Source organism: Dromiciops gliroides, chromosome 2, assembly GCF_019393635.1.
Source record: "Dromiciops gliroides isolate mDroGli1 chromosome 2, mDroGli1.pri, whole genome shotgun sequence".
In the NCBI taxonomy this organism is placed as follows: domain Eukaryota; kingdom Metazoa; phylum Chordata; class Mammalia; order Microbiotheria; family Microbiotheriidae; genus Dromiciops; species Dromiciops gliroides.
Window position 1 is genome coordinate 391,210,986 of NC_057862.1, and position 143,544 is coordinate 391,354,529.

The window sequence follows — 143,544 nt, forward strand, 5'->3', positions numbered from 1 at the left end:
GAGCCAAACCACCACGATTTTAAATAGCAATCCAGTGGAGGGGGAAAGGCGCGGGAGAACACAGAGGAAGGATGGCCCAGTTGCAGCTCGGTTTCCATTCTCTCCTCCTTTAACTGGAGAAATGTTGAAAGCAATGAGAACTTTCCAAAATGTCAGAGCAAGAAGGGACTGGAATGCTTGTCTGGCCCAACCCTCTCATTTTACAGAGAAGGAAATTGTGGCTCCAAAGGGGGCTAGCGGGTCACACGGAAAGTTAATAGGAGAGGCACGACCAGGCTCAGGCTTTGCTGCATCCCAAGCCAGGCCTCTTTCTTCTAAATCACGTAGCCTTCTCGTGACTTAGAGGACTTCTCCTTACTAAGCCTTCCCAAGAAGGTCTTAAGAGTAGAAAGACCAGGGTAGAAAATGAACCTGAGGGGATAAACTAAAGGACCTCTCTCTCATTCCAGTAATTCATAGAATAAAAGCCAGCCCAGAGAACCCCTAGGCCAGAGGTTCTTAAGATCTTTTGAGTCATGGACCCCACCTATACTTCCCATAGGCCCCTTCCCAGAATAACATTTTTAAATGACTAAAATAACAGAATTAAAAAGGAAGGTGATTATATTGAAATGCAGTTTTCAAAAAAAAATTTTAAGAGAAGTTCACAGAGCCCAGATCAAAAACCCATGCCCTAGTCCAATTGCCTCGTTTTTGGAGGTCCCACGGCAAGTTAGAGGCAGAGCTGGTCTTAAAACCCCAAGCCAATTGTTCTTTAGCCTTGTTGCTGCCACCTCTCATCAAACTCTACTTTCTCTCAGGAGGAATACTTCTCAGGGAAGGGACTATAGTACGGTTCCCTTCTCTTCCCTCCCCCCCCCCGCCCCCCACTAGCTTTGTGACTTTGGGAAAATCACTTAACCTACCTGAGCTTCACCCATAAAAACACTCACTCTGCCTGATTCACAGGATTACTGTGATGATGAAACAAGATAATATATGTAACGTTCTGTATAAAGTTCAGCTATTCCTATTAGGACTATATGACCTTCTATGACTGTGTGGTCCCTTTGGCAAACTGTAACAGAGATTTGGGAGTCCAGAAAAGATTCGAGCAGACAAACTAATAGGAAAGGATTCAGGTTGGACACTAAGAAGAAAGACTTAGTGACGAGATTTATGAGTATGGTGAGCTTATGTCCCAAGTCCTCTAGAAAAGCACCCATTTCAAGAAAAGACTTTTAAAGGATGTTTAGCTTATAAAATATGATCATAAAATATAGTACTTGATGAAACACTAAGATACATTACTAAGGAAGTGAAGGTTCCTCTGCTGAAAACTTTTCTAAAAAGGGTAGAAGACTAGTCAGTCAATAAACATTTATTCAATGCTTACTATGTGGTAGCCACTGTGCTAAGTTTGGGGGATATAAAACAAAAAAAAAGCAAAAGACAGTCCCTGCCCTAAGGAAACTTAGTCTAAAGGAGGAGACAACAAGCAAAAAAATATATAAACAAAAAGACTATGAACAGGATAAATCTAGGTGGTGCAGGGAATAGAGCACTGGGCCTAGAGTCAGGAAGACCTAATTTTGAATCCAGTCCCAGACAAGTCCAAGCTATGTGACCTTGAGCATGTCCCTTAACCCTAATTGCCTCAGTTTCCTCCTCTAAAATGAGCTGGAGAAGGAAATGGCAAATGACTCCAGTGTCTGTCTGCAAAGAAAACCCCCAATGGGGTCATGAAGAGTGGGATGCTACTGACCACCACCAACAGAACAAATAGGAAATAATTAACAGAAGGGAAGACAACAGAATTAAGAAGGATAAGAAAGGATAAAGCACTGGCCCTGGATTCAGGAGGACCTGCTTTCAAACCCAGCCTCAGACACTTGACACTTACTAGCTGTGTGGCCCTGGGCAAGTCACTTAACCCTCATTGCCCCGCAAAAAGAAGAAGAAGAAGAAGAAGAAGAAGAAGAAGAAGAAGAAGAAGAAGAAGAAGAAGAAGAAGAAGAAGAAGAAGAAGAAGAAGAAGAAGAAGAAGAAGAAGAATAGGAAAAACCTTCTTAGAGAAGATGAGATTTTAGCTGAGACTTGAAGGAGGCCCAGGAAGCTAGGAGGCAGAAATGAGGAAGGAAAGTATTCCAGTCATGGGGGGGACAGCCAGGGAAAATGCCTGAGGCAGAGAGATAGAGCGGAACAGCAAGAAAGTCAATGAGATCCAAGAGTATGTGGCAGGGAGTAAAGTGTAAGACTGTATAGGAAGGTTCAAAAACAAACAAGCAAACAAACAAAAAAAAAACCCCAAGACTATATAGGAAAGTTTCAAATAAGTCATATCCAGAGTTTTAGGAATGAGCTAAACCACCTTTCATAGTTCCTTCCATCCTTAGGATAAGAGAGTGATAAAAATTAAGTTGTCAAAAACAGCTCAAAAAAAGTTACATGATAACTTTGTTGTATATTTGAAAGAAATAGCAAGTTGTACATAATGGATCAGCAATTTCAGGTGCAATCCTCTAGTTTTCTATTCCATTTTATTATGGAAATGCTTGTTTTATTTCTTAAGTTCAGGATAAAATATTTAAAAAAAAAAACAGTTCAAGTAAACCTAACATACAGCATTCATTCATTCATCAAGGCACTACTCTAGGTACTGGGGTACTGAGATGAGATGGGGGGGAGGGAAGGAGGAAGGATGGATAGATGAGTAGATAGATTAGATAGATGGGAGAGCTAGAGCGAGAGCGAGAGCACATTTATTAAGTGCTTACTATGTGGTATCAGGTGCTGTGCTAAGTATTAAGGGGTACAAATACCAGCAAGTAGGATGGTCCCTGACCTCAAGGGGTATACATTCTATTGGGAGAAGACAACACATAAAAAGGATCTAAAAATGGGAAGGGGTAGAGAGGTGGGGGGGTGATAGGGTGTGGGGCAATTGGAAAAATGTTATAAAGGCCTGGATCAAGACAAGATAATGCCAACTCTTGTTTATTAAGGCTCAGGGAGTTCAAGAGGTAGAGTCCAATTTTCCTGAAAGGAGGTAGAGATGGCCCCAAGGAGAGACAAAACCCTTGTCCTCAAGAAGCTTACAGTCTCTTAAGGGAGATTCAGCAACAAAGTAAAATACAATTTAGTATGTGATAGGCATAAGAGAGAGAGCCAAAGTGTAGTGATAAGAAGGAAGTGGGTTCTGGTCCAAGGAGTTCTTTATCTTTTTTTGTGTCAAAGACCCCTTTGGCAAGTTTGGTAAAGCCAGAGAGTGTGCTGGTAAATATTTAGCAACCAGCTCTTTGGGAGAAAATTATATATATATGTGTGTGTGTGTGTGTGTGTGTATGTATGTATATGTATATATGTATGTGTATATGTATATGTATGTATGTATATATGAAACACTTTTAAGTTTAATCTGTATTATTAACATTTTTGCATCACATTCCTTTAGTCTAGACAATAAACAAAACACCAAATCAAGCCCTGATTTGTAGTTGCTAGTTTCCAATATATAAAATGAAAATTTAACAATTGATCCTCCAACACACCATTGGGCAAAGGCTATAGACTCCTTCACAGAATAATATTCCTAAATTCATAGAACAAATTAAATAGGATTACAAAGGAAACCAAAGGTTAGTAAAATGATAATAATAAAGATATACATTTTTTCCTATTTGACTTCATGGACCCTCTGTAATTTACCATTCACCCCACCAAGTTAAGAGCCCTTGTTCTAGAGGGTAGGACAAGATGAAAAGCAGCTGCTAGTACAGTTTGTCTAGAAAGTAGAATGTATGAAGGAGAGTGAAATAAAATAAGGATGGAAAAAGTAGACATCATTAGAAAGCATGATGAAGGCAGAGATGTTAATTCATCTTGATTTTTTAGCTGAAGGTAAATTCTGATTAGCTAATTTCTTAGTCAGAATCATGGTACAGAAAATAGAGTGGGAAAATGGTAGTTTGGGTTCTAGACTCAAGGGTATGCTGGAGACAGCTGAGTGTTAACCTTCCAGTTTGAGCATCCACACCTCAGAAATTGGCAAACACTACAAATTAGAGCTTGATTTAGTGTTTTGTTGATTGCCAAACTTAAGAAAGTGATAGAGAAAATGTTAGTAATAAGATTAAACTTAAAAGTGTGCCATTCATACTTTCTTTTTCCCCCCAGCGAACAGGCTATTAAACACTTACAGTTATACCACTGCTTCTGGTCCTGACCCCACCACTAACCAGCTGTGTGACCTTGAACAAGTCACTTCATGGACTGGATAGTGCATAGGGGACTGACTGGACATGGAATCAGGAATGCCTGGATTCAAGTAACATCTCAGATACTTGTTAGCTTTGTGACCCCAAATAAGTGATGTAAACCCTGTGCCTCAGTTACCTCAGCTGTAAAAGAAGGGAGTTGAACTAGATGATTGCTTATGTTCCCTTCCAGCTCTAAAAACAATTCATGACCCATTCAGCAGTTAGAGGAGAAATTATTCCTCCAATCAACTCAGTCAATCAGCTCTTCCGCTGTGATGATCTGTCCAATAGGAGTCCCACTGCTGATAAGAGACTAATAACATTTAAATTATTTATTTTTGAAAAAGTAATATTTATTATCACAACTTAGTCTCAACAGGTTTCCCATATTTCTGGGCTAATATGATTTTTCTGACTCATAATCATTCCTTAGACTTCCTTCTTGTCTTCCCATGTTTATATCTATACCTTAGCCATCATATACATGATCCAAAAAAGGAAGAACTTTCTAAACCTTAAAGGAGTTTGAACAGAAAAGCCAAAGAACCACAGGTGAGTATGTCTGCACTACTGCTCAGCATAGTTGTCATGCTAAGGGGTCCCTTCAAAGGTTAGCTCCTTCTAGCTTGAGCATTCTATAACATGATCATTCAAAACTGTAGCATCAGAAAAGACTGTGCTAGAAAGCTCTGGGCAGGGTTTTCACTTATTGTCCAACTAAAATAAGTGTGGACCATAAAGAGGTGGTAGAAAACCAAGCTCAAAACCCTGAAAAGTGGGGACGGCTAGGTGGCACAGTGGATAAGGCACCAGCCCTGGATTCAGGAGGACCTGAGTTCAAATCAGGCCTCAGACACTTGACACTTACTAGCTGTGTGACCCTGGACAAGTCATTTAACCCTCACTGCACCACAAAACAAAACCAAGAAAAATCACAACCTTACAAAGAAAGAGAATTGTTTGCCTACATTTTAGAAAACATTGTTGTTGCCTCACTCTGAGATATGGAACAGCCCAGCCTGGAAGAATTAAAATAAGTTATCCCTCAGAGGGCAATGGAGAGAAGCACATTGGGTGCAAACAAGCTGCAACACATAACAAATAGGGAACTACAAAGAAAAACTAGAGTAAATGGATTAATCAAATAAATTCGAAAGAAAGACGACTAAGATAAAACAAAACAAAACAAAACCAAAAAAAAGTAAGACTGGTCATGGGGCAAAATCAAGGAATAAATGAAGAGGGGCAGCAGCCTATATGCTCCACTTATATCTTATCAATGTCCAGAAAGATGGAAGAAGGCCCCCAACCTTGAGTAAACCCCCTGCATGAATTTATAGGAGAACAGAGATGAGAGTGGCACAGGACAAGTGGGATGGAATAGATTTCATCCTGCATTGTTGGAAGGAATATCCATGTGGATAAGATCACAGATCTATTGAAGTATTGAAAAGCACATTTTTTTAAATGCATGAAATGCTAAGTCATCTTTGCAGGACCTTTAACCAGATGCCTTGAACATAGCAGGAGTTCAGCAAGTGATTAATTCAGAATAAAGGGCATTAAGCCAAATTGGCTTGATACTGAAAGACCACCCAAAGCAAACTCCCACAATATAAGTTTAACTGGTCTACTGTTAGGAACTGAGGCTGGGGCTTTATCTTCCCACCCTAAGAACCCCCCCCCAAAAAAAAAGTTCTCTTACACCTTCCAACAAGCAAATAGAGAGGCAGTGTGGTATGATGGATAGATGATAGGCCAGGAAGACCTGGGTTCAAGCTTGGATTCAAGCTCAAGTTCCACATGTCTGACACACGGTAGGCACTTAATAAATGTTGACTGATTGATTCAAGTCCTTCCTCTGATCCATGCTGTCAAGGTAATCCCTGAACTTCTCAGAGTAACTCACATTACTGCCCTAAATTGCAGGTCAGACCCACAATGGCAGTGAGAGTTTCCTAATCTGAGAGCTCCCCATATCAATGAAATCATAAATCCAGGCCCTACCTGGGCCTGCATTAGTAGAAGGAGTTTACTTATCTGAGGGTTCCTTTTACCAATGACATCATGGTAATCTTTTAGAGTGAAGGATCAGGGATCAGATCCAGGATTTCACTAGGATAGGAAATTCAAGGGCTAATTGGATTTAACAATAGTTTGTGTATCTATTGCACTTTGAAGATCTACAAAGCTCTTTCTCCTCACTAGCCCTAGGAGATAGGTCCTGTTAGTATCACCACTCTGTAGACAAGAAAACTAGGGCTCAGACAATTAAAGGTACTTAAATAAGGCTGGAACAGAGGCAAAATTCTAATTTGGATACTCTGAGCCTGGAAGCACTTTCCAATGGGCCTCCTTGGACTCACCATAGTCCCACATTTTGAGGGGACCCCTCCCTGTTTGAACAGTAACCCAGGAAAAGAGGGAAGAGGGAGAAATAACTCTAGCTAGCTGGAAAAGAGAAGGGAGAGGGAGAAAAGGAAGAAGCTGGAGGTTCACATACATATGGTCAACCAATCAATGCTCCCTTATCACATAGAAAAGAATGCCCATTCTGGCTGCCTAGTGTAGCTCTGTAGCTTTTCTCTTCCAAGAATGGCTTTAAGGATCATTTTAAGCAGGTGTCTCCTGGAGAAAAGACAGACAGGCAGGTAGACAGACAGATTGTTGTTTGTCTGTTCTCGAAGAAGACCATGAAGATAGATAGTAGATAGACAGATAGATAGATAGATAGATAGATAGATAGATAGATAGATAGATAGATAGATAGATAACCAGGGGAGGGAAATGGACAATAGAATTGATATGTCCCAGATTCCCCCATTCCTCTGGGGCCAATTCTGTTTTACATGCCCTCCCCCACTCTAAGCAATGACCAGAGGCAGCATCAGAAAGACCAGCCAATGTGTAACTAGAAAGTACCTTCTTTACGATAAAAAAAACAGTAGCACTTCATATTTAGAGGTCACTATTAAGTCATGTGTTTTTTCACATCAACCCTGTGAAGTTATTAGTATATACATTATTATCACCCCCATTTTTTCTTTTTTTAATTAATAAAGTATTTTATTTTTTTTCCCATTACATGTAAAGATAGTTCTCAACTTTTGTTTATACAAGCTTTACAATTTCAGATTTTTCTCCCTCCCTCCCCTCCTTCCCCTCCCTCCCCCCCTCCCCTAGACAGCAGGTAATATGATATAGGTTATATACATACACATACACATAATAACATTAAACATATTTCTGCATTAGTCATGTTATAAAAGAAAAATCAGAGCAATGACGAAAAACCTCAAAATAGAAAAACAACAGCACCAAAAACAAAAGAAATAGTATGGTTCATTCAGCATCTATACTCCACAGTTCTTTTTTTTTTTTTCCTGGATTTGGAGATCCTCTTCTATCATGAGTTCCCTGGAACTCTTCTGTACCATTGCATTGGTGAGAAGAATATAGTCCATCACAGCAGATCAACACCACAATGTTGATGGTACTGTGTACAATGTTCTTCTGGTTCTGCTCATCTCACTCATCATCAGCCCACGTAAGACCCTCCAGGTTTCTCTGAACTCCTCCTGCTCATCGTTTCTTACAGCACAATAGTATTCCATTGTATTCATATACCACAACTTATCCAGCCATTTCCCAATTGATGGGCATCCCCTCAACTTCCAATTCCTTGCCACCACATACAGAGCAGCTATAAATATTTTTGTACATGTGGGTCCTTCTCCCCTTTCCATGATCTCTTTGGGAAAAAGACCCAAAAGTGTATCACCCCCATTTTAGAGATGAAGAATTGAGGCACAGAGCAGTAAGGTGACTTAGCCATGGTTACACAGCAAGTGGATGGCAGAACCAGAGCTAGAACCCAGGGCCCCGACTGAAAATCCAGTTCCCTTCCTGCTAGAACAAATTAACTTTCTTCTTTGAAGAAATATTTTTGTGAACCTTCTAAAATTCAAAAGTTACCCTCATTGCCTCCTCATCTCTAACCACTAACATCAAGGCCTCAGTAGAACAGCCCCTTTAGTAAACTAATCTTCCCTCCAGGGTGCTGTGAAAATAACCAGAGAACTGCACACCTCGTTCCCCCAAAAGGGAACAAAATCACTTATCTGATGAGGATCATATTTAGGATCTGATCTAGAGAGACATCAGTGGTCACCTGATTCAACCACATCTATTTATAGATGAAGAAACTGAGGCCCAGAGATAAGTGACTTGCCTAAGTTAAACCTGGTGGGGCTTCTTTGACCAGCCCCAGGTTGTTTAAAAATTAAAAACTCAAAAGCCAGCAACGTGAGTGGAATTCATTTTGACCATTACCAAGCAGCTACCTCCTGGAAAATCTAAGCTATGTTCACAGTGGCAACTGACCCATCCCTGTGAACATTCTTAACAGCTGGACAGATGTTTACAAGTAACACATCAAGCCTTGGGATGTAATTACAGAGCTAGTTGTGTTAGCTTCTCTAAGTAGGTAGCATCTGACACAGCTCTAATTGTTAAAGGAAGAGAAAATGCCTTCAAATTCTGCTAACTTAAGTGGTGAGGGGAAAGAGGCAAGGGAAGAATTCATTCATCCCATCTTTATGTTTTTCTAACCGTTATTATTAAGTCCAGGTGTAACCTGGTAACAATAATAACTAGAATTATGCAAATATGTGGATCATCAAGTAAAGGCTCTGTCAGGGTAGGGGACTTCCAGTATGGGGTCTCCCTCCACTAAATTTGTGACTTGTGACATGGAAGAAAAGTCCTAGGGAAGTGCCTAAGGCACTGAGTAATTGTGCTGTAAGACACAGAAGCCACATAGGAATTCAGGTCTTCCTGACTCCAGATCCCACTCTCCACCAAACCAAGCTGCATCTCAGATAGACTTCGGGATTTTCAAACTAAGCCCTTTCCTCTACATGTCCTTCTACATCCACAGTTACTCACCACTCCACAATCCTCCCCTCTTCTTAACTCCCTTGCTTATGTTAAGGACACCACCATCCCTCCAGTCACCTGTGTTCATAAGGTCAGATTCCTTCCTGATTTATCCCTCTTTTACTTTTTTTTTTTTGGAGGGCAATGAGGATTAAATGACTTGCCCAGGGTCACACAGCTAGCAAGTGTCAAGTGTCTCAGGCTGAATTTGAACTCAAGTCCTCCTGAATCCAGGGCCAGTGCTTTATCCACTGCACCACCTAGCTGCCCCCAATTTATCCCTCTTTTAACCTCCCATATCCAGTCAATGACCTCCCCACCTCTTTGTAATATTCCTTAAGCACAGCTCTCCTCAATTCATTCCCCTGCTCCAGGGTAATGCCCGGAGGATCAAATACAGACAGCTCTGATTAGCATTTAGAGCCCTTCACAACCTGGGGCCAGCCTATTCTCCAAGTTTTATTCCACATTATGTCACTTAATGTCCTTTCCAAACAAACTGACGTACAGAACACTCCACCTCCTACCTATGCCTTTGCCCAGGCTGTTCTCCATAACTAGAATGTTCTTCATCCTCAGCTTTGTCTCTTAGAATCTCTAGCTTCCCTCAAGATTCAATTCAAGTACAGTGGATAAAGCACTGGCCCTGGATTCAGGAGGACCTGAGTTCAAATCTGGCCTCAGACACTTGACACTTGCTAGCTGTGTGACCCTGGGCAAGTCACCTAACCCTCATTGCCCCACAAAAAAAAAAAAAAAGATTCAATTCAAGTATTATCTCCTCCACAGAGCTTGTTCTAATCTCCCAAGGGCTAGTACTCAGTCCTGTCATCCAGTGTCTGACTCTTCCTGACCCCATTTGGGATTTTCTTGGCAAAGATACTAGGATGATTTGCCATTCCTTCTCCAGATCATTCAATAGATGAGGAAACAGAGGCAGACAGGGTGAACTGGTTTGCCCAGGGTCCCACAGCTAAATAAGGGTCTGAGGCCAGATTTGAAATCAAGAAGAAGAATCTTTCTAACTCCAAGCTCCACACTCTATCCACTGTGTCAACCAGCTTTCCAATTACTTTGTATCTACTTTGCTTTACTTCTCTGTGTTCATATAGTTTCCCCCAAATAAATTGAAGTTTCCTGAAAGCAGAGATAGTTTGATTTTTGTCATATCCCTTGCACCTGCTGCTGAGCCTGGTACATAGCAAGTGCTTAATAAATGCTTACGGAATGAATAATCTCTTCGAAGCATTTTACAAATGTTAACTCAAAACTGCTTGAATGGAAGAGAAGAGTGTTTTCCCCATTCTACGGATGCAGAGACTGAGGCTCCATTAGGAAAGGAACATAGAAGGGAGAAATAAAGATTTTTTTCATACCACTTCTGGGCTTGAGGCCACAATGGCTCACTACTGCCTAAGAAACAAAATCCAAACTCTTTAATCTGGTTTATTCAGGGTTATACTTGTTATATTCCCCACAGTGGGTAGGCAGTATATAGGCTGAGCATATAGTTCTTTTTTTAGCTTAATTGAACAAACATTTATTAAGTGTTTACTGCGTGTAAGACATGGGGTTAGAGGCAGCTAGGTGGCACAGTGGAAGGAGCACCGGCCCTGGAGTCAGGAGTACCTGAGTTCAAATCCGGCCTCAGACACTTGACACTTACTAGCTGTGTGACCCTGGGCAAGTCACTTAACCCCAATTGCCTCACTAAAAAAAAAAAAAAAATGTTTACTGCATGTAAGACATGGGGTTAGACTCTCAGAAAAGTACAAAAGACAAAATAAACCAGTTCTTGCCTCTACAGGTTTATAATCTAGTACATATAAAGCATGATCAGTGCTAACAATTCCTGGATTTGGAGGCAGAGGACCTGGGTTACAATTCTGACTCTGATACTTCCTACCTACATGACCATAGACAAGTGGCTTAACCCAGGGCTAGTCTCATAAATATCCAACAATGAACTCTCCAGGAAAAAAAGGTATGTGCATATAGCTCTTAACTTCTTTGCCCTTCAGTTTCCCCATCTACAAAAGGCAGGGGTTGGACTCAGTGACCTCTAGGGTATCATCCAAATTCTGCATTCTGTGATTCTCTCTGATCACATGAAAGAAACACTCTATTAACACTGGATAGGGAGGGCCAGGTCATGGTTTCTCATTCTCTCTTGAAGAAGGAACACACCCTAATTTTAATTTCCAAAATATTCAAAATTCCTCTCTCTTGCAAGCAGCATCAATGATTCCAGCACAAAACCTTTCCTTAACTGGAGTTTTCTCAAAGCAACTTACACAGTAATGGAAAGACTTTGAGTGTTCTAAAAATCGATAGGACTGGAAAAAGGAGGGTAAGAATAATGCCTGTCATGGTCACAAGGCCCCTCGCATATAGGAAATTATGTCGAGACCAACCCATCAAGATTTAATATAGGGGCGGCTAGGTGGCACAGTGGATAGAGCACCGGCCCTGGAGTCAGGAGTACCTGAGTTCAAATCCGGCCTCAGACACTTAACACTTACTAGCTGTGTGACCCTGGGCAAGTCACTTAACCCCCATTGCCTCACTTTAAAAAAAAAAGATTTAATATAAAAGAAAAGAAAAAAGAAAGGTGATAGCATTGAGCATACATTAATATTTCTCCTTTTATAAGTAACTAGAATAGGCGAAGCTTCACGGAATTAGAAGGCAAACTTCATGACAAATCATCATCATCATCATCCCAGTTTTAATCTTTACAGGAGTAAAAAAAGGGACAACTAAATTTCCAGAGCCGGAAAATGAGAACTTAGTTTTGAAGACTGCTCTTCCCCCAGGGCTCACTGTCCAATGCCACATCTGGCTAATCTCCCCTGTGCCTCCAGACCGCTAACATCTGGACTGAATCTCTGTTTCTGTCACAATCAAAAAGTCCAAGAAACTCTCCCCTGTTTCCCAAGTCTCATGACCACTACAGTATCTAAGGAGATTATAATATACTTCTACCCTAATTTTTCAGTCACTGGATCTAGAAACTTCCAATCAGGAAAAGACGAGTTAAAAGGATGCCTTTGTACTAGTGCTCATTAGAAAATTATTAACATTTCCCTCCTTCCCTAGGCTGTCCTCAGCCCCACAGCTATTCTGCACCCACTTCTTATAAAGGGGGCCAAGTAAGGTCTCGGTTTCAACTGGGAAGTCTGGAAATGGAATGAGATGGTGGGTCTCTTGTCACTGCAGGCATTTGAACTGAGCCTGAATGATCCCAACCTGAGGATGATGGTGAGCGAGATTCATGCCTTGGGGTAGCTAGACTCAGCAGTATGCATGAATTGTGCAATAATTGGACCCTAACTATTCCTGGGGAATAGACAAGTGTAAGTAACTGAGCATTGGAGGGGATTTCCATCTGGGTCCCCAAACAAGGCATTTCCCTACTGTCATTACAGCCTTTAACTGGATTGGAGGACCCCAGATCTGCTTCTTACAAGCAATTTGAACCTGAACAGCAAATTACTTCACCTCCTCCCCCTCAGTTTCCTCATTTGTAAAATTAGGGGATTGATCTACACAATATCTGCGTCCCTTCCTAAAATCTCTTAATCCATAATGCTTTAAGCTTAACCTCCTGCCTCAAACGCTCTGTGATTCTAGTAGTTCTGCCCCTTATTGCAGAGAATTCTATCCTGGAAAGCCTTGCATTATACCTTCAACAGGACAAATTCACCAAACCACCAAATCGAGTCTAACGACTCAAAAGCCTGAGGTTTATTCCCTGTCCCACTGGAAAAATCTACCTCCTACTCAGGAGACCTCTTTAGGGTAGAAAAGAGGCCCAGAGCAGGACCACGTGCTGCTAAACCACACCCCTTAAAGGCTCCCAGAGAGAATATCTATCATCTACCAAATGTTTGGGTCATCCTGGGCTCTAGAAGGGTTAATAAAAAAGCGATTACTACCGCCCCACTACCCCTTCCAAAAAAAGCAAACAAACAAACTTTGGTCCACCCCCTGATACATACAGCCTATCCTGCTAACGCAGCTACCCTGAGCTCCGCCCCTACAGCTTGCCTAACGCCTAAACTGCCCTGGGCAGAGAAATGGAGCCGGAGCAAGAGGGGACTGGACTACAACTCCCACAATACTCTGCTCTTGGGCAGACTCAGAGTCCGGTGGACCCAAGAAAAGCATGCTGAGATGACCCTCCTTCCCGGGTGGGAAATTGTAAATTTTTCCAGAAGCCCTTTTCTGGGAGGTACGGCCGAAGCTGGGGCTCCTCCCATTCCGGAACGCCTAGCCTTCCTGGAAACTCATTTTCTCCTGCAGAAGGAAGGAACCGTGTTTAACCCTTCGGTTCCTGTTTCCCAAACTCAACCTCGGGAGAGTGGGCAGGGGTGGGTGTGGTTCCCGCGAGTGCCTTGCACGTACCCCCCGGTCAGGGTTCAGAAGATGCGGATGAAGCGATGGAGCTCCGTGTCACGTTCTCCTCTCCACGTACCACGCCAGTCACACCCCTTTCTTCCTCCCCTCTTCTCTCCACCCCCTCCCCGCAGCTATTCATACCCTACCTGCCCTTCAATTCTCAACCTCGTCCGACTACTCCCATCCCGACTGACAACTAATTCTGCGTTCTCCATAATCTAACATTGAATTCTATAAGGGGGTATGTTCTCCAGTGCTCTCCTGCGGCTGTCTAACGTGCCTGGCTAGATTGTAAGCTTCCTGAAGAAAGGCAATGGAAACGGAGATTTTCAATTAACTAGCTTTCTAATTGCAAGTCAATCTCTCTCTCTCAGTGTTTTCTCTTATGTAAAAATAGGGATAATACCAACTACCCCGCCTACCCCCTAAAAATCGGTGCAAGAGTCAAATGGCATAATAGGAAGATTCTTTGTAAACTGAAAAGACACAACACAAACGTGTTGGTCCATCTGTAAAGCCTCCACATGCAGCAACTAGCTTTGCTCAAAGTACTTTAGTAGACCCTCTGAATACAAGTGTATGGGTATTCACTTTACCCAGATCCCTATAGCTCTTAGTCAACTAGCATTTGTTAAGCAACTACTGTGTGGCAAGCACTTGTGCTAAGCTCTAGAATACCAAGGAAGACAAAAACATGCCCTGCCTTCAAAAGAGCTAACGATCTAATGGGGGAAACAACATAAAAACGATTATGTACAAAGATATATGCAGTATAAATTTGAAATCATTTCAATGGGAGACGCCTTCTTGTAGAAGGTGGAATTTTAGGGGAGACTTGAGGGAAGCCAGGGAAACTAAGTGGCAAAGATCAGAAGAAAGAGCACTCCAGGCATGGGGACAGTCAGTGAAAAGGCTCAGAAGCCAGAGAGGGAGTGTTGGTGCTGAAGGAACAGCACAAAAGCCAGTAAATGGATCCTAGTGTTCATGGAAGGAAGTAAAATTTAATAAGACTGAAAAGTAGGACGGGTCCAGGTTATGAAGGCCTTCAAAAGCCAGGCAGAGGATTTTATATTTGATTCTGAAGGCAATAGGAAGTCACTGAAGTTTAATGAATAGGAGGTGAGATGGTCAGACTTTAGGAAGATCACTTTGATAACTGAGTGGAGGATGGAGTAGAGTGAGAAGAGAGTTGAAGCAGAGATAACCAGGAAGCTATTGCAAGGGATCAGTCCTTTTACCAGTGCTCTTAGCTGGGAAACTGATTAGCTGGTGGCTAACCTACTAGTCCAAAGCCTCTCGGCACTAACTGAGACAAGTCATCAATTGACAAACACACAGTTTGTAACAAAGCCATACTCAAAACCTTTACAGTAACTTACTATATCATGGTATTGATTTGGAGAACTAAGGGCCACCTCCTTGAGAGGATAAAGCATTTAAGGGGACTTTTATACCACAAATTAAAAAGAAAGCATGGTATAGTGAAACAACTGACTTTATATAGTGCTTTAATGCTTACCAAGGATTTTACATACATGATCTCGTTTGTTCCTTCTATCAGCCCTGTGAGCTTGGAGGAAAGAGTGTTAGAATTGGGATCCCAGCACTGTGTAAGGGAAAGAGTGCTGGATTTGGTTGGAGTCAGAAGACCTCAAATCTTGACAGCCATTTACTACCTACCTGTATGACCAAATCACATAAGCCCTCTGGGCCTCACTCAGTTTCTTCATCTATAAAGTATGAGGCTTGCACTAGATGACTTCCAAAGTTCCATCCAGTTCTAAATCTACCATCCTGAGTTAGGAAAGATCCAAGTCTGAAAAATCCATCTCTCATATTGTTAAGGCATGAGACCACAGAAAAGTAAGTCATTCTCTATCTCTGAGCCTCAGTTTCCTCATCTATAAAATGCAGTAATAATACCATTAGCACTTACCTCCCAGAATTATTGAGGGTGTCAAATGAGACAAGGTATGAAAAGCACTTTACAAGCATTAAAACCCTATATAATCATCAGCTATTATCAAAACAGATCTCAATTTCTAACTGATTCTATATGCACATAACTATCTGGAATTTCAAATCTGGAAGTATTTTTTAAAAATTTATTTCAAGAGGCAGCTAGGTGGCGTAGTGGATAAAGCACCCGCCTTGGATTCAGGAGGACCTGAGTTCAAATTTGACCTCAGACACTTAACACTTACTAGCTATGTGACCCTGGGCAAGTCACTTAACCCTCATTGCCCCACCCCCCAAAAATTTATTTCAAATAATTTATTTTTAAGTAATAAACATTTTATTTGTAGTTTTGGGTTCCATTTTTTATCCCTCCTTCCCTCCCTTCATCCCTCCCTGAGGTGGTAAGCAGATATGGGTTATACATGTATGATTATGTAAAGCATTACCATATTAGTCATTTTGTACAAGAAAACTTGAATAAAAGAAAAAATGAAAGAAAGTGAAAAATAGCATGCTTCAGTCTGTGTTCCATAAATATCAGTTCTTTCTTTGGAGGTGGATAGTATGTTTCATCAATAGCCCTTTGGGATTGTCTGGGATCATTGTATTGTTGAAAATAGTTAAGTCATTCACGGTTCTGGAAGAAGTCTTAAGGATCAAGTACCCCTACTTCCTAATTTTATAAACTGAGGCCCAGGGAAGATAATGAATTTGCATAAGGTCACATGGCTAGTAAGTAGCAGAGTTAGGACTGGAATCCAGGACTCTAGACTCCAAATCAAATACTCTTTCCATTCCATCCCATTCTAGAACTGTGTCCCCAGCACCAAAACCTCACCAGTCCTTTCCTCAAAGTAAAAGAGTCCAAGCCTACCTTCTCCACTCCTAATGGGGGTCTCACCTGGTCAGGACAGGGGCAGAGGAGTGGGTAGAAGCAGCTGGTGCTTTCTGCCAGTGGTGACAATCTGAATGTGATGTGTGGCCATCACATCCAGAGTTGTGCAGCCTGATACAACCCAAGGATCTCAAGGGGTGAAAGGTGGGGAAGGTGGTTTTTCGAGGAAAATGATGGGCAGAAAAATAATGCAAATCCTCAGCACTTACAGAGTGGTTTTCATTTTTGAAGCACTTTATAAACATTAACTAATTATGAGGTCGGCCCTTTGACACTACCCATAGCAGGCTCTGTAAGTATCCTCTGAGTCACATCAGCTTAGTTTACTGACAAGCAAGTTCTGCCCACATAAACTATGTAACTCCAAAGTCAATATCACTAAGTTTAAAACAACACTGACAACAACACCTTTGCCTCTAGAAGATACACACAGCCAGGACCACTGTGCCTGCTATTGGCCCAAATGATATAGGGAATATCAGAGTTTCTTGCTCTCTCCATTACAAGTTAAGCCTCACACTGATGCATCTGTCTCTGACTCAGTCTCCAAGCACTTGATAAGGAAATTGTCAACAGAGCATAAGCCCAGAACACCTTGCCTATGGTGGAGTTGGAGCAATTGTTTTCCTGACCACAGACTGGCTTTCAATACCACTGGAAACTTTCCCTGAATCTCTTTCCACACCGTTTCTCACTGAACCATGTGCTGATGTGTTTAATTATTAGCCTCTTGGCAACACCCAAAAGGGGAAATCATATTACTAGCAAGGGCTAGTCTTCTGATTTCAGTTGCTCACCTAGGGACACAATGGTGCCTCTGCTTCAGACAGGAAGTCAATCAGTAAATAAACATTTATTAAGCACCTACTATGTACTAGTTACTGTGCTAAGCTCTGGTCACACAAAAAGACATAAAAGACAGTCCCTGCTCTAAAGGAGTTTAAGATCTAATGGGAGATGGGGCGGCTAGGTGACGCAGTGGATAAAGCACCGGCCCTGGATTCAGGAATACCTGAGTTCAAATCCAGCCTCAGACACTTGACACTTACTAGCTGTGTGACCCTGGGCAAGTCACATAACCCCTATTGCCCCGCCAAAAAAAAAAAAAAAAAGATCTAATGGGAGAAATATCGAGCAAATATGTACAAACAAGTGGTATACAGAATAAATAGAAAATAATTAAGAGAGGGAAGGCCCTAGAATTAAGAGGGATGTGGCAGGGCAGCTAGGTGGTGCAGTGGATAAAGCACTGGCCCTGGATTCAGGAGGACCTGAGTTCAAATCCAGACTCAGACACTTAACACTTACTAGCTGTGTGACCCTGGGCAAGTCACTTAACCCTCACTGCCCCTGATTGGGGAAGGCTTCATGTAGAAGATGGGATTTTCTTTGAAGGAATCTAGGGAAAACAGTAAATAGAGATGAAGAGGGAGAGCATTCCAGTCAGAAGAGTCTTGTTCCTGCACCAGCAAAGAGACCAGTGCAACTAGATCAAAGAATACATGATGAAGAGTAAGTTGTAAGTAGACTAGAAAAGTTGGTGGGGCCTAGATTATCGAGGGCTCCGAATGTCAAGCAGAGGATTTTGTATCTGATCTTGGAGGTGACAGGGAGACATTGGAATTTGGGGGGAGTAGGGGCTGGTGACATGGTTGGACCTGCAGAGCTAAACCCAACATGCTCACATGCAGGTCCCAAGAAAACTAGCTCCAACAGCAGTGACCTCTAATAAAACCCAGGCTGGCTCCACTCAGGAAAGAAACTGAATGTTTCTTATTTGCCTTGATATACAGGTATGAAAACTCTACCTTATAAATTCATACCTCATGGATGTTTCGGTCCAGAATGGGATATTAAAATATAGAATGTCAGAATGAAAAGGAACCTTACAAAGGAAAATGGCAAATGTTGGAGAGGCTATTGGAAAAGAAGCACATTAATGCTCCATTGGTGGAGCCATGAATTGGTCTGGAAATTCCAGAAAGCAATTTGGAACTATCCCCCAAAAATCATTTTGCTATTGTTGAGTCATTTCAGTCATGACCAACTCTGTACAATCCCATTTAGGATTTTCTTGGCAAAGATATAGGAATGATTTGCCATTTCCTTCTCCAGCTCATTTTACAGATGATGAAACTGAGGCAAAGGTTAAGTGACTTGCCCAGGATCATACAGCTAGTAAATGTCTGAGGCCAGATTTTAATTCAGGATGATGAGTCTTTTTGACTCCAGACCCAGCACTCTATCCACTATGCTCAGTTGCCTCCACTAGTTGCCTCAGTGGCCACAATTTACTCATGTATATTTTTAGGTTGTGGTAGGATGTTGAGTGCTGTGGCCAAGCTGGTCAATAAACGGGCTTCCTTTTTAGCATCGCCTGGCTCATGTCTCCTTCTCGCCCAAATGATTGCTCTTTATAGGAAGTAGTTTGGTATAAGGGAAGGAGCTCTGGACTATGGAGTCAAGAGACCTGACTGGATTCTAATTCCAGTTCTGCACTCAGGCTGTTGTGTAACCTCAAGTAGTGACTTCTGCCCTCCGTTTCTTCATCTGTGATATAAGGCTGAACAAATTATGGCATATAAATGTAATAGAATACTATTGTGCTTTAATAAGTGACAAAAGGGATGGGTTCAGAGATATCTTGGGAGACTTTGAAAAAATGATGCAGAATGAAGTAAGTAAAATCAGGAGAACAATTTATATAATAACAATATTGTAAAGACAAATAAACTTTTAAAGACTTAAGAACTCTGATCAATGCAATGGCCCACCATGATGCTAGAGAACTGCTACCTACTCTTGACAGAGAGATAATGGATTCAAGAGGCAGAATGAAAAATAAATTTTTGGACATGGACAATTTGTTTTACTTAACTATATATATATATTTGTTAAAGTTTTTGTTTTCTTTTTAATGGGGTAAAAGGATGGGGTGGGAGGGAGAGAAAATAAATGCTTGCTAAGTAAAGAAAAAAATGAAAGACACCTTACAATGTAGAAGGTAAGAACCACAAATGACCTCAGAGCACACAGTGTTGGAAGTAGAAGGGAACTCAGAACATAGAATGATAGGACTAGAAGATAAACTATTAGGCCAAGAAAAACCTTTAAATAATGTCTAGGAGGCAGCTAGCTAGGTGGTGCAGTGGATAAAACACTGGCCCTGGATTCAAGAGGATTTGAGTTCAAATCTGGCCTCAGACACCTGACACTTAGTGTGACCCTGGGCAAGTTACTTAACCCTCATTGCCCTGGAGAGAGAGAGAGAGAGAACATCTAGTCCAATCCTTTCAGATGAGGAAACAGAACTCAAAAGGTAAAAGTGATATACTCAAGGTCCCATTGCTGCCTAGTAGCATGGGAAAGATTCCAGATAAGGTTCCATGTCTAACCAGTGACAGAAGCAGGACTAAATTCAGATCTCCTGAAATCAAGTACAAGCTATTCCTGAATCCACTAGGAAATCTCACAGTATTTACTGTAGTGCCCCGAAATGTAATAATCTCAAGTGATAGAAGCCTGTTATAATAGAGTCTATTATGGGGCAGCTAGGTAGCATAGTGGATAGAGCACCAGCCCTGGAGTCAGGAGGACCTGAGTTCAAATCCAACCTCAGACACTTGACACTTACTAGCTATATGACCCTGGGCAAGTCACTTAACCCCAATTGCCTCACCAAAAAAAAAAAAAAAAATAGACGCTATTCCACAAACATTAAGGACCCCCACTAAGAGCAAAATATACCAATAACTTCTTTTTGTTGTATTGGGAGATGAGCCCTCAAGGCTCATAGTTTCCATAGTCATGGAAACACAGAATTTTTGAACTAGAAGGAACCTCTCCAGCCTAATGGTACACTTGTCCCCCTCATGCTCTGCAAGCCAGCCAAATTAGTCTCTCTGTTCCACATATAGGACACTTCAAATCTCATCTCCAAGTCTGCACTGGCTGTCACCCATGTCTGGAATGCATTCCCTACTGACCGCAGGCTCATAGAATCTCTCTCTTCCTTCAGGAACCAGCTTGAACATCACCTTCACCATGAAGGCTTTCCTGATCCCTTCAAAAGCTAGGGCCCACCTTCTCAAGCTACCTTGAATTGAACTACTTTAGATTTATTTGCATTCGTGCTCTATATTTATTCTCCATCTTTTTTTTTTTTTTTGGGTGAGGCAATTGAGGTTAAGTGACTTGCCCAGGGTCACACAGCTAGTAAGTGTCAAGGGTCTGAGGCCAGATTTGAACTCAGGACCTTCTGAATCCAGGGCCGGTGCTCTATCCACTGTGCCACCTAGCTGCCCCTATATTTATTCTCCATGAAGGTAAGGATTATTTCATTCATTTTATTTGTATCCCCAGTGCCTACCACAGTAGTAATACATTTGTAAGTACTAAATAAATGCTTGTTTGATTGATTGAACCTTCAAGATCATGTAGTCCTACCCCGCCTCCATTTAAAGACAAGTAAATTATATTTATTTGTTTGTTTGTTTGTTGAGTACTTACTATATGCATATCTCTAACCAAGGGGCAGCTAGGTGGTACAGTAGATAGAGCACTGGCCCTGAAGTTGGGAGGATCTGAGTTCAAATCTCACTTCAGACACTTACTAGCTGTGTGACTCTGAGCAATTCACTTAACCCCAATTGCCTTAAATATTCAGGGCCATCTCAAATCACCCTGATCTATATCTTGCCACTGGACCCAGATGGCTCTGAAAAAGAGAGTGAAGTTGGTGACCTTGCACAGCCCTCCCTCACTTAAATCCAATTCAGTGCAAGTCATGCCATCACCCCAGTGTCATGGTCCTCTTCAAACAAAGGACAAACAAAACCTGGGAATGAACAACATAGAAAGGATAAATCTTCTGGCTCTTTCCACTAAACACCTTATAACAATATTAGAATTGGACTACTGTTTTCTTATGTGTGTCTCTTACTAACTGTCCTGCTTTTGCATTGTTTATCCTAGATTTGTGAATGCAATACTTTGTAAAACTTCATTCTTCAGGGTCCAAAATGATGGTCGGCTTCCAGAATGAAGGACAAACAACAACAATCTCTAACTGAACAAATTATACATATAAATGTAAATGTTATTTACATTATTGGGGGGCAGAGTGTGACATGGTTGGACCTGCAGAGCTAAACCCCAAATGATCATATTTAGGCCCCCAGAAAACTAGCTCCAACAGCAGTGACCTCTAACAGAATCCAGGCTGACTCTACTAAGGAAAGGAACTAAATATTTCTTATTTGCCTTGGTATACAGGTATGAAAACTCCACCTTATAAATTCATACCTCTTAGATGTTTCAGCTCAGAATGGGATGTTAGAACATAGAATGTCAGAACATAAAATGTCAGAGCTAAAATGAACCTTACAAAGGAAAATGGCAAATGTTTGGAGAAGCTGTTAATAATTCTGCATATGTGCTTGTCAGATTATTTTTTTAAAGGAGTTATAAAACAGAAAACAAGGTATTTACACCTTATTGGAGAGACTGAGCATGGAACAGGAAGGGTATGTTTCTGGTAAGGACTGATATTTCCCTTCTCTGTATCTTAGTCTCTCTGTTTTTGAAACTGGGAGAGAGAACCAAGATGGAAGAACAGCAGGAAGAAATGCAGTAAGTTCCCTTCCCCCACCAGTTCCTCTAAAGAGACCTAGAAATGCATCAAACAAAATCATGATTAGAAAATCCAAGAGACTAGCTGTGTGACCCTGGGCAAGTCACTTAAGCCTCATTGTCCCACAAAAAAAAAATCCAAGAGAAAAATCATAGTGAGTCATACTTCCAGCCCAGGTTCACATAGATAGACCGAGAGGTCTGGGGACACCAGGGAAAGGATTTAGCCAGAAACAGCCAATTGCAGCACCCAAAGCAGAGAGAGGCTGTACATCAGGGTAAAAAGAGGTCACAAAACTATCACAGAGGGGCCTACACTTGTGCAGGATGAAGGAATAGGTTCAAAGTAGCAGCTTTATTGCTCCACTGCCCAATTCTAGGTGATATGTCCAGGTCAGACTGAAGAGTGGACTTGGTTCTAGGGGTGGCCTTCCAGGATGAAGAAAGGTCAAGGGCCTTAAGCTTTGTACTAAGCAAGGAACAAGCTCAGAAGCAAGTCCATCAGTCATGTTGCTCAAACCGAAACCCACATCAGGAACTTGGAAAACTCAGACCAGGAAAGAAGAAATCAGACTTTGTCCAGGACCAGACCACTTTGGGTACACTGAAAGCTCTAAGGTCTCCAACCAAAGACCCCAAAGGTGTCAGTTCCAGGATCTAACAGAGTCTGAAGCCTGAAGCAAAAGAACAAGGGCATAAATCCCAGAACAAAGGGTAGACCACCATTCTATTGCTGTGAACCAGCTTTCCAACTACCTGATAGTGACATCTCTAAACCCAAAAGAATATCCTCTTCTTACAAGCAGAGATCGTTCCAATCTTTGTACTTGTATCTCCAGTGCCTAGAACAGTGCTGATTAAAAAAGTCAAAGATAACCCCAAAGTTTCCAACATGGGAAGTTGTGTGAAAATGGGTATCATTGGGGCAGCTAGGTGGCACAGTGGATAAAGCACCAGCCCTGGATTCAAGAAGACCTGAGTTCAAATCCAGACTCAGACTCAGACACTCGACACTTACTAGCTATGTGACCCTGGGCAAGTCACTTAACCCTCATTGCCCTGCAAAAAAAAAAAAAAAAAGAAAAAAGAAAGAAAGGAAGAAAAGGTGGATCAGGAAAGACTTTATTCATGCAAAATCTGACAAATGAGCAGAGCCTTGGAGGACAGTAGAGATCCTGAGGGGGCAAAAGTTGGGAGGAATTACATTACAGGCACAGAAGACAAACAGTGCAAGGGCACTGAGATGGGAGGTGGAGGGCTTGAGTGAGGAACAGTAGGGATGCCTCAGAGGACATGAAAGGGAGTAACATGTAATAAGGCTGCAAAAGAGGGATGAGGCCAAGTTGTCAAGGGCCTTCAAGGCCAAACAGAAGTTTTCATTTGATCCTAAAGGGAATAGAGAGCTACTAGAGTTTAAGGAATAAGAGAGTGATGGTCAATGCTGAAGTTTAAGAAAATCACTCACAGCTGTGTGGGAGATGGACCAGAGTGGGGAGAGACTAGTTAAGAGACTACCCTAAGTTTCCAGATAAAAGGAAATAGGAGCCTGTACTAGGGTGGTAGCAATGTGAGTGGAGAAAGGGGAACAAAAGCAAAAGATGCTGTGGAGATATGAATAAGACTTTGCAACTTTCTGATGTGAGTTGAATGAGAATGAGTGAGGATTCAGGGAAGACACTGAGGGCTTGAACCTTGGGAACTGGAAGAATGGTGGTACCCTCAACATTAAAAAGGGAATTTCATAAGAGAAATAGGTTTGGGGGGGAAGATAATTTGTTCTATTTTGGACATGTTAAATCTGAAATGTCTTATGGTACGTTCAATTCAAAATGTTCAGTAGTTCATACTACAAGACTGATGCTCAGGAGAGAGACTACAGGTGAATGTATAGGTCTGAGAGTCATCAGCATAGAGATAATTAAACCTATGTGGGCATATCTCTTATCCTTCATGGGCTTCAGTTTCTTTGGCTACAAAGTAAGGGACTTGTGCTAGTGACAAAGTCACCAAGAGAAAGAATGTGGAGAGAGAAAAGAAAAAGGCACAGGGCCAAGCCCTTTGGCACACCCATGTTTAGGGGGTGGGACGTAGATGAAGATCTAACAAAGGAGACATAAGGGTCAGACAGGTAGTGATTCAAAAGGGAGCTGTATCGCACAATCCCAGATTGGAGAGGGTATCCAGGAGCAAAAGGTCAACAGGGTCAAATACTGTTGAGAGAGCTCAAGAAGGTTGAGAATTAAGAAAAGACGATCAGACTTGACATTTAAGAAAGAGATCACTGACAACTAGAGAAAGTAGTTTTAGTTAACCAGATTGCAGAGTGGAAAAGAGAGGAACTGAAGCATCAAATGAAGGCAGAATTTCCTAGGAGTCTGGCTCAGAATGATTGCTTGAAAATAGGATCTAGAGAAGATTTCTTAAGGGTGGGGGAGAGCTAGCGTCAGGGAAAGAACTGGCATATAGGGAAAGAGTGAAAGTAAAAGAAAAGGGATGCTTAGGAGTAGTTTGCTGGCTAACATAGGAGGAAATAGGATCAAGGGCACATGTAGAGTGTTGGTCTTGGCAAAGAAAAGGACCACCTTATGAGAAGAGACTGTGGGAAAGTAGGAGAGAGTAGGGTACCTTGTCAAAGGGATAAAGAGGGAGCTCAGTGAAAGGTCTCTATTTTCTTGGTAGAGTAGGAGAGGTGCTCAGCAGGGAGGTGAGGTGAGTTAAGGAAAGAAAAGATATCAGAAGACAACCACTGTGGAAAGTGAGATAAAAAATCAATTAATAAGCAATAAGAGAGTGGGGCAGCTAGGTGGCGCAGTGGATAAAGCACTGGCCTTGGATTCAGGAGGACCTGAGTTCAAATCCAGCCTCAGACACTTGACACTTAACTAGCTGTGTGACCCTGGGCAAGTCACTTAACCCTCATTGCCCTGCGGGGAAAAAAAAGAAGAAGCAATAAGAGAATTGCCTTGCTATAGTGAGGGCCCAGTTGATATTAGATAATTTTCAATGGACCCAATCAGTACAGTTTCAAGACTTCCTCTAACTCTATTCAACAGTAAATGAGTAGAAACAGAGGAGGCAGGTGGCAGTTTGGGTTTGGCAAAGGGTTAAAGCCAAGTGGAAAGCTATTCAATAGGTAGAGGATAATGTGGATTTTAACTGGTTAACTAAAGGATAGAGATAGGGAAGAGAAGAAAGTCAAACCAGAGCAGAGATGATGGCCTGGGAAAGTACTCAAAAGTAGATCTTTCTGATGATCAAGAAAGAGGATAATATGCCCATTTTACCGAGGGAAAAATAAGTCATCCATGAAGGAAGTAACTTGCTGCCTAATCCCAAGAGAAGTTGAAGAAAGTAAACATACCACTATCATTCAGGAGTGCCAGTTGAACTGTGTTCTGACTGATTAACTCACGTCTTACAGAAGAGGGGATGGAAACACAGACGGAGGCTAGAGGCACGGGGGAGAATGAGGCCTATCCGAGGTTCTGCAGTAAGTCAGAAATAGAATTGGAAATAGAAGCCAAGAATCTCTGATTCCAAGTGCCTCAAGCTAACCATTAGACAATACATGTTCCAAAGATAGCCCCATTTCCCTGCTGGGCATTCATTTATTATACCTACTTCCTCCCTGGAGCCCCAGGTACTCCAGGGACAGAAATATGGGCATCCTCACATTCCCCTTCAAAGGCAGGAAAGTACAAGTTAAGGATAGTCAATTTATTCTGATATAAACTGAAAACTAAACGCCAAACACCAAACCTCATGCTACTCCTGGCGTGGAGACTAGACTAGAAGAATTCTAAGGTCTCTTCACTCTCCAAGTTCTGGAACTCATTTTTCAGTGACTTACTTCCAGATTAGACTTTCACAAAGTCATTGACTACCAGACCCTAGGGACTGTCTAGTCAGACCCCCTCATTCAACAGATGAGAAAACTGAGCCCTAGAAAAGGAAAATAATTTGTCAGAGGTCACCTAGTTAGTCTGCAGCACAGCCAGGGTAAGAACCCAGGTCTGTTAACCCATTCACCATTATGCTATAATCCCTGAACACCTTGATGCTATTAAGAAATAAGATCATATGGAATATTATTGTGCCATAAGAAATGACAAGCAGGATGATTCCAGAAAGGCCTAGAAATATTTATATGAACTGATGTATGGTGAATTGAGCAGAACCAGGAGAACATTGTATACAGTGACAGCAATACTGTTTGATGAAGAATTGTGAATAACTTAACTATTCTCAACAATACAGTGATCCAAGACAATCCCAAAGGACTAACGATGAAGCATACTATTCACCTCCAAAGAAAGAACTGATATTGATTGAACACAGACTGAAGCATGCTATTTTTTACTTTCTCTCATTTTTTCCTTTTATTCAAGTGTTCTTATACAAAATGACTAATATGGCAATGTTTTACATAATTGCACGTGTATAACCTATATCTGATTGCTTAGTGTCTCGGAGAAGGGGGAGGGGAGGGAGGGAAGGAGGGATAGAATTTGGAACTCAAAACTTTAAATTAAAATGCTTATTATTTTTTTAAAAAGAAATAAGATCATATATGTAAAATACCTTTTAAAATTTAAAGCACTATATAAATGCCTGATATGATTAGCATTATTAGGTAGCGTATCCCAATGCCAGGAACCAAGTCAGGAAGACCTGGGTTCAAGTCCCACTTGTGACATGTACTGGATATGAGACCTTGAATAAGTCACTTAATTTCTTAGTGCTCCAGAGCAAAGCTTCTTAAACTGCGGGTCAAGACCTCAGATGGGGAAACTGAATGTGGGGGGGGGTCTTAAAAAATTTGGCAACAGTAAAAGGTTACGTATACCTATTTTATATACCTATATACCTGGGGTCATGTAAAAATATCTCTGTCAAAAAGAGGTCCCAAGTGGAAAAAGTTCAAGAAGCCCTGTTCTAGAGACTCTCTAAAGCTATAAGTTACAAAGAAAATGCTGACCTGCATTGATAGAGGGAGTTTTCTTGCCTGGGAGTTCCCAATACTAATTAAATAACAGATTTAGTCTACATACCTACCTTTATTATTATTAACATAGATGAAGGGATATGGATAATGAATCCCATTCTTTCTTTCTTTCTTTCTTTCTTTCTTTCTTTCTTTTTTTTTGCAGGGCAATGAGGGTTAAGTGACTTGCCCAGGGTCACACAGCTAGTAAGTGTCAAGTGTCTGAAGCTGGATTTGAACTCAGGTCCTCCTGAATCCAGGGCCGGTGCTTTATACACTTCACCACCTAGCTGCCCCACCCATTATTTCTTAAAAGGGGGAAAAAGAAGGGGGCGGTTAGGTGGCGCAGTGGATAAAGCACCGGCCCTGGATTCAGGAGGACCTGAGCTCAAATCCAGCTTCAGACACTTGACACTTACTAGCTGTGTGACCCTGGGCAAGTCACTTAACCCCCATTGCCCCGCAAAAAAAAAAAAGGGGGGGGGAGAAAAATAGGAAGGGGCAATCTTATTGTTCTCCACTTCTCAACAGCAAGAGAATTTTTTAAAATAATGTTTTTAAATTTTTTTTTCAATTGCATATAAAAACAATTTTAACATGAGTTTTTTATAATTTTTGAGTTCCAAATTCCCTCCCTCCTCTCCCCCTTCCTTGAGAAGGCAACCACTTTGAAATAGGTTATATATGTGCAGTCAGCAAAAACATATTTCCATATTAGTCATGTTGCAAAAGAGAACACAAACCAAAAGAGATATAGAAAAATATATAAGAAAAATTAAGAAAGAAAAAATAACCTTCGCTCTGCATTCAGACAGCATCAATTCTTTCTTATCAAACAGGTAGCGTTTTTCATCATAAGTCCTTCAGAATTGTCTTGGTTCATTGTATTGCTGAGAATAGCTAAGCCATTCACAATTGATCATCATACAATATTGCTGTTACTGTGTATGATGATTTCCTGGCTCTGCTCAGTTCACTTTGCATCAATTCATAAAAGGCTTCCCAGGTTTTTCGTAACAGAGAAATTCTACAACATTTTTTTTTTAGTGATGGGGCACAGTGCCTGGCTCACAGTAGGCACCTTAATAAATGCCTGTCGAATTGTATTGTAAACAGATATAGGTGGGGCAGCTAGGTGGTGCAGTGGATAGAGCACTGGCCCTGGAGTCAGGAGGAACTGAGTTCAAATCCAGCCTCAGACATTTGACACTTACTAGCTGTGTGACCCTGGGCAAGTCACTTAACCCCAATTGCCTCACCACCCCCCAAAAAAAACATATATAAGTTATTGAGGGAGATTATGTGATATCGGGTAAACCCCAAATCTGCTACATGTGTGACTTTGGGCAAGTCACATAAACTCTTTGGCTCCTGGTTTCCTCATTTATAAAATTAGGCAGTTGGGGCAGCTAGGTGGTGCAGTGGATAAAGCACCGGCCCTGGATTCAGGAGTACCTGAGTTCAAATCCGGCCTCAGAAACTTAACACTTACTAGCTGTGTGACCCTGGGCAAGTCACTTAACCCCAATTGCCTCACTAAAAAAAATAAAAATAATTAAAAAAATAAATTAGGCAGTTGAACTAGCTGGCCTCTGAAGTCTCTTAAACTCTGCATCTGTGATCCTGATATGGGGGGAAATAGGGTAAGGGTTGGTTAGGGGTTGGGGTTCTTAGGAATTCCTCTTTGAAGAATTACACCTTCTTGCACACAAAAAAGTAGTTAGAATAAGGTGGTAGTTTATTTAGGAGCAAGGGAAGGGAAGGGTGGCAGGGAGGGAAACCATGAAAGAAATCCTTGGACTTTCATGGGGAGATTTGACATAAAGCACATGGCTCAGAGGTACCAAATCTCCTCGAACAGGAGACTGGAAGGTACTTTTATAGAGGACTGATGGGGGTGGACCATCTGCCCGTGAAAAGTTCCTTTAGTGAGAGAGGACCATCCCCCACTGGTGGTAGCTGGGGGAATTGGGTGAGGAGTGGAGGACCATCCCCCACTGGTAGTGACTAGAGGAATTGGGTGAGAGATGGCTATGGATCCCTCTTCAGAACACAAAGGCCGAAGCCACACCCAAACTTATCTCCCCAGGGTAAGGGAGACCAGAATGAAGGGTGGGAATCTGAAGCTAGCTCAGTCCGATTTGGTTCAGCTTATCTCTCTAGCTGTTATCTGTCCTCTGGTTTAGTTTCTCAAGGAGAAGGTTCCTTGAGGTGCCCCAGAGAAATTCTGGGGTGCTCTGCACCCCATGACAATCCTCTGGTCATTGGGAATTCTGAGGTCTTAGAAACATCATTTACAGCAGTCAGCTGTTCACAGCTCACAAAAGATTTTTGTTTCCTGTTTCTTCTAGGATAATGTTCCCACTCTCTAAAGAAATGGATATGAACATCCAAGGAAATAGATATGACCCCGTATATAGAAGAGGAATTTTTTAAACCTACTGCTCCAAAAGGCCTCTAGGCATCTATTGTATAATTTTTAATGCAAATTTTATTAACAAAAAAGGGCAATCCAATGTAGTAATTGCTAGAGAGGAATGAAAGAGTGAGGAGAAACAAACAAACAAACAAAAAAACAGTCCTCCCTACAACTACCCCCAAACATAACCAGCATGAGTCAAATATTAATTAGCCAAGCCTTCTACTATTTGAGGGACTTATTAATGTTTATTATAACAAATCCTTCAGGAGATATCTGACGTAACCACAATCACTTCAGAAAAGCCAAAAATTACAGGAGGAAAAACAGATCTAGCACTCTTCAGTTTCTTCTTCTTCTTCTTCTTCTTCTTCTTCTTCTTCTTCTTCTTCTTCTTCTTCTTCTTCTTCTTCTTCTTCTTCTTCTTCTTCTTCTTCTTCTTCTTCTTCTTCTCCTCCTCCTCCTCCTCCTCCTCCTCCTCCTCCTCCTCCTCCTCCTCCTCCTCCTCCTCCTCCTCCTCCTCCTCTTCTTTCTCTTCTGCCTTATCCTCCTTGCAAGTTTACCATACTTTTCAAAGTTATTTGTAGGGATCTGATATAGGGAAGAGAGGGGAGCAGGCAGTAAAAGGGAACAATTATCACTTATTTGTCTGGCTTAAAGGAGCCTGAAGCTACAGGCATTTTTACTTTTTCAAAATAAAATCAAAACCTAATCTCTACAAACAAAATGGAAGATAGAAATTTTGTTTTCTAAAAGGCATTTGAGTTCTAGACTCAGAGAATGGAGATGTCTTACTTACCGCAAAGTTATAGGTAGCAATGCCAAGGGAAGGGGAGAGATCTGCCAATTTTCAATTAATTAATCAATCAAAAAGTATTTATTAAGCACTTACAAGTTGAAATACTTTAGGTTATACAAGGTTTTCGTTCCCAAGGGCCCTCAAGCACTTCCCATTTCATTATCTCACTCATTCGGACAAAATACTTGTGTGTGTATGTGTGTGTGTGTTGTCTTCGTTTGACAGAAAGACTGAGGCAAAGCAAGAGCCTGATGCTGGGTCAGGATTAGAGATTATATCCCCCATTCCCAGTTCCACATTCATTCTTAGCCAACTCTACTTCTGATAATCAAATATAGCTTTTGATTCTGTTTGTAGAAACCATCAACTGACCAAACTATATACTTCTCTCTATTTCTGGGACCATTCCTCCAAAGCCAGGAGTCTCAATAGCATTGAAATGCTGGGATATCTTCTTCAAATGCTTTTACTGCTTACCCAATGCCCAATTTCTTTTAGGCTGAATCTAATTGATTTTCTAGCCCAAGAGTGTATCTGTATGCATATACAGTAATTCCAAAATGTAAGAACTTGGGATAACTCAGTTTCTAAGAGTCATTTCTACTGTTCCCTTATGGGGAAAGTTTCTAAGAATCAGTCTGATCTTCTTTTACAAGTCTTCAAGGACACAACTCATGTTCTATTAATTCCTTTGTGACCTTGTTCCACAATCAAAAGAAAATTGGGTTGTTGTTGTTTTCTTTTTCCTGGAATTCATCCCTCCTCTGATAATCCTTCTGCCTTTTTACAACATCAAGATCTATGTGGACATTCGGTCTCAAAAGTCCCTGCCTTAGTCAATTATGGGCATATTAGGTCAAATTCCACTCTGAACCAATCCTGCCAGTCATATAGTCCTATGGATGCCCATCTCTGACTATTATCCAGTCAGCAATGAGAAGAACCATCCAAGTCCAAACTCATTTGATTTCCCAATAGAGAAATTCCCCCTGCTTCTCCTTTCAGGTCAGAGAAATGGAGACATGATCCTAGACGGAAAGGAAAAAGACTGTCATACATTGATTGGGTGGGAATGGGGAGAATTTGACGATGATGATGATGATGTTGTTTGTCCTTTGTTCTTGAAGAGGACCATGACATCAGGGTGATGTCTTGACCTATCCAAACCTCAGAAACATGGAGTTAATGGGGCAGCTACGTAGTACAGCGGATAAAGCACCGGTCCTGGATTCAGGAGGACTTGAGTTCAAATCCAGCCTCAGACACTTGACACTTAGTAGCTGTGTGACCCTGGGCAAGTCACTTAACCCTCATTGCCCTGCCAAAAATAATAACAATAACAATAGTAATAATAATAAAAGAAACATGGAGCTTCAAGTTCTGAAGCTTAGACTTTTTCTACAAAAGGTGGATAGAGAAACTCTGTCTACAAGGCAACAGAAAACCATGGTATATTGACCAATACTGGGGCCTGGTTTAAGGAATATAGGTATTTCCAAAGTATCTGGAGATGTGTCTGTCTATTTTGTGTCAATCAGCTTCACTGAGATCTCCTTGTCTGATGTGAATAAAAATCGACAGGACTTTGCACATAATAAATCTTTGATAAATGCTTGATAAATTGATGTTTGTTGAACTGGGATGTCTATTTTTGGGGAGAAAATAAAAAGTGAGGAAAGAAGAGTGACAGACCCGCCTGCCTGACTTTGACATTGGTACAGGAGAATTTAGTGACCTACTGTATGAAAGCTGGAACAACAGAAATAACTTCATTCAATAGCCCTCTGATTATAAACATGAAGCCAGACACATGTTAGCTAAAGGTGTTTGCTGCTGTCATGAACAATCTCCAGTGGAGTGGCCTAATGAAGGAAGAATTCCTATAAAATGGGAAGTCTCTCTGCTACGGTGTGTGAATAACATTACATCAAACTCTCCTTAACAAGATCCCTAATAATTCAACAGAATTTGATCTAACTAGTCACACAGGAAAAAAATAAACAAGTGAGTGGAGGATGCTTATTTTCTAGACTATGATATACAATTGGAAGGACAGCCCATAGCACTGTCCCATCAGTACATCTTAGGCAGAAACTGCAGGTGGACAGTGAATTGGACCCAGAATTGAAGAGGAGGAGGAGAATGGGCTGGGCTAGATTGCATTTGAGAAAATGCACTGGGCTTTTAACAACTCAAAGCTTCTCTCTAAATCAAAGGCATGTCTTTTCAACACTAGCATGCTATATTCTGTGGAAGACACACCATCTTCCAGTGATGCTGGATGTCTATAAAGCATGGAATACCAAAGCCTACAGAGAATTAAAGCTACAGGTTACACAAAGGGCTATTAAGAGATGCTTAAGGGGGCTGCTAGGTGGTGCAATGGATAAAGCACTGGCCTTGGATTCAGGAGGACCTGAGTTCAAATCCAACCTCAGACACTTGACACTTACTAGCTGTGTGACCCTGGGCAAGTCACTTAACACTCACTGCCCCACCAAAATAAAAGAGATGCTTAATGGGCATGAGTAGGCTATAGCATATTACCAATGCAGGATAAGTGGCATAAAATGTACTAGTGGAGAAATAGAGGAGTTTTTCTGGCTGGTCATGTGTACAGAGTGAGGGTTAACCAGTGGTGAGGCCATGGGCTCCACTGGGAAGTATACGGTGGTTAAGGAAGCATGTTGAATGAACCCATATATGGTCCATTTAACACAGAGAAGACACAGTCAAGAGCTACAAAGGTTCAGAAGGTATAGATGGGATGTGACCTGCACTACCGTCCACACTGATGAGATCACAGATCCATGGCACAAGTAGAGTGGTAGAGAGGAATTAATGAATGATTGATTGTATGTCTAGGAGCTGCGGCAGGTCATTTTTTTACTACCACTTGATATAGCCACTTCTACCACTGGCCAGTTTCTGGGGGTTAGGGATGAGAGGAAAGGGATCAGCATTGTGCTTAGAATAATTTCTTGGGATTTCTTAAGACAACTATGTAGGGGCAGCTAGGCGGCACAGTGGATAGAGCACTGGCCCTGGAGTCAGGAGTACCTGAGTTCAAATCCGGCCTCAGACACTTAACACTTACTAGCTGTGTGACCCTGGGCAAGTCACTTAACCCCAATTGCCTCACTAAAAAAAAAAAAAAAAAGACAACTATGTAGGCAGTGCAACCTCCCAGCCCTTGGTCCAAGCTCATACCACAAAGTCCTGCCTCTCAACTTGATCCCTTCTCATTCCCTTTCTTTGGAAAAGATATCATCCCAACAAATTAGTACCAATTCCCTTTTCAATTCAAATGTTTGTTGAATGCCTGGTATGTGCAGGGCCCTATGCAAGAGATATAAGGAGGAGACTCAAAACAGGCCCTGTCCGGAAGGAATACTTTAATGAGGAGAGGACTATGGTCTATATGCAAAAAAGCATAATTCATGGTAGGATGTAATAAAAACTAAGGGGTCAAAACAAAGTGTCAAAGTGTCAAAAGAATAGGAGGAGGGAGAGGCACCTTTCAGGAATAGAGGGAATGCCTATTGGAATGAAGGCATGGAGGCAGGAAAAGACAGAATGAGAGCAGGGAATATGGAGGATGCCAGTTTGACTAGAACATAGATCATATGAAAGGAAGAAATGTGGGATAAGGATAGAAAGGTAGGTTGGAGCCAGATTGTGGAAAGGGCTTAAAAGCCAGGCATATGTTTTATTACATAGGCAATAGGGAGCCCCTAAAGGATTTTGAACAAGAGAGTGACACATTCAGACCTGGACAATAAGAAGATTATTTTGGCAGCTGTGTGAAGGATGGTATTAGGAAAGGGAGAGACTAAGAGGCAAAGAGAGCAAATCCAAGGAAAAGGCAATGGGGGGGGGCAGCTAGGTGGAGCAGTGGATAAAGCCCCAGCCCTGGATTCAGGAGGACCTGAGTTCAAATCCAGCCTCAGACACTTGACACTTACTAGCTGTGTGACCCTGGGCAAGTCACTTAACCCCCATTGTCCCATTGCCCCACAAAAAAAAAGGGCAATGAGGGGAAAAGGTAAAGACGACAGGGTCCTGCCTTCAATGTAGCTTACAATTTACTAAGGTAACTAGGACAAGTTCCAAATAGTTATTATACAAATGAGGATATGATATGTGCCAAAAAGTCCTAACAAAACACTTTGCAATTCAGGGAGCTATTAATGACCCGCCTGTATCACTAGCTTCCACCCCTCTAGACCACGGGGACTATAGAAAGCTCTGGAAGTGAAATCCTAACAAGAACTGTTTAAAATAAAAATAAAAACATCTGCCCAGAGGTGTAAAATAGAGACTGCTAAATTGTTACTCACTGGACTGTCACATAAACAAAACCAATGATAAAAATAATAATAATAACAAATAAAACTTTCAAAACAACAACAAAAAACCCTGCTTTGTATTGTGTAAGCAACATTAAAAATTCACAACTTGGGGGGAGACTGACAGGGACTACAAAACATCTTGATGCTTCCCAGCATTAGAACAGATTGCAAGAGTATTTGGATCAGAGGAAGGGGATGTGGGTGCTAGGGTGGGGTGGGGGAAATGAGGAGAGGGAGCAAAATCACCAAGAGAGGAGTGTACTGGGCTTGAGTGAAAGGTCTGGTTGGCAGAACTGATTAAAGGGGGTGAGGGGGATGGATGGAGGAATTGAAGATGAGAAAGATAAATAAGCTCATAAACAAGGGATGAAAACAACCTCTTTTGCTGGCTTAGAATCGAAAATGCTTTGAATGCACTGAGGCTGGGATGCTGAAGGGCCTTCACAGTCTTACTCCCTGGGAATTCTTCCTCTCCCCAGAGTCCCAGACAGCCCCAGTTTTATAGAGGAGGTGTCCAGAGGGACAGGAAGCAGGATTAGAATATGAAGGCTGGACTTTCTAGGATTGTAGCCGACTCTATCCTTCGTAAGAAAACCTGGCAGCATCTCTCTCTCTCTCTCCCTCCCTCCCTCTCTCTCTCTCTCTCTCTCTCTCTCTCTCTCTCTCTCTCTCTCTCTCTCTCTCTCTCTCTTTTTCTCTGCATTGGCAGAAGCTATTCTTCCACTGAGAGAAAGGAAACCACAGGGTTTTTCAATGCCCCTTCTGCAGACCCAGGGAGCAAGAGCTATAGGATTGCATCAGAATCTCCTTCCAGGCTGAAGTGATGGCCAAACCAGCCAATCAGGCAAGGTGGGTTGGGGTTCTACTACATTTGTCAATAAGTGCTCATATTTTTTTAATCATTTCAAAAAGGGATACAGCAGAGTGTAATGGAAAGTAATCTTGGAGTCAGATCTGGGTTCAAATCCTTGTTCTGCCACATACTAGCTGTGTGAACTGGGCAAGTCATAATCTCTCTGATCCTCAGTTTTCTCATATGTAAAATGGGGGTGATACTTGGATTGTCTACTTCATAGGGTTGTTGTGAGGAAAGCACTTTGTAAACCTCAATGCACAATGACAATATTAATTCACAGAAGGGACAGAGTCTGGTCCTGCATGACCTCCAGCTTTCTGATGCACCAGGGTGCAGCATTGCAAAGAATGCTGGACTGGGCATCAGAGAACCCCAGTTTTCTGCCACTCACTTGTATGACCTTGGGCAAGGCGCTCTTCTTTTTTTCTAATCGATTTTTTATTTGTTTCTTCCTTTGTACAATAAGAATAATAATACTTAGCTCAGTCCTCTTGAAAGGCTTTTATGAGACTCAAATGAAATAATGTATTTAAAAACACCATACAAACCAAAAGTGGTATTATTAACAAGGGTTTATTAAGTTATATTGATTGAAATGGGCGGGGGGGGGGGGGGAAATCAGACATAAGGACAAGGCTGTATGGAGGCAAGTGCTAACTGGTGTAATACAAGTTCTAAGTGTTTGTGTTGACAAAAAGGGAACTGAGAGTTCCAATCCTGACTGGCACTGTGTGACCTTGGGCAAATCACTTACCCACTGAGTCTCAGTCCCCTCATCTGTGAAATGAGGAAATTGTACTAGATGATTTTTTTTTAGTGAGGCAATTGGGGTTAAGTGACTTGCCCAGGGTCACACAGCTAGTAAGTGTCAAGTGTCTGAGGCTGGATTTGAACTCAGGTACTCCTGACTCCAGGGCGGTTCTCTATCCACTGCACCACCTAGCTGCCCCTAGATGACTTTTAAGGTCCCTTCCAGCTCTAAATCTCTTATTCTATGATCTGGTGACTTCTAGCTGCTTAGATCAAAGGGAAAACCCTAAATGAGGTACATGTTCATATGTTCACATCTATATCTACACTGGCCAAATTCACCCCAAAGTTTCCTTTCATCTCCTTGTCTCTGTCCAACATGATCTAAAGGAGATCTAATTCAGTCAATAAGCATTTATAAAATGCCTACTATGTATATATACCAGGCACTATGTCAAGTGTTGGGGATACAAAGAAAGGCAGAAGGCAGTCCCTGCCCTCAAAGAGCTCACAATCTAATGGGGGGAGACAACAAGCAAACAAATGTGTACAAATAAGCTCTCTACTGGATAAATAGGAAATAATTAACAGAGAGAAGATACTAAAGTTAAGAGGGGTTGGGAAGGTTTCCTGGAGAAGGTGGGACTTTAGTTGTGATTTGAAGGAAACCAGAGAAGTCAGGAGGAGAAGATGAGGAAGGAGAACATTGCTCGAATGAGGGACAGCCAGAGAAAATGCCAGAGCCATGAGATGGAATGTCTGGGAATGAGGTAGGGAAGGGTAAGTACCAAGTAGGAAGACTGTCTCCTTCCCTGACTGAGGGGAGGGGGAGGAATCTTTCCCCTATTAAAAAAAACAAAAAACACTAGGATTCCACTTCAGAGGAGGCTGCTCACTAGAAATTATCAGGGACTTAGGCTCTGGTCTCCCACAATTTTGGGAGCAAAGGTCCGTACTAAGTGAGTTATAACAATTCCCAGCCAGGAAGCATAGATACCCTTCTCTCCCTTCCCCCAACTCCACCCTCCTCCCTCCCACTCTTCAGATACTTTGAGAGATTAACCCTTCCCAGGCTGGATTAACCTTTCCCTGGCTGGACATCTGGAAAGTATGGCATCTCCCTGCAAAATTAGGATAGAGAGAGAGAGAGAGAGAGAGAGAGAGAGAGAGAGAGAGAGAGAGAGAGAGAGAGATGATAGATAGATATGATTAATAGGTAGATAGATATAGAGATGATAGACAGATAGAGATGATTGATAGATACAGATGATAGATAGATGATGGATAGATAGACAGATAATATCTAAAGATGTCTGTAGACATGTCTATATGTAATGTAAGGGCATGTATGTATATAATAAATGGAGAGCTTTCTTCACTTTAATAATAATTCATTTATGATATTTTTCAAGGCATTACCATTTGATCTTTACAACAACCCTTCTAGAAAGGCAAGGCAGGTATTATATCTCTATTTGAACTCCTGCTGTTCATTAGACATGGATACCAGAGATGTGATTCCCAGCCAGAAGGTGGCAAAGCTGGGGTGACAACTCTGCTCTCCTGACTCCCAATCCCAGGCTCTTTCCATTACACCACATTAAGAGATCAGGCTTGGGGCAGCTAGGTGGCGCAAAGGATAGAGCACCGGCCCTGGAGTCAGGAGTACCTGAGTTCAAATCCGACCTCAGACACTTAACACTTATTAGTTGTGTGACCTTGGGCAAGTCACTTAACCCCAATTGCCTCACTAAAAAAAAAAAACTAAAAAAAAAAAAAAGAGAGAGAGATCAGGCTTGGGGCAGCTAGGTGGTGCAGTGGATAGAGCACTGGCCCTGGAGTCAGGAGTACCTGAGTTCAAATCCGGCCTCAGACACTTAACACTTATTAGCTGTGTGACCCTGGGCAAGTCACTTAACCTCAATTGCCTCACTAAAAAGAGAGAGAGAGAGAGAGAGAGAGAGATCAGGCTTTCCAGAGAACTCCTTTCACATTCCCCCATGCCCTAAAGTTCATTCATTCCATAGTTCTACTATATCCAGCACTAAGTGCTAGGTATTATGGCGACATAAAAAGAAGTCCAAGATATGGTCACTGCCCAGTGGGGAAGACAAGAGTAATGTAGGGTAGTATCTACAGGATACAGCAGAATCTAGCTGGGAGTATGGATTCCAAGGTTTTAGGGAAAGTAGGGTGGGGCTCCCTCAAAGAGTTTTTGAGGTTTTTTTATGACACAATCTGGAGTTCTGGCCCTGAATGGAGACAAGAGAGCAAAGAAATGTGTTTCAGTCCTTCCCGGCCCAAGAGAACCACAAGAAATGTGACCCTCTGTTTTGTTCTCCATCTTTTAGTACCCAGACCATATTTTCTCCTCCTTCCCACAGTGCCTATCAAGGATCCAAGTCTACAGTTGACACTCAATGGACAATTGTTGATTGAATCATTAACTCCCAAAGTCCAAGTCAACTAGTGCCAGGGAAGTTCTGGGGAGTGCTACCTACTCTGGGTGCTTCCCAAAGCCCCCCAAATCATACTTCTCATACTACTTTCAAATTCCCATCAGCAGTCAGTCTTCCCGCCTTATTACAGTTTAATCTTGGGGTTTTTTTTGCTTATGTCCCCAAATGAAAACATGTGAAAGTGGGGAGCTCAAGCTGAGCTTGAGCAGGAGGCCTTAACAGTGACCCCTGTGGACAACAGAGCAGTTTCCAAAGGGCCTGAGCTAGAAATTTCTTTTGTCAAAAGGTGCAGTTACACTGCAAGGGGACACAGTAGGGAGCAGAAAAGGCAGAAGGAGCTCAGAGCTAAAAAAGAAACCTCTAATTTTTCATCCTTCCATCTGCTTGGTTATCAGAAAAGGTTCTGTAAGGATAGCAAAAGTAAGGGCACTGCTGGATGGAAACTAAATTGGTCTGTTCCTCTAGTTTCAATTTAGAGAAAAGTAGGGGTCTGGAGATTCTGGGCTCTGTTCACCAACTCACTGTGGGACTTTGGGGTGGTCATCTCCTACTCTCTGAGCCTCAATTTCCTCCCTATAGAGTCCTTTCCAAATCTAACACTCTCCAATTTACGATGATAATGATGATGGTGGCAGCATTTGTATTATGTTTTAAAGTCTTCAAAGTACTTGAAAAAATATTCTTTTATTTGAGTTTCACAACAAGGCTGTCAGAATGAGAATTTAGTTGACCACTCCATTGTCGATCAGAGAATCTGATTTGGGGAGCCCTGGTCAGCACCTAGAGTGGTGTAGCTCTTACACCATCCTCTCTCGAACAACCTACCTTGTACTTTGGGCATTAATAATTCAACCAACAATTATTCATTGACTATGTGAAGTTGTAGTTAATACTGTTATTACCTCCATTTAATATACGAGGAAGCTGATGTTCTGAGAAGTAGGGACTTGCTCAGGGTTACACAGCTAGTAACTGTGAGGGATGAGATTTGAACCCAGGTCTTTCTGAATCTAAGTGCTTCACTCTTTCCATTACCTTATCCAGCCTTTCTAGGCTTCTGTTTCTTGATAGATAGATAGATAGATAGATAGATAGATAGATAGATAGATAGATAGATAGATAGATAGATAGATAGATAGATAGATAGATAGATAAACAGAGAGAGGACTGACAGACTGACTGACTAGATGATCTCTTGGGTTCTTCCCTTCCTACCTAGAATGCCTTCCTTCCTATTCAAACCCTATCATCCTTCAAAGGTCTAGCTCAACCTCCTCCAGCCTACCTTCATTGTTCAGTTGTTCAGTCTCTTTGTGGCCCTATATGGGGTTTTCTTGGCAAAGATATTGGAGAGGTTTGCCTTTTCCTTCTCCAGTGGATTAAGGTAAACAGGGGTTAAGTGATTTGCCCAGGGTCACACAGCTAGTAAGTGTCTGAGGACACATTGAACTCAGGTCTTCCGGACAGCAGGCCCAGGACTTTCTACTCACTGAGTCACCTAGCTTTCTTCAAGTCAAGTAACAGGAAGGAATTAAGCTAGCATGCTATACTACCTCCCCAATCCTTCCTTTCTTAGGGATATCTAAGTAACCCTTAAAAGGTTTAACCTCAAGTTCCATAGGAAGTCCAAATAAACCAGTCTGACCTTTTACCTTAGAAAGTACCTCTCACCTGGACCTGTTATGGAAGTTCTAAGAGGTCTTTTTTCATTTCTAAAGTTCTCTTATTCTATAAGCCTGAGAAGATAAATTCTACTCATATCAATTCTTTCCATCATTCACTGCAAGGATCCAAATAGTTAAGACTTAAATACTGCTTGGGCAAGTTTTTTCTTATAAAAGTCAAAACTAACTTTTCCTACATCCCCAAGCTCCATCCAACCCCAAAGCAAAAAGCAAAAAGAGCTAAGTGCTCATTTAACCATTTCCATTTGTCTGGATACTATATATCCCTCACATCCTCAGGGATGGGAGATGATGATGAGAGAGAGGGAGCAAGAACCAGAATAGATTTGTTGCTCTGAAATCAAGAGGTGAAATCTTCTGTTCTATAAACTCAAAAGATGGATTTGCAGCACGTCAGAACTTTCTAAAAAGCAAAATAGTGATGACGGAATTAGTCTCCCAACAAATCTACAAGGAGTACAAGATCAGAGTAGAGTGAAGTTGGAAGATTAGTGACATTCAACTCAATTAAACAAGTTATTTATTGAGTACCTACTATGTGTCCAGAATTGTGCCAAGCACTTAGCTCAATTCCAGGAGCTTTAGGATAAAAGTAGAAAATTAGCTCTGATTTTCTTTCAAAAAAGATGAGGGGAAGGGGGAGAAAATAGCATGGTCCATTGGATAATAAGTATCCTAACCTGGGAGCCAGAGTGCTTATTGTGTTCAAGCCTTTGATCTGTTCCTACTTTACTTTAACACACTTAAAAGTTAATTAAAATTTCCCCAAATAATATAGCTATGGTTGTTTCACCATATATCAGATCATAAAACTGAACAAATTCTCTGGGTTTGAGAATTGAGTTTGAGCCCCAAGACCTAACAATATTCACAATAACTTACATTTAAAGGACATTCTGAGTTTTATAGAGCATTTTCTGCCCATTAACACTTTAACGTAGTAATTACATAGTACATATTATTCATTTTACAGATGAGGAAACTGAGGTTGGAGAGGTAAAATGATTTGCCCAAGTTCCCACAACTAGTAAATATTGGAAGCAGGATTCAAGCCCAGTTCTCCTTACCCTCAATGCTATTTCCACTAAATTAGTCATCCTAGGTCAATTTTATGAGAACTTGAAACAAATGTTTTTACTTCTTTCTCATGACTCTCCATGGTCCTAGCTACAAAATAGGTGTAACTGACCCTGTCAAGAGTGTTTTGTGGGTTAATTTACCGGTTTCCTTTTTATTTATTTATTTATTTTTGCAAGGCAGTGAGGGTTAAGTGACTTGCCCAGGGTCACACAGCTAGTAAGTGTCTGAGGCTGGATTTGAACTCAGGTCCTTCAGAATCCAGGGTCGGTGCTTTATCCACTGCGCCACCAAGCTGCCCCTAATTTACCTTTTTCAACCCGGGTATAGGCCAGGTGGAAGAAAGAAGGTAAAGGTATATTTTTATTTCTATGTGTATGTATCATAATGTGAGGTACCCTGTAGTTTTTTTTTTAAAAGGGGTGGGGTCAGGAGCAGCTAGGTGGTGAAGTAGATAGAGCACTGGCCTTGGATTCAGGAGGACCTGAGTTCAAATCCGACCTCAGACACTTAACACTTACTAGCTGTGTGACCCTGGGCAAGTCACTTAACCCCAATTGCCTCACCAAAAAAACAAACAAAAAAAACAAAAAACAAAAAAAGGGGGGTGGGGGCAGCTAGGTGTCACAGTGAATAAAGCATCAGCCCTGGATTCAGGAGGACCTGAGTTCAAATCCAACCTCAGACACTTGATACTTACTAGCTGTGTGACCCTGGCCATCATTTAACCCTTATTGCCCTTCAAAAAAAAAAAAAAGTACTGGATTGGGATTCAAATGACAATGGGTAGGTAGTTACTCTCTTTCAGTTTCCTTACCTCTAAAATGAGCGGGTTGGCATAGGTAATCTCTAAGGTCCCTTTTAGCACTCATAGTCAACATCCTGAGCACCTTTCCAGCTCCAGCATTCCAGGTTATAGACTAAAGGGCGCCTTCCAGCTCTGATATTCTAAATTCTGTGTTCTCTGGTCCCTGCTAGCTCTAACGTTCTACATTATAAGGTCCCTTCAAACTTGGACATTGTATGATTTTTTTGCACAACATAACACAGTTCCCCTTTCTCAATTGCAAAAGAGGATCTACAGTCTCTCCTCTCCTCTCTCTCCCTCCCTCCAGCCCCTTCCCCATACAAACACCATGCTTCTCCTGGAATGCTACTTCTGCACATCTGCATTGTGTTCATCTGCATTCATAAGTCACTCATACCATTTTGATTTGCCATTAGGCTGGTTTAAAGTGGGAAGTATGCCAATTGGTGAAGCCCCCCAAAGCAGAGCTACTTCCTGAGGCAGCCTAGAGAAGTTCCTACCTCTCCCTATGGTAGAGATCAGTTGCTGGGGAAAGTGGAAAAGCCAGAATTAAGGGGCAAGTTGCACTGCCACGAAGCATAAATACTAAGGAACCAGATGTTGTTGGGTTTTTTTAATGAGAAAACAAAAGAAACTAACCTAGGTTCAAGGTAAGAGGACAAAGAAAGTACACATATTATATTTGCTGAGGAATAGCTTGCTTCTGGGGATAAAAGAATTGTCTTGAGCATTCACATTCTACTTTTAGTTAATGCTCCCCTTATATTGGTCTTTCAGAGGGTAGAGAATATGAAGGCCCCACTGACCACTGACTCCCCAAATACTTTTTTCTTATCTCAGTCTACCACTTATAAGTAAAATTCTGGATATTCTCTTAGCCTTTTTGTGTTGAAAAGCTAATATTTCAGAAGTGGCACACTCTTGAATTCACACGTCATTGACTTAGCTCTTGTCAAGAATAATCTCTGGCTGTAAGCAATGATGAGCAGAATGATTTTAGAAAAACATGGAGAGACCTGCATGAAATAATGAAGAGTGAAATAAGCAGAACCAAGAAAACATTGTATACAGTAACAGCAATATTGTTCAAAGAACAACTGTGAATGACTAAGTTATTCTGAGTATTATAAGTACTCAAATCATCTACAAAGGACTTATGAAGTAAGATGCTACCCACCTCCAGAGAAAGAACTGATAAATAGGAGTATTCATGGTATGGGTTTTTTTTTGGGGGGGGGGGGTTGTTTTTTTAGTGAGGCAATTGGGATTAAGTGACTTGCCCAGGGTCACACAGCTAGTAAGTGTTATGTGTCTGAGACCGGATTTGAACTCAGGTACTCCTGACTCCAGAGCCAGTGCTCTATCCACTGCGCCATCTAGCTGCCCCCATGGTATGGTTTTACATATATATAAAAATGTGTCAAATGGTGGCCTTCTCTAGTGGAGGTAGGGAAAGGAAGGAGGAAGACGGTTTGGAACTTAAAATATAATCAAAAAGTTAATTTAATTAAACTTTTTTAAATTAAAAAAAATCTCTGGGTCTCGATTTTCTCTCCTCACCATGGATTCTCAGAGGCCAGGAGGTTCAGTCACTCTCTGAGGTGGTAGAAGTTGGGAACTAAAGTTATTAAACCAGAGACCCTTAAAGGTTTCTGTAGTTTCTCCCTTCTAGGTGACATAAAATGACATAGGTCTGGAAGAGAAACTTTCGTAATCCACCTGTAAGACTTTAGAGAATGGGTCAGACCAGGTAGCTCACCTCCCTGGTTCACAGAGGTCAACCATTTCCTTATCTGTCAAATGAGAGTCCTTTTCAGCTCTAAGGCAAGTTCTCTTACTCTGAACCAAAGTTAGGTTCTCCTGTTTTCTCAATTCTTTTATTTACAAGGCAGCTTGGGTCCCTGTTAAAAGGCAAGAAGCCCCAAGTGTCCACGTGAATGGGAAGGGTCAGGGCTGATAATGGACCATGTATTCATAGGGCCTAGGGGCAGCTAGGTGGCGCAGTGGATAGAGCACTGGCCTGGATTCAGGAGGACCTGAGTTCAAATCCGACCTCAGACACTTAACACTTACTAGCTGTGTGACCCTGGGCAAGTCACTTAACCCCAATTGCCTCACACACACACAGCATAGGGCCTGAGACGAGGGAGATGAGGAGCGGGAAATTCCATTGGAGAAATGTGAAGTGATGGTGGCTGTGACACAGGAGGCAGTCCGACATAGGGCAGGCTGTTTGTGATGAGAAAAGGTCCACAGGACGGAGAGTAAAGGGGAGAAGTCAGAGAAGGAACTGCTTGAAGTCCCTGAACCAACCCTACACGTTGGGAGAGGGCCTCGAGAGAAAGCTGAACCTGTGCGAGCTTCTGTCCGTGCAGGTGTCATGCGGGGGAGCGCCGAAAGGTAGGTCACGTGCCCGTGGGCGGGAACCTACTCGCGAGGAGAGTGCGGGAGGGGGCGCCCGTACACACCTGCCGCAGGTGAGGCTGAGCGGCGGGGAAGGGGAGGAGTCGCCGCGCGCAGGTGAGCGCTCAGCACAGCTCCGTGGGGAGCCGGAGGGCCGTGTCGCGGAAGGGAAGGGAAGAATAGCACTGGCTTTGTTTCTCTTTGTTTATTTTTGCAACTAGAGGAGCGCGGAGGGGGTGGGGTGTGTGTCTCTTACAGCCACCGCGGTCCTGGACAAGGGGCAGCTGCAGGTTCAGCCTTCCCGGCTCCGGCAGCTCCAACCCTCTCTCCTGAGAACATTCCAGGCAGCGCTGACTGCGGCGCCGGCAGCGGCGCTGGGTCCGTTCGTTATTTGAATAGGACAAAGGAACCGCCTTGGTCTGATTGGACGGACAGACGACTCTGGGGCGGGCAGCCCCTGTCACTCCGACCGCGATGGGGACTCTGGTTGGCCTGGGGAGCGAGGGGCGGGGCGCTGGCGTTCGGATAAATAGCGGGGGCTGGGGCCGGCGAAGGCTCATTGCTTTGCGCGGTCGGGTTCGGACAGGGCGCGCGGTGGGGATGGTGGCAGCGCCTCTCCGAGCGATGTCGACCAGCTGAACGGAGACTACCCTTTCCTTTTCCTTCTTCCACATCGCAGCAGCGGGCTGTGGAAGCAGCTATCCCCCACCCTTTGCCCACAGCCTCCCACCCCTTCCCGAGTCCCCCATCTCTATCTTTTCCACCTCGATCTCCCCACCAAGTCTCCCCGGTGCCCGCGCCGCGCGGTGCTGTGCGTGTCTATGCGCCCGGCGGTGGCAGGAGGCGGTGCCGGCTGGTGGTGCTGAGTCCCTCCGGAGGAGTATGGAGTGCGCCCTGGACGCTCAGAGCCTCATCACCATCTCTCTGCGGAAGATCCACAGCTCGCGGACCCAGCGCGGTGGCATTAAGCTGCACAAGAACCTCTTGGTCTCCTACGTGCTCCGCAACGCGCGGCAGCTCTACCTGAGCGAGCGCTACGCCGAACTCTACCGTCGGCAGCAGCACCCATACTCGGGCGGCGGCGGCATGATGATGAGCTCCTCGGGTGAAATGGCCGAGTTCAGCCCTCTCCAACTTCCCGGAGACCCGGAGGAACGGGATCCGGGGGCCCGGCAGCAACTGCACCAGCTTCATCAGCTCCACCTCCACCACCAGCAGCAGCTGCAACAGCACCGGAGCTGCGCCGCCGGGGCGCCCGCGGGAGGAGCTAGCGGAGGCGGGGGCGCTGGGGAGCTGTTGGAGCCCGTGTGCGCTGCGCTCTTGCCGGGCGCGCACCACCGGGAGGAGACCTTGGCGCTCCAGCCTAGCCCTTCCCCACAGCAACAGCCGCCGCCGCCTCCAGCCTTGTGTGCCCGGGACCCTTCCTCCTCTCCTTCCTCTTCCTCTTCCGTCGCTGCTTCTTCTGCTGCTGCTTCCTCCTCCACTGCCTCCCCCGGCTTCTACCGGAGCGGTGGTTGCTGCGCCCCGGGCGGCGTATACCCGCTCACCTCGGACTTCGGTGGCAGCCCGCTCCCGGTTGCTGGGGGAAGTCTACACTGTAGCAGCCAGACCACCGTCCTGGACCTAGACACTCACGTGGTGACTACAGTGGAGAACGGCTACTTGCACCAAGACTGCTGCGTTTCGGCGCAGTGCCCCTGCTGCTGCGGCGGCGGGCAGGGCGCCCCGGGACTGGGCCCCGCTGTGCCGGCCCTGACCGCGCTGCCAGGCACCAAGCGCAAGTACTACCCTGGACAGGAGGAAGAGGAGGAGGGAGGGGAACTGGGGGGAGACCCCCCCGGGGGCGGGCCCCCCTTTACCCCTTGCAAGCGTGCCCGCTTTGAGGACTTTTGCCCAGAGTCGTCCCCGGACGCTTCCAACATATCAAACTTGATCTCGATTTTCGGCTCGGGATTCACTGGGCTAGTGAGCCGGCAGCCGGACTCGGAGCAGTCTCTGAACGGGCAGTTGTGCAGCAAGCAGGCTCTGGCCAGTCTGGGAGCCTGGACTCGGGCCATCGTGGCCTTCTAGGGACCAGGGGAGCTTGGGATAGAGAGTGCCCGGCCACAGTTAGGGGTGCGGGAACAGTGGGAGACAAAAGACATGGGGAAATGGGGGAAGAGGGGAGGGGGTGCCTGGGGAGTTATAGGGTGTTCTGTGGGGGAGGAGGGGAGACAGCTAATGTTTTATAAATTGTAAAATAAAAAATGTAAGATCTTGGACTTTATTTTTGCAGAGATAAAAAGCGCCTATTTAAATATTCTTTGTGTTTATCTTTCTCTTTTTAATTGTATCGATTGCAATGGTGAACGGTGGAGGAGGCAGCCACGTGAGGCGAGGGCTGCTTGCTACAAGAGGAAATTTGGGGGGAAAGACGGGTTACCAACCCTGCTTAGAGGCCAAAAACTCTTCCTAGGCTCTGGTGTTGACCCAGGTTAAGGAGAGTGCCCTGGCTTACCCTTAGGGGCACTCAGGTTAAGGGGGAAACAGGAGGGAAGATTTATCATATCCCTGGAAGGATTAGTGTCTGATGAATTCCACATCAAAGCTGTCAGTTCTTTAAACTGAATCCAAGAATCAGCTGGGAGGGAACTGTACTGGAAGGGTAAGAGGTGGATCTAAATTTTTTTCCCTCTTGAAAAATTTTGGGCCAAAAAGGAAAAATTAGAGAAAGAGGAATAGCGTGAGGAAGGCTTCCATTTAGCCTGTGCTTCCATTCCTGGCCAGCCTCTGACTCTAGTTGGATCTCTAGCATTTTCAAAGGGAAGGCAGAAATAAAAACATTTCCACTTTTTAATGCTATCTTTTGAACACCCTCCCTACTCTTCTTTCTATGTACACCTTTCTTCTTTCCTTCCTTCCTCCACAACTGTAATTCTGGGGAGAACAAGCAGAGGGGCTTCACTCTTCTCTGACCTTAGCTCTTTCCCAGAAATCTTTGGACCCTCCCATGAGCTGGACACTATGTTTGTGGGGGGACCAATGGAGGGCATGCAAACGAAACTACATTTCCCATCATGCACAACGCTAAGGCCCTTTCTTTGGACTTAATTTTCATTCAAGAAGGGAAGGGAGGAGATTTATACCTTCACCTTGATCTGTAGCCCACCCGCCTTCCCCCCAACCCTCCGTGGGGAAGCCAGGAAAAGTAGTCGACTTAGAACTTTTTTTTTCTTTTAACCAAGTCTCTGGTCAAGTGCGGTGTGTGTGTGTTTATTAAAGTTTAAGTGTTCTGGTTTCAGCCTTCAATCGGATTTCATCAAACCAGCATCCTTTGGTCTTGTGAGGAATACTGTCCTGTAGTCTTCAGATATGTATCAATATTTTTTTTTTTAGTTTAAAGACCTTTTGTTGTAAAAAGGTGGGTTTTTGGGCAGCCTGTCTTACAGGCCACACTCAACATTGTGTGTCCTCACCCAAAAGTTGCTAGTTTGACACCACATCCCCTTCACTGCCCTCTTTGTTTGTATCCTTGTATTTTGTGCATATGAAATTGTATATCACCGGGTAAAACTGTTCAGATTATTTGTTTAAATTTATAATCTTAATAAAAAGTCAATTATATGATGGCTGTGCTTTTCTTCTTCAGAGACACTTTGGGGAAAGGAAAGACAGGGTTGAGGTAGAAGTCCTGGGAAAGACCACCCAAGCCTTCTGACCTCAGAGCGTCTGAGAGCTAACCCCATGTCCATGGAAGGCTTGGAATTGGCCATAGAGGGTGCAGGAATGACTCCAATAAGGACATTAGTCCTGCTTCCCCTCTTCCCTCTCCACCCCCACCCCAGTTTATAACATTGGAATGTCAGAGGAGAAAGAGACCTTAGCATCTAGTTCAACCTTCTCATTTACAGATCCCCATCCATCTCTGAGAGATGAAGTTTTCTACAGCCAGCACTCCTCACCTGAGCCCCTCCCTCCTCTCCTGGGGAAGGAGGTCTCCAAAGTTTCCATCCCCTAGAATAAAAAAGCCCAGACTTATGTCTGCAGCAACCCAAATAGAGAACCACACCTGACCTCTTCCTCAAACTTCAATCGTAAGAAACATCATATAAGATGGAGTTGATTGAAGGTCTTGTATGATGAAGACTGTTTACTGATCCTGGCTTTGAGGCAGCCTGGTCTGTCTTGGGGGGGGGGGGATGTAGAATATCATCTAAAAAATGAATCCCACCCAAAGGTCATAACAAGATCATCTCTCTAGATGTGATTCCTATTGTCCCTTTTTAAAAAATGGATCTATGTGAGAACAAGAGGAGAGGCAGGGGTGGTTTTGTCTCCAAAGTGGCAGGAGACTAGGTTCTCCCAAAGCTTCTCTGTCAATTGATGCATCTTCACCTCCTTGACAGTAACTCGGGCAAGTTTTCTAAGTTTAGTTATCACTTCTCTGTGCCACTTGGTGGTGTACTGATATACATATATATGTATGTATATATATGTATATACACATACATACACATAGACACATACGATTTCTCCTCTCTTTCTCTTCCCCATAACCTCCCCCCCCCCCCCCGCAATGAATGAAGGCACTAAAAGCACTCTCTTCCTTTCACCACTTATGATATAGCCTTAGAATGGAAGAGCGTTTAAATACCAAGCTCCTAAGTCTCACGGCTAGAACCAAATGAATATATATCTGAAGCCCTTTGCCGCTGCCTGGGTTGGGGTTCTTTCTCTGTGTTTCCAAGGTGGGGAAAGACGGGTGGAGGAGGGGGGGGGGTGTTGAAGAGAACCGCAAGCAGCTTTCTCCCCGTCACTCACGGTCTCTCTCGTGTGCCTCTCCTCCCTGATCAGCTCGAAATCTCTCCCCGCTTGTCTCTCACCTTCACCCCCAACCCTAAAGTGTGCCCTCCCAGCCCTTCCCCTGCAGCAGCCCAGATCTAGATCTCAACACAGGAGCGCGCTGCTTCTGCAGCAGGGGCTCCCTGCCTTCCTCCGTCCTCCCCTGGGCGAAGTTGCCACCCGTCCTCCCCAGGGTACCGAGTCCGTGGGGGGCAACGGGGACCTGGGTGCTTGGGGAGGAATGGGGGCGGGGGGGAAGGGGATGATTTTTACCCTATAACCATAACTTTCTCTCTGTTCCCTTGGAGGGGGTGGGGGGAAAGGGAATCTGATACCTTCCCCACCCCGACCACCACCTTTTTTTTTTCCAAATCCGTGGAAATATATATAGTGAGATATATATTTTATTAAGCTCAACCTAACCCAGATAGGGACCGTGCGGAGAAGGCGAAGCCAGTTGCCAGAGCTCCCCCTAGTGCCCATTTAGGGGAAGTGGAGCGAGTGTTCGTTTTGAGAACGGGGGATGATTGGAAATGGGGGTCCGGGGCTTGCAAAGAGCTTCCTTGCCACCGCCTTTCGGGAGGCGAAGTTGATCTGACAATCTATCCGCAGCCCTGAACCTCAGGCAGGGGAGGAGAAAGGGACCTCCCTGCTGGAGAACGACTCTCTTTTCCGGAGAGGGGGCAAACAACCCGATGGGGGAAATGGGAAGAGGAACAGATGTTTCTCCTCTGCGGACAGAGCAAGCCCTAATTATGATTCGCGCCTCTTTGTTGGGAGATCCAGGCCGCCGAGATGTGGGCAGAGGATATGAATAGCCAGAGAAATGGGAAAAGGAGAGGGGCAGAGGGGCCAAGAGTAAAACAGCAATACACCCTGAACACCTCCCCCCTCCAAAAAAAAATTTCCTCCCAGCTTCTTTCAACTCACATCCTCCCTGAATTCCCTCTTCTTCCTAATCAGGGCTTTGGGTTTACAGGTTGGGGATAGGGAAGCCTTCTGCTCCACATCTAATCCCAATCTCACCCCTCTACATCCTACACACCACTACCACCCCTTAGCCTGTGGGGTCATAGAATTTAGAACTGAAAAAGAGTTTATAGTGAAGGGCTTCTTAACCTGGACTCAGGGCTTGCTGGAGAGATTTCAGGAATCCGAGGACTTGGATGTAAAAAATTACATCTTTATTTTCACTAATCTCTAACTGAAATTTTTCATTTCCTTCCATTACTAATTTAAAAAACAACAACGACATTCTGAGAAGGGCTCCCTAGGCTTCCCAAGACTGGCAAAGTGGTCCATTATGGAAGAAAGACTTAAGAAGCCCAGATCCGGTCAAACCCACCCCATTATTTTACTAATAAGGAGACAAAGAGATTAAGTGACTTGCCCAAGATCACATATGGGGTAAGTGATCCCGAGCAGGAATTTGAATCTAGTTTCTCTCTTGTGCTCCAGGGGAGTCTTTCCACTACAGTTGACTGTGTCTGTCACCCTAATAGGAGATTCCTTCCATCCCAACTTGGGAATCTCAGGTCTTTGTCTTAGCTGTCTTTGTCCTTTGTCTAACACAACAGTTCTCAAAGTATAATCCAAAAACCCCTGGAAAACCCAAAAACCTTTTCAGGAGGTCTATGAAGTTAAAATTATTTTCATAATAATAACTAAAACATTTTAATTTGTAACATGGTAAATATCAACAGATATAATCTGTTGATATAAGAGCTCTTTTGGGGTGTCCACAATAATTTTTAAGACCAAAAAGTTTGATAACCACTGGTCTAACAGAAAGCAAGAGAGGCAAAGAAGTTTGGGGTAGCAGGAGGGAGAGGCATAGGTGACAAGTGGACCATCTCTGAAGGAAACTATTCTGCTTCCCTAACTGCTGTCTGCTCATTGACCATAATACAGTTTTCCGACTATATATAACACTGTTCCACAGCACTCTTTACCCAAAGGAAGCGAAAGCTCCTGCCCTCAGGATGCAGATATTAGACTATCGTTATTATGATTATTAAAAAACCTTAAAAATTCATGATGAATAGCATAAAGGTCAGTTACCCAATCAAGATATTTGCTCTCCGGGAGGTGACTTTTTTTTTTTAGGGCAATAAGGGTTAAGTGACTTGCCCAGGGTCACACAGCTAGTGAGTGTTAAGTGTCTGAGGCTGGATTTGAAGTCAGGTCCTCCTGAATCCAGTCAGTACTTTATCCACTGCACCACCTAGCTGCCCAGAAGTCGACTTCTTTTTAAAAATATTTTATCTTTTTCTTGAGGGCAGAGATATTTTTTTTTATCATTGCACATAGTAGACCCTTATTAAATGCTTGTTTAATAGCATTGAACTATCTAATAACCTTTTTTTTTTTTTGGTGAGGCAATTGGTGTTAAGTGACTTGCCCAGGGTCACACAGCTAGTGTTAAATGTCTGAGGCTGGATTTGAACTCAGGTCTTCCTGACTCCAGGGCCTGTGCTCTATCCAATGCACCACCTAACTGCCCCATATATTTTATCTTTTTCAAGTACAGGTACTGTCTGTCCTTGAAATGCATTGTCCCCTAAGCCTCCCAAGACAAGGGTGATTACCTATGGATCCAAAGTAGGCTTCTGAGAAGAGGTGAAGCAAGAGCAGAGATTTGAAAAGAGAATGATGGTGCTTCTACCATAGTGAGTAAGCTGTTCTGACTAGAGTCAAAGAAACAAAGGGTGGAAAAGAGAGGGGCTTGGCCTCATTGGAGAAGGCAGAAAAACATGGAAAGAAGCCCAGAGAGAGAAAGGGGCATCAGGTGGAAGTCTTGAAATAAACAAGGGTTATTGGGGTGGAGGGTAATGGGGAACTAAGGGAAGGAGACTAGAGGAAAGATAATAGAAAAGGAAAGAAAGCCATCTGGCCTTGAGAACTGATAGAAAGAGAGTGTCTGGGGGATGCTGGTCTGCCCAGCAGTTCTGGGAGTTAGAGAGCACTGCCCCTACTGGATTTTTCTGTTAGCCCAAATCAGAAACTGGATGTTTTTTCTAACCCACAGAAGCAGAAAAGGCTTTGTAGCTGGTAGACAAGGCCCATCTCCTAAAATGCATTTTTGCTGGTCTTCTAAGGGGTTCTCTTTCCAGCACAATGCCTGGCACATAGTCAGTGCTTAATAAATGCTTGTGGACCTATTTAGGAGACTCTAAAAGGCCTCTAGAGTCTTATGGGGGGGGGGTGGAGACAGACTGGAGGGAACTGGTAGAAGGGAAGTGGGAGAGACGAAGAGAACACAAGTGGCCTAAAAGTACTGCCTTCCCCAGAGAGCCCTTGACTGTTCCATCTTCCCAGGTCATCTAGAGGTAAGGCTCTCCTAGTACCCTGGGACCATGCCTGTCTTGCTGCCCTTGACATGTCTTGCTCAGTCCTGGCTGAGAGCTTTGCTCCAGGCAACCAGCCTGCTGCGGTGGAAAGAGCCAAGACCCTCAGGGAGCTGCCTCTAGCCTCAAGAGAAACCCTGGGCTGGGGAGGGCTTGGGCCTAGAGAAAGGAACAGCCAGAGGGACTTCGTGTCAGATGTTTCTCCATGCATGTATAGGCACCTTAGTGTTATAAACCAGTGTGTTTCTTTCACTGTAGTGATTGTCTGAATATTTATTTCTGTCCTTGTCAGTGCTGGTTGAAAGAGAAACGTGTGCTAGAACATGTATGTGTGCTTCTTGTATAGCAGTAGTTGTATATATGTCTGCAGCATACAGAAACACTTCAATGAACCAGAAACCCTAATAAATAGTAAGTTCTTTGTCAGTACAGGCAGCATGTCTTATTTTGTTTCTCCCCTATCACTAAACACAGGACTTAAAACATTATTTGCTAAATAAAAGGATAGATGGATGAATGGATGGATGGATGGATGGATGGATGGATGGATGGATGGATGGATGGATGGATGGATGGATGGATGGACGAATGAATGGGAATTTTCCCCTGCCCTCTTACTTTATCCAAAACAAACAAAAAAGACACATGACAAGTAGAGTGGTATACATAGGTTTATTTTTTAAAGCATCATGCCAAATGCATCCTGTGACTAGTACTCATTTAGCCCAGTCTCCTACACTTTCTCCAGCTATATAAATTGATCAATAAGTATTAAGCACCCACTATGTGTCATGCTCTCTGCTAGGCACTGGATGTACCAATACAAAAATGAAGGAGGCCCCTCCTGAGGACAGGAAGGAGCTCATGTTCTACTGGGGAGGACAACACACATATACGGGTATATGCTAAATAAATCTATAAATCAAGATCATTTGGAGAAGGCACTAGCAGCTGGAAGGATAAGGAAAGGCTTCATATAGAAGGTATTGTTTGAGCTTAGCTTTAAAGGAAATTAGAGATTCTAAGAGATAAGTGAGGAAGAAGTGTATTCCAGGCACAGGGGATAGCCAGTGCAAAGGTAGACATGAGAGATGGAGTGCCATGTGTAAGGAACAGTAAGTTCAGATTGTTTGAACAGTAGAGATTGTGAAGAGGAGTAATGTGTCAAAGGAATTAAAAAAGAAGTCAGTTAGAGCCAGATTATTATGAAGGACCTTAAATACCAAAATGAGGAGTTTGGTTTTGAACCTAAAGGTAATAATAGGGAGCCACCAGAGTTTATTGAATAGTGGAGTGACACCATCAGACTTATGCTTTAGAAAAATCACTGACGGGGGCAGCTAGGTGGCACAGTGGATAAAGCACTGGCCCTGGATTCAGGAAGACCTGAGTTCAAATCCGACCTCAGACAGTTAACACTAGCTGTGTGACCCTGGGAAAGTCACTTAACCCTCATTGCCCCACTAAAATAAAATAAAATTTAAAAAAAGAAAAATCACTGACAGCTGTAAGCAGGAAAGATTAGTGAAGAACCTAAGGGAAACACCAATAGGCCCGCCAAGACGGGATGAGGGGCTAGAGTGGTTAGAGGAGAAACAATTTATCATATCCCTCTAAGAAAAGAGAAGACATATGCAAGAGATGTAGATGTAGAATCAAGACTTTACAACAACTGGATATGGAGAATGAGGAGTTGAGAATAACTTCCAGGTATGACTTAAAAGGATGGTGTTCGAAAGTTCAGAAGAGGGTGAGTTTGGGGTAAATGATGAATATTGTTTTAGACATGTTGATCTTGAGACGCCTGTGGAATATCCAGTCCAAAACATTTAACAGGCTCTTGGTGATAAGGAACTACAGCTCAGGAGACAGACTAGGGCTGAATATAGAGATGTGGGAGTCATGCTATATGTCATGAAAATTGTGAATCAGAATTAGAGAGGCAGTTTGTGCTATGGTGGAGAGCACTAGATTTAGGGTCAAAAGACCTAGTTTCAATTATGACTTCTAAAACCTGGGCAAGTCACATCAACCAATAAAAATTTATTAAGCACCTACTATGTGCAAGGCACTGGAAGCCTGTCTTGCTGTCCTCAACATGCCTTACTCAGTCCTAGCTGAGAGCTTGACTCTAGGCAACCAGCCTGCTGCAGTGGTTAAATACATTACTAAATATACACACTGTCCTCTAAGCTTCCCAAAACAAGGGTGATTGCCTATGGAACCAAAGCAGGCTTCTGAGAGGAGGTGAAGCAAGAGCAGAGATTTGAAAAGAGAATGATGGTGCTTCTACCATAGGGAATAAGCTGTTCTGACTAGAGTGAAAGAAACAAAAAGTGGAAAAGAGAGGGGCTTGGCCTCATTGGAGAAGGCAGAAAAACATGGAAAGAAGCCCAGAGAGAGAAAGGGGCATCAGGTGGAAGTCTTGAAACAAACAAGGGTTATTGTCAAGTTGGGGTAGAGGGTAATGGGGAACTAAGGAAAAGAGACTAGAGGAAAGATACTAGAAGAGGAGAGAAAGCCTTCAGAATTTATAGGGAAGACAGACAGATTGATAGACTTAAATATCTATTTTTTCTATATAGATATCTATAGATAGATGTACAAATGCAGTGCTAAATGCAGGAGATATAAAAAGAGGCAAGACAATCCGTGCCCTCAAGGAGCTCACAATCTAATGGACTTAGATCAAATTCTCCAGTACTCAATTTCATTATTTGTGTAATGAGAGTACACCAGGGATTCTCCAAGGCCCTTTCCAACTCTGAATCTTATGATCCCTCTCCCCACCAATTCACCCAGCCTAGAGGCTCTTCAAGATAATTTTTTTAATTTTCAAATTCACTAAACCATACTTGACTCTGCTAAATTTTAATGGGTTGGGAAGAGATTTTAAAGGATATATTCACAGGGAAGATATGTTTTATCAACAAGCATTTAACAACAAATGTATTTTATAAAGGTTCTCAATACTCAAAGCTGAAACAAGAGTATGGTATGGGCAAAAAGAACACTCACTGTATGACCTTAAGCAAGTCACTTCACAAATCAGAAGTCAGCAAGTAACATGAATCCAATTCTTCTCTCCAATTCTCTATTTCCTTATATGCAAAATGAAGTCGTTGAACTAAAGGATGTCTAAAATCTCTTTCAATTTGAGAAATGCCCAAGTTTTTCAGCCTCCCCCCCAATCCTGGGATTTATTAATAGATTTCTGCTTAATCCATCACACCTGGGACATACTTCCCTCCCTCCCCACTTCATCTGCACCTCTCCAAATCCTTATCTTCCTTCAAGCCTCCAAGGAAGTATCACCTTCCCTCTGTGAAGCCTTCCCTGAGCCCCACTAATTGTTGGTGCTCTTTCTCCCTTTTCAGATTCCATTTACTTACCTGTGCACAAATGTATTGTATCCCCCAGTAAAATATAAGCTCCTTAAGGGCAAGAACTGTTTTGTTTTGGTCTGTGTCCTCAGTACCCAGGAGTGTCTTGCACTTGAAAATGCCTTTTCATTTTTGTTTTGTTTTCAGGGTTTTTTTTGCAGGGCAATGAGGGTTAAGTGACTTTCCCAGGGTCACGCAGCTAGTTAAGTGTCAAGCGTCTGAGGCCGGATTTGAACTCAGGTCCTCCTGAATCCAGGGCTGGTGCTTTATCCACTATGCCACCTAGCTGCCCCCAATAAATGCCTTTTCAATTGAAGTCCTTAGAAAATTCAATTAACACTTTCCCTGCCCTAGCTGTCCCAATTGAGGTTGACTACAATATGCAAGAGGATGGATCATATGGCAGTGTTATAGTAGCTATGAGTGAAAAGTTAAGAAATATTGGAATGAGGTCCCCCCTGCCCTTATACAGGCTTCCCCTCCCCACCCTGCCCCCATATAGAGATTGCCCTCCCTCCTCAATTCTACCTCAAGTTTCCTTCAAAGCTTGGCTCTATAGGAAGCCCACTCCAATGCTTCCAACTGTCAGTACCTCCCTCTAGAAATTATCTTGCATTTATTTTATGTATGTGTATACATATATATGGGAATATATATATACACACACACATATATATGTACATATAGAACACCTAGCCTAATGCCTGGCACCCAGTAGGTGCTTAATAAATAAATGCTTGTTGATAAAGGTCTTCCCATTCACCCATATCCTTCCTGTAAACATCCCATAATTTCTCTTCCCAACTCATTAAACAGGACCAGCTGCTGCCTCTGCCTATTTCTCTGGATTCATGGCCAAAGTCTGGAACTTTGAGGTACAGTATTATGTTCTACACAGATGTCTTTCTATCTTCCCTAACAGAATGTTCCCCCCCCCCCTGCCCCTCACTCCAAGCCCTCCACTTTTTCCTGGCCACCTCTACCTAAAGAGGACTGAACGGACTTCCCTTCTCCTTCAGCAATGTCCTCTAGCAGAAGGACTGAGAAGAAGAGAGGATAAGACAGCAGTGTTTTGGGTCTAGGGTATGTTATGGGGGGTTTGCAAGGACTCTTCCTAGCTACATTTTCCCTAACAACATAGATGGGAGCAGCAGTCCCAGTCCCAGCTCAGCCTCTCTGAAACAGGCGCTTAGAAACTGGAGCCTTCATCTGCATATTCATAAGCACCTGATAAATTAATCATGATGTCAGCACATTCAGGCAGGAAAAGAAGTATGGGCACTCTGTCTCTGAGTCTCACACACACAAATACTCTCTCTCCCTCTCTCTGTCTCTCTGTCTCTCTCTGTCTCTCTCTCTCTCTCTCTCTGTTTGCCTTCCCCACCCCCAGGCTCTCCATCTCAAAATCACCCTCTCTTGCGCATCACCTTAGGATTTCCTCTGGCCTCCCAGTCAGTCCCAGGTTCAGTTTTTTCCAGAAGGCAGAAACAATTATATTGATCCTCTCTACATCTACATACATTCACTAGACTCAATCATAACATAGCCATGTATCTTCACAGGTATTATTGGTCTTGACTGTCTAAATAAGTTCCTGAAGGGCAGGGTTAGGGTTATTTTAAGGGGAATTAATCAACAAATACTTGTCTCCTATTAAACATCAGGCACTATGCTAAGCACTGGGGATTCAAGGACAAAATCCCATCCCAACCCTCCTCGTGCATTGCCCTTAATATGCCACAATGCCCTTCTTCCTCTCCCACATTTTCCAAAAATGGTTATCAGGGAAAAGTTAAAATTTAGAAATACCTCAGGGGCAGCTAGGTGGAGTAGTGGATAAAGCACTGGCCCTGAATTCAGGAGTACCTGAGTTCAAATCCGCCTCAGACACTTGACACTTACTAGCTGTGTGACCCTGGGAAAGTCACTTAACCCCCATTGCCCCGCAAAAAAAAAAAAAGAAAGAAAAAAGAAATACCTCCATCCATGCCATTCCATTTTATATATTTGTCTCCTACCTCACAGTTCCCTCCACACCCACTTTGATTCACTCAGTTGTTCAACACCAAAAACAAGAGGTTTGCATGGAGGGGAAAACTGGACCCCCAAAAGGGAAATAATTTAAGGAACAATATGGATTCATAGGGAATTATGCATGGAACCAAGATATCCGAATGCTAGCCAATAGGTCTTTCCACTAGTGCTGCATGAATGAATTATCTTTAATAAAATCTGTCCCCAACATTCTTTGTTTAAAACAAACAAAATGAAAGAAGCCTCCAAATGAAGAAGGCGGTTTAAGCCTCTTTAGACCTCAGTTTCCTGATCTAAAAAATTAAGGAGTTGTATTAAATGACCCGAGGTCCTTTTCAGCTCTAAACCTATGAGTCTATGAGATAGATCCATGACTTTCAGAGTCCTGCATCAAGTCCTCGGTAGACTATGAACGTTCAAGCCAAAGTTCCCAAGTAATAGCACAATCTAATCCCTTTGGTTCTAAGGAAAATAAGGATATTGAAATGACTGAAAAGAATACTCTACCAATCAATGGAACCCTTTTTTATAAACACATGACTTCAAAGGAGCAAGTTGGGCCAACTCAGTCTTCTCTTTCTCAGTAGCTTGTCTCTTCAGCAATGAAACAGTCCCCAAAATGGCTGAAGTATCTCCTGTGGTCCCTCAATACCACTAAGATGCAGGAGCCCAAGTGTAGGCCTCATGAATGAGAATGAAGGAAATTAAAAGTCCACAGAACTCAATAAGCCAATGGTTAGGAGACCCTAAAGGCTAGCAGGTTTTCCTGTATCCCCTGATCCTAATGGGTAGAGTTGGAATATTGTTAACAAGTATTGAAACTTGGGATGTGACTGGGGACTTTGAGCTTAAAGAGCCACTTGAGAAATTCCTCAAACACAAAGCAGACTTAAAAGGAAAACAGAAATGCTTTCTCCTTAGGTCCTATCTTCAACTAACTGCTGGACATCTTTACCTAAATGTCCCACTGGTACCTTACAATCAACCTCTAAGATCCCATCCATCTCTGAATTTATGAATCTATGTCTAAAACCAAATTCTCCATCTACACTCCTCAAAATAGCCTTCCTAACTTGAAATTCTATTAACAGCACCACCATTCTCTAGTCACTCACTTTTTTTTTCCCCAAGCAATGACTCTTGGGGGAGGACTCAGGAAATGCCAAACTTGGGACAGTTGTGAGCAGCTCAGTTTTTCATGCTAATCTCAGCAATACCACCTACTATCCTTCCCCTGCCCCCAACTCCAGCACAGATTTCATAAATATTTCCAAGTCTTCAATGGGTGGCACTCAGTCCTGAAACTATGCGCCAGGGAGATACGTAAACCGGGCATGTACTCAGGAGTTCCCTCTAAAACCTTATTCATTATTTTAATACTGGAACCAACTGTTGTGCTGATAACAACTCAATCACATCTACTAGTGGTTGTGTGGACCACCTAACTTCCTAATACTCTTAGAATAAACTTGGTTGGCTTCCAGAATTAGAACTTTCATCTCCTTATTAACTAACTTTCACGAGGCTCAAGCTGTTTCTAGCAGCCTGGGTCACTCCCTCTCTATTCCAGTGGGGATGAATGGTCAAGTTCTCTCTGTTCAACTTGCAAAGCCTAGAAAGTCAAGGGATGAAACCTAAGTGGGCCTAAACTCACAGGAACAGGGAAGGTTTGAGGAAAGAAGGTTGTACAATCTAAGTGTAGCAACTATCAAGGAAAACATTTTTATCAAGTCTCTGCAGTTTGGCTTGAGGGGTCAGAACTAATGGGGGTAGCATAATAGGAGTATGGCCTTTTCTAAGAGACCAGCTGCACTCAGTAGGTCCAGCCGGGCACTCTGAACTATTCAATGCAGACTCAAAGCTCCACTCCAGCCCTGCCAAAGGCCTAACAAGAAGAATTAAGCACTTTAGAGTGGTCCATTTCCAATAGCAGGCTCAGGATAATAACATCCTAATCCAAGCCCACCTACCTTAAAGTCCAGGCAACCATGAGGTGAAAATGAAGAAAAGGGAGATGGATCCTACATCTATTCAAGGGAAAAGAGAGCAGGCATATGGTATATGGTACACAAGACAGACATCCACATCAGCTCCAGGTGCAAAACAGATTTTTAATCAGAACAGCAATGAAAGAGCAAGGGGTTAGGGTGAAGCAGCCTCAAAATGGAGTGGTGTTGGCACATAGGCGGGCAGGCCTTTGCATAAGAGGCCAGGAAGGTAAAAGTCTGCCTAAGTCTCCATGAGGGGCCCTGGTAGAAGACATCTGGCCTCCCTTTGGAAAATTTATATAACTCGTGTCTTCTCCCCTAGCTCAAACCCTGAGACCACTCTGGGTCAATGGCCCTGGATGACATTCCAGCTCACATCCACAGCGATGGCAATGGGACCACAGACCAGAGACAAAATCCAACACCACTGTGCTTGTCGGGGTGTTCCCCTATCCCAAAAGGAGTGGTACCCAGACCTGGGTGGGGGTGTGGGGGGGTGTGAAAGAAGCTGAGGGGATGGGCCTGGGCAGTGAAATACAACTTTTTTTTTTTAAAGAAAAAACAACCCTGATATCAAGAGTAGAGAAGAAACACTTAATGAAAAAGGGGGCTTCTATAGGGAAAACCTACAAAACCCAGCTCCTGGTAACAGCTCATTGAATTGAAGAAAACTTGGAACTTAAGTGCTGACAGCATCAATCCTACCCCAGTTCACCACCTGTGTTCTTGAACCCAAATGTTCAAGAGCTAGAGTGCTGTAACTTGGCCCCGAAGCAAGTCACTCACTTACCTCAGCCCTAAAATGGCTCTAACAGTGTAAGGCCAGCTTTCCCAAAGGAAGGTGTTGTTACCCCCTCTGTCTTATGCCCTTGAACCTGGGAGAATCCCACTGGCATGCACTTGCTTTCCAGAGGAAAAAGGGAGTTGATAACAAGTTCCTCCTTTTCAATGGCCCTATAGTGGGCTACCTATAGCCAGCACAGTGCTACAAGTGTAGGATGGTATTTGTCTAACCTTAAAGCCGGCTCTAACTACAGGCATCCAGGAGCCAAGATCTCCCCTAGATCAGCCCCAAATCCCACCAGTGTCTCTCACTTACCATGCACTGAGGGAAAGCTTTCATACAACAGGACCGATACAACCATCTAGAGGCCTTTGCCCTCACCTCCCAAAAGCCTAGTACCCACCCAGAGGATAACCACCAGTGCTGAGAATAAGACTGGATTATCTTAGATTCTCACAGCAGCAGCAAAAAAGTGAAGCAATATGGCTATACCCAGGGAGGACTGCAGACCTGAGCACCACAGAGAAAAAGAGCTAGAACATGTGTGGTCGTAATTGTTCTTTGCCTCATCACAGCCAGGATACATTGACATTGCCTCTAGCCTTGTATTGTCACTGGTCCCTGGCGCAAAGCCCCCTTCTCAGGCCTCAGGAGATCAAGTATGGAAACTGTGCCCCTGAAATCAACACCAGGTTTGTAAAAGAAGAGCTTGGGAAGGAGGGAGGAAACTCACAAAAAATAGCCAGGAAAAGAGCCAGGGCTGCTCTTTCCTCCTGATCTCCTTTATTCTCCAGCCCTTTGAGTACCCTGAGGTGGGGACTGGTCTATGTTTTCCTACCCCCACTAGGAGCAACTGCTACTCAACACTCAGAAAGGCAACAGGAAATAGGAAGAAAGTTAATGGAAACAGTAAAACGTATCAATCCCCCACAAATATGATGGTACAGAGCAGATTGAGCATGTGAAGTGGGACTAGGAATTCGGGTGGGGTGAGAACAGAGGTGGGGTGGGGGTCAGGTAGCCATAAGGACCCTGCTTCCCCAGGAGGATACCCTCATATCGCCTCTAGGGTAAGGGCAGGAGACTGGCCACGCTTTGGTCATTCTTCCCATTCTGGGTCCTTCAGCACTTGTACTGTGGGTGTTCACATATCCTGGAGAATTGCCTCAAGGACCAGAGAGATCAGCAGGGAGGTGGTATTGGAAAAGTGAAGGGAGCAGGGTGAGGGAGCTGGTGACCTCCAGGGTAGCGGTGGTTGATCCCCCGCCTCTCTTCTATGATGATGTGACAGGTTGGATCGGCAGCAGGCTACCAAACTTAAAGTGCTGGATCACAGGAAACTTCTCCAGGCACTGGAGGGAACACAAAAAAGAGAGTGAGAAAAAGTAAGTTACTATTAGCAGCTAGAAGGGCCTCTACACAACCATTAGTTTACCTATTGGACCAAGAGTCACACTTCTAAATCAGGCCTAAGTATACATGAGGCTGAGCATGACAGCCTACAGTGGAGCATCAGAGATAGCCACTCTGAAGAAGTTTAGAGGAAAAGATTCTCCACCTCTGGGCCTACACAGAGGAAATACCAGGTGTTTCTACACTGATCCCATCTTTCCTGATGACCTTTCTCTTCTACCTAATAAACTACCTATCTTCCATCTTAAATTGCTACCAAAAGAGAACATCCTTCTGGGAGAAACCCAATCCCACCCAGAGAATCCCTCCAGGAAGGGGAAAGACCGTAGGGATAAAAAGGGAAGCCAAGAATCAAGAAATAGCACTGGAGATAGGACAGAGGATAAAAGTTTAAGGCTAAGAAGCCAAGAGAGCAGCTCCCAGAATCACTTGGATGAGTCCTATCCTGGGTCCCCTAGGGATGAGGCCAGAAATCATTTTCACACCAGTGCACAGGGCAACAGCCAAGGACCCAGCTCCACAATTCTGAGCTCACTGGAGTGAAGGCGTCTTGGCACTCCAAAGCAAGACAATAAGAACCAGCTGAAATCCTCCCATCCCCAACAATAACTCCCAGTATCCTAACACACTGTACAAGAAAAAGAGAGGCTAAGCAAGGGAGCTGTAAACACTGTGTAAGCCAAACCTAACCCAGACCTTTAGCCTGAAGGCTCTGGTGATATAAAAGGGAGATTTACCAATGGAAAAGGCATACAGCTACAGAGAGGTAGGTTCTTATGGTCCAAAGCTTTCAATCAAAGGGCAATGCTCTATCTACCTATGAGCATTCAAGAACAGAGACTCAAAATGTATCTTCCAATGTACCAACTCCCTCAGAAAATAACACAGACACACACACACACAGAGGCCTAGAGTACTGTCTCCTGGCCTCTGCTACTAAGATACCTAAGCTTTCTTCAAGGCCTAGCTCAGGTACCACTTTCTCTGTGAAGCTTTTCCTGGTCTATCTAGTGTTAATTTGAGGAGGGAGAAAGTACTATCCTGCATTTACTTACTTGCGTGCATCTAGTTTCACAAAGTAGACTGTAATCTCCTTGAGGACAGGAACTGTTTTTCATTCCTGTCTTTGTATTCCCAGTGTCTTCCATCTTAGTGCTTGTTGAAGTGAATATGGATCTAAACCTACCATTAAGTCCTATCCTTAAGTCTTCTAGCTCCAGTCTGGGTTCCAAAGAAAGACAAAGTAATTCAAACTGCTAACCATTCACTTGCTCTGAATGGTGAGTGACTTCAGGCATGAGGGTCTCTACAACACTGACACAAAGCCTCTTCTCATGTCTCCTGCCACATTAACACATTGGGAGTATGACTCCTGGGTAAGACTGAGAGATGGATTGCCACTGCTGAAGAGAATAGTGCAAGAACCAAACTATGGCCCTGATCTCCAAGTCTCAGGGGGCAAAAGTAAGTCACAGTCATGAAATTAGACTTACAACAAAGCTTTATCTTCTCACCTCAACAGCCAACTACAAAAGAAAGGGGGGAGTTTCATGGGGTTGAGTCACATGGAATTGAGGTCTCACAGGCCAACATCCTCATGGGGCCAGGAAGAAGGGCTAGGCCAAGTCTCACTAGAAATGGGAAAACCAGCTTGAGCATCTTCATAAAATGTCAGAATATTGAAGCTGAAGGAGAGGAAAAGCCCCACATGACAGTATAGGACAGCTTCAATCACAGCTAGACTCCAGGGGGTAAACAGAGACAGGAGAGAGCAAACAGTTGGGCGGGGAAGGGGAAGGTCATCCCCAGTGAAGAACATGACAGCGGACAGAAGCAAAGGCAGCTACCATTGCACTTAAGTCATCAAGAAAGTAGTGGGAGTTTAGAAAGCCTCTCCCCCAACCCCCACCCCACCAGGGCCCTGGAATTCTAACAAGGGTTAAAGGTCAGTTTGCTTCAAGAGAATCAGCCAAGACAAGGATCCTTAGTGAGGGGATAGATGATCTCTCTCTTCCACCCACACAGCCTTCATCCCAAATCCTACTTTCTTTGTGGACCAAGCACTGGCATATCAAGTCCAGAGAATTCAGGAACACATCCTGTGATTTTCATTCTCCCATTCCCAAAGCCTGCAGGGCACTTAGAGCAACAGTCTAAGTGGGGAGTCTGAACTAGTCACAAAAAAGGGGCTTTGGGGGACAGGAACATTTAATCCTTTGGGAATGGAGCAAATGGGAGCCTCTGGTCAGCACAGTAACTCAGCAAGACCAAGCTTTGCTAATTGTCCCCCTAGAGGCCAACACCCTGGGCCTGAGTAAGAACAGTTCCACTGCTGTCCAGGGAACTCCCTCCTCCTACCACATCCTTCCATGCCTTAGGCACAAGCTAGGAAGCTAGAATGAGAGGCCTTTCTTAGATTCTGGCAATTGAAAAAGTAAGGGCCAAAAAAGGACCCAAACAGACAACTCTGGAGAACCTAGAAGATGAAAGTCCTTCCAAAAGCAACTATGCTGCTGACAAGCCTCATATTACACAAACCCAACCCTGCCAGTCTTGCCTTGTCTTTGCTATTGAGAACCTACCAAGTCTGCAAGAAGGACAGGACTAAAAAGACCAAGTGTTGCAAAGTACGGAGTAGCCTCTGGTACATGTTATGTAGGCAGAACGATGCAGTGACAGGGTAAGGGAAGGGATGGGGGAAATATGGGAAGTAGGTGACGAGGACATAAGAGCCAACTACCTCCCCCCTACACAAACCCTAAGAGATCAGGTTGGGATAGGGAAAGATGACCCTATTATTCTCCTGACAAGGGAGAGGAGAGAGAGCTAGGCTGCAGCCGGAAGGAGCCAGCACAGCTCCTGCGAATGACGCCTCTTAGATTAGAGAGGTATGTGGGTTGGAACCTAAACACAGGATGTGAAGTTCAGAGGAAGGGGAGGGGGGAGGGGTGAAAGGAAGGGAGAGAGGGCTAGGCCTGGTCAGCTCCAGCTCCATTAACCCTTTCAGGTGTTTGGATTAAGTAACAATGCCTAACATATTCATAGAATTTTGGGTGTTGCAAATCACATCATTCCACTCACAACCTTTACAACTTTATACCCTCTAAAAAGATGGAAAAGCAGGAAGACCATTTCTTTCCAGAAACAGAACAAAGGGTCTAAGAGTCAAGAAAAACAGACCATCTCCATTTAGACAGCAAAAGGATACAATAAAGCCAATCCCCAGGACCAGTCTGAGACATGAAAAAGGGCCCTCAAGAATCCATGTTCTTTATTCTTTAATTCTCTGGGCAGGAAGCCTGAGGCCTGATCCCACTTCCCCTAGTCACGAATAGCAATCCCACTGGTTCTAACCTCTTCGGGCAGGCAAATAGTTTCAGGACTGATTTGAAGAAGTGAGAAGGGCTAGACTTCTAAATTCTCATTAGCTAAGAGCAGAGGAAACCGCCCTGTGGAAGGCAACCTATCCACTAGCACCTGGGAGTGGGACTGGATAATTGCCCTCTAAATCTGATGAACTCTAATGAAATAAAGGGGAATGTGGGGAAGGATTTAAGCAGAAGAGGTTAAATAAATTGGTTAAAGTTACTGAGAGAGAAGACCTTAAGAAACCACGTCTTCTCACTCCCAGGTTAGAGTTCTGCCTATTATATTTCTAATTTAACCCATAAAAGAGGAAGAGACAATTCTTTCCAGGGACTGAATTATATCCAGAATAGGAAGAGTAGGCAGAGGGGATAGGAGGCAGCTGACTAGATCTCCCACCAAAACTCACCTCAGCTTTATACATGCGGATCAGGCCCTGGTTCACCTTGGACCAGGAAGGTACAGCACTGATGTTCCACAGCTGGTTGGAGTGCTCAGCAAAGGGGCCGGTCTTCATCTGGAAGGGACAATGGAAGAGTTCAGGGAGCTGGGGGATGGGAAGGAGGGGGTATACCAAGCCAGCAGGGAAGTTTATCCATAGCCACAGTGACTCAGAGTCACACTAATTTCAAACAAACATTCAGGGTGACCCTGGTCCTGATTCTATGCTTATACATGCTTATCCCTTTTCTGTCTTTACACAAGAATTCTTTGCCTCCCCTGACAATCACCTTTCTGCCCCATATACCTGTCTGATAGAAATGGTCTCCCCCACCGCCACCAAAACAGCAGACACTAGAAGATAAAATTCCCATTCTAGCAGTTGGTACAGCTTCCATCCATTCCCCTAGTGCAACACTGCTGAGCTTTCCAATGCTATGACTCATTCTCACTCAGATAAACAACTCCCCCTAAGTTCCCCCCACCAAACACACACAGCAATACAAAGGGTAGCCTCCTTCTGATAGAAGCTCTCAGCTTGTACCTGCCACAAAGCCTAGTGTAGGAATAGGAAAGGGGAGTTGGGAGGGAGGGGAGTGGAAGGGAAGGCACAGAGATGGTCTGTCTTTGGATGGTTGCTGTGGGTGAAGAAATTAAAACAGGTATTCCACTGCACTCCATGTGGCAGAAAGGTCTTTGGGATACAGTGGAGTTGAGAAGACCTTTTTAAACAACCAGCCCAAATATTCTCTGCCAGTCACAATCAGAGAGGTGGAAAGAACCCTGGCAGCAGTAAACAGCAGGCACAATCACAAGGACCACTCTGATCCTTGGCCCCTTCTCCTTGGAGAGTGGTTCAGACCCTCAGGGAGAGAAAAAAAAATTCGGTAGTCTGCTCTGCTGAGTGAAGTTCCCATGACATCAGAAACCACAGCACGGAGGCCAAGAGGCTTCTATTTCCCTGAGTAGATCTTTCTACCATCATGAGGCAAACACATTTTTACTTATTAACTAAACAGTTAGTAAGCTCTACCCTCTCACACATCTAGACACCCACATCTTACGGAAAGGTTGGTGATATCGGGGCTCCCTGTACCCAGCACATATGCCAGAAGAACAGGACCCAGAGCAGGGCTCAGCTTGACAAATGAGGAGCATGTCAGGTCCTATATTATAGCAACAGCCTTAGGCTAGTGCATTATCATTAAGCCTGTTCCTGGGAATGAAAGAATAGCACCAAACCTACTACCTGTTGGGGCTGAGTTCCTTTTTACATATGGCAAATAAACCAAGCACTTCACAACGATTCTCTCTTCTTCTCATTCACATGACCCTGACCCTCCTCCTACCCCAGGCCTTGCAGTGAGGGGACTATCTCTGTTTATTCGGACTAGGATAGAAAAATTTTGCATTTTACTAGAGAAGGTGGGTTTTATGGACACCAAGGCAGAAATAGGATTAGAACTCAGACATTATTCATTCAGTCCTATCCCTCTTAGTCTTACAATTGCTTAAGGTACTAGCCAATCATAATACCCTGAAGCACCATCATCTCTCCAATTACAATGACTTATGGAGCACTTAATATTTCAATTAAGAAAAGCAGCTCTTTTCACCAGCGTAACCTTTCACACCCAATGGGATAGGCACAAAACATTAGGACCCCAAAGATGCTGGACATACAAGTTCAGTGACCATGACAACTAATCATTGCACTCACTAGGAAGCAGCGCCCCATTTCCTGACTATTCAGCTCCTCAACTCCAAGGGAAGCAGAGGAGGCAATGCCAAGACGAAGGCTCCTAAACACACCATGCTCCCACCCACAGCTTTGTCTGTGCTGCTCTCCCCCAACTACAACATCCTCTCCACTCTTTTCTATCAATCCAAATTTTACTCATCCTTCAAGGTCCAGCTTACATCCCATAAGCTCCATGGAGTTTTCCTACTCCTTTCTTTTGTGTCCCACAGCATTTACTATCTATAGTATTCATTTTGGCAATCATATAGTGCCTTGTTTGATTTCTAGTTGATTTACAAGTGTTTGTGTCATCTCAACTTGACCAGGGGAAAGGAGGGGGAGGAGCAACCAGGTTAAACAATTGTGAGAAGGAGAAGGAAGAAGAGGAGGAGGAGGAAGAGGAAGAGGACACCTAACACTGGTACATTGCTTCAAGGTTTTGAAAGTGCTTTACAAATATTATCTTACAGCAGTTAAGTGGTTCGCCCAGAGTCACACACCTAGCATAAAAGGTCAGATTTGAACTTGGGCCTTCCAGACTCCAGGTCCAGCCCTTTATCCACAGGGCCACCTAGTTACCCCCACAGTGCTGAGTACAAGCAAGTATTCCTAAGAAAGAGGTTAATAGTTTAAATGCTTGTTGAAACTAGTTGGATAGGGAAATGCTTTGGAACCCTAATGCTTTACACTGCTGCAGCAAGTCAAATTCCTTATTCCATGGGTTTCTGGGAACCAACCCAGTACAAGTATATTGCTAAGGTTAGAAATTAAAGCTCTCTAGCTAATTCTGTGGTGCCTTATTCACAACCTAGGACACTACATTCCGGTGAAATATTCCCAAGAAGGCCTCTTTGGTCTGCTGGGATAGGATTTGGTCATGCTCTCATTGAGTCAGAATCCCCTCCCCACAAAGGCTGAAAAGGAAATAGAAAAGAGAACAAGAATACTACCAAAGACCCAGTATGGTGGGAACTGGCCCATTTCTGAGGGGTTGGCCATTGCTGGGTCACTGCAAGGAGAGTTATAATTGTTTAGGAAAGCAGAGGGGAAGAGAAGAGAAGGAATAGGGGTGAGAAGAAAAAATTAGCTCATTCTAGCCACAAAGGGAGAAAAGAGAGAGCTCACTAGAGCAAGCAAGCAAGCTGCAGTCCCGCAGTGACCCCAGGGGAATTGAGTGAGTCAGAGCAGCCATATTGAGCAGGAAATTACTCACAGACGCTGCGTTCCTGCCTCTCTGCTCCCAAGAGAATCGGCCTTTTGTAAATGGTTCCTCTGTCAGTAACTGGGGGGGGGGGGGGATGCTTGGGGGGGGAGGGGAAGGGAGAGAAGAGGGAGGAAGGCTCTGTGCAGTACCTTCCTGTCAGCTCCTTCCCTTCAGCTGAAATCTGATCCCTCCCTTCCCAAAACTCCAAATTTAGAAGCCAGATTGAAACTGAAATTCTTTTCCTGCCTGCCCTGGGCTCTTAAAGGCACCAGAACTACATTTCCCAGGGCAACAGGCTTCCTAGAACACAGTCTCCAATATCTAGGATACACAGGATCACCAAAGAACTGAGATTTCCCCTAAGAGCCTCCAGGGTATATGGTTGGTTCTCTCTCTCTCTCTCTCTCTCTCTCTCTCTCTCTCTCTCTCTCTCTCTCATGGTTCTGAAGTCCATTTCTAACTAATTCTTTAAGGATTTGTTTCTTTTTTAATCCAAAAACTATATAATAAACTCAAAATATTGGACTTATCCAAATGCCTCAAGCTCTTGCCTAAGACCTCCATCTCCAGGTGTGTTATTGAAGCCCCTTGGCCTCCACAATGAATTGCTCTTCCTCCTTAGGTATTATATGCATTTCTTTTTATTGCAGTGTATAAGATTTGATCACTCAACATTTACACAGTAGTGCAGGGCTGATGGGGGAAGTGGGGCTGGTAGTGCTATAAGGAGGAGGCAGAAAGAGAGAGGATGCACAAATTAGAGTGCTGGAGGAGAACAACAGGCATACAACACCACTAGTCACATTCATAGATTTCTGTGCAAATGTGTAAATTAAAATTAATCCTTACCATGATCAGGCCCTTGCCTAGTATATCTCCTAATATTCAACTACTAATATTGTTTTAGAGCAGGAAATAAGGAGACTTAGGCCAAAAAAAAGTAGAGAAAGAGAGCTAGGGAAAAAGGTATGAAGAAAGGAAAAACTTTTAACCCTCTCCCCACCTTTTATACATCAACTCCCACCCTTTTCAATTTCACCAAATCCTAAGTGTTCAATATGCCTTCAGTGCCACCTAGTGGCTGTTAATGGGTTTCCTTTTGTTGCAGGAACTTGGCAACTCAAATTTCAGTAAAAGCTATTTATCAGAAATATGAACTGTAATCTCCTGCATGCTTTGAGTTTCAGACTACTCCAGTTTTGCCTAGACCCAGGAGGCTAGAGTTAACAGGGAGAAGTAAAACAGCTACTAAACAGCTTAAGTTTTTGTTATTATTCAGTCATTTTTCAGTCAGATCCAACTCTTTACGACCCCATTTAAGGTTTTCTTGGCAAAGATATGGGAGTAGTTTGCTATTTCCTTCTCCAGCTCATTTTACAGATAAGGAAACTGAGGCAAACAGGGTTAAGTGATTTGCCCAGGGCCACACAGCTAAAACGTGTCTGATGTTAGATTTGAACTTCCTGATTCCAGCCCCAGTACTCTATCCATTTCACCACCTAGCTGCCCCACTTGTTCTTACTCACCAAAAAAATGAAAGGAAGAAAAAGATCCTTCTACAAAACACAACTGAATTCTCCTATCCTAGCTCTTCTCATTTGCAATTTCTACTTTCATAGACATTCTCATTTCCACTTTAAACACAAGCAAAAACATGTGACTATCTCTCAAAGCAGCAAGCCAGGCAGTACCTGAGTCCTCTCATCTAGGTCTCCCCAACCCCAATGACCTTGGTCCCACTACAATACCAAAAGCACAGCTCCTGGAATGAAAAACTGGCCAAGCAGCCATCAACTCCACATTCTTTTTTCTTGGGGAGGGGGGCGGGAGAGAGAGAAGAAGTCTTTCCTTTTTTTAACCTCTGATTTCTGAAGGGGCCAGAGCTTAATGACACTCACAGAGTAACTTTTGTATTACAGACCAACCAATGTCCATTCCTAAAAAGCTAAGACTGAAGAGGGGTTAAGTGGGATATAAGCCACAAGAATAGTGACGATGTGTAACATTCTGTCAATCTAGAAAGCACATGGGCCTGAAGCTAGAAGGCATTTAGTAGATGCCAGGTCTTCCAGGCATATGTGTGTACAAGAAGCTCCCCACTTCTCCTTATGTTTTTTTGAAGAAGAAAAAAAAAAACTAACTGTAGAAGTGTAAGAAATTATGGCCCTACAATGAGAATGGAAACATTTGGAATAACCTCACTAGATTCTGTTACATGTTATATGTTACATGTTCTCATTAGGTTTATGCCCACCATAAAATCATGATGTGATCATTGAAGGGGAAGCTGGAAATGGCTTTTTTGGGTTTTCTTTCTCCATAAAGTACTTTTCTTTACTCCCTAGGAACAGATACCATGGCTCCTCAGATTAAATCTATCCCCTATTTTAGTACCAAAGCTCATCTTTATGAAGGGTCATGTTTCCCTTAGGTCCGTCCCCAAGAAGGTTCAGACATAGGGACTCTAAATTGGAGAATGTCATCTACACATTCTCTCTACCCCCAAAAAGAAAACCATAGTCCTCCTCACCTCAGTAATAAATAGGATGCATTCCAGGAACATGTAGTCCTTGTGATTCTCATTCACTGCTTTCTCATCCACAAAGTGCCTAGGCTCCAGGTATGGATGTTCTAAGAAAGGTAGAAAACCTCATAGTGAAGAAACTAGCCCTTGAAACTACGTACTCCTCAATTACAGTCATATATTGTACCTAATTCTACAGCCCAGCTACAAATAATAATAATAATGATGATAGCCAGCATTTATATAGCACTTTAAGGTTTACAAAATAATTTATAAATATGATCTCATTTTATCCTCACAACAACCCTGGAAGGTAGGTGCTATTATTATTCTCATTTTTACAGATGAGGAAACTAAGGCAAACAGAGGTTACGACTTGCTCGGCGTCACACAGCCGAGTAAAATTATGAGGCTGAATTTGAACCCAGGTCTTTCTGACTCCAGATCCAGTGCTGTATCTACTTCATCACCTATCTGCTTATCAGAGACAAGTAGAGAACACAATGGACTCCAAAGAATCAGTAGCTAACCTAGACATGTAATTTGCATTTGATTCACTCCAAGCAAAACAGAAAATAAAGCAGACCTGCCCTTTTCTTCAATTCTCGCTTGGTCAAGATGAGTGGACCCAGAAGTTGGGAGTCAAAGTATGCCTTACCTTGGGTTTGACAAGGACCTTAACAAATCAGGAGCTGACTTGTGCTAAGAAAAACAAAAGAGTCCTGGGGTTCAGGGTGGGGGGCAGGGAAGGAAGAGGGAATGACATTTTTCTGATGGACTCTGCATATTGCTCAATAACAGAGGATGACATTAGATCTTACTGGTCACTAAGCCAAGAGTATCCCTCATTTTAAATATAAAAATACCACAGCTGCTGCCAGGAGCTGGGGTCTAAATTTCACATCAACTCATTAAGTTGTATGGAAGAAGCCTTGCTCCTTCAGTCCTTGTCACTTCCCATTATCTCTGTAGTGCTCTACCTCCCTCTCCCATGGCATCACCACACCCGCTCACAGCATAAGGTCAACAACAAACAGCCTCAGTCAAGAGCTGATTTAATGCCCTGGTTCACAAGCTGTCACTGGCTGCCAAGTAGACAGGAGGTATAAGGGGAAAGAGAAAGGAAGAGAGGGAGTACAGGAAGATGGGCTAGAGGGAGGAAGAGTCTTCTTTGGTACCTATAAGCTGAGAACTGCCCCAGATGAAGGGCAAAAACTGGAAGTCATCTAGACCCCACACTCCTTGGCTTCCTGCTGGCTCCATCCTGTAGGTTTTCTGAAGTTTCCTCATAACTTCAAGGTACCTGAGGTGAAAAAGACAGGGAAAAGTACAAGACAGATTCTCAAGCCTTCTATACCAAAGAACAAAGGCGTGAAAGAGATAGCTTGGGAGCAAGTAGTTCCCATTTTGATTAAAATCTCCATGTAAAAAGTCTGTCTTACTTTTACACATTGAGAATTCATGGTATTGAAGAAAGGCCTGTACCTTAGGTCAGGCCACCTAAACCCTAATCCCGGCTCTGCCACTGACTTCCTAGATGACCTTGGCCAAGTCAAATTCTCTGGACCTCAGTTCCTTCATCTATAAAATAAAAAAGTTAGACTAGTCTGTAGAGGTCCCTTCTAGCATTATATCCCCATCTACTTCATCAATCTTTGATGTTCCTGAGAAGCACCTTACCTTCTTTTTTTTTTTTTTTTTTGCGGGGCAATGGGGGTTAAGTGACTTGCCCAGGGTCACACAGCTAGTAAGTGTCAAGTATCTGAGGCCGGATTTGAACTCAGGAACTCCTGAATCCAGGGCCGGTGCTCTATCCATTGCGCCACCTAGCCGCCCCCAGTACCTTACCTTCTAAAGTGGAGAGAATGCTATTCTTAAACTGCTCAGGGCCGTGACTACTTCGCAGTGGGTCAGAGAATATGTGACATTAACATTTGGAATAAAGCACTGAGGACTCCTGCTCAAGCTTGCTAAGATACTACTAGGGGACAAAAGACCATTGGTAAGGAATTTCTTCAACCTTTCTTTGGCATCTATTTACTTGGGAGATAACTAAACTCTATCAGCAGAATGAAGTTTTACAGAAAACCTGAAAAACTAAGCGATCTAGGGAAGGTATGAGGAGGATAAGAAGAGCAGCACAGCCATCAGACTGCTTAGTAGAGCTCCCTAGCTCTTTATCCCTAGGCTCCACCATAATAGCATGGAAACAAAACAAACTCCACTCCCACCAGGCCCATCCCGCCTTTCCCTCACCGGTTAAATACTTTGAAGACGATGGCCATTTGGTCATCTACCCTGAGGACCCCAATCTTGCAGAGACAGCAAAGGAAGGCAGCAAAGGCTGCTTCATGACCTGAAAGAGGCAAAGGGAAAAAAACAACACAGGTTGAAGGAGACCACAGCTTCCATATGGATTTCTTCTTGCCCTCCTAAACTGTCCCCAAAAGATAAACAAATAGGTATCTTCCTCCAAAGGGAATACACTGAGTTAGAATCTAGATCTCATACAGGCTCTTCTCCACCCAAAATGGATTAGGCCTTTTCTAGCTCTACTAGTGTTGTAAACCTATTCCTAAATATATCTGGGGTATTAGGGAAGGAAGGAAGAAGGAAGGAGAGAGGGAGGAAGGAAGGAAGGAAAGAAAGAATGAATGAATGAACGAAAGAAAGAAAGAAAGAGGGGGCAGCTAGATGGCGCAGTGGATAGAACACTGGCCCTGGAGTCAGGAGTACCTGAGTTCAAATCCAGCCTCAGACACTTAACACTTACTAGCTGTGTGACCCTGGGCAAGTCACTTAACCCCAATTGCCTCACTAAAAAAAAAAGAAAGAAAGAAAACAGGAAGGAAGGAAGAAGGAAAGGAAGGAAGGAAGGAAGGAAGGAAGGAAGGAAGGAAGGAAGGAAGGAAGGAAGGAAGGAAGGAAGGAAGGAAGGAAGGAAGGAAGGAAGGAAGGAAGGAAAAGAAAAAAGATAGAACTGCATATTATCAGACATATACAATTCAACCTGTATTAAATACTGAGAACTCTCTTCTCTCCATTCCCCACCATCTACACAGCAGGTTGAGCTGACCAGATCAAAATCAACTGCTAATTGGCAGGGCTTTGCCTAGACAAGTTCAACCTCAAGAGCAACACTAAATTCCCTGCTGATTATTTGCTATGTTTACACACACACACACACACACACACACACACACAGAGACAGACAATTTTCTACTTTGTTTTAGGCAGTTAGGTGATGCGCTGGGCCTGGAGACCCAAGTTCAAATCTAGCCTCACACACTTACTAGCTGCATGACTTTGGGCAAGCCACCTAATCTGTTTGCCTCAGTACAGCATCTACCTCCCAGAGCTGTTGTGAAGATCAAATGAGTTAATATTTGTAAAGCACTTAGCATGGTGCCTGGCACAGAGTAGGCATTATATAAATGTTGTTGTTGTTAGCAGAATGTGTTTTCTTTAGGAACTAACACATTTTAAGTCCTCAATAAATATCATTCAGCTGCACTGAACTCAACCCAGTCAAAGCCTCAACCAACCATCGACTATGGCAATGCTCAAAAAACAGAGACTTGAAAAAGCACACATAGCCATCTTGTTTACCTGGAGTCTTTAATTTTTGGTCTTGGTTAAATCCTCCCAAATGTACAATTCAAAGCAATTATTAAGTATTCCCTCCATCTAGAGAACAAGTCAAGACAAAATGTACTCAGGAGCCCAAGGCCTAATTGGATTTTCTCAAACTCTTGCTTTAAAACCTAGGTACTGGCCAAAGCCAGAGGCCTTAGCTACTGCTACCACAAGGAGCGTACATGGCTGTACATTTCAGCTGAGTTTTTTTTTTTGGTTGGGGTAATGAGGGTTAAGTGATTTGCCCAGGGTCACACAGCTAATAAGTGTCAAGTGTCTGAGGCCAAACTTGAACTCAGGTCCTCCTGAATCCAGGGCCAGCACTTTATCCACTGTGCCACCTAGCTGCCCCAGCTGTACATTTCAGAATGGAGAAGACAGACAAATCCGTTTCTTCTAAGTTTCCCTGGGTACAAGGGTACCTGGCATGAAAAATACACTTCTTTTATGGTGACCAAACACACCTTCTTCATAAGGTCAAAGTCAGCCTGGAAGCCCCAAAAGGAACCCAATAACACAGGTCAAGAAGACAGAGAACCTCAGGGAAAGCAGTTATCAAAATGCAAGGATACCAAGAACATGCCCCAAGAGCAAACCAGCCCTGTAAGAAGTTTGCAGAGCTCTACAGAACTCTACCTGTAGATGCTGAGGAAAAGAAACACAAGCAACACACAGTAAGAGTAACACAGATCCATCTTGAAGGGAAAACAGAAAAAACAAAGTATCAGGGATTCCTATTTGGGGCAGCACTTCCCCTAGTGGACCAAACTAACACCACACAAGCCATGTGCTATTCTCAAACTCAAAACGCTGTTCTTCTCCAAAGCTTTTCATTTCTAGAATATAGCAAATTTCATAAAGGCTACATTTCACAGACACAAGCTACAAAAACTTCTGGGACTCCTGCTTACCAAGGATGACAGTAGAACAGCCAAAAACAAGCAAAAAAAGGCAAAGAAAAAGCGAAATAATCACCTCCTCCCACCACCCAAAACCCTTGACCAGGCAAGAGTAAATTACCTGTGCCATAATCAATTCGGGTAGGGTTTCCCACTGATTCCTTTAAGTAAAGGGCCACCTCAGGTACAGCAGCTGCCAGATGGCCAGGGACCACTGTGGCCACGAGATTTTCTGCTTCCTGATGAAACAAGATAGAGAAAATTAGGACCATATTGCTCAGCATTCAGAATGGGCAGCTGAAAAATATGAAAGTAAAGAAAGTCAGGGGGGTAGAGGGGAAAAAAGCATCCACCATCAATTTCACTTGTCTCCCCAGTAGATGGCTAGCCTCTACACCTCTGCCCCACTCCCCTGCTTGGTCATTATAAATGGCAGCCTCTCCTGAGTCCAAAGGAGAGAAGCTGTGAAAACAGCACAGAAAAGGAGCCCTCATTGACACATTAAGGAGAGCTGATTCGGTGCATGACTGAAATAGTGAACAAAAAGACTAGCTTTAGAAGGGACTTCTGTCCTTTCTCAGGCTAAAGTAAGAGAATTCTGCTATAAAGCCTCCACTCCCTTACTCCAGAAGGTAAGAAGACTCTACTTTCTGATTGAAGCACAAACTCCTTTGTCTGGTGTTCAAGGCTTTCCACAATGTGACCTTTCCAGTCTTTTCATTATTTCATGCCTTATATGTGCCATTCAAAATGAACCTCTCTACTCCCAAATATTCCAAAACCTTCTATACCTTTATTTATGCAAAATCCTATGCCTAAAATGCCTACCTTTTTAACTGTTAAAGCTCAAGTCAAATGCCACCTTCTCTACAACTTTCCCCTAAGATATCACATAGCACTTTACTTTAAAATTCTCAAATTCATTTTTTTCTTTCTTTTTTTGCAGGGCAATGAGGGTTAAAGTGACTTGCCCAGGGTCACAGAGCTAGCGTCAAGTGTCTGAGGCCGGATTTGAACTCAGGCCCTCCTGAATCCAGGGTCAGTGCCTTATCCACTGCACCACCTCGCTGCCCCTCGAATTCATTTCTATAATGTTGGGCATATCTATGTTTGTCTTAATCCCCTAGATTGTAACTTCCATGATGGTAAGAATTATGTCCTAACTTTTGTATCTTACCTAATACTCAACACAGTATTAAGCATGCAGTAAGTGCTTAATACATTTTAAAAAGAAACAAGAAGAATTTGAAGCAAATTAAAAGACTTTTCTCTTCCCAAAGAATGGAAGATTTGTATTATATCCACGTGCCCAAAGACTGCCCTAGTTTAAAGCTTACCCACTATCTGGGTACAGCCCCTTTTCCCCTTGACAACTGCCAGGACACCCTGATCCCTGACAGGTCTCGATCCCAGTTCACACCACCCACTCCTGACTAGGCCAGTGCCCATGAAATGCTTACCTGGTCAAGTTTAGCATACCAAGTCCTGAATGCTTTGTTCCCAAATCTGGAGGGCTGATCCATGGGAGGGGTCTCATCAATCCATCTGTCTAATGTGTTCAGGAGAGCGACAAGCTTATTAATGGGCTGTATGAAGCAAGACAGACAGAATGGAATACAATAAGCAATAGCATCAGATGTGGAAGGAACTACCAAAGAGGAAAAAAAAACCACCTCCTTGGTCCTGATGGACTCACAAGAGAACACTAATTAGCACCAAGACTACACAAACTACCCTCCAGAAATGAGAAAGCACCGTATCAGCCTGCTTTTATGATATCCCAAAGACATCCCCAAGAAGAGAAAAAAGCCTGTTTGTACAAACATATTTGTAGCAGCTCTTTTTGTGGTGGCTAAGAATTGGAAATCTAAGGAATGCCCATCAATTGGGGAATGGCTAAACAAGCTGTGGTATATGATGGTAATGGAATATTATTGTGCTATAAGAAATGACAAGCAGAATGATTACAGAAAGGCCTGGAAAGACTTGTATGAACTGATGTATAGTGAAGCGAGCAGAACCAAGAGAACATTGTGCAGAGCCAGCAATATTGTATGATGAACTGTGAAAGACTTGACTATTCTCAGCAATTCAATGATCCAAGACAATGATGAAACATACCATCCACCTCCAAAGAAAGAAGTGATATTGACGGAAGACAGACCAAAGCATGCTGTTTTTCACTTTCTTTCATTTTTTTTTCTCTAATTCAAGTTTTCTTATACAAAATGACTAACTGGGTAATGTTTTACATATTCGTACATGTATAACCTATATCTGATTGCTTACTGCCTCAGGAAGGGGGTAGAGGAGGGAAGGAAAGATAAGAATTGGAACCCAACCTATAAATAAAAATTTTTATTACTAAAAAAAGATTGCTTTTATGAGACAAATATTGTCCTAATACTTCAACCAGGGAATAGAATGAACAAGATCAATGGCTCCACGCAAGCCCTACTAGGGCTGGTAACTGTTTTTTAAAGCCCTGGGCAGGGAGTCAGGACTCCAGGACTCTAATCACAAATTGAGTGAAGAACCCTGGTTATGTCACTGCCTATTTTAGTTGTCTTTAAAAGCACAGCTTATGCATACATGCAGGACTTTGAGTGTGGTATGACAGAACACTGAATTTGGAGTCAGAGAGCCTAGATCCAAACCTCAGCTTTGCTAACATGCTACCTCTGTGACCATGAGGGCATGACTTCACTTCTTTGGGTTCCTGTCCTCAAAGGAAATTGAGACAATATGGACTCTATTACCTCCCCTTTCCATTTTAATATTCATTCATTCATATATTAAACACTTGCTATGTATATACACATGCGCGCGCGTGTGCACACACACACACACAGCATTAGACACTAGACATAGATGAAGAAAGGTAGCTTGGTGTAGTGGACAGGGCTCAGGACTTGGAGTCAGGAAGACCTGAATTCAAATACCTGCTCAGATACTTACTAGATGTGTGGCCCTAGGCAAATCATTTTACTTGTCTCTCAATTTACTCCTCTGTAAAATGCGAAGGTTGGACTTGATGGCCTTTAGGTACCCTTTCAGTTCTAAATCTATAAATTTATGATGCTTTGACATTTTCTAGTAGCAAAAAAACTGAAAGTAAAATGAATACTGACCAACTAGGCAATGGCTAAACAAATTCTGGTATATGAAAAGAATGGAATAATACTGTACCATAAGAAATGATGGATAAAAGAATTCAAAGAAACATGACAAAGATTTGTATGAATTGATGCAAAGACAAATAAGAACTATGAGAAGATATACACAATGACTACAGTAATGTAAAGGAAAACACTAAAAGTCAACAAAACTGATTAATTATAATGTCAATTTTGGTCCCAGGAAATAGATGATGATATTACACCTTCCTCCTCTTAGTACAGATGTGAGGAACTAGAGATGCAGACTGTTGCATGTGCTGTCAGACTCAGTCCCTTTGGTAGTTTTGCTTAGTTATTTTTCTTTATTAAAAGGGAGAGTTCAGTGAAGGTGGTATATAAGGAAGGAAGTGATGTGAAAAATGAAAGGCCTCAATAAAAACAAACATAAATCTAGGGAAATAACTAGTTCCCTTTAAAACCTATCCCACTGAGCTCAAAATAATTATCACCCTCAACTGATACAGGTAGTCTATTAGAAGTAACCTCCATTGGCCTGAGCTCTCCCAAGTTTCCCTCAAAAACAACATTAAATCAAGAAGTAACCTCCATATCCCTTTTGCCCAAACCATCATAAGAAAGAAACAGGTGTCAAGATGTATGGTGATGGAACGGGCTGAAGGTCTCTACAGTAGTAGCTGATTCCTCTCTCTAGCTGCCCAATAAAGGAAAAACTAGAATCTGAATTTTCATTTCAGGTCCCAAGACTAAAGACAGAGAAATGGAAAGGTCCTTTATAGAGGTAGCCAGAGAATATACTTCCCCTTCTACACTGGGAGGAAAATTTCTTTAAGGCAAATTCTTCACCTCAGACACCCTGTAAAATAGGAAGATTTCTGGTTATTTTGAGCTATAAAAAAACAGAGAAAACCTAAGATTTCTAGCTGAGCATCTAGGGAAAGGGAGATGAGAAGAATATGGTAAGAAAAATATCCAAAAAAAAAAAAAAAGAAAGAAAAGTATAATCATAGGGTAGGGGAAAGTCCCAGTGTATATGGACAAAACAATTTGTACACAAACAATTCTGTCATCAAGAAAGTTGGAAAAGCTAACAGGCCTCAACCACAGATTAAAGAAAGCAGGTGAAGCTAAATGTTAGATATAGAGAAGTAGTAGATTAGAAATGGATTATAGGGGGCAGCTAGGTGGCGCAGTGGATAGAGCACCAGCCCTGGAGTCAGGAGTACCTGAGTTCAAATCCGGCCTCAGACACTTAACACTTACTAGCTGTGTGACCCTGGGCAAGTCACTTAACCCCAATTGCCTCACTAAAAAAAAAAAAAAAAAGAAATGGATTTTAGAATCAAGCTAGAGCTAGCTAATCAACATGTACAGAGATGTGGGCAATACCTAAACTTAAGTAGCCCCAGAGATAAAAAATGAATACATCAGCTGGAAGGGCATTTTCAGAGAATCAATGAGTTTGTAAGAAGCTTGTATATATTGTATATATGAGCAGTAAACCTTAGAAAGCTAGACATAATCAGGGATTCTCTGCCTAAGAAACAAAGTCAATACCTAGACACTCCTTGGTAGCCTCTGAGTTATACTTAGAGAGTATATACTTCAATAAACCTAGTATTTCCTCCTGTTGGATTTTATGAAATAAACAATATTCCCTGCTTCAAAACACACCTTTGCAAAGAGAAGAAATTTGGAACCCTTGAAAGATGGGAAATTTCACTCTATGCATACTTGGAAAGATGCAATACCTCCATAAGAAGAACTCAAAGAGTTGCTGTTTAGACCTCAATGCATAGAGAACCAGGTTACTGGGAGGGTCTGAAAACAGACCTAACTCACCCTGTGCAATTCCCACAGCACAAAGTAGAACAGCTATTGCAATCTGAAAGACCCAACAAAACCTGGATTTTCTCTAGGCCTCAGGACTTCAGAGTAGAGTTGAAGGGGATTAAGTAAGAGCAAACTGGTGGCTAGCTAGAGCCTGTTGGCTCAGCTAAATCAAATAATTAAAAGGCTCCCAGTATGTTTTCTGTGGATATCTCTGAAAGGAGCAAACTGCCTATTGTCTAGCTGGAGGCAGAGAGAATGGGTCCAGGAGAAAGGCTGAATTAGCACAAGTCAAGGGCCCTCCCACCAAAATGAATAGTTCCTGCTTTCAATTTCTTGAGAGTAATTTTCCAATTCTTCCCTGTCCCAAAATGCAACCATCTCTGGGGGAAGATACAGGGAGATTAGGGAACATTCTACTTCATAGCTGTAGGCAGGTAGTACAACCCACCCATTTGTCTGCCTCAACCCAAAGTGAGCTACACTGCCTGCTGTCCTTGCCAGCTGCTCTCATACCTCTGAAGACTAAGCAAATTCCCTCTGCCTCTCTATCCCTAGAATGGTCTCAATCAGAAAGAACATTGGAGCTAAGAAAAAGAAAATGTATGCAAAAGCACCTAATACTGGAGTCTTAACAATAAACAAGGCCAGAAAGCACTGTGGCAATCAAGGATTTGCTCAAGTAATTATAAAGCTCCCCTCTAATTAACTCCTTCCCTATAGCTGACCTTAGCCCAAGTAATAATAGCTCATATTTATATAGCACTTGAAGATGTTTTTATCTTTTTTTCTTTTTGGAAAACATGTGAAAACATTTTTTTAAATTTTGAATTCCAAATTTTTTCCCTCCCTTCCCTCCTGCCAGTTAGAAAGGCAAGCAAATTGATATAGGTTATACATGTGCAGTCATGCAAAACATAGTTCCACATTAGTCATACTGTGAAAGAAAACACAAGACAAAAACATGAAACAAAATAAAGTTTTAAAAAAAGTATGCTTCAATCTGCTTCAAGTTCTTTCCCTGGAGGAAGAAGGCCTTTTTCATCATAAATCCTTCAGAATTAATTGTCTTGGATCTCTGTATTACTGACAGTAGATAAGTCAATCACAATTGATCATCATAAGATATTGCTGTTGCTATATATGATATTCTCCTGGTTCTGCTCACTTCCCTCTGTATCAGTTCATGTCTTTCCAAGTTTTTTGGTTTGGGTTTTGTTTTGTTCTGTTTTTGCAGGGCAATGAGGGTTAAGTGACTTACCCAGGGTAACACAGCTAGTAAGTGTCAAGTGTCTAAGGCCAGATTTGAGCTCGGGTCCTCCTGAATCCAAGGCCAGCGCTTTATCCACTGTGCCACCTAGCTGCCCCCCTTCCAGGTTTTTTTTGAAAACCATCTTGTTCATCACTTCTTACAGCACAATAGTATTTCATCACAATCATATACCACAATTTGTTCAGGCATTCCCCAATTGATGGGCATCCCCTCACTTTCCAAGTCTTTGTCACCACAAAAAGAGCTGCTATAAATATTTTTGTACAAATAGGACCTTTCCCTTTTTAAAAAAATCTTTTTGGGATACAGAGGTATTTCTGGGTCAAAGGGTATGCCACAGTTCTATACCCTGCTGGGCCTAGTTTCAATTTGCTCTCCAGAATGGTTGGATCAAGGGCAGCTAGGTGGCTCAGTGGATAAAGCACCAGCCCTGGATTCAGGAGGACCTGAGTTCAAATCCTGGCCTCAGACACTTGACACTTACTAGCTGTGTGACCCTGGGTAAGTCACTTAACCCTCACTTCCCCACCAAAAAAACAAAAACAAAACAAAACAAAAAAAGAACATGCTTGCATACATAACATACAAATAGGTTTAATTCAACAGAATGGTTGGATCAGTTCACAACTCCACCAACAGCACATTAGTGTACCAATTTTTCCATATCCCCTAAAATGTCATTTTCCTTTTCTGTCATATTAGTCAATCTGATATAGGTGTGAGGTGGCAACTTGGAGTTGTTTTAATTTGCATTTCTCTAATCAATAGTGGTTTAGAGTATTTGTATATGACTATAGATAGCTCTGATTTATTTTTCTAAAAACTGCCTGTTCAGATCCTTTGGTCATTTATCAACTGAGGATGGCTCTTATTCTTATAAATTTGACTCAGTTTTCTATATATTTGAGAAATGAGGCTTTTATCAAAGAACTTTGCTATAAAAATTTTCCCCCAATTTTTGTAGGATTCTGGTTTTTAATTCACTCTGCTATCCATTTCCCTTTTATAGGTAACTTCATCCCACTTAGTCAAAATTACTGTATATTTCCCTCCAATCTCATTCCTTCTCATTCATATTCTCTCTCTCTTTCTTCCACTTTTTACCTTGTCCCTCCTCAAAAATGTTTTCCCTCTGACTACCACCTCCTCCAATATGCCCTCCCTTTTATCAGCCCCCCTCCGTTCTCTTAGTCTTATTTCCCTTCTACTTCCCTGTAGGGTAAGATAGATTTCTATACCCAACTGAATTGGTATGTTATTCCTTCTCTGGGCCAATTCTGAAGAAAGTAGTAAGGTTCAAGTGTGCCTGCTGCCACCACCCCATCTCCACTGTAAAATTTCTTTCGAATCTCTTTTATGTGAGATAATTTACCCCCATTCTACCTCTCCCCTCCCTCATCTCCCAGTGAATCCTTCTTTCTCATCATCCCATCATAATCAACTCACATCTAGATCCTCTATGTATACTCCTTCTAACTGCCCTAATAATGATAAAGTTTTCAGTAGTTACAAGTATCAACTTCCCATGTAGGAATGTAAAATGTTTAACCTTATTGAATCCCTTATGATTTTTCTTTTCTGTTTTGCCTTCTTAGGATTCTGTTAACCAACTCTTCACCCATATTATCCACGATCCATACACACAACTTATATTTGAAAGTCAAATTTTCTATTCAGCTCTGGGTTTTGCATCAGGAATACTTGAAAATTCTCTATTTCATTAAATATCCATTTTTCTCCATGACGTATTATGATCGGTTTTGCTGGCTAGATGATTCTTTTTTGTAATCCTAGCTCCTCTGCCCCGTGGAATATCATATTTCAAGTCTTCTGATCTTTTAATGTAGAAGCTACTAAAGCCTGTGTTATCCTGTGGCTCCATGATATTTGGATTGTTTCTCTCTAGGTTCTTTCAAGACTTTCTCCCTGACCTGGGAGCTCTGGAATTTGGCTATAATATTCCTGGGACTTTTCATTTTGGGATATCATTCAGGGAATGATCAGTGGATTTCTTCAATTTCTATTTTACCCTCTGGTTCTAAGATATCAGGGCAGTTTTTCTGCATAATTTCTTGAAATATGAAGTCTAGGCTCCTTTCAGGTAGTTCAATAATTCTTTTGGGGGGGCGGGGCAATGAGGGTTAAGTGACTTGCCCAAGGTCACACATCTAGTGTCAAGTGTCTGAGGCTAGATTTGAACTCAGGTCCTCCTGAATCCAGGGCCAGTGCTTTAGCCACTGCGCCACCTAGCTGCCCATCCAATAATTCTTAAATTATCTCTCGTTGATGTATTTTGAGGGACATTTATTTTTCCAGTGAGATATTTCACATTGTCATTCTTTTGACTTTGTTTTATTGTCTTTTGATGTCTCATGGAGTCATTCTCTTATACTTGCCCAATTCTAATTTTTAAGCGCATTATTTTCTTCAGTGAGCTTTTGTACTCCCCCCTTCCATCTGGCCAATTCTGCTTTTTTAAGTTCTTTTCTTTGGTGATTTTGTACCTCTTACAATTTAACCTATTCTGTTTTTTTAAGTGTTATTTTCTTCAGTATGTTTTTGTTCCTCCTCTACCATGGTGTTGACATTTTTTCATGATTTTTACTCTCATTTCTTTTCCAATTTTTCCTTTACCTCTCTTATATTGATTTTTTTAAATCCTTTTTAAGATCTCCAGCAAAAATAAATGAAGAGGGGGTGGCTAGGTGCACAGTGATAAACATTGGCCCTGGATTCAGGACTACCTGAGTTCAAATCCGGCCTCAGACACTTGACATGTCCTAGCTGCATGACCCTGGGGCAAGTCACTTAAACCCCCATTGCCCCGCAAAAAAAAAAAAAAAAAAAAGAATGAATAAACAGATGAATGGATGAATAAATAAATAAATAGATGAATGAATAAATGGATGAATAAATAAAAAGATCTTCCAGCAATCCTTTTTGAGACCAATTAACATTTTTCTTTGAGGCTTTGTACATAGCTGGGGGGGTTTTCTTTTTTTCTACATTTATTTGTGGGATTTTTATGGCCTAAAACATGGTCAGTTGTTGTTTTTTTTAAGATGCCAAAAACAGATGAGAAATAGGTATGGTCCTTTCTAATCCCATTTAATATTATCCAGAGGTCTATAGTATCTAACTTTCCTAAAAGTTAGAAAAGAAGCAAGCAGCAATAGTGTGGCTCAGATACCAGGATAAAACAGAGTCTCAGTTCTAGCTTCTAGCCCTGTATATATTTGAGGGAGAATCCCAGGTTTTTGAAGAAATGTTTTTGTATTGCTGCTGTAGTATGCCACTTAGTAAATGTCTTGCCTTGAGTTAATTGTGTCTGCTAACTGGAGTAAAGGTAAATGAAGACCCATAAAACTATAGTTTTTGCACAAAGCTATTTTGACATTGTTGTCTTCTGAGTTTGTGTTTTAATCTTCCCTGTCACCATAGTAACTTTCTGTGGTCAGGTACTTTTTAAAAAATGTTTGTTCTTTGTCCAGCCTTTTTCTTGACTTTTAACTTTATGTTAAAGTTGGGCTCTGCTCCCTAGGGTGGAAGAGGCAATGTCCCAAGGCTCAGGTTTTTCATTTTGCTGTTTTCAGAACTAGTTCAGAGAGTTTATAAGTTTTCAAATCTTCCAAGGTGGTATGATCTTTTTGTGTGTAGTATTTTATTTTATTTTCCAGGGTTGTGTATGTCCTTTGACCCAATAATACCACTACTAGGTCTATATTCCAAAGATATCATAAAAAAGGGAAAAGGATTCACAAGTACAAAAATATTTATAGCAGTTCTCTTTGTATTGGCAAAGAATTGGAAATCGAGAGGATGCCTATCAATTGGGGAATGGCTGAACAAGTTGTGGTATATGAATGTAATGGAATACCATTGTACTCTAAGAAATGATGAGCAAGCAGATTTCAGAAAAACCTGCAAAGACTTAAATGGACTGATGCTGAGTGAAGTGAGCAGAACCAGGAGAACATTGTACACAGTAAAAGCAACATTGTGAGATGATCCACTGTGATAGTTTAACTTCTCAGCAATGCAATGATCCAACACAGTTCTAAAGGACTCATGATGAAAAATGCTCTCCACATCCAGAAAAAAGAACTTTGGAATCTGGATGCAGACTGAACCATACTGTTTCTACTTTTTTTTAACTGTTTTTCCCTTTTGTTCTGATTCTTCTTTCACAGTATGACTAATGCAGAAAAATGTTTAATATGATTGTACATATATAACTTGAAATCCTATAAAAACAAATGTTGAAAAATGTCTTTACATGTAACGAGAAAATAATAAATATATTTTTTATGATTTAAAAAAAAAGATTTTGGAGTTCCAAATTTTTCCCTCTTCCTCCCTTCCATCCCCCCTTCCCAAGAAGCAAGCAATCAGATATAAGTTATATATGTACAATCATGTTATACATATTTCCATATTAGTCGTGTTGTAAAAGAAGAATCAGGACAAAAGTGAAAAACCACAAGAAAGAAAAAATAACAAGAAATAAAGTGAAAATAGTAAACTGTGATCTGCATTCAAACTCCATAGATCTGGGTTTTTTTTGTTTTTTTAAATTTTTTTACTTATTTATTTTAGTGAGGCAATTGGGGTTAAGTGACTTGCCCAGGGTCACACAGCTAGTAAGTGTTAAGTGTCTGAGGCCGAATTTGAAACTCAGGTCCTCCTGACTCCAGGCCAGTGCTCTATCCACTGCGCCACCTAGCTGCCCCTCCCATAGATCTGTTTTTGATTGTGGAGAGCATTTCCATCCATAAGTCTTTTGGAATTGTACTGGATTCGTTGCACTGCTGAGAAAAGCCAAGGCCTTCACAGTTGATCTCACAGGATGTCGCTGTTACTGCATACAATGTTCTCCTGGTTCTACTCACTTCACTCAGTTTCATCAGCTCATATAAATCTTTCCAGTTTTTTCTAAAATCCATCTGCTCATCATTTCTTATGGCACAACAGTATTCCATTACATTCATATACCACAATTTGTTCAGCCATTCCCCAACTGATAGGCATAACCTTGATCTCCAATTCTTTGCCACCACAAAAAGAGCTGCTATAAATATTTTTGTACATGTGGGTCCTTTTCCCTTTTCCATGATCTCTTTGGGATACAGACCTAGTAGTGGTATTGCTGGGTCAAAGGATATGTACAGTCCTATAGCCCTTTGGGCATTGTTCAAGATGGTATGATCTAAGAAGAGGTGTGGTCAGTGCTCTGCTTACCTGTGCTCTGGTCTAGGAGCACTCACAAGCTTTTTTTTTCTACCCTGGAACTGTAACCAGGGTCCCTGCTCTTCCTCTCCCTAGGACTAAGACCCAGAACTGCATCTGGGCAACGCAACAGAATCTAGCAGCTACTGTAAGCAAAGGGTCCCCTGTAGTCTCCTTCTGACCAGCAGTCAACTCCCCTTCCCCACTTTTACTGTCTGTGTGGGCTGGGAGCTCCTGAAGCTTCTATCCCAGCCACTTCAGTTGCCTCCAAAGCCTGCTGCTAGTTTGCCAGGGCTCCACTCACCCCCATGAGAAAGAACTTTCCTACTCTCCTCCTAAGTTGTCTTGGGTTAGAAATTTTTTTCACCCTTTTTGTTGGCTCTACTGCTCCAGAATTCATTTTGAGGCAATATTTTAAAGTTTTTCAGTGGGAAAATTGGGAGAGCTCAGATGAACTTCTGCCTTTACTCCACCATCTTGGCTCTGCTTCCCACTTTAAGATTTATAAAACATGTTCCTCACAGGTAGGGTGATAGAAAGTAACACAAGAATTACTCAATTTTTACAAATGAGGAAACCAAAGTTCAGAGAAGTAGGAATTCAAACCCAGGTTTCCTGACTTTAAGTCTATCTAACTATACCACTTCCCCCAAGGTAATGGTTATATCAAAAGATGTTAATTCGACATAAAGCCACAGCCCCTAGGCTTAAAGAGATGCTGGTGGGGATGGGGGGAAAAACCAGCTCTAATACCAGTCCAACTAGCTCACTGTCAGAACAGTTGGCCTAACTCTTCTCAGCCTGACTAAGTCAGGGGACCTATACATTTCAGAAAGCCATTCAATACATAGGAATCAAGGGCATTTTATGGCTAAGCAGGCTACCTATTTCTCTCCCAATAATGGGAAATTTGTTTATCTGCAGGATAAGTGGGGAAGCTGTAGCATAAGCATGAACTAGTCTTACCCAATACAGACTAAGGAAGGCAGCAGATGTAAAACTGCTAGTGCTGAGCAATTAGAACTCAGCTTTGGCCTAAATATCTTAGGACATGATGAAAGATGTCCTGGGGAAACATGGGGTAAAGGTAACAGAGAGGCTGTGGCAGGCCCAGGACCCAACCAGTGGAAATAATTACAAATCACGAGGGCAAAACAGCCTATAGAATTGTAACATCCAAGGCACCTCATATAGAAACTCTATATCATAAATGGACTTTCCCACTACAACCTCCACCCCACCCCATTCCAACCCCCAAGCCCCTTGCCCCACCCCTGGAAAAACAAACTGCCTTCAAATGGCATAGAAATTGATTTCTCCTACCTCAGAAACTTTGTAATCACAGGTTAACTTCTTCCCCTTAACCCCTTCATTTAAGGTGAGAATGAAGCCAATGTAATCTGCATATGCCTGCAGAGGAAAAAAAGGGAATCAGCCCTATCACCTTGAACCTAACATGAAGGCTTCTAAGGATTATTTCTCAGCTCTCAGCATACATCACACATGCACCAAGGCTCTTAAACCCTGGTTGCAGAGACTAACACATCATCTATCCCCACCTGCCAGACTCTCAACTCTAGGTTCTCTACAAAATACAAATTCCTTCAGTGGACACTGTTTGACAAACTCATTCAGACATACATACCACATGACCCCCTCCCCCAACCCAGGCCCTGCAACAACTCTATATTTGTTTTTGATCTTCTCTTTAGCCCATCCCATAAAGGTTGGATGAGGCAGAGGCTACTTCTCACAAAGAGTAGAAAAGCAGTCTCCTATTGTCATCAAACCAGTACCAGGCTCTTCTACCCACACATTTCAAGTTTCTTTCTATGTTCCCCATATTACCCAAAATCTAAAGGTTAAAGCTATCACAAGGATAAGAAACCTATGACATGCCTAAGAAGTTACTGAAAAAATTATTAAAGGTAATTAATCATCACCTACTGCCTGCCCCTTTGATGCCTTTTTTTCTCTCACTCTTTCTTCCCTCATCCCCCAGACACTGAGTTGCTTCTCCAACAGCACTTTGGGCTGACAAATAATCATCTAGGAAGGTAGGATTCCTAATCCTCTTTGACCAATAATAAAATAACAACCTGGGAAAAAATCTACAAGCCAGTCTGGTAGATTTCTATAAAAACTCTCCCCAAAAAACTTCCTTCCTCAAGGAACACCATGGATCCAATTGTCTGAGCATACATCCCACTAACAATCAAGTGCTAAGGCAAAGATTAAATGTACCCAGGCAATCTTCTAAGTCAGAATTTCCCTCCTGCTTATGGAATAAGAATTAAAGTCTAAAAAACACAGTGAGAAATAAGTGAAGCAAAAAAAGAAGGTGCATGTCATCATCAGACTCAAAGATTTCCTCTTATCCCACACATCTCTGGGAACTTCTACAGCAAAAAATGAGGGCATGTGTTTGTGAATATTATGTCTGCAGGGCCCTTCCATTAATCTTGATCTACACTCAAAGAAATAATCTTGAAACTGATTCAAGTTCCTAACATCCTAGTCCAGATCCACTTAATATAACCTATAGAGAGAATAAGAGTCAGGCTGTGATACAGCCACACAACTTCCTTCTTGTGCCCAAAATAAATAGCTTTACAGAGTAGAATACGATTCCAAGAATAACAGATAATCATTACAACATCTCCACAAAGAGCTGGTGACTGACAATAAACACTAGTAAAATAACTGTTCCTCTTCCCTACTAATCCACAAAAACCTAACATCATTTGCATATCAGCCAAGATCTCCAGAGACTTGACAATTGAAAGAGGCTCACCCTGCCCTAAAAAAAATGATGCCATTCAGTACTTAACAAGTGAAGAAACCAATTTAGGTGTTGAAGAGGTCTACCAAATGGCTTACCTAAGATTTTAACTTCAGGTTATATTCAGGCCAAGAGAAACCAAGCCTTCTACTTTTCAAAACTCCAAAAAGAAAGCAAAGAACCCAGACCTCCATCATTTAGCTTCTCATACACTAATTCAGCAAATTAAACAAAATGCAAGTAATGGCTCATGAGAACCAGGCACATTTCCTGGTCCCATGACCAAAAGACCTTCTATAAAAAATTATGTGAGGGGGCAGCTTGGTGGCACAGTGGATAGAGCACCAGCCCTGGAGTCAGGAGGACCTGAGTTCAAATCCGACCTCAGACACTTAACACTTACTAGCTGTGTGACCTTGGGCAAGTCACTTAACCCCAATTGCCACACTAAAAAAAGAAAAATAAAAAGATTATGTGAGTACTTTTCCTGTAGACTATAAAATAATGGTTTCTCTCCTAATGCTTAGGACAGATAGGTGGCACAATGTATGGAACAGCAGGCCTGGAGTCAAGAAGACTCCTCTTTGTGAGTTCAGATCCAGCCCAACACACTTATTTACTAGCTGTGTGACCCTGGACAAGTCACTTCACCCTGTTTACCTCAGTTCCTCATCTGTAAAATAGCTGGAGAAAGAAATAGCAAAACACTCCAGTATCAAGGCAGCTAGGTGGTTCAGTGGATAAAGCACTGGCCCTGGAGTCAGGAGTACCTGAGTTCAAATCCAGCCTCAGACATTTGACACTTACTAGCTGTGTGACCCTGGGCAAGTCACTTAACCCCAATTGTCTCACCAAAAATAAAAACCCACTCCAATATCTTTGCCAAGAAAACCCCAAATGGGGTTATGAAAAGTCGGACACAACTGAACAACAACAAATTAATGTTTAGATGGTCCAGACTCTATAGGCGAGTAGGGCTGGGACCTGAATTCCCCTATCTACACACAAGACCCTGTATACAAAGAAAAATGATTTCTCAGAATAGAATCACAGCCCCATTTCAGTTCTGACCCTACAGAATAGCTTCTGAAACATGAAGTACTTCCCCCACCAACTCTTCCCACTTGTACCTGAGACCGTTTCCACTTGCCCATGTCAGGAACTGTATTTATCTCCTTCTTTGGAATCATGAAGTTATGAGTAGTAGGAGGAGTCTCCTCCAAAGAGTCTAAATGAAGAAAAAGAAAAAGCAAATAACTTCTGAATCAGGAGGTCAAATTGTTTCTCCAGCTCTAATACCTCCTAGTCTTAACTCCCTAAACATGAACCCAGACATCCATTCTCAAACCAAAGAAAAAACCTTGTCAAAATTAAGCCAATAGTGTCTTCCCTTTGTATTTCTTCACAAGAAATTATAAAATACAGATTGTTCAATTTATGACTAACACACACAACAGATGATTACTTGCTTTTAGTTCCTCCCTTTCTCCCAAGTCAACCACCTTAAACAAATCACTATGGGAAACAAAAGGGGTTCTAAAGAATCTATGGATTAAAAAATCAAGAATGGAAGAAGCTGTGAAAAACAGAAGTAGCTTAAGAGAGCTAACCTGGGATATGGTCCTACGCAGGATTGGTATGCCTACTTAAGTGACCCTTTGCCCAAAAATACCTTCTCCCACCTTACCTGATATTACCGTCCATTTTGTTTTACTTCCTGAAATTTTATCACTTAAAAGAACCCTTTGAGTTAATAAGCTTCCTCTTGAAAAATGAAATTATCTCTGGAAAAAAAATCCAAGTATCACATTGGCATTTAGTAGTTTGAGTCGATCCTTTCTTCCTAATACATAAACTGAGATCTATTACACTGAAGAAAAAGGAGTTTTGATTGAGGGGTTGGCAATTTGGTAATTTTGGAACATTCAAAGTGACAGGACAAACCCTGAGTAGGGTGGCAAAGTTGGAGAGGGAGGGCCTTTAGGGCACTATGAGGGCACTGATTGGCTGAAGGCCTAAGAATGGCAAGTGAAAAGATGCCACACTTGATCTATTAATTTTTCTCTAAGGTGGACCCTGCTTTCTGAAGTACGGACCCCTGTTCCCAGGACCTATAATTTAAACAAGTACTATTAGCAATGAACTATTCATTTCAACTACACTATGGGATAAATAAGTTTATATCTGTTAGTCTAGAAACCTATCAACATTTACAACATCCTATCTATGGTAAAGTGCTAGCCAAGTTCCAAAATAAAACTCATTACTAATTTGGGGACTACCAGTACTTAATGGGACACTGGTTCCCAATGTTATCCCTTAATTAAGAGAAATTCCTGCAGTAATCTGGGCTTGTTATTCTTGAGAAGGCCTGAAGCAGGCATCATCACACACAGAGAAGTGACGCCTGAACATGCAATACCAAAAAGCAGGCCTTGAAATGATCCTTAAAATCCAAGAACATGAAAAATGCCATACCGAATCCAATTCATCCCAGGAATGCCAATCAGACAATTAGCATTTATTAAGTAACTACTCTGTGACAGAAACGAGAAATACAAATACAAAAGTAAAATAGTCCCTACCTTCAAGAAGCTTATATTCTTACTAGAATGTTCACATATGAATAACTACAAGCTATATCCAAAGCAAATACAAACTGCTGGGAAGGCTGCACTAACTGTAAGAAACAAGAACTTCTTAAACAGGGTGGCACTTGAGCTGAGCCTTGATAGGAGCTAGCATTTACAAGATGTGGGGTAAGCAAAACAATTTCAGGCATGGGAGTCAGCCTGTGCAAAGACAGAAAAGTAAGAGATAATATGTCAGTTACCTCAAACAGAAAGCATGCCAATTTAATTACAGCACTGAACACCTGAATGGGGAGTAATATATAATCATCAAGGAAAGGCAGGGTGGGTCCAGATTGTGAAAGGTTTTAAAAACCAAACAGAGAAGTTTATATGCAATCCTAAAGGTAATAGGAAACCACTGAAACTTCACCAGCAGGGAAGTGACACGACCAAATCTTCACTTTAGAAATATCATTTTGGCAGTTGTGTTGAAGAATTAGAGAAGAAAAAGACTGAATACTGAGAAACTAACTACGAAGTTATTGTAATAGTGCAGGCAAGAAGGGAAAAGAGCCTGGACCAAGGTGGTTGTGGTATGAGTAAACAAAAAAAGGATAGGAGACATATAGAAGAGGTAGAATAATAGTCAACACATCAACCTGGGGAGGGGGGGAGAGAAGAGAGATGGGAGAGTAAAAAAAAAAAAGTCAAGTATCTAATAGTAACAGTAGTAATAGCAGCAGCTAACATTTATATGGTATTTTAAGGCTTTCTAAGTGTTTTACATATATCATCTCATTTGATATTCACAACCCTTTAAAGTGGATGCTCTTATCCCCATTTTACAAATGAAGAAGTTGAAGCACAGAGAGGTTAAGTGAACTATCCAGTGTCATACAGCTAGTACGTATCTTGGGCAGGATTTGAACTCGGGTCTTCCTGACTCCAAGTAAAGGAGTCCATTAAATCACCTAGATGCTTCGAGTAGCAACCAGAATTAAGATCTGGATGGAGAAGGTAGCTAGGTGGTGCAGTGGATAAAGCACCGGCCCTCAATTCAGAAGGACCTGAGTTCAAATCCTGTTTCAGACACTTAACACTAGCTGTGTGACCCTGGGCAAGTCACTTAACCCTCACTGCCCTGCCAAAAATAAATAGATAGATAGATAAAAAATTTTTTAAAATAAAAAGATGTCAGTCTCCCTAAAAGCAGGAGTGTTTTCCATAGCATGTAAAGGAAAGAAAGGAATTGGGTCCTAGAAAGTTCAGACATCACTAAACTAGCTTTGGAATTAGAAAATAGTTTTCTGTTAAGGAATAAGATTTAGGAGATACTTCAAGCTTTAAATTTCTTCAAGCTTTAAAATTTTATAATTCTCAAAAAAAAGTGAACAAAAGGGGGCAGCTAGGTGGCACAGTGGATAGAGCACTGGCCTTAGATTCAGGAAGACCTGAGTTCAAATCCGGCCTCAGACCCTTGACACTTACTAGCTGTGTGACCCCGGGCAAGCCACTTAACCCTAACTGCCTCACCAAAAAAAAGTACAATTTTATAATTCTTCATAGCATCTCATCATTAATAACTACAGTTTCCTCCAGTCAATTCTCTGAACAAGGTTCCTATCTCCCCCCTCTACCCCTCTACTTCTTCCTCTAGGAAAGGTCACCAAACCCTCAATCCCTCTCTCCTTTCCCTCTGTGGCCCCCACTCTAAAATGCCCTCCTCTAAATCCTCTGGATCTTCTTCTCCCTATCAGTCAAACCCTTTCACCTTTAACACCCTACCCCTCTTCTTCAGTCACCAAAATCTCCTCTTTCACCCCCTCACTTGGCCTTCCCATTCCCTATGACTCTCTCCTCCAAATCACCAATCTCTTCCATTTCTCCTTCCGAGTTTACAAATCGTCCCCTCATCTCTCAGTCATAGGATTTCAAGCTGGAAACCTTAAAAGATGATCCAATTCCATTTTACAAATAAGGAATCTGAGATTCAAAGAAGCTAAGCAATCTGCCCAGTCACATTAGTAGTAGATAGTAGTATCAGAACTGGAACTCAGCTCCTCTGACTCCAAATTCAGTCCTAACCTAGCCTTCTGCCCCACCTCCAATACTTTCAGAATCCCCGGGACCACCTGTCCCCCCGCCCCCATCCCCTCAATCCCTGGGCCTCTTTCTGGCCCCCTATTCCTTCAGTCACTCGGGCCTCCTGCCCCTGGGCCTCCTCCTCTCCCCCCCTCCGCCCCCCATCCTCTCAGCCTAGCAGGGCCCTCGGTTTCTCCCCCTCAACGTCTGGCTATACTGGCAGCCTCCTCCGACCGCCCCTCATTGCCCCGAATGCCTCGGCCAGGCCCAGGCCCTACCTGAAGCCGGCTGCCGATCGCTCTCTGCCATCTTCTTCCCCGAGCTGGTAGGTCCACTCGCCCGCCGCTGTCACCTCTCACCTTTCCCCTTTGCCTTCCCTGCTGGCTCCACCCTGGACTGAGAGGGAAGAATTTACTGAAAAGCAACCGGTACCCGCCCGCTATAACCGAAAACCGCGACCGAGCGTCATCAGGCCTGAGACGTCCGCCATGTTGATGCGGGGCGCTTGTGAAGTGTATCCACCAATGGGCGGGCTCGCGGAGGCCATATTTATTAAGTAAGGTAGCCATGTTGGTGCGGGGCATTCGCATCTCCCCGAGTAGGCCCTGCACTGCCATCTTTGTGCGGGGCAGTAGCGAGGTTTTGGGTTTTTTTTTCCCCCATCATGTACCAAGGAAATCCACCCCACGAAAAAATGAATAATATTTTCTACCTACGCTGAGGGGCAAACTTGTAGAGATAAAAATGGGGAACGACAAAGACAGAAGGAACGCAGGTAGGAAAGGAGGTCTAGAGAGCACTTGGCATGAGTCCTCTGGGTTCCCGACTCCGGTCTCTCTACCTTTAGCCCCGCCCCTCATTGGCTCTGATCCCACCCCCTAAGTTATGGTCCCGCCCCTGGGCCCTGTGCCAATTGCTCCAGCTGCCCTTTCCACCGCTGTCCCTGGGTCCCGTCCCCGCCCCTCTTCCTCCCCGGGCTGCGGGCGGGCGGGCGAGCGAGGGGGGGGTGGGGGGGGAAGGAAGGGCGGGGGGGTGGTACGCCTCCCCTGCCTGGGCCGGCGGGGTAGCGGAGGCAGCGGGTGCAGCGGCGGGAGTGGCTCTGCGACCTGCCGTCCTCTGCCCTTGCTTGGCCCGGGTGGCCGAAACTAGGAGTGCGTTCAGAGGGGGAAAGCAGCTGTGAGATCTACTGGAGGCTTGTGTACTTTGATCAGAGCGAGGTGGGTGGAGCGGGCAGTCCGCGGGCCGCCAAGATGCTGGTCTTTGCGGCTAGAACCATGGTGAGTGCGTGCCTTCTGGGGCCCCGGGAGAGGGCTGGAGGGGAGGAGGACCAGAGCCGAGAAAGCCCCAGGGAGGGGGCACCCGAGGGAGGAGGCGAGCCGGTGCAAGGAGATGGGACCTTGGAAAGCTCCGGACGCGACATCTCCGTGGGCTGAGCCCATCCAGCAGCGCGCAGTTCCCGTCTGCGCTGGGAGGGCCTGCGAGAGGGCTTGGGAGGCTGGGACTAACCCTGCCTCTGAATCTGACCCCCACGTCTTGAGCGCGGCCAGAGGCGTTTGGGTCGTAGAGCTTACGGCCTGGATGACCCATCTGGCTGCGACGTAGCAGGTGAAACTGGAGCTGATGCAGAGGCCCCCAGGGGAATGATTCAACCGGGCTCTCCCAGCCAGCTGTGCCGACGATGATCCCTTCCTCTCCACGAGAGATAGGCATAGACTCTTAGAACTGGAAGGGACCTTCGAGACCATCTAGCTCAACTCCTCACTTTACAAGCTAGGGAAACTAAGGCCCAGAAGCAAAGGACGACAAATCAATCACTCGATCAAACCGTTTATGAAGTGCTTACTTTGGGCTAGACCCTGGGGGATACAAGGATAAAGTATAACAAGCCTTGCCTTCAAGGAACTTACAACCTAGCCTTTAGAGACAACATGTATACAACGTGAATAAATATCCACCAGGTAATAGTGACCATCTGGGAGCTTGGGAGAACCTCACCCAAGGTAGAAAACTTATCTCCCTGGGGCAGCTAGGTGGCGCAGTTGGGGCAGTTAGGTGGCGCAGTGAATAGAGCACCAGCCCTGGAGTCAGGAGTCCCTGAGTTCAAATCCGGCTTCAGACACTTAACACTTACTAGCTGTGTGACCCTGGGCAAGTCACTTAACCCCAATTGCCTCACTAAAAAAAAATTTAAAAAGAAAACTTCTCTCCCCCTCTGTCCAGCCTGAAACTGGTAATTCCGCCCCATGTCTTAACTGAAAATGAGGGAATTTAGTCTCTACAGTTTCTTCTTTTGCCTTCTCCTGCCTTTCCTGCTTTTTTATACTTTAATCCCCAGTGAGTAATCTTCCATCAAGAGACACTCCGTTTCTCATTTCTGGACATTTTCTTTGGCTGTTTCCCATGCTCTTCCCATGCTCCTTCTTCCTACTGACCTCCCTGGCTTCCCTTGTCTTAACTAAAATCTCACTGTCTGCCTTCCCAAACCCTTTTTAATTCCAATGCTTTCCCTCTTTTAATTATTTCCTATTTATCCTGTATATAACTTACTTTGTATAGAATTGTTTACATGTTGTCTCCTTCCTTAGACTGTAAGCTCCTTGAGGGCAGGGACTTGTCTTTTGATTCTTTTTGTATCCCCAGCACTTAGCACAATGCCTGGCATTTAATAAATGCTTATTGAATTGAAGTCCCTTCCAGCTCTTAGCATAGCCCACTTTGGTTTTTCTGATAATCTCCCAAATTCTTTGCCTTTCCAGATAAAGTTAACTGCTAAAAGACCCCAAAACTTGTTAATTAAATTAAAGAATATTCTTACCCACTCACCTTTAATCCCACCACCTAACCAGAGCTGTCCTTTTGCAATTAATTCAGAAGAAAGAGAATTGAGCATGATTCCAGGTCACCAAGAGGTTCAAGATGCTGCTCTCTCCCCTCAACCCACACCCACCCTCTAAAAATGCCAGGTGACCAGGTTCTGCCTCATTGTCCCTGGGGAATGGTCACCCTATATCAGATATTTCTGGAAAGATGTTTTTCCTATGTCACTATTTTGTAATCTCTTAATCTCTATCTATGTTTGTATCTCTTACTGCTTCCTTCTGAGAAAGTCGGTTAAACTGTGCTTTCTGGCCTGGAGGGATTGGAGATGCCTGGGAGTGTCGGTGACAGCCACACAGAATGATGCAATGTTTTATTGACACCCATCTATAATTTAACAGATATTAATTAAACATCCACCCTATGCTAGAGAAAACGAAGATGAAAAGGCACAGTCCCTTATCTTCAATTAGTTTACAGCCCTGTGGGGTAGTGTAACCTGTCTACAAAATAGAATATGATGAGAGCAAAGGATGGACCCAAACAAATGGATCTGAGGAAAATTTGAAAAGGAAGAAGTCACTTTGAGCTGGGAGCATAGGGATCTTCATGAAGGATATAGCACCTGAGCTGCACGCAAGAAAGAAAAGATTTCAACAAGTGGAGATAGAGAGGGAGTGTGTCCTAGGCATGGCCAATGCGCAGAGAGGGAAGAGTGAAAGGCAAGATTAGGAAAGAAGTAGTAGTCAAGTTCAGCTGGCAGTGTAGACGAAAGGGAATAATGTTAAGTAAGGCTGGGAAGGCAAATAAAGACAAACTATCTTCTGACAGTACTTTATATGCCTTCCAAACAGAGAAGTTGACATTTTATCCTAGAGGCAGAAGGATTTTGAGCAAGCAAGTAACTGTCTATAAGGAAGATTGTCACTTCTTTGAAGGATGTATTAGAGAGAGGCTGGGAGCTGGCTCAGTTAGAAGACAGTTAAAGTAACCAAAATAGGAGTCCCCAGCCTCATTCCCCAGAGAGCAGGAGATTCTCCTGACTTCCCAGCCAGATGGCTTCATCCTGAGGGCCAAAATCCCCAAAGGCCCTCTGAGCCAGGTAAAGCTTCCACTTTCTTTATTCCTCAACACCTTGCAATCTAGCTGCCATCCTACTAAGTCCATTGAAAGGGTTGTCTCCAAAGTCATATGCTAATTGCCTCCTAATTGCCAAATCCAATGGCCTTATTTCTGTCTTCATCCTCTGCAGCATTTCACACTCTTCTGGATGTGGGTGTACCCCAAGGCCCTGTCCTTGCTCCTCTTCTAAGTCTTCCTATGCTTTCTCCTTTGGCAATCAGCTTGCCTCCCACAGGTTCCATTAGCTGGACTAAGAACTCCTACTTCTGTATTTCCATTCTCACTGTCACTGCCCTAGTATGGGGCCCTTATCAGCTCTCCAATGAGCAACTATAAAGGCCTACCACTTAGTCATCCTGCCTCCAGTCTCCTTTCATACCACTGACCAGTAATCTTCCTGAAGCACTGCTCTGATCTCTTCATACATCTACTCAAAACCACCTTGAGTAATTCCCTGTTTCCTAACAAAGTATAAGCTCTTTGTCCTGGCATTCTAGGCCCTTCTCAATCTGGCTCCAGTCTTCCTTTTCTGTCTTATCTCACTTTATTGTCCTTTATATTATGTTCAAAACAAGCTACCCACTCACCTGACTCCTCAGATCTCCATACTTCTGCTGTCCCTCAGGCCTAGAATGGGTTCCTTCCCTGTTCCCATCTCTACCTGTTGAAATTTCTTCCTTTTTTAAAGTTAAACTCAAGGGGAAGCTAGGTGGCTCAGTGGATAGAGCAAAGACCCTGAATTCAGGCAGACCTGAGTTCAAATCCAGCCTCAGACACTTGACATTTACTAGCTGTGTGACTCTGAGCAAGTCACTTCCTCCTCCATTCAACTCATCTATCTTGCCCCCAAAAGTCATATCTCTCTTCAAATTTTTCATAGTATTTTGGGCCTCTTTCTCCCACATTCTTTCTTGGCTCATGGTTATTTGTGGAAATGTCTTATTGTAAGCACTTTAGGGTAAGTACTGTGTTTTATTTCACCTTTGAATTCTCAGCAACTGAACTGTGCCCTGATAAATGTTTGTGGTATTGAATTGAATGAAATACTCCTTTCTTCCTCCCTTGTCCCTCCCCACCTTGAAGCAGCATGCCCATAACACTTCAGCACCTAGGACTGTAAGACATCTACCGTTCTAGCTGCAAGAGAACTTAGAGATTTCCTAGTCTGCACGGTAAAATGACTTACAAAGAAGGAGAGTGAAAACTCAATCACCTGAGAGGTAAAGACACTTACCCAAGGTTACTCAGGAAGTTTCTTGAATCAAGGAAAATTTCATGGCAAATATGCTCCTTATTTTGTAACAAAGTTTTTCCCACCTCCACCCATCTGTGTTTTTAAAGGCTAGAGTTCAAACATGGGGATCAGTGACACTTTCCCCTCTACACACACACACACACACACACACACACACACACACCCCTCTCTTGGGGAAGTCCAGCTTTCTCAGAGGGCAGGAAGGAGCCAGGGGTTAGCATGGCCCTGGTGACAGGAAGGTTAGCCAGGATCTCTGGCCACCAAGATCCTTCCCTTCATCATTCTAGAGATGATGAACCATTCTAGGCATCCATCCCTCTTGGAACCCTGGCATGACTGAGCATTGGATATTCCCTCAGTGCCAAGTGTTTTCTTCCCAAAAAAGCAATTTCCCTCTTCCACCAGACCCAGATAAAATCAAACACATGAGTTTTTACTTGTTCTTCAGGTGCCTTAGGCAACCTGCATAGTGTGGCACCAGCCCCAAAAGGAGACAGGCAGGTCCTCTCCTACCCTTTCCTGAATTCCTCTCAAACCTCTCTTCACAAGTGCACTTGTTTCAGGTTCCTCCAGAGCTCCCCACAGCCAAGGAAGGAGGACCAGCATCCAGAAAAGCAACCAGCTTAACCCTCTGCCCCTCCTAAACTTGGCTCTTGCCTTCTCTTTCCAGCCCAGGAGGCTGGTGGCTGCTCACTCACTAGGTCCCACCCGTCCGTCCAGCCCATCCGTCCGTCCGTCCGTTGGCATGCTAGCACAGGTTAGGCTCAGAGCCTGAACCTGAGGCAGACAGACAAACAGGTTGAGTTCAGAGCCTCACTCCGGCCATGGTTGAGAGGCAGCAGCAGGGAGAGAAGGTATGCCGTAAGGCCATCATCAGTGACATTCTTTTATATTCATTCTCTCTCTCTCTCTCTCTCTCTCTCTCTCTCTCTCTCTCTCTCTCTCTCTCTCTCTCTCTCTCTCTCTTTCTCTCTTTCTCTCTCTCTCTCTCTCTCTCTCTCCCACTCCCCCTCTCCTCATTGCCTCTGAAACCTCTCCAGCCCTGTTCACTTCTTTACTTCTTTGCCCTGCATCTCCTGCAGGGTTTCCCTTTCCTCGTCTCAAAGCACAAGAGATGTTCACTGGGAATATCCCATTTTGCTCTTTCTCACTCTTCTCTACCCCCACCTCCCAACCAAGGTTCCTTCCAGCCTATGAGGAAGACAAAAGAGAGAGCATTCTGGGGAAGGCTCTAATGTCCCTCATTCTATAGGTAGCACTCTCCCTTGGGCTTTCTCTGATTCCTGATGCCTTCCTGTCATACTTTTCAACCTGAGGTATGGGTAGAGTAGGGGCGGGGAGGAGGAGTTGTCTTGGCTCTCCTATTCTAGGGGGAGGAAGGTACACAGGTGGACAGTCCCAGATTTCTTCTCAGTGCCAAGATCAATGGCATTAGCTCAGCCCAACTCCTACATGTGGGGCCAGCCTCTACCCCACCCCCTTTTCATCCTCAGTCATCACCTGCCAGCCCCAGCCCCTCAGAGGAGGAAACACCTATTTGGCCTAGGGAAAGGGGCGGAGCAGTTCAGGTGCTTCCCCTTGTATCATTTGGATGAGGACATAAATACACTGGATGGTCCCTGTCTAGCACCTTCAGATAGTTAGGGGATTCTTGCCCAGTGTGGCTCCAGTTGTGTGCTGAAGGTATCCTTTGCGGCTCTGGCACCTACGAGGATGTTTTGCTGCTTACAGATCAAGCCCTTGGGCATCCTCAAGCCAGTCTCCTTGATGAAGGTGCCGGGCAGGTTTCAGGCACATCAGAACTCTCTGCCTCGACTGCCAGTGCCACCCCTGCAGCAGACCCTGGATCACTACCTCCAGGTCCTCCAGCCCATTGTGAGCGAGGATGAATGGAAGAACACCAAGCAGCTGGTGGATGAGTTCCGGGGCTCGGGCGGTGTAGGGGAGAGACTGCAGAAGAGCCTAGAACGGAGAGCCAGGAAGACCGACAATTGGGTATGTGAGGTGGGGAGAGGTGGTTGGCTGCTTCATCTCTTCCCCCCACACCTAACTCCCTCCTGTTTTGGCCTCTTACCGAGAAGCAGGAGTTACTCTTTGATGGTCTCAGCCCTTTAAGCCCATCCATCTGCCCAATGAGGAGCCTCTCTCCCCTTCTATCCTTCTGGCCCTGTCACTTAACCTGAACATAAGGGAGCTCTGGGAGAGGCCATAGCCAGTACAACCCCGAGGCACCAGGGTCTTGGTTGGGAGACTTTCACAAGAAAGTCAGGAAGCCCCAAGATGAGGACATTCTCTGCCCAGACCCCCACTCCCACCAGAGATAAACTCATTGCCTCCTGCAACACTGATGAACTTCTAGAGCTGAAAGGAAGTCATCTAGTCCTATGCCTCATCGTCCCAATGAGGAGGCTACGGCCTGGAGAGGGGAAGAAACTCGGCCAGTGTCACAAAGGGAGTTAGCAGAGTTGGGGCTAGAATTTAGGTCTCCTGATTCTCTCTCTAGTTTTCTGTTCATGGTCACATTACCTTGATGGGCAAAGCTTTGAGATTCGGTGTTTTGTAACTTTGTAGCAGGAGGATTCTCCTCCCCCTAGCTCTAGCTGGTTCGTATTAGTCGAGTGTCCCAGAGTGGTTTTTGCACTATGAGGACCCTCTTTTACATAATTGCACATGTATAACCTATACTAGTTGCTTGTAACCTTGGGGAGGGGAGAGAGGAGGGAGGGGGGAAATGAGAGAGAGAGAGAAAGAATTTGGAACTCAAAACTTTAAATAAATAAATAAATACATACATACACTGTGGGGACCCCATGAAGCAGGCTGATGGTGAGCTCATCATCTCATAGATTTTAAAACTGAAATACACCTTACCAGGGCAACTAGGTAGGTGGCTCAGTGGATAGAGCCGGCCGTGGAATCAAGAGAACCTGAGTTCAAATTCGACCACAGACACTTACTAACTGTGTGACTCTGGGCAAGTCACTTGCCTCCCTTAAAGAAAGAAAGACGTTATCTAATCTAACCCCTTCATTTCTACAGATGAAGAAACCATGATGGAAACTGAGCCACAGAGTCAGGAAGAGACTTTACCTGGGATTCAGATGGGCCTTATGCCATTTCTACCCTAGTGTCTGATTCCAGCAAGGTGTTCTCCCGGAGAGTACCCATTGCCCAAGAGATCTGCTAGTCAGACTGTGTTCATTGACAGGCCATTATGGGCAGAGCCCTGTACCAAATCCTGTGGGTATAGTAGAATAAAGGCCACACTAGCGATCAGGAAACCTGTGTTCTAGTCCCACCTCAGCCATCATACAGCTGGGGGAGGTTAAAAAAAAAAGTCACTTCCCTGTTCTGGACCTCAGTCTCTCCGTTTATAAAATTAAGGGGAAAAATACAATAAAATGAAGGGGCTAGACCAGTTCATCTCGGGGGTCTCTTCCAGTTCTGGGATCCTGTAATTTTATGAATGAGGTGAGAAGTTACGTTGGTGTTTATGTTTCTAATGTTGGCTGAGCAGATGCAAAAATGATGGTGATGGGTTGAGGTGAGTTGGGGGTAGCCTTTATAAATGAGGGGAGCCATTCTGGGTTTAACAACTGCCAACACCCAATTAGATAACCCACTTGTGGATAATGGAGAGTTAGCTAAACTAAGCCACGGATTGGAGCAAGGTGCATCAAGGGTCTTCAGACTGAGTGGCATAAAGTTCAGCCTCCACTGCTTCCCGTGAGAGGCTCCAGGTCCTAGCCAGCTGGCACGTGACAGGGCTCTGCCTTTCTGCTACCTTCCCCAGCTGTCGGAGTGGTGGCTAAAGACTGCTTACCTCCAGTACCGACAACCTGTGGTCATCCACTCCAGCCCAGGCCTCATGCTACCCAAACAAGACTTTGTGGATTCTCAGGGTCAGCTCCGGTGAGTGCCATGGTGTTTCAGGGGAGAGATGTGAGAGCATTCAAGGGCAGGGAAGAGGGAGGTTAGTACCTCCCTGGATCTACAGCCACCTTAATGGGGAGTCCCTCCCCCATGCAGCCAGCTACTCAATCATATCCTGGCGCGCGCGGCTTAGAAGCATTCCTCTAGACTTCTGGCGACATTCCTCTGGACTTGGGTTTTGCTTCCTTTTGTTGTGTCCCTCCTATATGTCAACAGCCATCTCCTCTTCCCCCTGCCTTGAAACCCAACTCCCATGTTTCTTGCCTCTTGGGTGACCTTTGTACAGGGTTCCCTTTTCCACACTTAGCCCTTGTCACCTGCTCCAGCACTCCACTCCAGTTAAAAATACTAGGCAGTAGGGATCCCTGGCCTAGCCTGACCACTCCAGCCCCACTGTCTCTACCCTTAAAGGCACAGGTGCCCAACTGAGGACTGACAGTCGGCACCTCACAATGGATTCTGTATGAATGTAGTAGGAAGGCTGTGGTCCTAGATCCTTAATAAATAGGGGCCAAGCAGAGGAAGAAGACAGATCAATTAAACCACTAACTGGTCCCATCCCTGAGACTTTGGGGGAAGAGACACCTCCTACCCTCCTGGACTGGCCCTTTGGAACAGGATGTATCATCATTACTGAATTTAACAACTTCCTTTCATTTTCCCTTATGGGGGGAATAGAGATTGCCCATAGCTGTAGTTTAGAGACCTAAATTCTTACACCTGGTTCTTAAGGTTCTGATGTATCAAGAGAGATTCCAAGCCACTCCTTCCCTGCCCAGCACCATTTGCCAGGGGTAGCTGAGGCTCCTCATATCTATAGGAGGTGAAAAGACCTCTGGTAGAAGTGGAGCTAAGGGATTTTTCCCTATCTCTAGAAGCCCAGACTCATGACATCATAGACAGAGCCAGAAGGGCCTCTAGAGATCATCTCATCCAATCCCCTCAAATGCCAGATGAGCACACTGAGGCCCAAGAAGGGGTAATAACTTGTCTTCAATCGTGCACTTAATCCATAGCAGAAGTGAGACCAAAATCCAGTGGAGTACAGGGCTCTTCCCACTATTGCCAAACCATCTTCTCACCTGCCAAAGTTTCCCCACCCACCAAGCATTTATGTCCTTTCTTAGCCAGTTTGTGGTAAGGCAAGGGGCCAAGCCTGAGATCTTCTCCTCTGATCTATTATTGTTATTGTTAGTTGTCTGAATTTTATTTCTAATTTTGTCTCTAATTGGCCCCTGCAGGTTTGCAGCCAAACTCATAGAAGGAGCTTTGGATTTCAAGGCCATGATTGACAAGTGAGCATGCACTTTGCCATCTCTGCCTTTTGATCTCTCTCTCTCCTCTCCCCATCCTGAAGCCCTTAACCCCTAGGCACTTCCTTTTGCCCTCCCACCAATTTGGTAGTAAGTTTGGGGGCAAGCGAAGGTCATTCACAATCATGGTCATTGTACCCTGCAAATACAGGAACCCAGAACTGCGCCTCCTTCCCCAAGCCTGGGGTTCCCAACCTAATTACAGTTCAGGCTGTCGTTAAAGCTACCCTCTGCTTCATCCCTCTGCCACCAAGCACTCTTACTCTCCCCCCCCCCAACTCTGGGCTGGAGGTGGTTGAGTTCTCTCAGTCTTGGTCAGTTTCACTTCCTGTTTCCTGGTCCCTCCCTGGGTTGAGAGGAGTGGGATCCAGTTCATGAGAATCAGGACAACCGGGTTCACCATCCAGAGTAAGCTACTCTGGGTTTTCCTGGGAAGAGTGAAATGATTTCATAGAATTCTAAAACATTGAAGCTTAAAGCATCGTTATATAAACTCCCCACCAAGGATCCTTTCTTGACACACTAAGCATCCAGTAAGAGGATCTTGGGACTCAGCAATAAAAGGAAATGTCCGGAGCACAGGGATGAATGGCAGAAACCCATCTAGGTCCTCAGATGAGGGAACCATTGAGGAGGAAGCATTAGCATAAGCACTATGTCCCTAGCACCCCCAGTGACCCATCCCCTGGGCCCCTCTCCATTCCTGCCTTCCCCTTTCCAGTGAGACTCTGCCAGTAGAATATCTTGGAGGAAAGCCGCTGTGTATGAACCAATACTACCAGATCCTCTCTTCCTGCCGAATCCCAGGCCCCAAGCAAGACTCGGTCATTAACTACAGCAAGGCAGCCAAGCCCCCGATGCATATCACCGTTGTGCACAATTTCCAGGTTTGAGCTAGGGCAGTGGATGGGGTGAGCTGGGAAGAGAGGAAAGTCATCAGTGCTTGTTCATTACTCTTTCCTAATTGGTGGGGAGAACCTGAGCCCTGCTTGTGTCCTTCCCAGCCCCAGAATCATGAGGGACTCTCCCACCCACCTTGAGAAAGCCGGGGCCACAGGGCAGGGAGAGGGGGACAACCTTCCCCTCTCCCTTGCCTCCGGGACCACTCCTGCCCCTAGGACACTGCAGAGGAAAACTGGCTGGGACCAAGGTCACTCTGGTAGAAGTGGATCCCTAAAGCATATGGAAAATTTGTTTTAAAATGAATGTCAAGGGTAGAAACTGGCACCAAGGTACAACCCACAGCCTGAGGGAGGGAAGTGTGGAAAATCGAGAGAAGGAAGGCCCTGGTGGCCACTCTCAGGAGCTCAGCCGCACTCCCTGGTTCTCTTCTCCCTCTGAGTCACTGAACAACTGCCGCTGTCTGGCTCCTGGAGCACCATGCAGGGAACTTGGCCTTGTTTTCTGTCCTCCCCAGGAATGGCTTTGTTTCTGATGATGCGAAGAGGCCATCCCTACCTACTCTTCTGCTGGCAGTCCTTGCCCTTCTCCTCATTGCATCATCCTTCACATTTCTGTTCCTTTCAGTTTTTTGAGTTGGATGTGTACCACAGTGATGGGACACCCTTCACCGCAGACCAGATCTTCATACAGCTGGAGAAGATCTGGAACTCGTCCCTGCAGACCAACAAGGAACCCATTGGCATTCTCACCACCAATCACCGAAACACCTGGGCCAAGGCTTATAATAACCTCCTCAAAGGTCCGGGAGAGCTCCTCCCTGTCCCCAATCCCCCAAGTCCCCAGAGAACGCCAGGAATGAAGTTGGCAAGGAGGAAGGGAGGGAGAGGGGAACCTGTCCAGCCCCTAAGTGTGCAGAGAAGTAACAGGAGTAGGTAAAGTAGGAAGGTGTCCCTAGTTTTGGTACACATGAGATATAGACTTCCTTCCCAAAGAACAAGACAATCTAATCTCTTCTTCAAGAACCTACAATGGTTCCCTGTTGCCATAGCATGGTACAGTGGAAAAGGCACAGGTCAAGATTCAGAAGATCTGGGTTCGAATCCCAGTTCTGCCACTTGTTGCCCATGATACCTTGGGCAATCTACTTAGCCTTTCTGAGCTTCAGTTTCCTCATCTGTAGAACGGGGTTCCTATATCCCTTCCAGCTCTGGGTCTTTGCTTATATTGCCCTGCCCTCTTCTGCCTGTCCAAAGCTGGCTCATCTTAATTCCTACCACAACCATGCCCATCCACAGTGACTTCACCCTCTTCTGACCTCCTACCTAGACTCCCTGTCATACTTCAGCCATGTGGTTTCATGTATACTGTCTTCCCAACTACACTTAAAAGTTTCTTGAAGGCAGAGGTTGCGTTTTATACCTCTGTCTCCTGTACAGAGCCTGACACAGGCCTAGGCACATAGGTACTTAATAAAATCTTGCTGACTGATTGACTCTCTCCTCCCCATTCTCTCCCCCTCTCTCTACTCCCTTTCCCCTCCTTCCCCAATGCAGACAAAACAAACAAGGCTTCAGTCCGCTCGATACAGAAGAGCATCTTCACTGTGTGCCTGGATGCGCCCACACCACGGGTCTCGGATGACATCTACAAGAGCCGTGTGGCTGGCCAGATGCTTCATGGTGGAGGCAGCAAGCAAAACAGTGGAAACCGCTGGTTTGATAAAACCCTGCAGGTAGAGGCCCCGGGGCTCAGTTGCTAACCCACCCAACAAAAACCCCCACTGTTCCCCCGGAAGGAAGAGGAAGGCTCCATTCAAACTCAGATTTCAGAATCCTAGTCTCAGAAAGGGGGCTTAGAACAATTCCATTCAACAAATACTTTTTAAAGGACCCATTTATATCTCATCTTCCAGATGCAAAACTGACCCCCAGAGAGTTCCAGTCCCAAAGAGAGTTCATGGCAGACCTGAAAGTGGAGCCTAGATCTTTTTTCTCTCATTCCAGTGTTATTTCCACTAAATTCTGTGCCCCTGGCCTGTGCCACTCATGCAGATGCCCCTCTTCTGTTCTGGTAGATCCTTGGTCTCTGCCATGTCTCAGACAGGTTTCTCTGCTGGTGCCCAGCCCGAACCTGGGGCAGTGTTAGCTCACTGTTTTCTCTCTAGACCTGGCAGCTCATAAAGTACTTTGAGCTCCAGGGATGCAGACATTGCTGCTGTAATTACTGACCAATCAACCTGTCATTAAGGGGTACAGGGGTTTCGGGGAGCTCCCCACAATCCAGTGCATCGAAGACTCCTCATCTTCCTCCCCTCAGCCCCAGACCCCCCCCCCCCGTGACAGCTTGGCCTGGGCCTTCTCACATGAATAGTAAGGTTTATAAAGCACTTTTCTCAAAACCACCTGGCAAAAACAAACAAACAAACAAACAAACAACCAGGCTAGGTGAGCAGTGTTAAGTACTATTAGCCTTATTTTGCAGGAAGGGGACTGAGGTTGTTTAGAAAGTGAAGCACTTTCCCAGGGTCCCAGAGCTCATTAGCAAGTTCTGGAGTCTGGATTTAGACAGAGGCGCCCCCACCCACCCCACCCCACCCCCAACCAGAGAGGATAGAGGGACATCGATGGGTGGAACCACATAAGAGGCAGAGGAGAGAGCTAACTGCGTCCCCACTGTGCTCCAGTTCATAGTGGCAGAAGATGGATCCTGCGGCCTGGTGTATGAACACGCTGCTGCAGAGGGCCCCCCCATTGTGGCACTCCTGGACCACATTGTAGAGTTCACGTGAGCAGCCTTTCCTTCCATTACCTCAACACGGAGAGCAGCCTCCCTTCCCCAAATGGGGCTGGCTGATGCTGCTGAGTCATGGCCACTCTTTTCGACCAACTCCCCTTGTGACCAGCGGCACACATTTATGAAATCACTGGCTGTGCTTTGTGAGTTTGATCTAAGGAGGGGGAAGAACATTTTTCTGTGAGAAAATGTTTGCCCCGTCCGCCTCCTGAGCATTAAGGTCATTCAGCTGAAGGGGACTTCCCTTGTTGACCCCCAGATGACCTCCTAGGGGTGTGACCCCCCCTAGATCCCTTTTCCCTTTCACGGATAAAGTGAAAGCGATCCAGCCTGTGAGCCTGTGTTCTCAGCTTTGGGTTAGGGCCATTTCCCATATTCACATTCCCTCCCTGCCTCTGGGGCTTAGGGTAGAGACTAAGGTTCTGTTCTCCTCTACAGGAAGAAACCAGAGCTTGTGAGGTCACCCATGATTCCCCTCCCCATGCCCAAGAAGCTGCGCTTCAACATCACCCCTGAAATTAAGAATGACATTGAGAAGGCCAAGCAGAACCTCAACATGTGAGTGCCTGAAAGAAGCAGCCCCTCTCCCACACTCAACTCTGGGAAACCCTGAAGGGGCAGGCATCATTTTCAGCATCCCTCCCGCCTCTGCCCAAAGGCCTTCCTATCTCATGGAGAGAAATGCCCTTGGCGTCTCCCTTCCCAAGCTCTAGTCCTTCTCCCTTACCAGAACCCCAACCTGCCCTTCCCTTGCCCAGCTCCCCTTCACCACGCTTCTCCTGCTGCCCTCTTTCTCCAGCATGGTGCAGGACCTGGACCTTACGGTGCTAGTGTTCCATCACTTTGGGAAGAATTTCCCCAAGTCAGAGAAGATGAGCCCAGACGGTTTCATCCAGATGGCCCTCCAGCTGGCCTATTACAGGTTGGACCACCTCCAGCCAGGGAAGGAATATGGTCTAAGGGTGGTGGAAGGGGGTGATGGCACTATGCTGAAGTTCCATGGGGATTGAATGTAACTTCTGGGGAGAGACCCCAAAGTGCTGTTTAGTTTGGGGGGGACATGACTAGTCCTTCCCTCTCACCTTTCCCATCAGAATCTATGGCCAAACCTGTTCCACCTATGAGAGCGCCTCACTCCGAATGTTCCATTTGGGCCGCACTGACACCATCCGTTCCAACTCTGTGGATTCCTTGAACTTTGTCAAAGGCATGGATGACTCAAACACAACAGTGAGTCAGGGCCAGATGGGGATTGAAGGGGGTGGTTCACCCCTAAAATTTAGCAACTCCTAGGTCAGAATCTCCATGCAATGTATGCATTTATATGCAACCCCATATAATCCAGAGTTTGCTGAGCCACTCTCGGCCCACCTGGAATCCCTTGGGTCCAGAGAATAGAGCGGGGTACTGTCCCAGGGCCACCAGCCCTCTCTGACCCACTGGCTTCCTGCAGGAGCAAATGAAGGTGGAGCTGCTGAGGAAGGCAGTGATGACACACAGGTCCTACACTGACAAGGTGAGTGCACTGTGGGGGTGGGGGTCACCTCTCTCCTCTAGGCTGGGCCTTGGGGAAGAGGGTTGGGGAAAGAAGGGTTTCAGTTAGAAAGTGCAAATTGGACCAGCACCTATCTCCCTCTCAACCCTTTGGACAAATGGTGCCCTCCCTCATTGCTAACCTCCCATTGACTCATTCACTGATTCCACACACATTTGGAGTGTGTCTCCTATGCCCACAGCTTCTGAGATCTGAGAACAGTAGATACAGAAAACCAGGAGACAAGACCCCCTGCCCTCTAGAAATTTACTGCAGGGATCAGGAGTCAGGAGACCGTGGACAAGTCATTTATGAGCCTCAGTTTCCTTATCTGTAGAATAGGAAGGTTGGATTATATGATCTCTGAGGTTCCTTCCTGTGTTCATGTTTCTATGAGCTTGGGTGACTCTAGGTAATCAATCTCTCCTCGGGCTCCTTCCTACATCCTTTATCACAACTCTCTGCCACAACTAAACAAGGCCAACCTTATATCCCCCAAGAAATTAGCGAGTCATTTTGTCCCCCATCCTCCCTATATCTTACTTCCTTTGTCTCCCCTCTTTCCCAGGCTATCCGAGGGGAAGCCATTGACCGACACTTGCTGGGCCTAAAGCTTCAGGCCATTGAGGATCTAGTGAGCATCCCTGAAATCTTCATGGACACGTCTTATGCCATTGCAATGCACTTTAACCTTTCTACTAGCCAGGTGAGGCTATGGAACACTCCTCCCCAAACCCCACTACTGCCACCCCTGCCTATAAGCCTGGCCCAGGGACCCCTGGGAGAAAACTGGGTAAGAATGAAGGAGAATGGCTTGCGATTCCCACTCCCTCTCCAGACTAGGACTCTGCGTCTGTCTCTGCAGGTGCCTGCCAAGACCGACTGCGTCATGTGCTTTGGGCCGGTGGTCCCCGATGGTTATGGTGTCTGCTACAACCCCATGGCCGAGCACATCAACTTTGTGGTCTCTGCCTACAACAGCTGTGCCGAGACCAATGCTGCCCGTCTCGCTCACTACCTGGAGAAGGCCCTATTGGACATGCGTACCCTGCTGCAGGAACACCCACGAGCTAAGCTGTGAGCCCTCTCCGGCTCAAGAGGAGACTCTGGGGGAAAGACAGGAGTAGATGGGCAGAGTTTGTCTTGCCAGAGGTCTCAGAACTGCTGGGGCCTCGGGAGTAAAAGGACTCCCGGCAAAGCAAAGCCAAGTCACCAGCCTGGCATCAACATCTTCACCAGCTGATTCTGCCACTACCCAGGACATCACACATGATCTCTTCTGCCTTTTGACTCCTCCTGAAACCTCATTTCCATTACCCTCCTGGGATATAGGCTTACTTCTCACCCCACCCAACTCTTCCTCCTATCTCCAGACAGTGCTACATGGGCCCAGCACAAGAGGGATCCCTCTCCCCACAGCCCCAGCTCAGGGCCAGCACCCAACCTAGTCTGACCCTCGCCATGCAGCTTCCTTAGCTGCTGCAGCTGTGGGGAAGAGGTGTGAGGTATCTCAGCCACCCCATTCTCCCTGGTATACTGGGACCAGGGCTAGATTTGAATTTCAGAAGTCAAGTGCCTTCAGTAATATCATTTTCCCTGTTGTTCCCACCATAGGAGTTTCCCATTCCCCCTGGTCCCTAGCCCATGGTGGGAGAAGCCCCTGGTGTCATCTACAATAGGAATCCTTGAGCTATTAGGCCAGGTCTGGGCTGCATCTGACAGTGCCTGTGAACCTCAACTCTAAATCCTCTGTCTTGGGGAAGAGGGAGCCAAGGACACTGGTGAAGGATTCTTCTCCTGAAGCCTAGTGTGTCTGCACTGTTTACAAGGAATCCCCCTGCCCCATGCTGGGAGGAAGGAAATAGTCTATTTATTCATGGGGATTGGAGGTTTGAGCCCTCCTGCTCACCCCAAACCCTGATATATGGAGGATCTGATAGACTTTGTCTTGGAGAACTAGCCAGATCTGAGCCTTGTTGGAGCTCCGGGGGAAGGAGGACAGAGGGGTTGGGGAGGGGGTATCAGTTGGCCCTCCTCTCACTCCACCCCGGTTTTGCATGAATGTGATTGTTCATGTTAGGGCTCAGATACTATCTTTGATGATGTAGTGAATGCCCTGGGCCCCTTGGCTCTGTCATTATGATTCCTGAACCATTGTGAATGATTGTATAGTCATAACGTGGGAATTAATAAAGGGGAAATCTGTTGGAAAACCTCACGGAGCACATACAAGGACCAGCTACAGGAATGGCCCCCATCCTATCCCCATCCGTGTTCCAGCATCATCTTCATAGCGTAGGCCCTAAAGAAGCCAAGGGGAATGAGGGAGATTCCTTCCACCTCATTTGTATAATCTTCCTCCAAGAAGCCTGAGCTGGTTGAAGGGAACCTGGAACAAAGGTACTCCCACTTCATCCAGGTCTCTAATAATCTCATCTGCCATGGAAGCATTGGAGAGGCATCGGTTCAACAAGCCTTATGCTTAAGGCCACTAAATGGGCAAACTGTCCCTGAAGGGAAGTAAAGGACCTGGAAAAGTCACACGAGGCTTCTTCGAGGACCCAGGTTCCCCACAGTCTTTCCAAATGTAAACATAAGTATCTTCTACTGGGAAAAAAAAATGAAGTGGTCAATATTTTTTCCAAATCACCTTCCGAAGGGCAGGACAGTGTTAGCTCTGTTTAATAAAGCACTTGGAAGCCTCTGGGCTCGTGACAAACTCCACTCGACGCCTAGGTACCATTCTAGCCTTACTCTGAAGAATACATTGGGTACATATCCCTCTTCTGGGTGAACCTCTGGGACTCATTCATTGAAAATTAATGAGCCCCAGGGGCAGCTAGGTGGCACAGTGAATAGAGCACCGGCCCTGGAGTCAGGAGGACCTGAGTTCAAATTCAGCCCCAGACACTTGACAATTACTAGCTGTGTGACCCTGGGCAAGTCACTTAACCCTCATTGCCCTTTAAAAAAAAAGAAAAAGAAAAAATTAATGAGCCCCAAACCTTTGTTTGGCACTATAGGAAAGGAGAAAAAAAAATCCCTGCCCTTAAGGAAGTTGATTTTATATCAATGGATCCATAATCTTGACATAGGCACTCCCTTTACCAGTGCAGATTGCAATCCATTCATATAATGATTATTGTCATCCTGTGTGGTTCTTGTCCTAATCCTTGCATGAACAGTCCATGGAGGGTCTACTAATGGGAGCGGGGGGGGGGGGGGGGTGTCTTTCCCTTGAGACTTTTAATGAGCTCAGTGTCTACCATTTCTTCTGCACAAAGCACCAATAATGTGACAGCCACTCAGCAGCTTTTGGGAAGTGGTGCAGCCTTTTCAACATATTTAAAGCATTGAAAAAGACATGGGGGAGGGGGCAGATAGGTGATGAAGTGGATAAAGTACCTGCCCTAGATTCAGGAGGACCTGAGTTCAAATCTGGTTTCAGACACTTTGACACTAGCTGTGTAACCCTGGGCAAGTCACTTAACTCATTGCCCACCCAAAAAAATACTTTGAGGGACTCTGGGTAGAAAGGGTAGGGGAGGTTCATGAATCCAGCCTTGGAGTGAAGAAGCAGACAACCTACCCTTCCCCCATAACTAAATCCATCAAGGAAACAAGATATGATTTGAGAGAAACTTTGAAAAAAAATTTTCCCACCACTCCACATAATGCTTGAAATTCTGTTCCAGTAGATGCTTTACTGTAACTCTTAAAAATTCTTGGGCTTGATAGAAAAAATAATAACAAAATTCATCTAGAAAAACAAAAGGTCAATAATATCAAGGGAACTAATGAAAAAATGCACAGGAAGGTGGGCTAGCTGTAACATCTGAAGCTTTACTATAAAGTGGCAGTCATCAAAACTATTTGGTACTGGCTAAGAAATAGGGTGGAGGATCAATGGAATAGGTTAGGCACAGGAGACACAGTAGTAAATGACTATAGTAATCTACTGTTTGATAAACCCAAAGACTCCAGCTTCAGGGATAGGAACTCAGTATTTGACAAAAACTGCTGGGAAAATTGGAAGATAGTATGGCAGAAACTAGGCATAGACCAACATCTTACACCTTATACTAAAATAAGGTCAAAATGGGTACATGATTTAGACATAAAAGGTGATACCATAAGTAAATTAGGAGATGAAGGAATAGTTTACCTCTCAGTTCTTTGGAAAGGAGAACAGTATATGACCAAACAAGAGATAGAGAATATTATGAAAAGCAGAATGGGTGATTTTGATTACATTAAATTAAAAAGGTTTTGTACAATCAGAAGCAATGCAGCCAGAATTAGAAGGGAGACAGGAAGCTGGGAAACAATTTTTATAGTCAGTACTTCTGATAAAGGTCTTATTTCTAAAATATATCGAGAACTAAATCAAATTTATAAGGATCCAAGTCATTCCCCAATTGAGAAATGGTCATATATATGAACAGGCAATTTTCTGATGAAGAAACCAAAGCTATCTATTGCCATATGAGAAAATTCTCTAAATGACTATTGATTTGAGAAATGCAAATTAAAACAACCTCATGTCTATCAGATTGGCTAATATGACAAAAAAGGAAAATAATAAATGTTGGAGAAGCTGTGGAAAAATTGGAACACTAATGCATTGTTGGTGGAGCTGTGAACTGATCCAACCATTCTGGAAAGCAATTTGGAATTATGCCCAAAGGGCTATAAAGCTGTGCATACCCTTTGACCCAGCAATACCACTATTAGGTCTTTTCCCCAAAGAGATCATAAAAAAGGGAAAAGGACCCACATGTACAAAAATATTTATAGCTGCTCTTTTTGTGGTGGCAAAGAATTGGAAACTGAGGGGTTGCCCATCAATTGAGGAATGGCTGAACAAGTTGTGGTATATGAATGTAATGGAATATGATTGTGCTGCAAGAAAAGATGAGCAGGTGGATTTCAGAGAAACCTGCAAGGACTTGCATGAACTGCTGATGAGTGAGATGAGCAGAACCAGGAGAACATCGTACACAGTATCAACAAGATTATGTGTTGATCAACTGTGATAGACTTGATTCTTCTCAGCAATACAATGGTACAAGATAGTTCCAAAGGACTCATCATGGAAAATGCTCTCCAAATCCAGAAAAAAAAAGGAACTGTGGAATATGGATGCACATTGAACCATACTATTTCTTTTGTTTTTGGTGCTGTTGTTTTTCTTTTTGGAGGTTTTTCCTTTTTTGCTCTTATTCTTCTCTCATTACATGACTAATGCATAAATATGTTTAATGTGATTGTATATATATAGCCTATATCAGATTACTTGCTGTCTTGGGGAGGGGGGAGAGGGGAGGGAGGGAGAAAAATTTGAAACGAGAAATCTTATAAAAATAAATGTTTAAAACTATCTCTACATGTAACTGGAAAGTAATAAAATACTTTTATCATTTCTCACTAAATACATATATCATTTCTCACTAAAAATTCTTGGCTTCAAGAGCCCTTCTTCAGGCTGTTGTATCTTGCTACAGGTCACTCGACAATTGGTCCAATGAGATCAGGACACAGGACATGGCTTGGAAGGCAGGGAGGGCCTTGGACCAGACAAGACAAACTTTAAGAGCTTCACAGTTTTGCTGGAAGCCAACCCTAAAGGGAATTAAACCTGAACAAATGTATTGTGTCCTGGACATGCAAAAATGTCACTATTGCATCCCATTGCTTTTGAGAGGAGCTTCAGTTAAAACAAACAAACAGACTTCCTAGTCCCTTGACATTCTGGGGTTTGAGCACAGTAAAACATGCGTGCAGTACTTGACAATTACAAAGCATTTTCAGAGTCATTGTCATGTGAGGTTGGCATAATAGGTATTGCCATTTTACAAATGAGAAAACTGAGGCATGCAGCTGTTAAATGACATATCCAAGGTCTCATGGATAATAAGTAGCTTCAGACTCCAAATCTTATGCCCTTTTGAGGTAGAATAATATTACACTAAAGGATATATCAATGGGGTTTTGGTTTCCCCATCTGTAAAACGAGGGTATAGGAATGAAGGGTCTCTCAAGTACCCTTCAGCTCTAATTGTCTATGATTTCATGTAAGAAAAAGCATTCCCCTAATCCCAAAGTGGGAGAGAAGGGAAAAGGGGACCCTATATGCTCCACGAACCTATCAGAAAATCTAATTTTACTCCAGATCTCTGTGTCACACTATTTCCCATGCTGTTCTATTGCATGCAGGAAATTCTACCAAAATACAGTATGTGGTGAGCAGAGATTTAAAAAAAATATACCATCCCTAACCAAGAGATTAAGACTGCTAGTACTTGTCATACAAGATTCCAGTCATGACAGAACCAGTCCCAGCTCTTAGCACAAGGAGGATTCTGGTTTAGAGAGCAGCAGCAATAGCCCTCCAAAATAGTGCTGCCCTTCCCCCTCCCTATTCGTTATCCCATAGCAAAGCCCTTTGAGAGTTTTATGCCCTCCCAACTATAACCATACAACCTTGAACCTGCCCAGTCTTATCTGATCTTAGAAATCAAGCAAGATCTAACACGGCAGACAATGAGGTAGAGGGGTGTGTTTTGTGAGCAAAAGGACTTCGGGTTCAAATCCCAGCTCTCTTCATGTGGCTTTGGCCAAGTCACCCTCCATTGCCCAGAAATTGTTATAACTCACTTAGTATAGGCCTTTACTCCCAATATAGTGGGAGATCAGAGCCTAAATCCCTGATAATTTCTAGTGAGCAGCCTCCTCTGAAGTGGAATACTAGTCCCCTCCCCTCAGTCAGTAAAGGAAACATTCAAGTGGTCCTTTAGTCTGAGAAGTGAGCATTTCAAATTCAGAATCAAGGAAAGTTGATATTCAACACTTACCATGTTCTCAGTTCTACGCCTGTAAAAGACAAATAGTAGAAATGTGCTGCCAAAAAATAATGAAAAGTGACAAAATTCAATGTTTAACAGGGTTTTAGAAAAACAAATACATTGAAACATTGATGGCAGAACTGCAAATTGGTAGAACCTTTATGAAGAGCAATCCAGCAGTTTAAAAGAGTCAAAAAATAACCTTTATAACTTTAGGCCCAACAATCTCATTATGGAGAATATATTCTAAGAGTATCATCATAGAAATGTTGTTAGAAACATATAAAACAGGACTATATATTAGATTAGAAAGAAATTAAATTATGTCAAACTGTTGGTAATGGCTGAATGAACCAAGTCATAGCATTGTAATTGGATAGTGCAATGCCATTAGGGAGAGGGATTGGATTGGTGATCTCTTGGAAATGCCCTCTGCTAATGCAGGTTGACACTTTCTCAGCAACTTAGTGTCGGGGTGTCAAACTCATACAGAAATGGGGACCTGCCATAAATAAGGATCCCTGTGGGCCACATATCGATTTAGTTTTGAAATGTAATGTTATTGGGGCAACTAGGTGGCGCAGTGGATAGAGCACCAGCTCTGGATTCAGGAGGACCTGAGTTCAAATGCAGCCTCAGACACTTAACACTTACTAGCTGTGTGACCCTGGGCAAGTCACTTAACCCTCATTGCCTCACCAAAAAAAAAAAAAAAAGTAATGTCATCTGTGTTTATTATGGGGTTTTTTGTTTTGTTTTTTGCAGGGCAATGAGGGTTAAGTGACTTGCCCAGGTTCACACAGCTAGTGTCAAGTGTCTGAGGCCGGATTTGAACTCAGGTCCTCCTGAATCCAGGGCCAGTGCTTTATCCACTGCACCACCTAGCTACCCCTTATTATCTTTTTACTTACTTTGTTGAATGGTTCCCAATTACATTTTAATCTAGTTCAGGCAATACTCATGAGAGTTGTGGGCCACATGTGGCCCACAGGCTTTGTTTTTGAACCTCTGGTCTACAATGCACAGGAAGATTAGGTAATACACAGCCAGAGTGTATCAGAGGTGTGGCTGGAACCCAGGCCTTCCTGGTTTTCAGACCAGCTCTTCATCTGCCAAACCAGACTGTCATTATAACTGATTAATATGAGGAATATAAAGAAATTTTGCAAAGATCTATATAAAATCATATGACATGAAAAGGCAGAACCAGACAGCATTCACACTACATACTTACACAAATACAGAGATGTACAAATAAAGGAAGGGATTAACTAAACTGGGCAGATTATACAGAGAAATTCATTTCAAAGTATCATTAGCACCTGTTCCACTAAACTCTCCCATGGAGACAATAGATATTGCTATGGTATCTTTTAAGAGCCAAATGTAAATATTGCAGAAAAGGCATTTGGGATTAGCAGTTTGGAGTTACTGTTGTAACTATCTGGCAATGAAGTACTTTTCCCTATAGAATCTGGGAGAGTATGTTCTTTAACCTTTGATCTAGAAGACGGAGAGGAAAAAGGTGAAAAGATAATGAAATATGCAACTTACCTCCTGACAAAGATAATGAACTCAGGGTGCAAACTGAGATATCGCTTTTTTGGACATAACCAATGTAGGAATTGGTTTTGCTTGAGTTTGCACATTTCTTACAAGGGTTTTATTGTGGGTTATTGGTTTGGTTTTATTATTTCAATGAGGGGGCAGATAGAAGGGAAAGAAAATACATTTTAGGTCATTAAAAAGTATAATTTTGGGGCGGCTAGGTGGCGCAGTGGATAGAGCACCAGCTCTGGATTCAGGAATACCTGAGTTCAAATCCAGCCTCAGACACTTGACACTTACTAGCTGTGTGACCCTGGGCAATAAGGGTTAAGTGAATCCAGGGCCGGTGCTCTATCCACGGCGCCACCTAGCTGCCCCCCAAAATTATAATTTTTTTAAAAGGTAATAAGTTTCTTTTTTGTAATGTCCATTTTAAAGAGATAGAGAAGAGTCTGTGAAGACCTTTCAGTTACTGTGATGGCTGAAAAGAGGACACAGAAAAGGACTAATATAACTTATTTCCTGAGAGACTGAGAATTAGGATCTTGAGGAGAATTAGGAGGAACTTGGGAGACTTTAATTGGTATCTGGAAAGAGATCAGTGGTGAAATTCTATTTCCGAAAGTAAAGAGAAGTCATCTGCTTTGGGGGTTCTCTGGATGTGATCTTTTTCACTGCCCAACATGTTGTAATTAAATATCTGTCTTTGTTTTATTACTGGTTTCATTTGTTAATAAATTGTATATTTGGTCATTTTAATAGTAACTTAATCATATGAGATTAAAGGATTTAATACAGAGAAAGATATAATTAACTACGATTAGGAAAGGAGGCTTCTCCAGTTTATTTAACAAATGATATTTAATAAACCGGAGCAGGGAGTTGAGTCTACTGATTAGTAAGAGAGAGATTGCAATTTTATTTACTAATAAAAAAATATTCAAATATGCTCCTGGATTACCATAAAGCTTATGCTGATAAGATTAAACGTGGGAATAAGTCAAATAGCAAGGTGAAGGGTGACCTACAAATGAAGTTGGTTAACCCATGAAACATCTTGTTTGTATGTTATAAATGTATTTAATTTGGTTTTGTTGTTATGCATATTGATTTTTAAAAAAAATTTTAATTCCATCCTTCCACAAACTTAGTCTAGTTGGGGTAAATAAGACTAGAACATGTAAGATAATAATAAACATTACTAATATAACCAGTGGTAAACTGTACAAGATTGACAGTAAATGTTATGAGTTCAGAAAATAGAACTCACATCATTAAAAGAAGAAAATCTAAAATTCTTAGTTTGGAATTTAAGGCCCTCTAAGAGCTGCCCCCAACCTATCTTTTTTTTTTTTTTTTAGTGAGGCAATTGGGGTTAAGTGACTTGCCCAGGGTCACACAGCTAGTAAGTGTTATGTGTCTGAGGCTGGATTTGAACTCAGGTACTCCTGACTCCAGAGCCAGTGCTCTATCCACTGCGTCATCTAGCTGCCCCCAACCTATCTTTCTAGCCTTTTCTAGTTCCCCATCCTTCCTCTCATGCATTCTACATTTTAGTAACTCCGCACTACTCACCATTTTCTGAATGTAAGCTCCATGAGAAGATAAAATACATCCAGAACTTGTAGTGCCAGACATGTGAGTTGCCTTGACAACATGTACTGCCAACATTGGGCCACATTAGCACTGTACTCTCACTAAGTTTGTGCCAGATCTTCCCATAAACACTGTGTGTGTCTGTGGGACAGTGTGACCCAGGTTTATGGACAGAGTAGAGGGAAAGTTTTGTGACTAGTTTTCTAACTAGATCTCAGTAAATATCATTTCTCTGAACTGATTGTGTCTACTGACCGATTGTTAAGAGGAAGCTTACTGTGAGGACTTCTGAACTATAGTTTCAGGGAATGGAGTTACCCTAGAATTTGGGAGTAGTGGCCGCACTCCAGAGACCCAACTCCTGAGTTGGCCAGTGTGTGTTTCTCCCGACTTATGGAATTTACCACATTCTGCCTTGTATTGTACTTATCGTATAATTTCCTACTAGATTATAAGGTCTTTGAAGGCAAGAACCACCACATCTTGTTCACGTTTCAAACCACCCCCCACCCCCCCCACCCCCCCGCCCCAGTTCCAACACAGGTGACTTGCCTGTAAGTGGAGCTCAATTAATGAACTGGGAAGGAATTGGTATGGGTTGGAATAATCAGGGAAAGCCCTCAAGAGGTGAAAACTTGAGTTGAGCCTTGAAAAAAGAGATGAATTTTGTTAGTAGGGGAGTAGGGACAGGATATTACAGATAAGTCAAGGGCAGAGATTGGAATGAGTATGATTGTGGTAGGGGGGATTAGTGGGGCTACATTGGGGTATATATTCTGAAGAGTGCTTGGTGGTTTACCTGTATTGAAATGTAGTCAGATTATACACAGTCTTGAAAATCCATCAGTGTTTATGTGAGGAGCCACTGAAAGGTTTAAAATAGGGAGTGAGAGGATGATAGATGGTGAGCTCCTTGGGAACAGGGTCTAGTTTGTTTTGTTTTGTTTTGTTTGACTTTGTAGATGGCACAGTGGATAAAGCACTTGGCCTGGAGTCAGGAAGATGAGTCAAATCTGTCAAGTCTGAGTGCAAATCTGTCCTCAGACACTTATTAGCTGTGTGATGCTGGGCAAGTCACTTTAACCCCATTTGCCTCAATTTTCTCATCTGTAAAATAAGCTGGTATCAAAGTATCAAACCATTCCAGTATTTTTACCAAGAAAACTGCAAATGAGGTCACAAAGAGCTGAACACAGGGAAGGGAGGGAGAAAAATTTGGAACTCAAAATCTTACAAAATTATATTTACATGTAATTGTAAAAAAAATGCTATTACAACTTAGCTCTTCTCAGCAATACAATGATCCAAGATAATTCCAAAGAACTCATGATGGAAAATGCTCTCCACATACAGAAAAAAGAACTCTAGATTCTGAATACAGATTGAACCATACTATTTCTACTTTTGTTTTTGTTTTTTGTTTTTTGAGGTTTTTCCCTTTTGTTCTGATTCTTCTTTCACAACATGACTAATGCAGAAATATGTTTAATGTGATTGTACATAAATAACCTATATCAGATTACTTGCTGGAGAGGGAAGGGAGAAAAATTTGGATCTAAAATTCTTATAAAAAGAAATGTTGGGGCAGCTAGATGGCACAGTGGTTAAAGCACCGGCCCTGGATTCAGGAGTACCTGAGTTCAAATCCGGCCTCAGACACTTAACACTTACTAGCTGTGTGACCCTGGGCAAGTCACTTAACCCCCATTGCCCCACAAAAAAAAAAAAGAAAGAAATGTTGAAAACTATCTTTACTTGTAACTGGAAAATAATAAAATACTTTTATGATTTTAAAAAATGCTATTGGGGGCAGCTAGGTGGCGCAGTGGATAAAGCACTGGCCCTGGATTCAGGAGGACCTGAGTTCAAATCTGGCTTCAGACATTTGACACTGGCTGTGTGACCTTGGGCAAGTCATTTAACCCTCATTGTCCCACCAAAAAAGAACAAAACAAAACCAAAAAAATGCTATTAAGATGGGGAAAGGGAACAGCTTAGGTGGCACAGTGGATAAAGCACTGGCCCTGGATTCAGGAGAACCTGAGTTCAAATCCGGCCTCAGACACTTGACACTTACTAGCTGTGTGACCCTGGGCAAGTCACTCAACCCTTATTGCCCTACTTTAAAAAATATGGGGAAAAAGAGAGTTGGACATAACTGAAAAATGACTGAAACAAATCATCAGTGCTTACTTAGCACCAAATCCTACCTGACTGGCTGTCTAACAGTCTAGCAGTTTTTGCAGGATGGAGCAAAGTCCCCAGGAGGTAGGAAGATTAATGAGGCCAGTGCAGTTATCCAGGAATGAAGTAACAAGGACCTGGATTAGGGTTACAGTAGAAATGGAAAATAAGGAACACACTGCTCTATAAGGACAAAATTTATAGTATTTGGGGATGGGTCAAGATGACTTCAAATTTTCTAAGTCTCATCACCATATTAATGGATTCAGTTTTTAATACTCAGCACCTTGTCAACTGACTCAGTTGCCTCTCCTCTCTGGAGGGATGGTAAGTAGCTACTCCTAAAGTCTTTCTCTTATAAAGGCTTAACTTCTAGAACTTTCCAGGTAACTCTCCATTCTTCAACAGTAGCTCTGCTTGGTTTCACCTCCATGGAACATCATGCCCCCAAATGATGGAAAATGTATTGGATTTAGTGCTTCAGAACGTAGATGGAGAAAGTCACACAACCATGGTAGCTAGGTGACACAGTGGATGGAGCTCAGGACCTGGAGTCAGGAAGACTCATCTTCCTGAGTTCAAATCTGGTTTCAGACACTGGGCAAGTCACTTAATACTATTTCCCTCAGTTTCTTCATCTGTAAAATGAGCTGGAGAAGAAAATGGCAAACCACTCCAGCATCTTTGCCAAGAAAACAGCAAATGGGGTCACAAAGAGTCAGGTACGACTGAAAAAAATCACAAATAATTCTAACTGGGCTCACTACATGTTTATGTTACACAACTGAACCCTCATTAGTGCTAGGCAATCCTATTATACCTCCCTTGTCAACTCACTATCCCACTCCACACAGTGGCTCTTCCAATCCTTTTCATCCCTCCTCAAACCTTCCATGCCTTCCCCTCTCCTCACTCTCTCAGCTGAGAATCTGGCTATATATATATATATATATATACACACACATTAGCTTTTTTTCTTTCTTTTTTTTTGTGGGGCAATGAGGGTTAAGTGACTTGCCCAAGGTCACACAGCTAGTCAGTGTCAAGTGTCTGAAGCCGGATTTGAACTCAGGTCCTCCTGAATCCAGGGGGCCGGTACTTTATCCACTGTACCACCTGGCCGCCCCCAATAGAAATCTTAAACTCATTATCAATTTGTCCAAAACTTATTATCTTCCCCCTTATTCTATTACTACTTCATTAGCGTAGATGGCAAAACTATCCTCTCATTCCCTTGCAATCTGAGAGTCATCTTAGATTCCTCACCATCTCTCACCCTGCCCGCCCCACCCCATATCCAATCTGTGGCCAAGGCCTGGGGATTTCACCTTTGCAACATCTCTCAAATAGGTCCCCTTCTCTCCTCTGACAATGCCTTTAATCATTTGGTACAGGTTTTCATCATCTCACACCTAGATTACTGCATAAACCTGCTGGCAGGTCTGCCGGCCTCAAGTCTCTCTCCTCTCTGGTTTATGCTCCTGTCAGTCATTAAAGTGATTTTCCAAAGGAGCATATCCAATGTCAAACCTCCTTTCCCCTAATAAATTCCAATGGTTCCTTATTACTTCCAGGATCAAATACAAAATGCTGACATTCAAAGCCCATCATAATCTAGTACTCTCCTACCTCCTGCCTTTCCAATAATCTTACACCTTACTCCCTAACACAGACTCTCCAGTCCAGTAACACTGGCTGTTCTGTGAACAAGACACTCCATCTCTTGGCTCTGGGAATTTTCTCTAGCTGTCCCCATGCTCAGAACGCTCTCTCTCCCTTTAGGTCTCAGTCAAAACCCCATCTTCTACTGAAAGACTTCCCCAAACCCCTCTCAATTCTAGTACCTTCTTTCTGCTAATTATTTCCTATTTATCCTGTATTTGGCTTGCTTGGGCAGCTAGGTAGCACAGTGGATAATGCTGGACCTAGAGTCAGGAAGACTAATGTTCCCGAGTTCAAATCTGGCCTCAGACCCTGGGCAAGTCACAAACCTGTTTGCTTCATTTTCCATAGCTATAAAATGAGCTCAGGAAAAAAATGGAAAACACTCCATTATCTTGGCCACAAAAACCCCAAATGGGGTCATGAAGTCATACATGACTGAAAATGACTGAACAGTGGGGCAGCTAGGTGGCGCAGTGGATAGAGCACCGGCCCTGGAGTCAGGAGTACCTGGGTTCAAATCCGGCCTCAGACACTTAACACTTACTAGCTGTGTGATCCTGGGCAAGTCACTTAACCCAATTGCCTCACTAAAAAAAAAAAAAAAGAAAAGAAAAAAAAATGACTGAACAACAAATAGTTTGCTTTGTTTATATTTATTTTCTTTTGTCTCCCCCATTTGATTATAAGTTCCTTGAGAGCAGGGACTGTCATTTGCCTCTTTTTATATCCCTAGCACTTAGCAGAATTCTTGGCATATAGTAGCCACTTCGTGTTTCTTTGATCGCCTGAAAGACCTGGCTGTGAGTGTGCTTCTAACCACTTACTAATTTAGGGAAGCCATTTCCCCTCTCTAATAGGCTCCCAAGGTATATTCAATCTTTTTTTTTTTTTTTAGTGAGGCAATTGGGGTTAAGTGACTTGCCCAGGGTCACACAGCTAGTAAGTGTTAAGTGTCTGAGGCCGGGTTTGAACTCAGGTACTCCTGACTCCAGGGCCAGTGCTCTATCCACTGCTCCATCTAGCTGCCCGGTATATTCAATCTTGATGACATGCCTGTCCTTTTCTCAGAGCTCATGGTATCTGATTGGAACAGCAGAGGATTTCTCTTTTCTCTCTAAAATATATATGTAATCTCCAAACAGCCTTAGAGTGGTAAAAACACCTGGGGGTGTTTGTGTATGTAAATATAGAATCTGCTTTTGACACTGGCAGTCACTCTAGCAAGTCACTTGACTTTCCACACTTTGGGATTAGTATAAGATGCAGAAAAGTTGCCAACCTTCATAGGCAAAAAAGGGTTTTCTGACCCAGGGGTTCCCTGCACCAATCAAATCAAAGCACCAGTTATCCTATCTCTGATAATTTATGTCACACACACACACACACACACACACACACTCTCATATCGCCTTCACTGTATTGAAACAAAAACTTTCTAGCCCGTTCTATTTTAGAACACCGGATTGCCAGAAACTCCACCAATACCTAAAGGAGAATCCTTATGGTCAATAGGCAGGTGACTGGTATTGTGACCAGAGAAGTAGATCTGGTGTCTGAGAGACCAGGCTTTGAGTGTGCTTCCTAATCGGGGGATGTCATTCCCCCTCTGAGACTCTTTTCTGATCTGTAAAATGAGAATACCATTTACACTACCTGCCTCAAAAAAGGACTAGGATCTAAAGTTTTGTGTAAACCAGTAGTCACTATGTCAGTTATTGTTTTACATTTATCTAGTTTTGAAATGGACTCTCCCAGCAAGGAAGTAGAATGATGACTTTCAGCACTTCTTGGGAAATGATAATCCCTAAAGTTGAGCGCAATGTTACCCTTTCATTTAGTTCAAGGTTCTCTATACTTTTTCCCCCCTTGTAAGTATGTTGCCCATGCCTCTATCTCCAAGGATTGAGCAAACATATGAAGAGCTGGCAATAGCACCTTTGGGCTAGAGAGGCAGCTGTTCCCAGAGACACAGATCTGACCATCCACACAACTTCCCAAGCTTCTTCCAAGTGGGAAGAATAGGCAGCAACACCAACAATGCCTCAGCATTTGGTGACTTTGCCAAGGGGAGGCAGGCACCAGTTTCCTGCCCTAAATATCTCCACAGTGTGCTGCCACCACCCATTTGCTCCAGGCAAAGGGCTTCCTCCAGGTCTTCTTGAGAGCATGGACGAGAGATCATTGGAATTAAATCCGGGAGATCAGGGCTGCCACCCCCTTATTTTATGGATAAGAACACTAGGGCCTAGAGAGGGCAAAGGACTAAAGTTACATAAGTATCAGAGGTCCTACTGCCAGAGGAGTTTTACTCAGTAAGAAGGATGTTCCCTGACCTAATTTGCTTGGTGGCTTGCTCCTGAACCTCTTCATCCTCAATGGGAACCATTGTAAGGTATATATCTAACATACAGCCCCACTACTCCAGCCATCACACACCAAGGTTGTTTTCCATATTTTATTTTAAAACAATAGTAAACAATTTTATTTATTGTCTTAATCCAAACCACCTGACATCTGGCTTATCTCTGGCCAAAAAGTAAAATGGGAAGGGGATGTGGGGGCTGACCTAACTTCCCTGGAAATAAACCCATTTTCCTGACATCTGGAATGGCTTGTGGATACTGTCTTTGCAAAAAGGAAAGTAAAGAAAAGCACCACCAAGGCGTGCTTCAGCAGCAGCAGCAGCAGCAGCTCAGGAAACCAAAATATGTTTTTTCTTCAATGATTTGAACGTGTCCCAAACCATCCAGTTCGATTCTAGATATTCTCTGGGCCTTAGACACATCTTCCCCTCAAAGATTCCTTTTCAAAGTCACTTTAAAACAACAGACCCAAGTACAAGTAAAATAACTTTTATGATGACTTCCTCAAGACATCCAAGTTCTCTTGTCCAGCATGTGTCCTGGTTTGAACAAACACATTGCCAGCTAGTGTATTTCCAGTCTGTAGTACCCGCCTGTGAAAGAGCTGAGACCTTGGGAGACAAGTCTCGAGGAAAGACAAGTGTTCTGAGCCCAGTAGGGGAAGAAGGGCAGTGTCAGGCACACCCCCAGCTCAACTCCTGGTTCTTTTCCTTTTGTTTTGGGTGGGTGGGGAGAGGTGGGAGGGGGGGACTGGAAATGGGAAGGAATGAAAGGAATAGAAGAACAACTGCTACCTGATGGAAAGACAAAAGGAAATGTGTAAAATAGCTCGGGTTTCCCCATCGACAATGTAAATGGCATTTAAAAAAAGTTCTTTCATTGTGGAAGGTACAACCCATTGCACACACAGGGATCAGAGAAGGCCCTTGAATGAGATTACTGTTGTAAAGCAATGGCATCACCAGACCAATGAAGAAGCACTGTTTCTCTGAGCTATCACTCTCCTAGTTATGGAAATAGCTGCATAATAGGGAACAATACTCAGAAACGGCATCCTCCCTGCCAGGCTGTTATTGGCAGAGAGGAGATAGGAATCAAAGAAAGGGCTGATTTCCCCAAAAGCTCTGCCCTAAGCCCCATGTTTTATAACCACACTAAGAGAAGAGGTAGGCTGCTTCCTAGTGTTCAAAGGAAAATGTCCATCAAGTTTTGTTTCTTTCTCACAAAGTGCAGATGGATGGAACTGACATCGCCCGAATGGTCTGAAGTTAGACTCTCCCTGTGCCACTGAGAAACCAACACTACTCTGTGGGTTCCTCTTCAGAAAGGCCTTACCACAGCCCCAGCTCCCCATCTCAAAAAATCAAATTAACCTTAGAAAAAAATAAATAGCATGTATATTTCATACCACCTCAATTCCACACAAATACTTGGCTGTTAGATTTTTTTTCCCCACCCACCACCCTGACTCAAGTTCTCGGGTGAAAGTTTTCTTCTACCCTATCATCCCATCCTTAGTCCCTTCCTCTGGCCTTTGATGTTATGGTACATTCTGCTTCTCAGTGTACAGTGGTGGTATGGGCAAGGTCCATTTGCATCCTGGTCCCATGGGCAGTGGGGATGCCTAGCAAGCTGCCCAAGCCAATGCCCAGGCCTCTGGACTCCCGCTGAAGGCCCCAGTCTGGCCTTTGGTCCATCTTGTTGATTTTTTTTTTTTTAAAGAAGAAAGAAAGAAAGAAAAAGGCTCCACGTGGTGACTTGGGTCTGTCGAGGTCTCCGTGGCGGCATCCTACCAGTCAGATCTGTGGGGCTGGCCCAGCCATGCCCGAGCACTCTCACTGTAGCTTTGTACCCAGCTTTCGCTGTCTGTTTCTGCAAGGTGGCATTGAACAGGTAGTCCGGAGAATGGTAAAAAGAAACAAAAAATGAGATCCTCCCCTAAAAAAGGCAACTCACTTCCCTTTCTCTCCTCCAAAATACTTTGCTCTCTACCCAATTATTTTTATTATCACTCCCCTATGTGGGTATAGCACTTCTCAGTTTAGACAGAAATGGTTTGTGCCCACTGTGTCATTTGCTCTTCACAACAGTCCCATGAGGCAGGCAGGCAAGCAGGCCGCTTTACAGAGAAGAAAATTCAAACTCAGGGAGAGGGGAAGCTATCAGCTCAAGGTCACATTGCCAAAAAGAGGTGGATTTGGGCCTGGGCATCTTCAATCCCTGTTTAATACTATCTTCACTATAGAGTAATCCCCAGGCAGGCAGGAACTCTCTCCACCTCTGGCCAGCTGTGTCCTTTATGCCATTAATGGGATTGCCTTGCCCCAAAGCCCTCAAATCCCCTTTCCTAACAGATGTGGGCCTTTACCCATTTAGCTTGTTACTACAAGTCAGCCAGAATGCACTCATGAATGCCCATCTCCAAAGCTGCCCACCAGCCCACACACCGCCATGGCTTTCTTTTCAGCCCTTTGGGTAACTCCCTCATTTAGGGAGTATTATTAACTCCTGAGATTAGAAAACTATAGGGCTGCCCCTTCTCTCCCTCACTGGGCTGTGGTTAAAAAAAAAAAATCCTCAGTAAATTTTCAAGTGCTAGAGAAGTAGGAAAGAGTGCTGTCCCCTCCTAATGCCTTGCTCTACATCGACTTTATCTGAGCCCAATTTATATTGAATTACTTGAGTTCTTGGGGGGGGGGGAGTCAGGGGGAAGAAAAGTTGAAACACAAAGATTTTAAAAACTGATATCAAAATTTGTTTTTACATGTAATTTGGAAAAATAAAATTATAAATAAATAAATAAAAACTTTATCTGAGCTCCACGCCGGCCTCCAGTTCTGGAGTGTTCTCCCTGCTCCCTGACACCCTTTGTTTGAAAGCCCAATCCTCCTGGCCTCTCTGTCAGAGAACTCAGCAACTAAGTTAGACCCTTTCAGGTCTGATATTCTATGACCTGTGTATTTCTAGGCCTTGAGTTCTATGCAGACTTCTGTTCTTTTGAGTTCTAAGAATTAGGTTTAAAATCATCCAGAATTAGAAGGGAATGTGAATAGAGAGCTGAACTGGGAGACAGGAAGGCTTGGGTTCAAAAGGATCTTCCAAGCTGACCCTTAATTGGAAAAATGGGGTCAACTGCCTTCCAGAACATCCTTAGATAGCTAAGAGCTGTTCTAGGAGACCCCTTGGCCAAAGGGATAGACTTAATTCAAGGCCGGTTGTGGGAGTGTAGGTGGGCTTACTATCTTACTCACCTGGCCTCTGCTCTGGTTACTGTATATTCAAACCACAGGACATTGGGGATGAGGCTTGTGTCTCGAATTAAGAAGAATTCAGATATGGGCCTAGGGAAAAAGAGCAGCACACTCAGGATGCTCATCTTCCACGAGGTCATCCTGGAAAACCCCCAAACTCCAAAGTGTTAAAGGGCTCAGGCTATGCATACTTCCTCCAACCCCTTCCCCTTTGCTTCCAATTTTCAAAAGGGCAAAAAAATCTAGATCTAGCTACCAAGTCCTGAGGAAAGAGCCCAACTGCCTTGGGGTGGGGATGGGGGTGGGTGACAGAGAATGGGGATCCCAGGCCAGAGGAGGAGAGACTGGGTCAAACAGTAGTCAGTTCTTGCTGTAAAGGGCATGGGAAGTGCCAAGAGAGATAGCGCTGGCCTACCATGTCTGACTGGGGTCAAAGTTCCACTGAATAAGTTCCCATATAGTCTTGGACACAGAGCTTGGTACATGCAACTCTGAGACCTGAGGATTATACCTGTACCTACACAGGTAGAAGATGCTGCCCTTGAGCTCAGAGGTCCTAATCCAGAGGAACACCCAGAGTCCAAGAAGCAAACTCCTGAGCCTAAAGATGGGGTGGAAGGAATAACCAATACACATAGGCCTTCCACATATGGCTCCTGAGGCTCACTCAGAATCCTAAAGCGCCTTCCTCCTTGCATGCCTACTCAGTGGTGAGGGGGGAATCCACTTGGGATTTTGTAAAGAAAGGCCTGCCCACAGTCTGGAGAGCAGAAAGAGAACCGTGACAATGGAGGCCTGGGTTAGGACTCAGGATGCGTGAGTTCTCTTCCTAACTTTGCCATAGGTCAGGCCCCTTGATGTGCAAACCATCCCTGGAAGAAGAGCTCCCAAAGGACCCAGTGAGGAAGGAGAATATGGGATGGGGAAGAAAAGGTCCCGAACTCCTTGAGAGAAGGGAAGTGTGGGGAAAAGGGCTCTGGGTGGGAGGGAATTACCAGGCTGCTATCCTGGGGAACAGTGGAGTGAGGATCTCCTGCGTGAAGGCAAACCATGCCACAGCCATGATGCTTCCTGCAACCCCGCCATAGAGAACCTGGCTCCAGGTGTGGTACAACAAATACACTCTTCAGCAGAAAGTGAAGGGAGGAACCAACGAGAAAAAGAGATGCATAAATCAGACACACAGTTCCTGGCAGCCCAGGATGCCAGGACAGAGCCGAGGCTAAAGCCAAAGACAGTTGAGTGCCCAGTACCTGAGATGAGACCCACAGTGCCCATTGGTTCAGTGGCAAAGCTCCTTTCTTAATGGCTCAGCCAGGTCCTGAGCTCAAGCCCAGGATCTCTGAACTCCAAACCCAAGGCAGGGCACAGTCCGGCACAAAGAGGAGTTTCTTGGATCTAACCAAAATATGGTGAGCTGAACAGGGACCAAGAATGATGAACCAGTACAAGCAGAAGTTAGGCCTCTCTCTTCGATGTTAAATAGAATCCTAAGAAACAGCCCCACTACCCACTCCTGTGCAGTGCAGTACTCTGTCCTTCACTCTGAATGATTTCGTGGCCTCTGCGGCTGAGTTCTCCCCCATGTCCATGGGAGGGAGGCCTACGGTATGCTTCCAAGGCAAAAAGGAGCAAAGAGAGGGAGGAGCCAAGCTTGGGGTCAAGTAAGGGGCCTGGGGAGGAGGCCCCAAGGAGAGGAACAGCCTCCTGGCCACTGAGGGAGCTGGGAACAGAGGGGAGCAGTGAGATGCATGGGCAAGAAGAGAGAGCAAATACTGCTGCATACCTACTATATGAGACGAGAAAGGCTACTGTCACGAGGCCCAGAGAGAGCACGTGTCTCCATAACAAGTCCAAGAATCTGGCGTTGTTTGTTTGGTGCATTCTAAAGAAAGAGGGAAGAAATGGGGGGCAGTGAGGAGAGAGGTACTGCGGGTCCTCGTCCTCACCCTCCTCAGCGCTGAAGCAAACAGTCGCCATCATCCTGGACCTCTCTGCAGCTTCCAACCCCAATGACCAACAATAATACCTTCTGAAAACATGGCTTCTGGAACACCACACCTGCCTGGTCCTCCTTCAACATCTCTTACTGCTCTACCTAAGTCACTCTCCACAGAGCTACTTCTTTATCTTGATTCTTAACTGTGGATATCCCAACCAAGCGACCCAGGGACGAGGCAAGGACCCAAGTGGAGAGGAATGTCATCGAGCATTCTAGGAGGTGGCGACAGGGGGTGCCAGTCCTTAGACAACACCAGGGCCAGTGGAAGGCCTGGAGCATATGAGGGCACAGGGAAAAATGCCTACTAAGTCTGGGATGCTTATACTGCTCCCCCACTTCCCGCTCAAGATACTTTACCTTAAATAAAGAAAAAGGAAGGAGTAGACTGAGAAGAACCACATGAATTGGGAATGGCTGGAAGGCATCCCATATTTGGTATTCACCATGGAGTGGGCATCTAAGAACAAGCAGACAACGTCCATCAGGCAGTGTCTGGAGTACACAGCTGGTCTCCCCCTGGATAGCCAGCGCCCCCAAGCCAGGAGATGTCTTCATCCAGCTTCGGCTCTCCCACTGCACCCCTCCAAAGGTCCCCCCATACCTCCACAGGGCCGGGGCTCCCGGATAATGTTCTTTATTAGCCAGTTGACCCCCTCGTTGAGTGCCAGACCCCCCAGGAAAGAAATCTGTAAAAGAAGGCATGGGGTCAACTCTGCCTTTGGAAGCCATAAGCAAGTCCCTCCCTCCCCACCTAGATGCTGACCCTGACCCTCCACCCTCCTCCCAGGTATTATTCTAAGATGATGGAACTAATCTGAGGTCAGCAGGATACTTAAAAACACAGGCACATGGATCCACGGGCATTGGGGCTGGGGGGTTACTATCCTGGTGCAGCTGACAAAGGGCAAACATGGTGTGCCGGGAAAGAGCACTGGATTTGGAGCCAGAGGTCCTAGGTTCAAATCCTGCCTTACTAACTCCTAACTATACGTTCTTGGGCAAGTAATGTCCTATATCTTGACTTTCATTCCTCCTCTGTAAACTGAGACACTTGCATTAGATGATCTGAGGTTCCTTCCAGCACTAAATCCTATGATCACCCGCAGCAGAATCCTGCCTTTGGGAACCACTCGGGTTTGCCTTGAGGTGCCGTGAGGCGCTGTGAACAACTGCTTACGACACGGAAGGGAGACCACTTCCCAGTGGTAGATGCTTCCCCACCTCCTCTTGCCAGTCTTGTAGAGGTAAGGCTCCCTCGACCCCCCCCCCCCATTGAACAGAGGGAATGCAGAGGGGCTCTGTCATAGTGAAAAGGACTTCCGGGGGCAGGGAGGGGAGTGGAGAGAGGCAAGGCAGACTCACAGTGTGAAGCTCTCGCTTGAAGATGATAAGCGTCACAAAGCCAACAATGACAAAGATGGGACTGAGGCTCAGGTAGGCAAGGAGGTGGCCTGAAAGATCACCTGGGGAAGGAGGGAGGCAAGGAAAGGGAAGAACTGGTCAGAACCCATCTGTTCAAATAAGACACCCAGCTACCCAAGAGGAAGCCAGTCCAAGGGCTCAGTGAGCCCAGGAGAAACTTCCAAGTTGACCCGGGACCGCAGGAACTCTAATGGTGCCAGCCAGCTCCACTCCACGAGAAGGGAGCGGCTGTTCCAGCCAGCCAGCCTTAGCCATGGGAGGAAGCAGGCTCCAAGCTGAATCTCCTCAGCTCCTCCCCAGAGACAGCATGGAGGGAAGCCTAGCAAAGGAGGAGAGGAGGCTCGGGATCTTTCCCTGCAGTGACCAGGGAGGGAGAGAGGGGCAAACTGACTCAACAGAACTCATGTTCCTGGTATGGAAATTCAGCCTGAGGCACAGAGCACCCCACCATCGTCCCAGCCCACCCCCCAGTTTAGCTGCCTCTCACCACCCAATAGAGCCCTCTCAGGCATTCTCCTCTTTCTTTCAGGAATAAGCCCCAGAACCAACCCAGCCTCCTGATCCTTACCCTAGGCTCAACTAAAACTGGGGGTGGGGGAAGTTGTAATTCACCTTCAGTTTTACCTCATCCAGACTGTCTGTGCCAGACTGCTGTCTTTGCCCCTCTCAAACTTTTCCCTGAGGTCAATACCTGGTACATTTCCTAGAAAACAGCCCAGGCCAAAGGCCAGATCCACACTGAAATAATTCTAACCTGGGAAATGGTCCCAAAGAAACCTAACTGGACTTAAGCCAGTCTGCACGGAAATCCAGAGAACACCAAGCCAAACCCCAGTCACAGGTAGGGAAGGGGGGAGACAAACACCCTGGAGGTCCAGGTAACCCTGAGTCTTCCAATGAATGACTCAAGGTATCCAGGCCAAGAGGGAAACATATGCCAGGCTGGCTTCATTCCCAACCAACTTCAACAGAATCCTAGGAAAGAGCTAGACTAGGAGATATCAAGAACACCAGACTGGAAGTGAAGAGACAAATTCAGGTCTAATGATGTAATTAAATGTGGGAGTTGGGTAGGTCATATTCCTTCTCTGGGTCTCAGTTTCCTTATTTGTAAAACAAAGGGCTAAACTACAGTCTCTAAAGTCCCTCAAAGCTCTAACACTGCAAAATTCTATGGCAATAAAAAGTCCTGGGGGAAGGTAGGTGTCACAGTGGATAAAGCACTGACCCTGGATTCAGGAGGACCTGAGTTCAAATCTGGCCTCAGACACTTGACACTTACTAAAGCTGTGTGACCCTGGGCAAGTCACTTAACCCTCAGTGCCCCACCAAAAAAAAAAGTCCTATCTGCAGAGCTTTAAGCACGTATATCTTCTTCTTTCCTATCTCAACATTTCTGAGAACATTTATTCAGATCTTCTGGTTCCCACTGTTCCCTACCTTACCTTATGCACATCCTATAGAATGAATGCTCCTTGAGGGCAGGGACTGTTTCATCTTCTTCTTGTATGCCCTAGCACAGTGTGGGGCATAGAGCAAACAATGAAATGTTTACTGAATTTAAACATATGCAATAGCATCCCCATTTTAACAGATGCAGAAACTTCCTGAGGTTCAGGAAGATTGGGTCAAATGCCTAACATCAGAGATGGCACTCTAAATCCAAGGTATCAAGACTAGAGTTCAATTAAGAGCAGCAGGCTACATCCCTCAAGTATGCATTCTTTAGAAAGCCAACAAATTTTACTACTTTTTTTCTCTTTTTTGGTGAAGCAATTGGGGTTAAGTGACTTGCCCAGGGTCACACAGCTAGTAAGTATCAAGTGTCTGAAGCCAGATTTGAACTCAGGTCCTCCTGACTCCAGGGCCGGTGCTCTATCCACTGCGCCGCCTAGCTGCCCCTCCAAGTATGCATTCTTGAGAGCACCTAACACAGCCATACACACAAAGGTTCTGGATCAAGCTAACACCTTTGGTCATCTCTCTGAGGGCCATCAATGGTTCTCCTGCCCACTTCCACTGCCTGAAAAGGGTCTAAATGATTTTTTTTTTGGCAGCAGCAATGGGGAGATATAATTGCGGCAGAACAGTGAACACACAATGATATCACAAAAAAGGGGGTGTCCCTCTGTTGATTTCCCTCCTTTTCCAGAGCCCAAAAGCAAGGATACTTGAAGGAGCAAAATCTGCCTATCAATATCATGCATTCTCCTTCAAGCAAGCAGGAGGCAGGAAGGGTAAGGATATTCTCACTGACTTTGGCAAAAAATCACTATCAGTGGTTGTTTTTTTTTCAATTTCAGGGTTTGGGGGTACTAGTGGTTGCCACCGCCCAAAAACCTATCTTGTTGGCTATGCAAAAAGCTTAGGAAAATATGCAAGCCTCAGTGAGCCAGGGACAGAAATTTCTGTCATTACTCTGCTCAGGAGTATAGAAGATGAAACTAGCTTCACATACATTTCCCTGTGGACTAGGCCTTGAATTAGTGGGAAGACTGTGTGCTACAATGGGCATTACAGAAGGTGAAACTCAATTAGCTGTCCCCTTTCTGCGTGAAGCTATGTGGCCCTGGGACCTCTGTACATCCCAGTTTAAGCCTTAAGGAGACTCTTTCCCATATTGGTATCATTTCATCCTCAGGATGGACATAGCCTTTGGCTGTTTCAAAAGCAATACTGTACCAGGTACTGCTCCCAAACAGCTGTGAGATGTAGGGCAACTCACTTCATCTGAGTCTCAGTTTCCTCATCTGCAAAATGGGAATAACACACAGCTATTAAAGCTTAAAACAGCACCAAGCGTTTTGGTACAACCTGTATTATCTCTGTTTTACTAGCTAACCTCACAGGATGGTTGGGAGAAAAGCACTTTGTGAACTTTAAAAAATAAAAAGTAAAAATGTGAGTTCTGAATCCTGTGTCAGACTTGGAAGGGTATGCAGACAAAGGGCAGGGACAAGCTTTCCAGGTCAGCAGCCTTTCGGCCCCTTTGTAACAGATCGCAAAAGACCAGGCATAAACTCATTCCTTCACAATACGTCCTTTCCCCAGACATTCTGGGCTCAGTCCAGCCTCTGGAGACACATCACAGGGCCCAAAGGTCCCAGGACCCACACCCTGCAGCAAGAGGGTAAGGGTCAAGGGCAGGGGGAGGGAGGGTGGAGTTGGCCCCAGGGAGTCAGAAGGTCTTCTGGCTGTAATCAGAGGCAGCTCCAGGAGGGGCTTGCCCAGCTCCTGAAAGCAACAAAGCAGTGAGGCGGCGTCTACAAGGGGCAAGGAGGGTGGGCGGCTGGTCCAAGACAAGGAAACTCCAAGTGCTCACGCACTCTCCCCTCCCTAACCGAAGGGGCAACACCCCCTCTGCACGCCAGCTCCTCTGGTGCTCAGGGGGCAGTGACGGGGAAAGGAGGAGTCTTGAGACCCAAACCATTCCATGCACCCGACAGCTCCGCACCCCACAAGCCCACTTCACGGGTCCGTGCCACTGAGCCCAGGTAACTAGCCGCGCAAGCGCAGAGTGGGCGAGCCAGCGGCTCACAATTTAGCACTGCTCATCGCCACCTTACTGCGCCTGCGCATTATGCTCAGCGAAGGGAGCCTTCAATGGCTCACTATTTGACAGCTGCCACCCCAGCCCCCGGCTGCCCCCTCCCCTGGCTCACCCGGGGAGGGAGAGGCCGGTGGGGAGGGGCAAAACACAAGGAAGCTCTCCTTTGAGGGCCTGGGGCTGAGTTTTACCTGCGGGATATTCGACGTGGGTGAGGGTCACCGGCCGCCATGAAGCGGGGAGCGAGCACTGTCCGTCCGCTGCCATCTTACCCGGAGACCGGGCTTTGCCGATTAGCCAATCAGGAAAAAGAGGGGAGATGGTCCTGACCTATCACGCTTGGAAGTCTCCTCACACCCAATCGTCGGCCGCTACAGGTAGTGGCGCAGCCCATCAGCGCGCAGGCCATCGGCCTAGCCAGAGCAACGAATCAAAGTGTGGGGTTCATGGAGCTTTCGAGCTTCCCCCATCGGGGTTCAATCCGTCGCGAGCACAGGTAGGGACCTGGCCAATCAGAGTAGGGTAGGGTTACAGCCCATAAACTGGAGCAGTGTGACCAATCAGAAGGAGAAACTGGCGCTAAAGGGGCGGGCAGAATGAACCAATCAGTCTTTAGTTTGGGGGGCGTGTTGGACTTTGGTGGGAGCTTTAGTTTGGGGGCCTGGCTCTAACCTTATTCATGTGCTTTAGAGTAGTTGGGGGGTGCCCTGGCACTGGCTCTGGGCTCTTAGGACCGCGACCGCCAACTGCTCGACAGAGCACAGGGGGAGGATACGGGGAATTGGGGGCTGGGGCACCCTTAGCTCACAAGTCACCCAGCCTGATACCCGAGGAACCAGAAACCACTATGAACTGGGAGTACTTAAATCAGTCTCTTTGGAGGAATAAAAACAATCAGAAGGAAAAAAAACCTATATCATTTTAAAATATATTGTTTATTTATTTCGTTAACTATTTCTCAATTACACATAAAACTTTTTTTTAACATTCTGATTTCCAAATTCTCTCTCTCCATCCCTCCCTACTCTCCCCTCCCTGAAAAGGCAAGCAATATGAGATCGATTACACGTGTGAAGTCATGCAAAATATTTCCATATTAGTCATGTTGCAAAATAGAACAAAGATGCAAGAAAAAGAAAGCAAAATGTGGTTCAATGTGCATTCAGAGCTCATCAATTCTTTCTCTGAGGATGGATAGCATTTTTCATCAGCTATATTATTATTAAAATAAAATTTCATTATCCCTCAGGCTAAACTCCTACATCTACAGACCTGTTTGTGAGAATTGGTTCCTTATGAGAGCAACTTAGCTAGTACAGTGGATAGAGCACTGGACTTGGAGTTAGGAAGACCTGAGTTATAAAACCAGCCTTAGAAAATAGCTGTGTGATCTGGGAAATCTCATTCTCCCTCAAGATTGAATCTGCTCCAGTCTTCTCATCTTCCATCAGCTACACTACTTTGGAGATTTCTCCATCATGCTCCATCATGCAGAATACCTTCCTACACCCCCTTCCTCTGACACACCACTCCAGCTCTTTATCTTCCTTTTTTCTGCATAGATTGTAAACTCCTTTAGGGCAGGAACTGTCTTTCTTCTTGTTGTTCGTTCGGGTTTTTTTGTGGGGCAATGAGGGTTAAGTGACTTGCCCAGGATCACACAGCTAGTAAATGTCAAGTGTCTGCGGACCTCAGGTCCTCCTGAATCCAGGGCCGGTGCTTTATCCACTGTGCCACCTAGCTGCCCTGTAATTAATCATTTTTTAAAATTTTGGCTAGTGAGTAATTAATTTGCCTTTCTCTCATAAACCAAAGACCCCTCATGGAGGCCTCTTGATGTTTGTATATCTTTGCAAGAGTGGGTATTCCTGACAAGGAGAAATCAACTCTGATTGAGTAACAATTAATGAAAGAATTAATATTATAATGAGAGGTGGGCCTATTCTAATGAGGGGCTGGGGCTGGGTATGTGACTCTGATTATGTCACTGATGTACAGACTCATCTCAAGCCAGAATATTCTACTTTGGGCAATCCACCCTCACCCCCAAACCTGTCAGAGCAGAACACAATAGGTTCAAATTCACCTAGATTAGATTCTCTTTGTAAGGGTTTCTAGTAGGGTGGGGTAAGAATTCTCCCTAGAGGGGGGCAGCTAGGTGGTTCAATGGATAAAGCACTGGCTGGCTCTAGATTCAGGAGGATCTGAGTTCAAATCCAGCCTCAGACACTTGACACTTACTATCTGTGTAACCCAGGGCAAGTCACTTAACCCTCATTGTCCTGCAAAAAAAAAAAAGAATTCTCCCTAGATTAAATGATCTAGGTGGAATAAATTTGGGAGCAAGGTCAGAACTCTCCTTAAGAGACTGGACTTTGAATGAGGAAATAGAAAAGAAAACAATCTTAATCTCAATTAATAATTGGTTATTAATATGAGAGAAATAATAATTTCTCTCACAGAAATACAATGATCCAAGAAAATTCTGAAGAATTTATGAAAAATGCTGTCTACCTCCAGAGAAAGAACTAATGGAGTCTAAATGCAGATGAAAGCATACAATTTTACTTTCTTTATTTTCCTTGTTTGGTTGGGTTTGGGTTTTTTTTTTTTTTTGGTCTATGTTTTCTTTCACAACATGGCTAATATGGAAATATGTTTTCCATGACTGCACATATATGTAATTCATAACAAATTGCTTGCCTTCTTAAGGAAAGGTAAGGGGAGTGAGGAACAGAGAGAATTAGGAACTCAAAAAAATTTTGAAATGAATGTTACCAATTGTTTTTACATGTAATTAGAAAAATATATATAAAAAAAGAAACATATGGTCCAAACAGTCCTAAGACTCACACCCTGAAGGAGGAGAGAGTAAAGGGGGACAGCTAGGTGGCGCAGTGGATAAAGCACTGGCCTTGGATTCAGGAGGACCTGAGTTCAAATCCGGCCTCAGACACTTGAAACTTACTAAGCTGTGTGACCCTGGGCAAGTCACTTAACCCCCACTACCCCGCAAAAAAAAAAAAAAAAGAGAGAGAGAGAGAGTAAAGGGAGTAGGGAGCCAGGATAGAAGGCTCTTCAGCGGGCTGAAAGAGAGGGTCTTAGTTCACACCAGGAGAGAGATGGAGGGTTTCTACTATTTCCCCAATATCAAATATTTCATATTCACTATATTTATTGAGAGAAGAAAAATCAATTTGAGTTTTAATAAAGTTTTTGGGTTTGGTTTTTTTTTCAATACTAAGAATTTTTTTTTCTAGTTACATGTAAAGATAGTTTTCAAAATTTGTTTTTATAAGATTCTGAGTTTCAAATTTTTCTCCCTCCCTCCATTCCCTTACCCCTCCCTAAGACAGAAAGAAATGTGATATAGGTTATATTTGTATTTCTTTAATAAGAATTGTTAAAATATAAATGGAAAAAACAAAATGAAGATGAACTCTACATAATTATAATGATTAGAAAAGTTGACTCTGTAGAAGAGTTGAAAAAAGGGGGTTGAGGGGCAGCTAGGTGGCACAGTGGATAGAACACCAGCCCTGGAGTCAGGAGTACCTGAGTTCAAATCCGGTCTCAGACACTTGACACTTACTAGCTGTGTGACCCTGGGCAAGTCACTTAACCCCAATTGCCTCACTTAAAAAAAAAAAAGGGGGGGGGGAGGTTGAACTAAGTGGTCCCTAAAGTCTCTTCTAGCTCTGACAATTTAAACATTTTATGTTCTCAAGTTGTCTCCAATTTTAGTATTCCCTGACTTTAGGGGAAGGGGCTCTAGGAAGAAAGAAAAGATATGATCTCTGCTTATAATTTAATTGAAATGAAAACAAAACAAAAAAAAACAAAACAAGTCTTATATACTCTTTCCATCAAAATATTAGTGAGATTAACATAACTAAAACAGTTAATTTTTTTTTTAGGCAATACCTAGGGTCACACAGCTAGTAAGTCTCTGAAGCCAGATTTGAACTCAGGTCTTCTTGACTCCAGACTATCCGCTGTACACCCCTGGAATAGTTCATTATTATGCCCTCTGGAGAAGCCATCAGAGTCTTATTCACTCCCAAGTCCCTAAGAGAGCTAAAGCCAAGTTATCTCTGAAGGTCTCAGATGGAGAAAGACTTGACTTCCCCATAGGAACACTGCTTTGAAATAGTTACTTGTCAGATTCCCAGTTCCCAACTTCAGTTCTACAAAAAATCCCTTAAATTACCAGGATCTACCACTTCTGCAATAATGACTGAAAAAAAAAATGACTGCAAAATGATGGTGATTATAAAATAAAGTCTTGGAATATCAGTGCTGGATGGGCATCAAAAATCATTAGCATTCCAGCTCCCTCAGTGGGGGAGGCTTGCTTTCTTCTCTGTAAAGGGGGCTAATACTAGTAATTGGGCAGCTAGGCGGTCAGTGTATAGAGTCCTGAATTCAAATCTGGCATCAGATACTTACTAGCGGTGTGACCCTGGAAAAGCCACTTCACCCTGTTTACTTCAGTTTCCTCATCTGTCAAATGAGCTGGAGAAGGAAATGGCAGACCACTCCAGTATCCCTATCAAGAAAACCCCAAATAGGGTCACAAAGAGTCAGACATGACCAAATAATAAACTTTAAACTTTAAAATATTATTTTAAAATTGGCTATTACTATTCTTTTTTTTTTTTTTTAGTGAGGCAATTGGGGTTAAGTGACTTGCCCATGGTCACACAGCTAGTTAAGTGTCAAGTGTCTGAGGCCGGATTTGAACTTAGGTACTTCTGACTCCAGGGCCGGTGCTCTATCCACTGCACCATCTAGCTGCCCCAGCTATGACTATTCTAGTGCCTATAATCTTCACACAGCTGTCCCTTCCTTAAAGTCCTCCCCAGTCCTCTACAAATACCTAACTCCTCTATACCCCTTAAGTCTCCAGTTCTAGTACCCCACCCCTCCTCTATGAAACCCTCCTCAAGTTCTCCAGAGCTCAGGATGTTTTCTCTCCTTCTTTTGACTTCCTCTCCAGCATAGGATTGATGCAACTCCCATGGTACTTAGTTATATATCCATTATCCTGTTTCACCAACCAGACTGAAGCTTCTTTGACTCAGTGGATTGTGTCATTCCAATTTGTATTCAAAGCCAAGGGCCTTACACACAGCAGGTGTGTGTATGAGGAATGGTTAAACTAGTTGGGTAATGTGAATGTAGTGGGATATTACTGTGTCGTAAGAAATAATGAATATGAATGTGGAGAAACAAAGAAAGGCTTATATGAACGGAATGCAAAGTGAAGTAAGAGGAATCAAGAGAGCAATATGCACAATGACTACAATGATGAGGGAAGGGAGGGGGGAGGGGGGAACCCAGCAAAGAGATTGAAACTAAAAGGTGCAAAATCATAATGTCCAACCTTGACCTCAAAGAGCTATGAGAAGACACCTCCCTCCTTTGCTTCTTTGAAAAGGTTAGGGACTAGTTATTGGAATATATACTAGTTATAGGAATATATATACACACATAAATACATATACATTCAATTATATATATATATTATATATAGATAGATATATAAGACTTTCTGAATGTTGGTTTTGCTGAACTTTTATTCCTCCATTTTATTCTTTGTTAAAAAGGATGGCTTTAGGGGCAGCTAGGTGACACAGTGGATAAAGCACCAGCCCTGGATTCAGGAGTACCTGAGTTCAAATCCAGCCTCAGACACTTGACACTTACTAGTTGTGTGACCCTGGGCAAGTCACTTAACCCTCACTGCCTGGCCCAAAAAAAAAAAAAAAGGATGACTTTCTGGGAGGGATAAATTAGAAAAGGGAGGTGAAGTAAAAACAAAAAGTATCAATACGGGGCAGCTAGGTGGTGCAGTTGATAAAGCATTGGCCCTGGATTCAAGAGGACCTGAGTTCAAATCCAACCTCAGACACTTGACACTAGCTGTGTGACTGGGCAAGTCACTTGACCCTCGTAGCCCTGCAAATTTTTTTTAAAAGAGTATCAATAAAAAATTATTTTTGAAGGAAAAGTTCCTGGAGACTCTTGTTCCTACCAGGGCAAAGGAGAACATTTCACCTTTGGCAGTTGTAGGAGTAAGTTGGTGTCTCATTCAAGTAATGGGTCAGTCATGACTTCCAAACAAGTGACTACCTGCACACACCTAAAGTATTTCCTTATTAATGTTCCAACTGGGTGACAGCAGAAGCTTTAAGGACAAAGTCATTAGACACAGGACCAGGGATCTCATTCTTATTCCCTTTCTGCTGTGGGTTCCCCACATACTCCTAAACCTGCCACTAGTCACTGTGACTGTGACCTAGAAGCTCCA

General features: G+C 43.8%; 4 protein-coding genes across 8 annotated transcripts; 2 read left to right on the plus strand and 2 right to left on the minus strand.

Moving 5' to 3' along the window:
• The first annotated feature begins 45,206 nt into the window (after window positions 1-45,206).
• Window positions 45,207-48,246, plus strand: IER5L (immediate early response 5 like). Its single transcript, XM_043990377.1, has one exon. It carries the CDS (start codon window positions 45,537-45,539, stop codon window positions 46,722-46,724), a length of 1,188 nt encoding a protein of 395 aa, XP_043846312.1. The 5' UTR covers window positions 45,207-45,536; the 3' UTR covers window positions 46,725-48,246.
• Window positions 48,247-60,330: 12,084 nt separating this feature from the next.
• PTPA (protein phosphatase 2 phosphatase activator) lies at window positions 60,331-95,979 on the minus strand. Of its 3 annotated transcripts, none has more exons than XM_043981988.1 (11): window positions 95,855-95,979; window positions 95,417-95,534; window positions 91,614-91,711; window positions 89,025-89,111; window positions 77,696-77,821; window positions 76,357-76,474; window positions 73,957-74,056; window positions 72,879-73,003; window positions 71,707-71,807; window positions 66,200-66,307; window positions 60,331-62,363 (listed from the first exon to the last, which is right to left on the minus strand). In XM_043981988.1, exons 2-11 carry the CDS (start codon window positions 95,445-95,447, stop codon window positions 62,286-62,288), a joined length of 972 nt encoding a protein of 323 aa, XP_043837923.1. In that variant the 5' UTR covers window positions 95,448-95,534; window positions 95,855-95,979; the 3' UTR covers window positions 60,331-62,285. The 3 variants fall into 3 exon arrangements, with proteins under 3 accessions (XP_043837923.1, XP_043837922.1, XP_043837921.1); XM_043981987.1 differs by having other exon boundaries at window positions 95,851-95,970; XM_043981986.1 differs by lacking the exons at window positions 89,025-89,111; window positions 91,614-91,711; window positions 95,855-95,979 and having other exon boundaries at window positions 95,417-95,743.
• CRAT (carnitine O-acetyltransferase) lies at window positions 95,787-113,532 on the plus strand. Of its 2 annotated transcripts, XM_043981984.1 has the most exons (15): window positions 95,787-95,913; window positions 96,288-96,415; window positions 102,064-102,327; window positions 104,126-104,244; window positions 105,507-105,560; window positions 106,300-106,465; window positions 107,106-107,280; window positions 108,035-108,213; window positions 109,165-109,265; window positions 109,713-109,832; window positions 110,074-110,196; window positions 110,369-110,504; window positions 110,728-110,790; window positions 111,377-111,514; window positions 111,674-113,532. In XM_043981984.1, the coding sequence occupies exons 1-15, from the start codon at window positions 95,883-95,885 to the stop codon at window positions 111,887-111,889; spliced, it is 2,013 nt and encodes a 670-aa protein (XP_043837919.1). In that variant the 5' UTR covers window positions 95,787-95,882; the 3' UTR covers window positions 111,890-113,532. The 2 variants fall into 2 exon arrangements, with proteins under 2 accessions (XP_043837919.1, XP_043837920.1); XM_043981985.1 differs by lacking the exons at window positions 95,787-95,913; window positions 96,288-96,415 and adding an exon at window positions 101,170-101,186.
• Window positions 113,533-127,099: 13,567 nt separating this feature from the next.
• Window positions 127,100-137,683, minus strand: DOLPP1 (dolichyldiphosphatase 1). 2 transcript variants are annotated; one of them, XM_043981989.1, is made up of 8 exons: window positions 137,423-137,683; window positions 133,625-133,725; window positions 132,864-132,948; window positions 132,620-132,719; window positions 132,047-132,145; window positions 131,256-131,384; window positions 130,261-130,350; window positions 127,100-128,881 (listed from the first exon to the last, which is right to left on the minus strand). In XM_043981989.1, exons 1-8 carry the CDS (start codon window positions 137,496-137,498, stop codon window positions 128,845-128,847), a joined length of 717 nt encoding a protein of 238 aa, XP_043837924.1. In that variant the 5' UTR covers window positions 137,499-137,683; the 3' UTR covers window positions 127,100-128,844. The 2 variants fall into 2 exon arrangements, with proteins under 2 accessions (XP_043837924.1, XP_043837925.1); XM_043981990.1 differs by lacking the exon at window positions 137,423-137,683 and adding an exon at window positions 136,367-136,391.
• Window positions 137,684-143,544: the final 5,861 nt, after the last annotated feature.

Bases quoted from the DNA above. Each gene is read 5' to 3' on its own strand.
- IER5L (XM_043990377.1), top strand. From the start codon at position 45,537: ATGGAGTGCGCCCTGGACGCTCAGAGCCTCATCACCATCTCTCTGCGG.
- PTPA (XM_043981986.1), bottom strand. From the start codon at position 95,728: ATGCGAATGCCCCGCACCAACATGGCTACCTTACTTAATAAATATGGC. The intron at 73,004-73,956 runs GTGAGGGAAAGG...TTTTCACCTCAG, and splicing joins GTCTTCAAAGTATTTAACCG to GTACCTTGAAGTTATGAGGA. The intron at 62,364-66,199 runs GTGAGTTTTGGT...TGTTCCCTCCAG, and splicing joins TCCGCATGTATAAAGCTGAG to TGCCTGGAGAAGTTTCCTGT.
- CRAT (XM_043981984.1), top strand. From the start codon at position 95,883: ATGGGGAACGACAAAGACAGAAGGAACGCAG. The intron at 96,416-102,063 runs GTGAGTGCGTGC...TGCTGCTTACAG, and splicing joins TCTTTGCGGCTAGAACCATG to ATCAAGCCCTTGGGCATCCT. The intron at 109,266-109,712 runs GTGAGCAGCCTT...TCTCCTCTACAG, and splicing joins GACCACATTGTAGAGTTCAC to GAAGAAACCAGAGCTTGTGA.
- DOLPP1 (XM_043981989.1), bottom strand. From the start codon at position 137,498: ATGGCAGCGGACGGACAGTGCTCGCTCCCCGCTTCATGGCGGCCGGTG. The intron at 132,720-132,863 runs GTATGGGGGGAC...GCTTGTTCTTAG, and splicing joins GGAGCCCCGGCCCTGTGGAG to ATGCCCACTCCATGGTGAAT. The intron at 131,385-132,046 runs GTATGCAGCAGT...TTTCTGCTGAAG, and splicing joins TTTCTCGTCTCATATAGTAG to AGTGTATTTGTTGTACCACA.